The 144,179-nt window shown below is 43.3% G+C and overlaps 5 protein-coding genes and 1 pseudogene across 14 annotated transcripts; 3 read left to right on the top strand and 3 right to left on the bottom strand.

Annotated features, from left to right (window-relative positions):
* Window positions 1–4,255: 4,255 nt before the first annotated feature.
* LOC110525406 (AN1-type zinc finger protein 5) lies at window positions 4,256–13,689 on the top strand. The gene is made up of 6 exons (XM_021605478.2): window positions 4,256–4,523; window positions 9,089–9,253; window positions 9,490–9,592; window positions 9,690–9,766; window positions 11,392–11,505; window positions 11,919–13,689. Exons 1-6 carry the CDS (start codon window positions 4,514–4,516, stop codon window positions 12,065–12,067), a joined length of 618 nt encoding a protein of 205 aa, XP_021461153.2. The 5' UTR covers window positions 4,256–4,513; the 3' UTR covers window positions 12,068–13,689.
* A 3,638-nt stretch (window positions 13,690–17,327) lies between these two features.
* On the bottom strand, window positions 17,328–36,298 carry LOC110525408 (guanine deaminase). Of its 3 annotated transcripts, XM_036979548.1 has the most exons (15): window positions 36,160–36,298; window positions 34,780–34,927; window positions 31,027–31,115; window positions 30,732–30,903; window positions 28,512–28,599; window positions 26,116–26,221; window positions 24,634–24,661; window positions 24,333–24,440; window positions 24,067–24,174; window positions 21,546–21,643; window positions 21,054–21,121; window positions 18,909–19,055; window positions 18,405–18,526; window positions 18,169–18,196; window positions 17,328–17,970 (listed from the first exon to the last, which is right to left on the bottom strand). In XM_036979548.1, exons 4-15 carry the CDS (start codon window positions 30,891–30,893, stop codon window positions 17,900–17,902), a joined length of 1,134 nt encoding a protein of 377 aa, XP_036835443.1. In that variant the 5' UTR covers window positions 30,894–30,903; window positions 31,027–31,115; window positions 34,780–34,927; window positions 36,160–36,298; the 3' UTR covers window positions 17,328–17,899. The 3 variants fall into 3 exon arrangements, with proteins under 3 accessions (XP_036835443.1, XP_036835444.1, XP_036835442.1); XM_036979549.1 differs by lacking the exon at window positions 34,780–34,927 and having other exon boundaries at window positions 36,160–36,279; XM_036979547.1 differs by lacking the exons at window positions 34,780–34,927; window positions 36,160–36,298 and adding an exon at window positions 31,749–32,752.
* Window positions 36,299–36,311: 13 nt separating this feature from the next.
* LOC110525409 (uncharacterized protein C9orf85 homolog) lies at window positions 36,312–47,728 on the bottom strand. The gene is made up of 4 exons (XM_021605481.2): window positions 47,384–47,728; window positions 47,064–47,170; window positions 39,483–39,596; window positions 36,312–36,695 (listed from the first exon to the last, which is right to left on the bottom strand). Exons 1-4 carry the CDS (start codon window positions 47,483–47,485, stop codon window positions 36,485–36,487), a joined length of 534 nt encoding a protein of 177 aa, XP_021461156.1. The 5' UTR covers window positions 47,486–47,728; the 3' UTR covers window positions 36,312–36,484.
* A 137-nt stretch (window positions 47,729–47,865) lies between these two features.
* On the top strand, window positions 47,866–83,319 carry LOC110525411 (alpha/beta hydrolase domain-containing protein 17B). Of its 4 annotated transcripts, XR_005052032.1 has the most exons (6): window positions 47,866–48,273; window positions 50,538–50,596; window positions 53,150–53,625; window positions 62,400–62,579; window positions 63,989–64,429; window positions 83,302–83,319. XR_005052032.1 is itself a non-coding variant. In XM_036979550.1 (5 exons), exons 2-5 carry the CDS (start codon window positions 50,576–50,578, stop codon window positions 64,212–64,214), a joined length of 903 nt encoding a protein of 300 aa, XP_036835445.1. In that variant the 5' UTR covers window positions 47,866–48,273; window positions 50,538–50,575; the 3' UTR covers window positions 64,215–65,820. The 4 variants fall into 4 exon arrangements, 3 of the variants coding, with proteins under 3 accessions (XP_036835445.1, XP_021461158.1, XP_021461157.1); XM_036979550.1 differs by lacking the exon at window positions 83,302–83,319 and having other exon boundaries at window positions 63,989–65,820; XM_021605483.2 differs by lacking the exons at window positions 50,538–50,596; window positions 83,302–83,319 and having other exon boundaries at window positions 63,989–65,820.
* On the top strand, window positions 80,151–117,667 carry LOC110525412 (cell surface hyaluronidase). Of its 5 annotated transcripts, XM_021605487.2 has the most exons (25): window positions 80,151–80,372; window positions 84,506–84,546; window positions 86,117–86,453; window positions 86,696–86,836; window positions 87,030–87,597; window positions 97,445–97,614; window positions 98,374–98,562; window positions 99,713–99,882; window positions 101,342–101,551; window positions 101,930–102,162; window positions 103,636–103,705; window positions 104,660–104,788; window positions 106,700–106,788; window positions 107,357–107,488; window positions 107,876–107,911; window positions 108,037–108,192; window positions 111,837–112,014; window positions 113,432–113,647; window positions 113,770–113,981; window positions 114,222–114,404; window positions 114,623–114,845; window positions 114,971–115,072; window positions 115,352–115,497; window positions 115,812–115,918; window positions 116,139–117,667. In XM_021605487.2, exons 3-25 carry the CDS (start codon window positions 86,129–86,131, stop codon window positions 116,330–116,332), a joined length of 4,179 nt encoding a protein of 1,392 aa, XP_021461162.2. In that variant the 5' UTR covers window positions 80,151–80,372; window positions 84,506–84,546; window positions 86,117–86,128; the 3' UTR covers window positions 116,333–117,667. The 5 variants fall into 5 exon arrangements, with proteins under 5 accessions (XP_021461162.2, XP_021461160.2, XP_021461163.2 ...); XM_021605485.2 differs by lacking the exon at window positions 84,506–84,546; XM_021605488.2 differs by lacking the exon at window positions 84,506–84,546 and having other exon boundaries at window positions 101,957–102,162.
* A 10,389-nt stretch (window positions 117,668–128,056) lies between these two features.
* Window positions 128,057–129,424, bottom strand: LOC118964858 (annotated as a pseudogene).
* Window positions 129,425–144,179: the final 14,755 nt, after the last annotated feature.

A 144,179-nucleotide genomic window follows, 5' to 3' on the forward strand; every position in this document is an offset into this window, starting at 1 on the left:
ACTGATTCAAGGAGTTAAAAGTGTCAACAGATCTGTTACCGGGAATAGTTTACCCTTTAGGCATTTTCTCAAACAGACACTTAACTCTAACAGAGTAAACTCTTGGTTGGATTACAACCAGTCTAGTTTTTCTGAAAAGGCCATATCGATTCCTTGGAGGGGGGAAGAACAACTTTGAACTATCTTACTGACTTTCTCTTTCTTGAATAAACTTCAACAGAAAAAGGTGGTGTGTGGTGTACACAGATTAAAAGAAAACATTAGGGCACACAACTGAAAACTTAGGAAACATTTTGCCATGAAAAATAAATGAGCATTTTGTTTATGTTAAGATTGTCCTTCCCGGGCCTCCCGGGTGGCGCAGTGGTACTGCAGCGTCAGCTGTTCCATCAGAGTCCCTGGGTTCGCGCCCAGGCTCTGTCGTAACCGGCCGCGACCGGGAGGTCTGTGGGGCGACGCACAATTGGCCTAGTGTCGTCTGGGTTAGGGAGGGATTGGTCGGTAGGGATCTCCTTGTCTCATCGCACACCAGCGACTCCTGTGGCGGGCCGGGCGCAGTGCGTGCTAGCCAAGGTTGCCAGGTGTTTCCTCCGACACATCGGTGCGGCTGGCTTCCGGGTTGGATGCGCGCTGTGTTAAGAAGCAGTACGGCTGGTTGGGTTGTGTATCGGAGGACGCATGACATTCAACCTTCGTCTCTCCCGAGCCCGTACGGGAGTTGTAGCAATGAGACAAGATAGTAGCTACTACAACAATTGGATACCATGAAATTGGGGAGAAAAAGGGGTAAAAATAAAATTTTAAAAAAATTGTCCATTTTTTTCAGTTTTCTGCCTTTAAAGCAGCTGATGCGTGAGTCTGTGTGTGCCAGTGTTTCTTTGCAGGTTAGGGACCTCATAACCAGTGACCTTTCACTGTGGAATCCTGTGCTAAAGAGTTGTTGACACTAAGCATGAAGAAGCAGGGAGGGTTTCAGCCCAGCGGCAAACAAACTCTGCTATTTGTTTCTAGAAGAGAGAGAGAGAGAGAGAGAGAGAGAGAGAGAGAGAGAGATCAAGTGGTGCCGAGTCAGCAATTCACATTCCATTCAGATATAATTGTATCCCCCTCTCCTCTCTTTACTCATCTCTCTTTCACAAGCACTCACTGGCTATCTCTCTCTCTCTCTCTCTCTCTCACTCTTACAAGCGCTCTCTTATTTTATTTTGTCATAACAAGGAATGTCTAACCTTTTTGTTGTGCAAGAATAAAAAGACTTGAATGGAAAATGCACTAGTTAGTTATAAAAACCAAGCTCTCCCTCATAAGGCCAATGATCAAAATGAACAGACCTCCTCTGTAATCTGATTAAACATATTGAAACCTTTCTGCACCTCCTTTAGTGTGTCCCCACCACCTATAACCCCTCTCAGACTGAGGCTGCATAGATAGAGTGGGGTGTGGATGAACTGTTGTGGCAGCGGCATTTGTCCTGTACAGTAAAGAGCTTATTGTGCACAACACAACATGGTTAAGCTGCCATTTCACCAACCTCTTGATCAACAGTGTTATACACTGACGCTAGACAGGCAAGCTGTGTGTGTGTGTCTACCTCTATGTGTGTATCTCCCTCTGTGTGTGTGTGTCTACCACTATGTGTGTATCTCCCCCTGTGTGTGTGTGTGTGTGTATCTCCCTCTGTGTGTATCTTCCTCTATGTGTATCTCCCTCTGTGTATGTGTGTCTACCACTATGTGTATCTCCCCCTGTGTGTGTGTATCTCCCTCTGTGTGTGTGTGTATCTCCCTCTGTGTGTATCTTCCACTATGTGTGTATCTCCCTCTGTGTGTGTGTGTGTGTGTGTGTGTGTGTGTGTGTGTGTGTGTGTGTGTGTGTGTCTACCCCTATGTGTGTATCTCACTCTGTGTGTGTGTGTGTGTGAATAGAATATAACTTGAATGTGTATTTTGAACATCATGCACATTAAAAACAGTAGGCCTATCACACTGTATACATAAACACATAGAGGACATTGACACAATGTTTCATAAGACCTCTGCCCTGTCTCTTTTCCTTTTTCTCCCTGTGTGTGTGTGTGTGTGTGTGTGTGTGTGTGTGTGTGTGTGTCTTTCTTTTAATCTATCTATGTATGTATACCTATCTTAGCCCATGGGCTGTACAGGCAGGCAGTTCCAGATACTGTACAAGCATACACGCAGACGCACCTGTATGTTGTTGTTGTCACTGCTACGTTGTCAACTCACAGATTCTCACATGCCCCTGTCAAAATTGGGGAGTGGGGGTGGGATAGAATATTCTATACCTTACCCTTTAACCTCCACATACAAAACCCCTCATAAATCACTTTTAAGGCTAAAAATATGTTCCTGCTTTCACAATCTCAGGAATGAGCAAACGCAGATCTCACACCACAGTGACCCGGTGTTACGTTAATTGGGGAGGACAGGCTCTTAGTAAAGGCTGGAACATAATTAATGGAATGGTATCGAACACATGAAATAAGTGGTTTCCATGTGTTTGATACCATTCCCTTGACTCCATTCCAGCCAATATTATGAGCCATCCTCCCCTAAGCAGCCTCCTGTGTCTCACATGTACTGTATGTCCCAGGCACACACATAAACAGGGCATGAGCACAAACATATTTTGTTTTATTGTCAGGGAATGGGAGACTCAGTGTACGCACACAACACCACAATTGTATGATAAAGGCACATTATCAGTCTCCGTATTGGACCCAGTGGCCCTTGAAAGGCAAAAGCTAGACAAATTTCAATCGTTGGTCTTGTTTCACAAGCATTTTTTATTAAACTCTTGTTGTCCCACAATACTGTTCATCTGATGTTCCTCAGCGTCTTCGAATGACATGACGCAAATGATTTGTAAATACACCCAATTATTTACTGTTTTCAGGGAGATTCACATTTTTTTTTTAACTTTACAATATGGCCAGAATGGGGCTTGTGAGGGGTTTGAGTCTGTTCCCCTATTTATGTATTTGGGTGGGAGTCTATTTGTGCTGTTTAATCTATCATTGTTTGTTTTTGTGTTACAGCTTGTGTGATGATAAATCCTGGTTGAACACACTCCCCTCACCACCAATCTAGGGTTCCAGCAAAGAGCACCTAACACAAACACATGATATCCCACCCCAACGTTTTTCTTCAGCCCGGGACGTTCTGTATGCTGGGAGTAGGAGTGATGTTTTGGATGTCGGAAGGTGTGTAGCCACAGGGCAAACACACTGACACACTATGTTCAAATACACATCCACTGAAACCACAAACATGTTTTCACATAGGGAGCAGAGTGGAAGGACATGTAGTGTGTCAATGTCTGGATAGCCCAGTGTCTAATGCTGTTTTTGGTTTCATTGTGTGTGCAGACTATAGAATCTCAACCTCCTTGGCAAGATGATCTCACTCCAGAATTACGTTCACTGCACATACCAGACAAGTTTATCATGAAAGAGCATAGGAGTCAGTACCTCCAGACAAACATATAGTGTGTGTCAGATGGGTATGTTACCCATAGATTTGTTTTGCTGTTCTTCTTGATTCTTGACTGGGGTGGGGAGAGGAAACGAGCCCATATTGCAACACCCACACACCTAGTGACGTTACGTTTGATACCGGAGCACTGAGTAATGCTTGGAACTGGCTTTACAGTGTATAGACTACTGCGAAGCAGTGTGAGGATGCCTGAAGTATCGCTTTATCAGAAGCACGTGCTCAATGACGTCCGAAGCGTCGTTTTTGTCGAACAAACACCTGAATTGTTTGATATTGGTTTCAGTTGAAGACAAAAAGCGAGCTCCGGTGTGTGGGACATGATCTATAATAATTTATCTTCTCTAAATTATTTTGACCAGCATGTGCCACTAGCCTACACTATGTTTACCAAAGACTCGAGTAAATAACCTATTTTCGACACAATTGGCTGGATAGCATCAATGCTTCAAGAAGCTGTCTGTAGTGGACAAATTAATATGTGATATTCTCACATAATAAACACGCATATGTTATCACAAGCCTGTCAACATTATTTTAATTACTAATTTAGACACATTCATGAATAAAGTTCATGTTATGGCTCGATACCCACAGACTGTACGTGGGTGGATGACGAATGAATGCCCAACCCCTTGTACCGTACCGTGTGAGACACGCGGGCCAGGGGTTCTCGGGTAGCCAATCACAGTACGTTATTTTCCCTGTGACATCATCTGCCACTCCTCTTACTATAGAATGAAACTACCGAGAAAGCAACTGGAGGGTGCAGAGAGAGGGAGAAAGAAGGAGAAGGCACATCCTCGGTCAGAGAAAAGAACGATAAATACATTTTGGGGACACGATTTGTTTAAAAACGACTGCTTAATCAGACCATACATATTGTGTGATTCCGATCAAATTGTGCAGGTGATAATCGAGATTTGAAACGGTGGGTTGTCTTGGTTTATGGTTGAAGACAGAAAAAAGGGGACACCGAAAAATTGGATCAACATCAACGTAACATGGAATTTCGTAAGGATTTTTTATTTATATCAATTAACTTTATAAATGTGTGTATTGTAGAGGAGATAGCCTAGTTATCCTTCATGCCTGGTAAACAAGGTCTAGGGAGAGAAAGTTCCTCACTAGTCTAGCTGTGCCAGGGAAAAAACAAGACCGGGAGGAGGGTCGCCAACGTTACAGCAACCGAACGTTATGCTATCGGTTTTCTATATATTTTTTAAAAATTGTAAACTAGTGACATTTGTGGTTTGTCTAAAAATAATTTGAAAATAATACGTACGTTATCAGCTAGCTACCTAACTAGTTGCTATTACCTTACCGAATTGTTCGAGTTTTGATCGAATGAGTTGACTGATTCATTTTGAAAAGAGTAACATGTTAGATTTGAACGACAAAATTAATGTTCCATTAAACACGACATTGAGTAGACATTCTTTGTCTGGTTACCTTGCTAACATTGTATGCAAAGAGTCATTCTAGGTAACTAGTAACGTTATGGGAGCTATCAAACGACGTCCAAACAACAGGAAGAGATTAGTAGCAGACAAAGAAGGCACAAAAGAACAAGGGTCGAAACGTGGCTGATTGATGTCTAGCTAGCTACTTCACTAATCTAGTTACAATACATTGTGTGTGACAAGGTGGCTTGCTAGCACTATTATTGCTTTTGGTCACGGCGATGTTGCTTGTCTAGCTTGGTCTTGTTTGATAGCATTTTTATGGCTGTACTGTAGCGTGACTCGGTTATTTTGGGCCACATCCAATGTATTTCAGTGTTTTCTTTGTTAGCTGTTTGTTTCCTTAAGAGGTTGTTGATTAATGTCACTGACCATGATATGAGTCATTGGATAGCCTAGCCTGATTGAAAATCTAGATACTGCGTTTTGCCAGCTGGTGAACATCATGAAAGTGTTCCATGACGGTTGACCTAACTAAACAAGGCACTGCTCAGATTCGATTATCTGTAGTAGACCTTACTTGTTAGTTGTATTCGCGACATTTGAGGTAAAGCTAGGCACATCTGTGCAGCCTTGGTTAGGTCTATCCTCGTGAATAAAAAACGCATTGTGTCAAGCCATTTTCCCCAAGTGGTGTGATGAACTGTAGGATAGGCTACAGTCACGAAACAAATTAGCCTAGCTGGTGTTTGATTTAAATTATAAACTGGGTGGTTTGAGCCATGAATTCTGAGGAAACCCTTGTGTGGGGGGTTGGAGACTACAGCATACATGTGTGGTTAAGTGCAAAGGCTGACAGGCAAATTGTTTGTTGATCGCAGGGTCATAATAACACTGACATCTCAGAAGGATCTGAGTAGGTGGCTGTGGCCAGAGCATTTTTACATGTTTTGGTCATGACTACAGGGGATAAGCTCCCCTATGGACTGGAGGTGTCAAGTGCTACCTGTTTCATTTTAGCTTTATTTTTGTGAGCGCTATCATATATCTTTATTGTAAATTTCCCTGCAAAGCGTTGAAGCCTATTTCGTCTTGGGGAAGTTACCGGTTGTTCGTTACCTTGAGTGTCTTGCTGACATGCTCAGCTCCTGCCAAGGAGAACACGTCTCAATTTGTTCTTGTCACTGTTTGTTCTCCTGTTTTCTTGTGCACAATGAGGAATTTCATCAATTTGACATATAAACCAGATTGCATACCAGAGAGAATACTATAGACCACAAGAAAGCCAGTCAGTTGATTTATTGGCAATTTTTTCCCAGCACTTTTGATAAACAGGGCAAAAATAGAAATGGTCCTATAACAGTTAGGATCAGCTTGATCTCCCCTTTAAATAAAGGACACACCATGGCTGCCTTCCAAGCAATGGGAACCTCCCCAGAGAGGACACAGGCTTGGCGATGAAAGGGGCAGCAACCTTAAAGAAGGGTCTAAACCATCTGACCCAGATGCTTTTTTGGGATCAAGTTTAAGGCACTCCTTTAGCACCTCGGACTCTGTGACCGCCTTCAGGGAGAAAGTTTGTAGCGTGGCAGGGGGAAAAGAGGGAGGAGCATCGGGGCTAGTCACATTAGAAGGGTGGGAGATGAGGAAATGTTGAATGGGCAATGAGGCATGGCTGAGTCAAATAGGAATCCTGATTATTGAAGTGATGATTTAAAGAGCTCAGGCATGTGCTCATCGTCAGTAACAACCATATCATCAACATTAAGAGACATGGGCAGCGGTGAGGAGGGTTTATTCTCCAGGTCTTTAACTGTTTTCCAGAACTTATTGGGGTTAGACCCACATGGATAACTGCTCCTTAAAGTAACTGACTTTGACCTTCCGAATAGCCTGATTGCACTTATTTCTCATTGGCCCTAACGATAGCACGTCAGCCAGAGTATGTGTGTGCTGAGCCTTTTATCCAAATGGAATTCTTGAAATGGAGTAGCTCTGACAGATCACGGTCGAACCAGGGGCCTGACCCAGTTTTTAACTCTCATTTTCTAAATGGGGGCGTGTTTACAAAACCACTGAAAATATTAAAAAAGGTCCAGGGGTCAAGCTGATTTGATACCAATTTACAGAGGCCAAGTCATGAAGGCTTGCTCATTAAAGATTTTTAGCGAACGTCTATGACAAATCGGAACAGGTTGTTTCATTGAGCAGCCATTACGAACACAAACTGTAAAACAATGATCAGTACAGAAAACACCAGCCGGATACCTATCAGGATTGATTGTGAGGATAACATCAAGGAGCGTAGCCTTTTCTGGGTGTTTGGAGTCATACCTTGTGCGATTGGTAATAATCTGAAAAAGATTTAGGGAGTCTCATTGCTTTAGGACGGACGGTGGTTTAAGCATGTCCCAGTTTAGGTCACTTAGCAAGACAAATTCAGACTTAGTGTAAGAGGCCAGGAGAGCGCTTAGGGCAGGTACGGTACAGGCCTGTGCTGATGGAGGACAATCAGTCAGCAAAGAGCTATTTGAAAGTTTAATGCTTAAAACCAGCTAATCAAATTGTAACAGACTTGGTGGAGACAACCTAGCACTGAAGGTGATCCTTGGCAAATATTGCCACTCTACCGCCTTTGGAAGATCTGTCATGCCGAAAAAGGTTATAACCAGAAAGCTTAACATCAGTGTTCAAAACACATTTTCTTAACCTCGTCTCAGTAATGACCAACCCATCTGGATTAGAGCTGTAAACCCACATTTTTTAAGAAATGTGATAAATTGTAGGTAATAAGCTTCTAGTGTTAACATGCAGAAAACCCAGTCTTTTACGAGAGCAGAAATTGGTGAAGCAGATATCTAAGGCAGAATTGGGGCTAGCAACAGTAGATGGGCCAGGGTGTACATGTACATTTCCATATATCATCAGAAGTAATACAATCAGGGCACGACAGAGGACAGGGAGTGCAGTGCTCTGCAGTGTTGACATTTGAATGTGCATTAGATGGCAACAAGATCATATTGTACAGCAATTTCGTCAGGTAACATGAATACAAAGCTGGTGAGAGGTGGTTAGAATAGGATGGGAGGCCAAGAGTCTGTGTAACCAATAGAGAGTCAGAGTACCCAACTGTGGGACAGACTGTTTGTTCCCACACTCGGGGAAACAAGCAAGTTCTTGGTCAACAAAGCACGCAGGAGTCATGAGGCAAATCGCATAAAGTGCAAGAAAAAAACATAACGACTTGGGGCCATTGTAAGCTCGGGAGTGTGCCGGGGATACCTGTAGCAGATGGGGAGGTGGGCCAGGGCAGATGGTGAACAGGTTGCCAGGTGGAATCCAAGCAGCAGACAACGGGAGTAGGTGTCACACTCACTTGGGAGAAGTTTTTTGGGGGAAGAAGATTCCTTGTAGAAAATCCCAGCTAGCTAACGTAGCTAGCAAGTCTCTGTCCATTTTTAGATCGTTAGCTAGCTATATTTCTTCAGTTTTGACAAATGGTCCTTTACTTGTCCTGTGGCTGTTGTATTTTGGAGATTGCGAGGAGGATATCTTCTGATGTGATCGTAGCAACAATATTGTTTCTTATTGAGATCATTTCCAGTTGAAGTGTCCTGACTGCATATCAGTTCAAAATAGAGATGAATCCAGGGGTTACTGTATTGTAATAACCTCTGCACAGATGGTGGGGGCTTCAAAGGCCCCTGAAATTGATATGTACCTTGAAGATAATACAACTTATGCCTCATGAGCTGAGTTCAACTGTATGTTTGTAAACAAGCACTGCATAGCCGCAACATGATTAAAGCTAATTTTGATATCATTGGATGGTCAGACCTAGCATCCATAGCTTTGGATTTGAGTGATTACATTTCTCCAGCCCCACCCCTCCCCGCTTTTTACTGAAACGGTGGTGGGAACCTTTTGTTTTAACTGCTTATCGCCCCTTTGGTAGTAGAATCCTTGCTTCAGGTGATGTCTTTTTGACCCCCCCCCCCCCCCGGTTTCTTTATTAGTCTTAATGTTCCTTTCTGGTATGTTATTTCCAAATATATGTGCCCAACCACCACACTTACATTTAGTCGCCTACAGTACCAGTCAAAAGTTTGGACACGCGCTGTCACGCATGCACACATAGACACACTAACAAGATACCTTGCTCCCATTTGTCAACAGCGATGGCCCAAGAGACTAAGCCAAGCCTGACGCCTGTGCTTTGTACCACTGGCTGTGGTTTCTATGGCAACCCCAGGAACAACGGCATGTGCTCGGTCTGCTACAAGGAGCACCTGAACCGTCAGCAGAGTAGTACCCACAGCTTGAGCCAACTTAGTCCAATGGGTAAGTTCCCCATCCACCCTGTTTCTTACTGACCACACACACAAATCTACTCCAAACAGTTTGTTGTCGTCCCCAAAACCAGACTCTCACCAAAGCTGCATTACATCGCATAGGGAAGTTATTGCTGTCTGCTAAAATTAGCATACACATTATGGGCCAGCTGCACTGTTGTAAGAACTGTTGAACCTAAAAGTATCTTCTCCTGAGGTTGATGTTTTACTTTTGATTTCTCTCAGGAACAGTTGGTAGTCCTACCCCTGATGCCTCAGCCATCCAGCGACTAGAGGCCAGTCTAGCCAAAGTAGACCCTTCATCTGGCTCTGCTGCAGACATGGCTAGGTAAGGTGTGAATGTCTGCATGTGATACAATGGATGTCTCATTACTTTTTGCTCATGTCTTTAACTTATTATTTTCTATCAATTGCCCCCTCTGCAGAACTATTCAAGGCTCTCTTCCAGTGACTCAACAAATGACAGAGATGAGCATCTCAAGAGAGGATAAAGCAGAGCCTGGTAAAACACTTCTAGAGCCTGATATAAAACACACTTCTAGAGCCTGATATAAAACGCACTTCTAGAGCCTGATATAAAACGCACTTCTAGAGCCTGATATAAAACGCACTTCTAGAGCCTGATATAAAACGCACTTCTAGAGGGAAACATTGCTCTGTTTGACCAACTTTAGCATTAGCGTATACACTGAGTGTACAAACACCTTCCTAATATAGAGTACCCACCCCTTTGCCCTCAGAACAGCCTCAATTCGTCGGGGCATGGGCAATACAAAGTGTCGAAAGCAAGCCATTTTCACTCTAACGCTTCCCACAGTTGTCAAGTTGGCAACCACCTTTGGGGGGTGGATCATTCTTGACATACACTACCGTTAGAAATGTTCTTGTTTTTGTCCATTTAAAATAACATCAAATTGATCAGAAATACAGTGTAGACATTTGTTAATGTTGTAAATGACTATTGTAGCTGGAAATGGCAGATTTAAAAAAAAAATGGAATATCTACATAGGCGTACGTATTATCAGCAACCATCACTCCTGTGTTCCAATAGAATGTTGTGTTAGCTAATCCAAGTTTATTATTTTAAAAGGCTAATTGATCATTAGAAAACCCTTTTGCAATTATGTTAGCACAGCTGAAAACTGCTGTCCTGATTTTAAAGAAGCAATAAAACTGTCCTTTAGACTAGTATTGTATCTGGAGCATCAGCATTTGTGGGTTCGATTACAGGCTCAAAATGGCTAGAAACAAAAGCCTTTCTTCTGAAACTCGTCAGTTTCTTGTTCTGTGAAATTAAGGCTATTCCAAATTTCCAAGAAACCGAAGATCTCGTACAACGCTGTGTACTACTCCCTTCACAGAACAGTGCAAACTGAATAGAAAGGGTGGGAGGCCCCGGTGCACAATTGAACAAGAGGACAGAAATATATATATTTTTTTAACAAGAGGACAAGTACATTAGTGTCTAGTTTGAGAAACAGACACCACAAGTCCTCAACTGTTAGCTTCATTAAATAGTACCCGTAAAACACCAGTCTCAACATCAACAATGAAGAGGTGACTCTACCGTTTCCAGCTACAATAGTTATTTACAACATTAGCAATGTCTACACTGTATTTCTGATCAATTTGATGTTATTTTAATTGACAAAGAATGTGCTTTTCTTTCAAAAACAAGGACATTTATAACTGACCCCAAACTGTTGACCGGTAGTGTCCATGGGGAACTGTTTAGAGTTAAACCTAGCAGCGTTGCAGTTCTTGACACAAACCGGGTGCCTGGCACCTACTACCATACCCTGTTCAAAGGCACTTAAATAGTTTGTCTTGTCCATTCACCCTCTGAATGGCACACATGCACATTCTGTCTCGAGCCTTAAACATATATATTTTTTAACCTGTTTCCCGTTCATCTACGAAGATTTAACAAGTGACATCAATAAGGGGTCATAGCTTTCACCCGGTCAGTCTTTCATGGGCAGAGCAGGTGTTCTGAATGTTTTGTACACTCAGTGTATTTAGACCCTGACTTAGTCCTTGCACTAGAGTGCTAACACATAGGAACTCTTCATTTGAATCTCCAGACTGAAGTGTATATTTAAGTGCTTTTCTGTTTTCTCCTTCAGTTGTGACTGAGCCTACTGCTTCTAGCCCTGCCACTGGTGACGAGGCTAAGGGAGACACCCCCAATCCCAAGAAGAATAGGTGCTTCATGTGCCGCAAGAGGTTGGGCCTAACAGGTGAGCGTGCCATAGCAGGACGTGGTGCTTTTTCAAAGAAATGGGATGGCAGGATTGAGCAATGTGTACGACGTAATGCCGTTTTTGCTGAAAAGATTGGCCATGTTCCAGGCCGCATACACCGCGGTCGCACAAATGGACTATTGATGGAGTTCATGCAATGTAAAACACTACTTCTACATTTGTGATGGTCTCAGATCTTTGACTGTATAAGTTGTGTCTAATGTGGCTGGAACCCCATCAATGTCACATTGATCTAATAATCTGCACAAGGAAACTGCAATGTAGGCAGTTTAGAATAACTCTTATTCCTGTGTCTGGTCTTATTAAGAGGTGATTTTTTTTTTATTGGGTTGGTGTTTGGTTCCTACAGTGGTTTCCCTCTAATCTCTGACCTTTTAACTCTACCCCAGGGTTCGATTGTCGCTGTGGGAACCTGTTCTGTGGGGTCCATCGGTACTCCGACAAACACAACTGCCCTTACGACTACAAGGCGGAGGCAGCTGCCAAGATCCGCAAGGAGAACCCTGTAGTGGTCGCCGACAAGATTCAGAGAATATAGGGTTAAGAACCATCCACACAAAGACTGAAGTATGATTGGACCCTCGACATGAACATTGGCATGAGTGGCAAAAGGATATCGGACTCGTTTTTAAAATCACAACCTTGAGAAAAGTGGAAGAGACCTTGCCTGAGGGGGAGATGCATGAACGATCACTATTTGTCTTGTTTTTATTTTTATAATATATTGTTTGTTTTTCCTGTATCTTTGCCGATATTCAGTTTGTCTTTTAAAAAGAAGCCCAGGGTACCTGTTGATGAAACTTAGTGAATGTTGGCGATGGATAGAAATGCCATAAATCGAGCCAACATGATCCACCCCCCCCCTCAACATGTCAGGCATGTCTGTTCTGCAGAACCTATTTCTATCTGGATGTTCCATCACAACGTTGTGCCCCACTGAATACAGCCCCTGAGCTGTTTGGCCACTGTTGCCAAATGGACATTTTGTCAGAAGTTGTATTCACGTGCAGTATCCCCACACGTTCAGTTGTTGCCATTTCTCCTCTCCGTTCATATCAGTTGGTTGGGTCAGTTGTCTGAAAGGTATGACCTCTCGAACTGCAAAGCTGTTCCAAAATGCATGTGGTTATTGTTTCAGAAACTTCTGTGACTGCTTCCTTGCCACAGTGCTCTCTCACAGCTGCTACCCTAGCGTGCATGCAATTGCAAACATATTCATGGGAAAACAGCTGTTCACTAATGTGTTGAACACAAAAGGCTACATGGAGGGCTCTGTCTGTACACAGTGTTGTACCCTTGCATGACAAAGACACCTAAGCTTCTCAAACCTGCCTACCTCGCAGCAGGACATGTCTCCTTATCACATTGTGTGTGTGAAGCCTTCTCTTATCACTCTGTTATTGCCAGGTGAGGGGGTTACCTTGATAGGCCATTTTTAGGTAACCTGGTCATCGGGCACCGTTTCCTTTTGATCAAGTCATTATTTTGACTTTCATTGTAAGAGGTGTGAGAACGGGGACTAAAACGCTTAATTAACCAGCTGTCATGTGGAACTGAACTTTATCAGAATCTCCCAACTGGCTCTCATGCAGACGGTTGCGTACACTGACCCTGGTGCACTACCCGTCTATTTTATCTGATATATGGGGGTATGAATGGGATAGCGCAACCCATGCAATTATGTAAAATATCTGAATGAATTGCCATCACTCGACTAGTGCTAGGTCTTTATTTTTTATCCTCAGACATTTATATTTACTGACATTAGCACATGTATTCAGTGTAGTTGTGGAGTTAGGCTATGTGAGCCAGCCATGCTTGTGTGTGTTAAGAGCGAGTGAGCACATGGTTGTCAGTGTGTGCCCCCCCACCTTAGTCTGAAGCAATATGGGTTAAACAGCACAAGCTACAGGAGCATGCTAGAGGTACGGTTTGAAAAACAGATTCCAGAGTTAGACAACTTCCTTTCAGCTTTCTATCCACTATGGGTCTGTGTCGATCTTATTTTTGTTCTCCTGTAGGGATGTGAGGTCTACTTTGTTCTCCCCCCTTTTGATTGTTCGTTTTATATGCAAATTTGTACAAAACGTATTACATATCTTGCTACCCAGCATTACAGCAGCATTGTATCATGTAAATAAAGACTGTACAGAGACAATACAAGGCCTGGTATTGGTGGTTTGGATTATAGCTTCACTTGTTCAACGATGCCATTTGGATCAGGATCCCACATCAGTGTATCTGTTTCCTATTGCTCCCGTGAGCTCAACTTTGCTATAGCATTACAAGTAGAGGTTGGTTAAGGAAAAATGATTGCCTGGGTAGAGGTGAATGTGTGCCAGTCAGACTGTTTGGAGGCACACCTGTCACATGCTTGGGGCAGTGTGTTGGCAGATGGTGTCACGCTGGCAGCTGAGGCCGGGAGAGGGTGAGTAAGCCCCCCCAGTACCTCACCGTCACCCCTCTGTCTGAGCAGGGAGGAGGACAGCTGATATGGGACATGAGCAGGAGGATCAGAGAACCAACGTTCTGTTCAACCTCACTCAGGAACAGCTGGGAAGGTCCCGTAGCCTCCCTCTGAGGGTTGGGACAGCGACCCATCTATCCCCTGTCACATGTCTGGAAAGCTAGCTCAGTGTGACAGATGTGGATTTAACATGAATGCACCTTAGTGTTCTTAACTCCCCACAGTAGACTGAGGGGACAAGGGGAGAGCTAGGGGAACTACGGTAGGAAGGAGATTGTTCCAAATCAACCACTAGCCTCTACACCCAAGGCACTCCTGTAGATCTGAAGGGATTGGATAAGCAGTATGGTAATAGCTTCATCTTGCATTTTAGATTTAGAAGCAATATGACATTTCCACACGGCTATCTATACAATCCTCAATTCTACAGGAGGGTTTAGGGATTGGATTTTAATCCAGGGTGAGAGAGCAAGCTCACAAGGAGGGCAATAGGGGGAAGTGGGAGGCCTTTGAGAGTTCACCATGAACGTAGGGATGGGCATGTTTGAGATTGGTTGACCCGAGGTACCATCACTGAACTCTAAGCCTGGTCCTAACTATGACACTCCCTTACCATACAGAACACTAAACTATACAGAACTAAACAAACAGTAATACTTGCTCACTACCCTGTTCTACTTCATCATCTCCCTTAACAGGCATCCCTCACTTTTGCCCAGGATGGATAAAGAGAAAAGGATAGGGAGTCATGAGTTTTTAGGCATGCTATTGACCTAGGTGTGTCAGTAGCCATCTAGGAAGCTTCCTTTGTCACTGGGAGAATCTGTTGCATTCTCGCCTCCTAAAAACCCATTGGGTGAGAGCCAGATGTCCTTCCTCTGACCTCCAATGGGTTTTGAGAATGAGGTGAAGAGAAGACTATGCAATTAAGATTCTCCAACTGAAATTATAGGAGTGGTCACAGGATTTGTGTCATTGAGAGAGGGGAAGATTGACAAAAGGAGAGCATGTAGACAAATCAGTGGATGAATGATTGAAGAGCTGGTATGCAGGGATGGGGAAAAAATAACCAATTCTGAAAATCAAGTGTTGCATTAACATGATTAAAAGGTCAATTGTAGGTCCAAAGGTCACAGCTTTTCACTGACTGAGAAATAAAGGAACGTGCTATTCGTCTTGACATAGGGAAGATCTCAATTGCATACTCCTCGTCTCCTTCTCAAAACCCATTGAATGAGGTCCCACCCCTCTGACCTTATCCTCCAATAGGTTTTGAGAAGGAGATGACGCAAGAATATTGCATTTGAGATCTTCCCTAGTTTTACATTACTACCTTTGAAACTGGTAACCAGGGTTGGGGTGAATTCCCATTTTAATTCAGGAAGTACACTGAAATTCCAATTCTCTTCAATGTGGAAAAATTGGAATTCAGTTTACTTTTGAATTGACTTGGAGTCATGGCAGCAGCGAAAGTCAAGTAATAAACCACCAAGTCACCAACTTTAAAGGTGAAAATATATTTGAATGTATTGTAGACTCAGTGCAGTATTGTCATTTTAGAATTTAATTTCATGCAATATAAATGAGTCATTAAAAAGCTACGACAAAGAATCTTGTTTAAAACATGTATTTTTATAACGAACTATAGTGTTCAGTGGATATCTACAGTATTCTACAACAGTGGTTCCCAAGCTTTTTTGGTTATCGTTAACTGAATTTTGCTCTGCCCTGAAATATAGTCTCATGAGTCTTCTCAAATAACCCCTGTGGATAGGCCAAGTACCCCAGGTTGGGAACCACTGTTCTACAATATAACATAGTATGTGTGAATGAGGGTGCCTGTTCGATGTATCATCACTTGGACATGTGTTTACGTCGCCTCCTGGTGTCCATCCTCTGTAACTGTCTCATCTTGTCCGGGCTCCCTGCCCAGCAGCCGCTCAGTTCCAGGCTGCTCAGAAGCCCGACGCCGTCTCCATAGAGACCACTACGGGACCAGGTTGAGGTGGCAAACTGGTCAAATTGTGTGCACATTTAGAAATTAACAGATTTGGCAGCATACACAATCGCTTCCAGTTCCCGTGATACTCACGAAGCAAGTTAAAAGGGGCCCATGATGCATCTGAAGGAGTACTGATCCATGTAGTTGTCGGCATTGTATTTGACCCATACTTCCTTCATGTTCTCCGCCAGGTCATACCTATGATAATCTAGACACAGCTGGGCCAATGGGGGAGGGTGATCATCATCCTCAAATCTTCCTCACTCCCCGTTTCTCAGCCCTGAGCTCGATCATGGCACGGAAGAGACATCTAACTCAGCTGGTGTTTCGCTGATTCGAGAGATGTCATCAAGAACACAAGTGCCATTATTCTAGCAGGTATTGAAAATATATTACACTCTCCAACAGCATAACTTTCCAATAAATCTACAGTTTACACAAACACCTTTCAATAGCCTTACACATTACTTCATACAGACAAGTCCATAATATAACACGTATCAACTGTAGGCTACGTTGAATAAACTTTTGACTTTAGGGCTACCGTTGCCAACAAACAGCACATTCATAGACCAAACCTACAATTAAGTGATAATGCCCAAGAAGCCAGTGTTTGGAGGAGCTAGACAATAACACAGCTAACACACTTCAAACTGGGCCCAGAAAGACTACAAACTAACTACACTTAGTTTCGTTTGACTTTTATTTTTTTTCTTCAATCTACATGTCTTTGTACTGTACATATCCATTAAAAGTGCCAGTTGATTCATGATTTCAACTCTGAGAAACGTTGTCTGTCTCATCCTGACTCCGTTCATTACTATGGGACAGCTGGAGCTCGAATTTGAATATTGAAACAATGTTGCACATGTCAGAGACAGACTGCAAAGTTTATACAATATATCTGCTGTTGAAAACGAAATGTTAGTCTAAAGGAAATGTGGATAATGTGGAGATTAGTAGATTGCGCAGTCGGATAGAACAGAGTAAATAGGCATTTTAACGTCAGATTTAGCTGGTGGTAACTGGTGGAATAGACACCAGCTGGAATGCGGTTTTAACCAATCAGGATTAGACCCGTTGTAGGCAATAAACTGCTTATTTGTGGGTGCGAAATTCAAACCCACTATCCTTGCGTTGCAAGTGCCATGCTCTACCAACTGAGTTACAACTGAGCTACAGGGGACCAGCCTCTGCAGGTGGGTCTGGGGGCATTGTATATTTTAATAGAATCGATTGTTTTATTGTGGGGACTTATCAATAATGTGTTAAATGTAAAGAAACAAGAGACAAATTTAGACTTAAAATATTGCAAATACTCTAATAAAATATTTCTAAAATCTTTTCCCTTTTTAGTTTGTAGCTTTTGTTACAGAACTCAGCACTGTAGCACAGAACAGCAGTGACACAATAACATAGGGTAAAACCAAGTACATAAAATAAAGATTTAAATACAGTCAATGATCATAATCAACAAGGATACATTATACATTTATTAGACTCAATATATTAGAATGTCTCCTAAAGCTACATTGTGGGTTTTACGTTTAAGAAGAATTTAAGCTGGACACATACAAAGCTACAAATGCATTCAGAAACACACACACATTTCCCTTGACTTAGAAATGTAAAAAAAGACCCAGGTGCATGGGAAACAATGTAACAACTTAAAAGAAAACCATAACCTGCACAATGGTCTTGCAAGTATCACTTAACAGCAATACCATCTATTGGCTTGTACTGTATGTAAGTACATAAGATGACTGAACACGCATCGTAATAATCCCTCCAGTTGAACACATTTTCCAATCACCTCGTATCCTGTTACAAAAGCAGTCAGGTAGACTGGCAGAGGGTTCTGACTGGGACAGATGACAACAAGCCAACAACAAATCCCAAATCTATGGTCTCTCTACGAATGGGACCACTCGCTTCCCTGCCACGTACACCTCCACAATATTACGATCATCCCCTGAAGAAGGAATAGAAAGGGGGAAATAAAAAACACCTTACACTTAAAAACCTCATCAAGAGTTTTGGAAATCAAGGACCCAGTTTTTAGACCCGGATGGGGCAATACTTCCATGGCACGTCATAGCCCCAACTACCAAACTCTGAATACATGCAACCTATTGTGTGAGAGAGACAGTAACAGAGATGAAACACTTACCCAAATTCAAGAATTTCTCCAGGAGCACCTGAAATCACATGGAGTCAAGATGAATGTCATGTCCGGTGAGTGAATCAGTCACTTTCTGAGTTGTGGAGTAGAATCCTGTCATTTGGATTTAAGTCTGATACGAGTCACACATTTAATAAGACCTGGTTTGACTTGGTTTAGATACAATGACTCAATATGTCCACACCACTGGAAGCCAAAAGATTGCTCTATGTATTGGTCTCTACCTTAGGCCCCTCCCCGTGATTGATGAGGTCAATGGGTCCTCCTGCCGCATCCGTGTTCACCCGCAGAGCATCAAAGTCTTTCCCCACCTCAAAGTTTCCTGTATTCTCATCCAGGGACAGGGCTACAAACCAAACAATCAAGCCAGAGCTCAGAATATTAATCAATTATTAATAATTGATCAATAATGAAACAAATAAACCATTGGGTGCATTCAAATGTTTGACTGTAGCGCAAAGTGGATGTACCTGCACAGTCATATTTCAGAAATGTCTCCTATGTATTTTATTGCAGTTTAGATGATTGCAAACAATTGTTTGCTTGACGTCCCCCTGCAAGACAGTTTGTCGATGTAGCGATGCTCCAGCACAGGCGTTTTGTAAAGTAACTTTTGAGCGCATGCATCTGTATTAATTCATAAATCATGTATCCGATCATTCATGTATTGATTTAATGACGGTGATAACAGCCCTTCCACCTCACCCCCCTCCAGACAAGTCTCCCACCTTGGCTGCCTCCCAGTGTGGCCAGTCTGAAGACCTCCTCGAAGGTGAGCGTGTGGTACTGGGTGTCCTGGATGGTCAAGGCTTTAGAGGTGTCCAGTGTTCTCCGCACAGCATCCAACATAGAAGGAGAGTATCCTCCTGCCACATCTACAAGGCCGGACATAGATACACGCACGGGTGCATACACAGATAAAAGCATGTTTTCTTAAAACTATACTAACGGGAGATTACATGCACCTGTGTGCTAAAATAAACTATCAAATCAGTCAAACGTTAGTGTCAAGCCAGTTTGATAACAGAAATCGTCAACTTTCGTCTAGGTTCTCTAATGCCGAATGTAAAAAAACGAATTGTAAGAATATGAGCATAAGCCTATATTTCATAAAACGTTTAATCAAAATAATCTGTCACTTGAAAAATAAATCTTGAGGAGCACTTGGACACATCAGATCATATAAACGCAATCACGATTGCCTTGATTTAGTTGCACATTTCTAACATGGAAAGTTCAGGTACAGTTGAAGTCGGAAGTTTACATGCACCTTAGCCAAATACATTTATACTCAGTTTCACAATTCATAACATTTAATCAGAGTAAAAACTCCATCTTAGGTCAGTTAGGGTCACCTCTTTATTTTAAGAATGTGAAATGTCAGAATAATAGTATAGAGAATTATTTATTTCACATTTTATTTCTTTCATCACTTTCCCAGTTGGTCGGAAGTTTACATACACTCAATTAGTATTTGGTAGCATAGCCTTTAAATTGTTTAACTTGGGTCCAACGTATCAGGTAGCCTTCCACAAGCTTCCCACAATAAGTTGGGTGAATTTTGGCCCATTCCTCCTGACAGAGCTGGTGTAACTGAGTCAGGTTTGTAGGCCTCTTTGCTCGCACACGCTTTTTTGGTTCTGCCCACAAATTGTCTATAGGATTGAGGTCAGGGCTTTGTGATGGCTACTCCAATACCTTGACTTTGTTGTCCTTAAGCCATTTTGCTACAACTTTAGAAGTATGCTTGGGGTCATTGTCCATTTGGAAGACCCATTTGCAACCAGGCTTTAACTTCCTAACTGATGTCTTGAGATGTTGCTTCAATATAGCCACAATTTTCCTCCCTCATAAAGCCATCTATTTTGTGAAGTGCACCAGTCCCTCCTGCAGCAAAGCATCCCCACAACATGATGCTGCCACCCCCGTGCCACCCCCACAGTTGGGATGGTGTTCTTCGGCATATAAGCCTCCCCCTTTTTCCACCAAACACCATGTCTGTTTCATCAGACCAGAGGACATTTCTCCAAAAACTACGATCTTTGTCCCCATGTGCAGTTGCAAATCGTAGTCTGGCTTTTTTAAGGCAGTTCAGGAGCAGTGGCTTCTTCCTTGCTGAGGGGCCTTTCAGGTTATGTCTATATAGGACTTGTTTTACTGTGGGTATAGATACTTTTGTACCTGTTTCCTCCAGCATCTTCACAAGGTCCTTTGCTGTTGTTCTGGAATTAATTTGCACTTTTTGCACCAAAGTACTTTCATCTCTAGGAGACAGAACAGCATTCAGGCATTTGGAAATTGCTCCCAAGGATGAACCAGACTTGTAGAGGTCTCCAATTGTTTTCTGAGGCCTTGGCTGATTTTAGATTTTCCCATGATGTCAAGCAAATAAGCACTGAGTTTGAAGGTAGGCCTTGAAATACATCCACAGGTACAACTCTTAATTGATTCAAATGATGATAATTAGCTTATCAGAAGCTTCTAAAGCCATGACATCATTTTCTGGAATTTTACAAGCTGTTTAAAAGGCACAGTCAACTTTGTGTATGTAAACTTCTGACCCACTGGAATCATGACACAGTGAATTATAAGTGAAATATCTGTCTGTAAACAATTGTTGGAAAAATTACTTGTGTCATGTTCAAAGTAGATGTCCTAACTGACTTGCCAAAACCATAGTTAACAAGAAATGTGGAGCAGTTAAAAAACGAGTTTTAATGACTCCAACCTAAGTGTATGTAAACTTCCGACTTCAACTGTATATTTCAACATTGTAATAGTTTTTTTGGATACAGTACACAGATTTTTTTAAACTATATAGAACACTGTAGTCTCAGGTAAAAGGAAAATGATCTGTTTTGTCATGGACTCACCTGTGCCAAGCCCTAGCTTTACTTTGTGGTTCAGAACCCTGCGGACATCTAGCATACCACTGCACAACCTGGAGAGGAAAATTTAGGGAAATGAGAGAGAGAAAAAAAGAAACAGAATATGGACAGGTGAAAGACAATGGTTGAGGATTTATAAATCAATCAGATTCTTATTTTATATAATTTTACCCTATGCAGTTAAGAACTCAGCAGTGATACTCAATATCATATCAGCACTCAAGATAGCATCAGTTATCCTCAGTGAACAAGTTTCAGATAGATACCAAACATGGATAATATAGGATTATTCAATAGTCAGTCCTCTGGATACTGTAACTGAGATACATTTTGGCCCCTCAGGGCAAAGGGCTGACTAATCCTTTGCCCAGGAGTACAAGGAAGACCAGGGACAACTTCCCATGCAACTTCAGGTGTCAGAGAGCACCTAAATTAAGGCCGAGCCTAGACTTTAGGTGTGGAAGGAGAAACACTTACGAGATGTTGGAATTGGGACAGTGAGCGATGGACGCCCCGGTCTCCCTGAACAGCTTCAGCTCTCCATCGGTCAGGTGACAACCATGAGCCATCACCGTCTGGGAACCATCATCATCAATATCATCATTATCCTTACTACCGTTACCACATCATTAAAAGTGCATTGGAAAGCATTCAGACCCATTCACTTTTTTAAAATGTTGTTACGTTACAGCCTTATTCTAAAATGGATATATTCTTTTTCTCATCAATCTACACACAATACCCCATAATGACAAAGCGAAAAACAAGTGTATTTTTTCCGTTTTTACAGAAATACCTTATTTCCATAAGCATTCAGACCCTTTGCTATGAGACTCAATTTAGCTCAGGTGAATCCTATTTCCATTGATCATCCATGAGATGTTTCTACAACTTGATTGGAGTCCACCTGAATGGCACATGATTTGGAAAAGCACACACCTGTCTACATAAGGTCCCACAGTTGACAGTGCATGTCAGAGGGGAAAAAAACAAGCCATAGAGCTCCGAAACAGGATTGTGTCGAGGAACAGATCTAGGTAAGGGTACCAAAACATTTCTGCAGCATTTAAGGTCCCCAAGAACACAGTGGCCTCCATCAGTCATAAATGGAAGTTTGGAACCACCAAAACTCTGCCTAGAGCTGGCTGCCTTGCCAAACTGAGCAATCGGGGGAGAAGGACCTTGGTCAGGGAGGTGATCAAGAATCCGATGGTCACTCTGACAAGAGTTCCAGAGTTCCTTTGTGGCGATGGGAGAACCTTCCAGAAGGACAACCATCTCTCTGCAGCACTCCAACAATCAGGCCTTTATGGTAGAGTGGCCAGACGGAAGCCACTCCTCAGTAAAAGGCACCTAAAGGACTCTTAGACCATGAAAAACAAGATTCATTGGTTGGACGAAACCAAGATTGAACTTCTTCGCCTGAATGCCAAGGGCAATGTCTGGAGGAAACCAGGAAATGCTCATCACCTGGCCAATATCATCCCTGCGGTGAAGCAATGTGGCAGCATCATGCTGTTGGGATGTTTTTCAAATAAAATTGTTTTTGTCACATGCGCCAAATACAGATGTAGACCTCAGTGAAATGCTTACTTACAAGCTCTTAACCAACAATGCAGTTAAGAAAATACCACGAAAAAAGTAAGAATAACAAATAATTAAACGAGCAGCAGTAAATAACAAGTGTGGCTATATACAAGGGGTACTGGTACAGAGTCAATGTGCAGGGCCACCAGTGTCGAGGTAATTGAGTTAATATGTACATGTAGGTGGAGTTAAAGTGACAATGCATAGATAATTACAGAGTAGCAGCAGTGTAAAAGGGGGGGGGGGGGCAATGCAAATAGTCTGGGTAGATATTTGATTCGCTGTTCAGGAATCTTATGGCTTGGGGGTAGAAGCTGTTTAGAAGCCTCTTGGACCTAGACTTGGCGCTCCGGTACCGCTTGCCATGAGGTAGCAGACAGATCAGTCTATGGCTAGGGTGTCTAGAGTCTGACAATGGGCCTTCCTCTGACTCCGCCTGGTATAGAGGTCCTGGATGGAAGTAAGCTTGGCCCCGGTGCTGTACTGGACCGTACACACTAGCCTCTGTAGTGCCTTGCGGTCGGAGGCCCGAGCAGTTGCCATACCAGGCAGTGATGCAACCTGTAAGGTTGCTCTCGATGGTGCAGCTGTAAAACCTTTTGAGGAAATGAGGACCCATGCCAAATATTTTCAGTCTCCTGATGGGGAATAGGTTTTGCCGTGCCCTCTGTGGCAGGGACTGGGATACTAGTCAGGATTGAGGGAAAGATGAACAGAGCAAAGTACAGAGAGATCCTTGATGATGTCCTGCCCGCTCTGGAGTAGGTTATCAGACTGGGGCGAAGGTTCACCTTCCAACAGGACAACAACCCTAAGCACACAGCCAAGACAACGCAGGAGTGGCTTCGGGACAAGTCTCTGAATGTCCTTGAGTGGCCCAACCAGAGCCCGGACTCTGGAGAGACCTGAAAATAGCTGTGCAGCGACACTCCCCATCCAACCTGGCAGAGCTTGAGAGGATCTGCAGAGAAGAATGGGAGAAGCTCCCCAAATACAGGTGTGCCAAGCTTGTAGCATCGTACCCAAGAAGAGGCGAGGCTGTAATTGCTGCCAACGGTGATTCAACAAAGTACTGAGAAAAGGGTCTGAATACTTATGTACATTTGATCAGTTTAAAATGTTGAATACATTTGCAATAACTTCTAAAAAGCAGTTTGTGCTTTGTCATTATAAGGTATTGATTGTGTGCAGATTGATGAGATTATTTAAAAAAAAATGAAAGGCTGTAACATGGAAAAGGTGAAGGGGTCTGAATACTTTCCAAATGCACTATTCATCATTGTCATCATTTTCACCATCACCAATATCATAATGATCCTTAGAACTGTCGCCCCCATCATTAGCAATATTATGATTTTCATTATCAATAGAATGTCTTTGAGGTGAGGTGGTGTGTGCGCAATAGGCTAACCTTGTCTGTGAGAAGGTTGTGTCTGTGGTAGACATCTGTGTAGGAGTCGTAGTCTGGGAACAGCTCCTTCACCAGATTCACCTCCTCCTTCGTCTCACTGATGTGACTCTGAGGATCACAGAGAAGATCAATTAATTGTTTGAATGTTCAGGTGATTATCAATGTGTATGAAAGCAAGAGAAAGGTAGACAAATAAAGTATCTTCAAAGCAACACTCCATGGGATCCTCGACTCGGTTGCCGTGACAACATGTGAGCAAGGCTCACCTGGATGTGCAGGTCGTTGTTCTGGGCGATCTCTCCCAGGTGGCCCAGCAAAGTGGCGGAGCAGGACGGGGCGAAGCGCGGGGTCACCACTGGCCTCACAAGGGGGTACTGCCCCAAACAAGACAGAAATACACCCAGTGAGAAACACCATAAAAAGCTCATTTTACAGATTCGGATCACAAATGTGCTTGTGCTATTTTGGTTTTGTATTGAGGGAATGGGATACAATGCCTACATGGGTTTGCCACTGACTTGTACATGTTCTCTTAGATTATGTTCTAGCGAGGCAAAGGAGTCTTACCTTCTTCTTCAAGAGCTCACCAATGAACCTAGACCAACAAAACAATATATCAAAGTGTTTTTCCTTCGTCAAAAGAATGTTGTATTTCGAGACACCTTGGTGTTTACACACCAAGTAAACACTTGCCAGGAGTTGAGACTGCTGAGGTGTAGTAATTATGAGTTGAGACTGCTGAGGTGTACTAATTATAAGTCGCGCAAATGTTGCACCGTTGTAAAATAGAAAAATCTTCGACCATGGCAAAAAATGGTGCAACAGACACCAATTACTCCAAACGGTTGTTGTTTTTACAACAAAAAAATGTTTATATTGTACAAATTCAGGTAGGTCCCTCCCTCCCCGTTTCGTTCGGTTTGCTTCCTAGGGGGAAATCCGACCCGAGTTAAGCGTGCGTATATGGAACCTAATTCCGTTTTTATGAATTTAAGCATGAGAAAATTAACCATCTCTTTGTTTGAGGTGGAGATCAAATAAATTGTGTGGCGGAGGTGTGTCTACAGATACACCGTATTCTGACCGTAACTTAATTCCCTCATAAAGACCCTACCTTTACACACTATGAAACAATTAATAAGGTCTAGCTCGTCGCTTGACATGGCAGAACACTGACACACCGCCCCAGACCATGGCAGACCCTCCACCTCCAAATCAATCCCGCTCCAGAGTACAGGCCTCCTTGTAACGCTCATTCCTTCGATGATAAATGCAAATCCGACCATCACCACTGGTGAGACAAAACCGCGACTCGTCAGTGAAGAGCACTTTTTGCCAGTCCTGTCTGGTCCAGCAACGGTGGGTTTGTGCCCATAGGCGATGTTGTTACCGGTGACGTCTGTTGAAGACCTGCCTTACAACAGGCCTACAGGCCCCCAGTCTAGCCTCTCTCAGCCTATTGAGGACAGTCTGAGCACTGATGGAGGGATTGTTCGTTCCTGGTGTAACTCGGGCAGTTGTTGTTGCCATAATAAAATAAAAATCCTGTACCTGTCCCGCAGGTGTGATGTTCGGATATACCGATCCTGTTCAGGTGTTGTTATCCGTGGTCTGCCACCGCGAGAACAATCAGCTGTCCGTCCTGTCTCCCTGTAGCGCTGTCTTCAGCGTCTCACAGTATGGACATTACAATTTATTGCCCTGGCCACATCTGCAGTCCTCATGCCTCCTTGCAGCATGCCTAAGGCACGTTCACGCAGATGAGCAGGGACCCTGGGCATCTTTCTTTTTGTGTTTTTCAGGGGCAGTAGAAAGGCCTCTTTAGTGTCCTAAGTTTTCATAACTGTGACCTTAATTGCCTACCTTCTGTAAGCTATTAGTGTCTTAACGACCACAGGTGCATGTTCTTTAATTGTTTATGGTTCATTGAACAAGCATGGGAAACAGTGTTTAAACCCTTTACAATATAAAGATCTGTGAAGTTATTTTGATTTTTCCAAATTATCTTTGAAAGACAGGGTTTCTTTTTTTGCTGAGTTTATTACCTACCTGTTAGTTTCCCCTTCGGACTCGTCTAGCGTCTCTTTGTAATGTGGGAAAAAGTTGTTTGTGTCCATACACACCTTACCCACAAGGGCACGCTGTCCAAAATCGTCTGCAATGACAAGAAACATTGGCAAAGGTAACCAAAATCGGTATGACGAGTAGCACTTGTCATGACTGTACCAGACTGGACTCAGAAGTGACCTTTGTGATGTTGTTCATTAAGCATTGTGGAATAACTTACATAATAAACTAAAGCTAACATGCTGACCAGACCACGCGTGCGCATGTTGATTTTGTCCAACCCACACCTTGTGCTATCAGGAGACGTAGGTTAAAATATCAAAATGAACTCTGAACCAACAGGTTTGGGTAGGTTACTTTCTAAATGTAATCCGTTACAATTACTAGTTACCTGACAAACATTGAAATCAGTAAAGTAACATTGGAATTATACAAACTCAGTAACGTAATCTGATTACTTTGTTACTTCCCCTTAAGAGGCATTAGAAGAAGCCAAAAATGATTATTACCAATTGGACGACATCTATTGCAGGATAAATCAATGTTAGAGTTTACATAGCTTGCCATAGGCTTCTTCTAACCCATCTTTTTTTTACTAAAGAAAATAATAAGATTAGGCTATATCTTTACATTAAAAACCAAAGTCGGACAGATTTCCAGTAATAATTAATTTATTACCCCTTGATCTTCAAGAATAGGACTTGGAAATATAGATTAGCCAAATTGTTATTAGCCTACCCTATTGTTTATATGATCTTGTTTTCATGGAGGATTGATTGGTCTCTGTTTCGAGAAATATTGCTCATAGAATGACATGCTTTGAGCACTACTGAAAAGTGCTATTTGCATGTGAAAAATGTATGCCATAGGCTGCATTTGCTATAAGCCTATTGTTTAAATTGTTTCTTGGTGACACTTTGAATACTCTTTAATTTGAGTCTATCAAAAGGGACCGAGTTTGAGGATCTGTCCATTAGACCTATGGACATAGGTTTTTGAATCAGCACGAATTAGATATAGCAATAAAAGCCCCACAGTTTGGAGCACAATAGCACGGAGGAGTTGGGAGAACCTCTATCAAACTTTTATTCCTAAGGATGGGATCTGCATTATGCAGCTGTTGCAAGAGAGCATTTTTAACTGGCGGTCCACTGGTCGCAAAAACAATGCTTGATAGGCAGTCTGATTCACATCAATGCGCTATGTAGATATCAATAAGTGATATCTGTATATAGGCTACACCACTGCCGTTGTCCTTACCGCCAAGTGTTTTTTCAAGTTGGATAATCTTTGGATACTGACAGCAGTCGCGCCATTGGAACTCTTTTGGTGTGTCATCATAGTCGTCTCCGACTTGTGGTCAGACTTGCTCAGGCTGAACAAACTTCAACTTTTTTCAATGCTGATTTGGATTTTATTTAAATAAAAAACAAAGGTGTCAAAGGATGTTTGCAAACAAATCTGATTTTAAAAGTAATATATATATATATATATATATATATATATTTAAATATCTGTAATCTGATTACAATATTGTTTGCTGGTAACGTAATGGATTACAGTTACTCCAAGTCTGTGAACCAACTATATTCAATTTGTCCTGAGACAAACATTGGGTTGTTATTTTACCTGAAATGCACAAGGTCCTCTACCCCTGACAATTAATCCACAGATAGAAGGGTAATCTTTGGACGATTTTTAGGAGGAGCGATGCAACCACCAAAGGATAAACATACCAGGCATACAGTTAGTGGATGAGAAAGTGACAAATTCTACTTACTCTTCCACATACAAAACCCTATGATAATTTATTGTTCTGAGCTGGTGTTCGCAAAAGTACTTTTCTTTACAGCAGGTAACCATAATGACAGCATGCAGCAAATTAACAAAAAGTTCACACTAGATTCGCCTAACTGACAGCTCACACTGACATAAGTAATTGACAATGTTTCATTTCTTAACTACAAAACAAAGCAAGACAGCCGCCTCCAGATGACTTGTATCCTCCTGCAGCGAGTGTTAGAAACCCCACACTTCCATTTTTGATTCTGTCTATCCCCTGCTATTCTGTCTATCCCCTGCTACACTTCCATTATTGATTCTGTCTATCCCCTGAAAACATACGAAAGAGCAGTGGAGTTCAAGTTCCCTTTTAAACAAGAGACTGGGATTGATACTATTTGACATAACTTGCTCAGCGGAGGCGTGTGTGTATTCCAGGTACAGTTGTACACTTTGTGACTAAGGTTAATGTTTAGGTCCAGTTCAATAACCTCCTATACTCTAACGATATAACATGCCTGGGTCCTTGTGCAAGTGAGCACAAGTGAGCAGTAGAGAGTGTGTGTGTGTGCACATGTGTGTTTATGTGTTCTCACTTGCGATTTGGCCCAAAAGGAGAGAAGCATCGGTGTGTATGGTGGCAAAGTAGCAGGCCGTAGTCGTACCATTTCTCAGGGTTCTTTTCTGAAATAGACAGGTATTGCATTAGTATTCAGACCGTATTCACACCCCTTTCTCACTGCAATGTCACCTGCCCAAGCCTGTGTGTAACAATGTATCTGGATTTCAGGTGTTCTATGCCACTGTCCCACTCTGTGAGCTTTCCTTTTGGTAGCCAAGGAAGCAACCTTAAAAGGCATAGGGCCAATTCCAACCCGAGTTAAGCACGAGGAAATGGAAGGTAATTCCCTTTTATGCACTTCTCTCTATGCGTATTCTGACCCTAAACTTAAGCATTAGAATATCATGCTATTCACCTGCTATTCGTTTTGGGCGGAGATCGCATAAATTAAGTTGTGGCCACGACTTTACACATAAGGAAACCATGAAAAAGGTCTAGCGAAACTACCAGTTGGTTCCAAGTGTAAAAAGCATCAACTTAATTTTTTTTCAGATAGAAACACCATTCTCCATGCACTGTAATTCATAACTTGCTAACAGCTAGGTAAATTAGTAATCCGTTTGGATAATTGTAAATAAAAATGACACTTTTTTTTGTTGACATTTTTATCTTAAAGGCGCTGGAGACAAATGTGAAACCAGTCATATAGCAGCAAACTTTCCCACATTACATTTTATGTACTGTGCTATTATGCAAAATAAACATTTTACAGCCTTTTAACTTGCAGGGATGGGCACTCTCGAATGTCTTAATTATAGGCTACCCCGACTTTGTTTCCTACTTCTATCATGTTAAATATAAGCCACCATCAGTATCGACCGTCAGTAGGGCTAATAACCACACACATTCAACTGTGAATTTACTGTTAGTCCCCTTCAGTTGGTATAGGCTATATTTTCATTCCATTTCTTAATTTTCCTTCATTTGCATCTTCTAAACGCCATTACAGCTATGTGTTTTTTTTGTTGCTGAGGATCATTAGTAAAGGTTGATAATAAAAAATGAATGACAGGTAGGCTAATATAATCGTTATGGCGCAGAGGGTAAACTAACAGTTTGAACCCGACGGATGTTTGAACCCGACGATGGCGCAGTACTTTTCATTATACAATGGTTAGTGGAGGCAATATAAGAGGGTATAGCCTACTATAGTACACTATTCTCCCTATTTTAATTCTATGTACACTAATCTTCCAATATTGCCATGGGTTAAAAAAAATGGCAATTTTCAGAATGAATCAAACCACTTAGTGCATAAAGGCTCTCCAAACCAGTTTATGATTCTTAAAAATACTTTCCTAACCCTAAATAATCTACAAAACCAGAGCCTTTTTTTAAATCGGAGATGAATATGCATATATTTAGATGGTTTTCTTTCATTGATTCCTGATATTCTGAACCCGTTCTCTCCATATATTCTAGTGAGTCTGTCGACAAACTTCAAAATAAAAGGTATTTAAAAGGGATGGTTTAATTAAGAAAAATGTACTGAAAACCCAATTGAATGAAAACTCTGAGAAAATATGTTAGCCATCAAGTGGAAGGGTTTACATATATTCTACTCGTGCAAGGGAACTACATCTGAAAAGCCTGTTGCGCACCTTCATAAAGGTAAGTCTGAATACCAAATACTGAGAAGTGGTTAGGAAAGGCGGAATGTGTAAGAAAGGCGAAATTTCTACGTCGGAATCGAGCCCATAGTGCAGTGATAGTTTTTGCTTCAAAGCTGGTTTGTTAAATAAGCTAAAACTTCAAAAGTAAACTATCGCGTTATTAACCTTTAGCCATTTGTTATTGGTCTTCCTATGCCCCGACTTCCAACACACGTGTGTTCCTCTCCCTGCGCAGCAGTCAATTCCGAAAAGCGAGAGAAATGTTTACTGCTCCTGCATGTCCTTTGTCACTGCCATATTAACCTCTGCCATACAAGGCTTTAAAATTATAAAGTTAGTCTTACAAACATTTAGAATAGGAAATGGGGATAAGAATTGTCTAGGGTCTTCTATGCTAATCTGAAATCTACTAGTGGGTTGTGTTCATTTGGATGTGCAATGGCATACGTTGTAAAACATTTAGTGAGTTTCTTATTAGACAAGTTCAGGTAGTCCCTTCTCTGTTTGTTTTCTTGCATTCTGAATAGGGCACTGATGACTTCTATGGGCTGAGGTGTGTTCGTGTGGCCCAGACAGCTCACCACAATATGGGTGTAGACGTTGCGGGCGAACTCCAGGTCTTTGTAGCAGGCCTCCACTGGGAAGGTGTACATGTTGAGCCACTGTAGCAGGGGCATGTCAAGGGCTGTGCCTGCATAGCTGTACTGAGATGCGTGGATGTGGGTGTCCACCATCCCTGGCATGAAGAACTCACTACAGACATCGATGACAACAAAATGGGCTTTAGGGTAATAACTGGGATGTGTTCTGTCACAAACAGATGTAGTGAAGTATTTGGAATCAGTGTTACTCTCATAGGAAGGACTCTTCACTCACTGCTGTCCAAGCTGTGTAACAGCAAAGGCCTCAAAACCCCACTTCTGTGACAGACGGTCCACTTCCTTCCCACTCCCAATGAAAGCAATCTGTCAGCATAAGAACCAAACAGAGATTAGAGCAACAGAGCCAGCTAGACTCAACAAGGTGTTCAATTCATTTAAATATAATTTATCCATATACTGTTAAGTAAACTATTGTAACACAGAGGCAATTAAGAAATGCATTAGATTACACATCAAAACCCTTCATGGGGGGGTTACAAAGTCTGACTACATGTCACACAGGTCCTTTGGAGCCTATACATCTCCCGCTCATGGGTAACCCTAGTTATACTCGAGTTAAACATCGCACAATTATAATAGATAAAAAGAAGACAAACCAGTTTAATTGTAAGAAAATTTTATTTGTGTAGATCACACAATGCTAAATACAATTTTGGTTTGGGGGAATGTGTGTTTGACAAAGTTTGTCAGTCTTTTGAAAATATTTCCAGAGCCTATGCATGTTTGTAAAATGTACAGACTCGGACAACAAATACATAATGGATACAAGACTAGAAAAACATGTAAGTGTATTATGTAAATTAGGCTAATCAAGTTTAAAATTCAAGTTATTTTTGCCTACATACCTTTGCCTGCCCATTTCTAAATTAATTGAAAATGTATGCTGCACGTAAGAGATATTAAAATACAGTTTCACAATTTCCTTCTGTGACAGACCTTTCCCTCGGTGTCGACTCCCAGTAGCCCATCCTCCAGAATTTCCACGGCTGTGTGATAGGTGGCGTGCACAAATGTTCCCCTGTAGACGTGCGCAATTCCCGCAGCGGATTCGTTGGAGCTCATCTTTGTTAAATGGCAAAGAGCAGGTTCGGGCAGTTTGATAATAAAATTAATCGCGTCTAAGCTTTATACTCGCCGATGATAGTGGGCAGTCTTCTGCGCACCAAGGAGGGACTCCACCTGTAGGCACAGTGGGACTAGCCAATAAGCGTGCGCCCGCATGGACAGTCATAGCGTTTTTTTCTCTCCACATATTGAGGGACATGATTAAGTGCACCGGGCTATGGCCCGTGACAAACGGATAAAAGCGGTGAGGGAGGAGCCTCAAATCGAACAGTATAGGCTAATCTGCTCCACTCGGTAATATTGTCAACAAGGCAGCATGATGCAGCTTTCATAAACGTACATATATTTTCCATAAAATATAATAGCATTTTCAAACTAGTTTTCATTGGGAAGGCAGTTTAAGTGGTTATCCTAAGCAATCTATTTTGCGTGTGAACACAAAATCCTACACACAGAACTTTTGTTTTGAGCCGATTTCGCAGTCCAAAACGGGACACCTGGCTCACACCCGGGAGGCAAGGCGGTTCCAAAACGAATGCAATCAACGCTAACGCGAATCACCCGGGGCAGAATCCCCTCGTTCGTTTGTTGACAGATCGCCAAGATGTAGTCTGCTTACAATAAACAAATCCCTGTACAATGAGGCTATTAAGACATTACACTCCCAAATCAACATCTAACCTACAACTATTTAGCATACATCGCAAGAAGTTGTTCAAATTATGTTGATTGTAAAATAATGAAACTTATGTCATTCATTTTGTTATTATTAGCTTATTAGCAGGCTTATCAAAATAGGTTATTATGCATGAGCAATGATGCATTAATCATTTTCGTATCATAGTGTCGCTCTCCAGTCTCCGTAAGCAATTTTTTGGAATCTCCGTAAGCAATTTTTTGGAATTGCCTAGACGTGTTCTCCACGTGGTGCGTAGACATGGTAACAGGTGAGAGGAGAGTGAGGTATAGCCTATATACTATAGACTTACCTCGATCACTCCTAGGGACTCGATTTTTTTTAAACAAAATTGTAAAATGGGAGGGGAGGTAAAGAAATATCTTGAATAATATTCACCACCTTTGTTGCAGAAGCCTAAATTAGTTCATTAGTCAAGTTAGATTTTTAAAATAGGCTTATACCCCCATAATCAACCACAAAGACCAAGGAGCTTTTCCAATGACTTAGGAAGGGAACCGAATGATGTGTTAAAGACATCGAATACCCAGTTAAATGGTCAAACTAATAATTAAATGGCAACTACATAGTTTGAAAAACATCCCAATGGTAGCCACTTGGTTTCAAAAGGATATCACTTACGCCTTGTGAATTTAGTTCATATGACTAAACCCGTCATAACTATACATTTTAGGTTACTTAAACATGTTTGTAAAACAAATTATATTGCTTCAAAATATGGTTGAAACTATCAAGAGATTGGTATCCTACCAATGACTAATAGTACTTGATATGGCCCAATGGGTCATGTAAATTAGCCAATATCTTCAAATGAAATGACAAAAAAGACAGATATTAAGCAACTTATGTCATAATCCAGACCATTTCAAACAGTTGCTGGTTCAGCACTAAAAGCTCACTGCTTCAACACTGAATCTCCCTGGGCATTCCAATGTGAGAGTTTGGTCCAAAGTTTGTTTTGGATCTTCCAGAAATTAAATTCATAGAAAGGTTCATTGGGGAGGGGTGTTTGGCATACATTTAAAATCTGCATTCAAAACAATTATTGAGAAAACAACATAGAAGTAGTAGAGAGCACTCAACAAATGTGAGACACTTAGTCAGCCTGCTAGGGGGGGCCTTGCTGAAATAAATAATTTGCACAAACCTACAAATTACTATATGGGTTCACTAATACGGGACTATTAAAAGGCTCAGTGCACTACTTCCAGAGGCTGTGCTTGGAGTTTAAAATGTCTAATGAACAAAATCAAAAAAAGGGGCACTGTTAAGTTCCACAATAACAAAAAAAAATGTTACTCCAGTGAAAAAGGGATCTAACAAATGAGCCACTGACAACCAAAACAAAGCGGGTGTGGTTTTAAAACGGCTTGTGAAAGGCATCCATGGGGGTTCCTTACTCACTGGGTGCTGGCCAAGCAAACTCAAGTAGGGTCTTAAACCCTCGCCATGGACTCCCACTAGATCTGCATGATAGACTAAATAAAAAACAAAAACATTTAGGGAATAAAAACAAAACGTGGAGCGAGCCAAACAGGGGAAACAAAACAAAAAAGGCTTTAACTTAAATAGCTATGTAGCTCTTTAAACATCTCTTATGCCAACTGAAGCATGGGCTGTACAGCTCTTGAATATCACCTGTGCCAACCAAACTCTAAATCGAAAACCAAAGCCTGTAACGTTGCCTTTTAGAAAGATTGGTTATATTTTTTATCATTCATAAATGTAAATAAAATAGTATTCTTAAATTTAAACACTATTCATATTTCAAAGCACATGCACACTAAGGTTTCAATTGATAGCAAGACAGCCTTTCTAGCATTAACAGACTAGTCACTGTAGTGTTTTAAAGCAGACTGTGCTCAAGGAAGGACTGCATTTGCATATTAGACTATGCTTTCAAGGTAAGGAATTATTTGGGTCTGTCCCCTTAAGTTAGAGCATGTCACTGGACTTTTGATCATGCGTTTTCGATTACGTAAGTTTGAAAAAGCAGAACAAACCCATGTGAGCATTACTAAAGGCACTAAATAAAACCCACTCTGATCATCAATGAATTCTGGTAATAGCACGGTAACAAGTTAGTATGACTCAATGTCCCCATAGACTTATCCTGAAAGTGAGAGAACTGAGAGACGATGTCCCACCATGGCCAACAGAGGGAAGCAAAGAGCTTAAATAACAATATATAATAACCTCCCTTACCCTCAGAACTGCCTCAATTCGTCAGGACAAGGTGTTGAAAGCGTTCCATTGGGATGCTGGCCCATGTTGACTCCGATGCTTCCCAAAGTGGTGTAAAGTTAACTGGATGTCCTTGGGGTGGTGGATCATTCTTGATGCACACAGAAAACTGTTGAGCATGAAAAACACAGCAGTGTTGCAGTGCTTAACACAAACAGATGCGCCTGGCACCTACTGCCATACCCAGTCCAAAAGCACTTAAATCTTTTGTCTTGCTCATTCACCCCTTGATCGGCACACATACACAATCCGTCTCAAGGCTTAAAAAGGGCACAACAAAATATCTACAGCATTGAAGGTCCCCAAGAACACAGTGGCTTCCATCATTCTTAAATGGAAGAATTTTGGAACCACCAAAACTCTTCCTAGAACTGGATGCCTGGCCAAATTGAGCCATTGGGGGAGAAGGGCCTTGGTCAGGGAGGTGACCAAGAACCCGATGGTTACTCTGACAGAGCTTCAGAGTTAGTTTGTGGAGATGGGAGAACCTTCTCTGCAGCACTCCACCAATCAGGCCTTTATGGTAGTGTGGCCAGACGGAAGCCACTCCCCAGTAAAAAGTACATGCCAGCCCGCTTGGAGTTAGAGGACTCTCAGACCATGACAAACAAGATTCTTTGGTCTGATGAAGCCAAGATTGGCCTGAATGCCAAGCGCCACGTCATGTCCCTATGGTGAAGCATGGTGGTGGCAGCATCATGCTGTGGGAATTTTTTTCAGCAGCAGGGACTGGGAGACTAGTCAGGATCGAGGGAAAGATGAACAGAGAAAAGTACAGAGAGATCCTTGATGAAAACCTGCTCCAGAGTGCTCAGGACCTGACTGGGGCGAAGGTTCAGCTTCCAACAGGACAACAACCCTAAGCACACAGCCAAGACAATGTAGGAATGGCTTCAGGACAAGTCTCACTGTCCTTGAGTGGCCCTGCCAAAGCCCGGACTTCAACCCAATTAAACATCTCTGAAGGACCTGAAAATAGCTGTGCATCGACGCTCTCCATCCAACTTGGCAGAGCTTGAGATGATCTGCAGCGAAGAATGGGAGAAACTTCCCACATACAGGTCTGCCAAGCTTGTAACACCATACTCAAGAAGACTCGAGGCTGTAATCACTGCCAAAGGTGCATCGACAAAAGTATTGAGTAAAGGGTATGAATACTTCTGTAAACGTGAAATTTCCGTTTTAGTTTTTTATAAATTTGCAATCATTTCTAAAAACCTGTTTTAGCTTTGTCATTATGGGGTAGTGCGTGTAGATTTAAGGGGGAGGAAAACAATTGAATCCATTTTAGAATAAGGCCGTAACGTAACAAGTGGAAAGAGTCAAGGTCTGAATACTTACCGAACGCACTCGTTATCTTTTTTCAATGGGAAATGCTGCAGGGTCACCATAATGCTTGTCAATTGTACTTTAAAACACGACAGGATAACGCTTCCTTAAACCTATCAAAACATGACAATTGATATCACATAGGACGTATTACAAAACAGTTCATTGAAAGTGGGCTTTGTTCATTTAATGTTCCAACCCCAAATACAAGTAGGCTATTGTATGAGAGTGGTGAAATCTACAGTGAAGAGGCTTCTATGCAAAAGTATGTATAATCAGAGGAAATGTATATTAATACAGTAGAGGTACAGTTATGGTGGTCTTGGTTTGGCTGTCTTTAGTCTTTGAAACTAACATGTGCCACATCAGCGATAGGGGCCTTGCCTCCTGCATTCTCAAGACCTGAGTCACTGGCAAAGTCCTCATAGTCACTGCTCAAGTTGCCAAAATCCTCATTGTCAAACTCATCTAAGTCTTTCTTCCTCAGAGAGCATCCTGTCGTCTTTTGATTGGTGTCTTCCTCCTCTTCCTGCTTCGGTTTGTCAACCCTATTAGGTGAAAGCAGAATGAAAAAAAGTATGAAAAATTTAACCCTTTAGATTTTTACAGCCTGAAAGTAGTAGTCCAACAGCACACGTTGTTATTTAGACACAAAGGCCTATTGAACTAACAGTGGATCGGGATTAATTGTAACACATTTGTTTTACTTCTTGGCCAGTTGAGTTCAAAATGTGATACTAACAACGAGATTTGTCTGCTACAAATTGATGTACAGTTGAAGTCGGAAGTTTACATACACCTTAGCCAAATTAATTTAAACTCAGTATTTCACAATTCCTCACATCTAATCCTATTAAAAATGACCTGTCTTCGGTCAGTTAGGATCACAACTTCATTTTAAGAATGTGAAATATCAGAATAATAGTAGAGAGAATGATTTTCAGCTTTTATTTCTTTCATCACATTCCCAGTGGGTCAGACGTTTACATGCACTCAATTAGCATTTGGTAGCATTGCCTTTAAATTGTTTAACTTGGGTCAAATGTTTTGGGTAGACTTCCACAAGCTTCCCACAATAAGTTGGGTGAATTTTGGCCCATTCCTCCTGACAGAGCTGGTGTAACCGAGTCAGGTTTGTAGGCCTCCTTGCTCACACACGCATTTTCAGTTCTGTTCACAAATTTTCTATGGGATTGAGGTCAGGGCTTTGTGATGGCCACTCCAATACCTTGACTTTGTTGTCCTTGAGCCATTTTGCTTCAACTTTAGAAGTATGCTTGGGGTCATTGTCCATTTGGAAGACCCATTTGCGACCAAGCTTTGACTTCCTAACTGATGTCTTGAGATGTTGTTTTAATATATCCACATCATTTTCCTCCCTCATGAAGCCATGCATTTTGTGAAGTGCACCAGTCCCTCCTGCAGCAAAGCACTCCCACAACATGATGCTGCCACTCCCGTGCTTCATGGATGCGATGGTGCTCTTTGGCTTGCAATCCTCCCCCTTTTTCCTCCAAACATAAATGGTCATTATGGCCAAACAATTCAATTTTTGTTTCATCAGATCAGAGGACATTTCCCCCAAAAGTACAAGCTTTGTCCCCATGTGCAGTTGCAAACAGTAGTCTGGCTTTTTTATGGCGGTTTTGGAACAGTGGCTTCTTCCTTGCTGAGCGGCCTTTCAGGTTATGTCGATATAGGACTCGTTTTACTGTGGATATAGATACTTTTGTACCTGTTTCCTTCAGCATCTTCACAAGGTCCTTTGCTGTTGTTCTGAGATTGATTAACACTTTTCGCACCAAAGTACGTTCATCTCTAGGAGACAGAACGCGTCTCCTTCCTGAGCAGTATGACGGCTGCGTGGTCCCATGGTGTTTACACTTACGTACTATTGTTTACACAGATGAACATGGTACCGGAAATTGCTCCCAAGGACAAACCAGACTTGTCTACAATTGTTTTTCTGAGGTCTTGGCCGATTTCCTTTGATTTTCCCATGATGTCAAGCAAAGAGGCACTGAGTTTGAAGGTAGGCCTTGAAATACATCCACAGGTACACCTCCAATTGACTCAAATTATGTAAATTAGCCTATCAGAAGCTTCTAAAGCCATGACATCATTTTCTGGAATTTAACAAGCTCTTCAAAAGGCACAGTCAACTTAGTGTATGTAAACTTCTGACCCACTAGAATTGTGATAGTGAATTATAAGTGAAATAATCTGTCTGTAAACAATTGTTGGAAAAATGACGTGTCATGCACAAAGTAGATGTCCTAACCGACTTGCCAAAACTATAGTTGGTTAACAAGAAATTTGTGGAGTGGTTGAAAAACGAGTTAATGACTCCAACCTAAGTGTATGTAAACTTCGACTGTAATCATTTTAAAGCAAACAGAAGGCATAATTTTGTCTAAAACAAGGAGAGTTACAGTATGTTACAATTGACCCTCAGTTGTAACAGTATTTGTGGTAAAATGAAACATTAAAAAAATATCCTATAATTAACACGTGCATTTTTATTGAACATAAAACTATTTTGGGAAATAAAATTTGCTGAGCGTGGCAGTGACTTGCCTCTTCACATGACTTTGTAACTAAACTGAGCATGTGCACGGTGAATCACATGATTCTAGCTCGTTCCTGATTGGCGATATTGAAACTGACAGGCTATTTCCCCGGTCTTCCCTACGCACTCATATTATTAGGGATTACTACTAGGTTACATTTATAAAGAGACCATTTCAAACGCTAAGATGTGTTCATGTCAAGTGCAGTGAAAATAAGTTTAGTTGTATCAGAACATCCAGTAACCTGAACAGAACTTTTTGCCTTCACCCCCATTTAATTTATTTTCTATTTGTTAAGCACCTTGAAATGCATTTGTTGTAAGAAATGTGCTATAGACATGCAAATAAAATTTCATTTGATCCAGATTTAAAGCGCTAACATGAGTACTCAAACAAATTCATGAGTACTTGAACACGAAGGGTTTTCACCACTAAAGGCCATTTAAAAATTGCCAGAATACACAATCATTTCATAATAATCTGTGTTATCATGACTTATCTGACAAAGACTTCTGTATAGTCGAAATGCTGTAATTATGGTGTTGATAGCGGTCATTCAAAACAACAAATTACATGCTAAATGAGAACATAGTTATTATTTAGCTTACAATGAATAAGGTAAATGTGTACTATTTGTTTTCACCCAGTAGACGGCAGTAGAAACAGACATCCCTGTTCCCAAGCAACACCTCTGCCAGCTTAGCCCACTACTTGTGGGCTTTAGACTCACACATACACCATAGTGTAGGAAGTAGGAACACTCACGGAATTACGATGGTCTCTTTCTTCCCACACTTGGCACAAAGCTCCAGCTTCAGGGCACAGGGTTTACAAATGACGTGATAAGCATCCTTCACAGTCTTCTGAGAGCATTTCACACTGAAACACATAGAAACACTCCCTGAATACCCATGTCCTCCTCTCCACACCCCTTCACTAGCCAACATTCCACCCATACATATCCCCAAAAGCTTCCCTTGGTCTTCCTACTAAAACAATTAAATTGGACATGCATGTTTGGTTTTGATTTGGAGTGGTAGCATCTAACAAGTGCATTTAATTATTTCCTGGGCACTGCAAACAACGACTTTTCAATCAGAACCGTCTACAGATCTCCCAACACGGGACGCGTACTGCTAAAACAAGTAGTCATTTGCAGAGTACTTAACTCCAACACGTATGTCCTAAGATGGAATGTTACTGTTACAATAACTGTACTTACTGTTATTAAGTACCACTGGTATCCTTGCAGTTAAGAGTGTTAGGCCAGTAACCGTAAAGTAACCGAGTAACGGTAAGGTAACTGGTTCCAATCCCCGAGCCGACTAGGTGTAAAAGAACCCTAAACCTTGATATAGGCACTTACCCCAACCGTTTTACAGGAGCAATTAGGGTTAAGAGTGTCAGCTAAATCTAAAATGTAAAACAATCAACTGTACATCGAGCTTTGTAGGGCTAGATATGTATGGAACGCCGTTTGGGTCTTTGCGTGTCAAAAAAATACACACGCCAAATAACACTATTTGACGCGTCAAATAAGCTTGTTGACCAATCAGGACCTGAATATTTCTGCACGTCACAAAGCGTTTATCTTTTTTAAATGTCGTTATTACACTATCACTCGTATATCATATGTTGGTCATAACGATTCATCAATACGTATGCTATGATGCTGGTGAAGTTCTCTCGCGCACCAACAGTGCTGGTCATAAAAGGCTAGCTAGCGGATAGATGCAAACGGCGTTCTTCCCCAAAAACATAGCAAAACGACACACTGTTTCAGTAGCTATATAGTTAGCCAGCTAACCATATAGCTAGGTGTCATCTAAAATAACCCTAATTTATAAGACAGTTCTTATTTGATTAATGGTGGTTGGACCCATCTATGTGAAGCTAGCCACAATAAGGATTAGCCACAATAGTGGACTTCGCAGTTAGCCTTTAAAATAAAAGTATGTCATTGACAGTGATGCAAATGAATACAAACAGTAGAATTATGCCATAATTGAATAGATCATAATAAAGGTTGGAATGTTATATAAAAATCAACAAAATACTATTTGTTCATTTGACAAAAAAATCTGTTGAAATCACACTGGATGTATTAGACTTTGGAATTGTAATGGGGGCAGACTTATTTCACTGTACAGCCTTACCTACAGATTGTGGATCTGATAACATGGGTTATCAGTCTACTCAGTGACACCCAGAGAACATTAGCATTGTAGCTCTTATTGCTGGACTCTGAAACAACTTAATTGAGCCACATTTGTCAGCCTACTATGTGTATTGAACATTACTCGTTTTCAACTCTCCAGAGACAGACAGCAGGAGCGGGAAGAGATGCTATGAATGATCAGCTATGAAAAGCCATCTGACATTTACTCTTGAGGTGCAGACCTGTTGCACCCTCTAACACTGATTATTATTATTTGACCCTGCTGGTCATCTATGAACATCTTGGTCATGTTCTGTTATAATCTCCACCCGGCACAGTCAGGAAAGGACTGGCCACCCCTCAGCCTGGTTCCTCTCTAGGTTTATTCCTAGGTTCCAGCCTTTCTAGTAGGGAGCTTTTCCTAGCCACCGTGCTTCTACACCTGCATTGCTTGCTGTTTGGGGTTTTAGGCTGGGTTCCTGTACAGCACGGTGTGACATTGGCTGATGTCAGAATGGCTTTATAAATAAATTTGATTGGGTCCCGATGAAAAACAATACTGCATGTTTGAGTCTGATAACTGAGGACGTTGGGAAAAAATATATTGGGTATTGAGTAGAGTAGTATTGAGTAGACTGATACCCAATCCTTAGGTAAAGCTGTACAGTGCAATATGAATGTCAATAAACACAATAAACTGACTGGGGAGGTGATTTCACACAGTCACACGATAAGTGCTACAACAGTAATATTTGCGTAAACTCTTCACAGTTGTGTTCTGTGGGTGTCACCAAGTAGACTGATACCCCATTTCATTGTCTAGTCTAAATATGGCATGATTCCACCAATTGTAAAATTCTGCATCACTTTCAAAGAGGTGCTTTTATTCAGAAGGCAAACTGCAAATTCCACTATTGTGCCTACTCCTTATTGTGGCTAGCTTCACAACATATAACCCAGTCCGGTCAGCCTCACTAGCCAGATGAAGCTAGCTGGCTGCTTATAATGTTAACCATGTTGCCCAAAGCTAAGTAGTTGGCTAGTTATTTATTTTTATGATCTGAAGTTCAATTTCAATTGGCGAACAACAAATGGCTACCTATCTAATACTTACAAGGATTCCTAAATCATTGCTAAGAATATTGAAATGACTGCAGTTTCTACTGGTCATTGTTTTCAGGCTGGTTGTATTGGTGCTAGCTAGGTACCAAGCTAAAGCTAGCTAGCTACCCCAGAAGTAGCAGTGGAACAAATAATGCCTTATTACCAACACGGTATTGTAAACATTGTTCGTGGACCAAATCACATTATTCAAATTGCAATAGCTCTTTAACCATTACTCCTAAAACTTTCAAACTGGTTCTAGCTAATCCGATGGCATAGACAGACATTGCACACACTTTTTTTTGTCGATTTACATCTCGCACTATTTGAAATTATTTATTAAATTTTTTAAATTTCAATAGCTCCTTGGTCATGTGACCTGACTTCAAACAAGGTTCAGAATGTCCACTGACTACACTTCTGTATTACAAACTCTTTGTAGTTTGTCCATTTTCATCTCACACGTTTTTACATGAATTTCTCACACTTTTTAATTTCAACAGCTCCTTGGTCATGTGACTTACTGACCTCAAACTATTTTCAGAATGTCCACGGACTGGCGGGTTGAGGCGTCTAGTGAGGCAACGTGACCAATCCAGGAGAAGCTGACGGGAACTCCAGGTAGAGTTATTTTCTTTGTGAATGGCAGGGCGCCCTGGAATGGTTTTGCCCCGAGAGAGGGGCCCATGCCCTGGAAAGCGTTGTGGTGTCCTGTGAGCTCTCGGTCCTGGAATATGGGGCTTTTGGTCAAGCATGAAAATGTGAGGGCGGTTCCACCAGACAATGATTTGCTGTAGGGCTCTTGTAAACTAATCCTTACCTTGACAGGAAGCCAGAGAATGATGGTGCGAACGCATCCCTGGCTTTGGCTGGGAGGGGGGAGTTAAGTCCTGGGAGACAGATGATGAAAGTGTACTACTAACATCAGTCGGATCACAGAGTAGCTGTGGTGAAACATTTAAACACACGTCCCCTGTATACCTAGCTAACTCTAAACCGCAAAGGTTTGAATCCAACGTTGGTTTCGGCTGGTCCCGCTAACAGTGGAGCACTAAATGGAGATGGAATGTGCTTAGCAGTTATGGCCACTGCCAGGTCCGCCTGGGTGTGGGACTCTACACATTCTATGTGGGAGCTCTCCTCCCACACTCCTTGGAGCATGTAGTGGAGATGGCATGTGCCTTACCATTAGCTGACACTACCAGGCCTCAGGCTTGCCTGAGTGCGGGACACCACACATTGTAGGTGGGGAGGTCTCCTCTACGCTCACTAGACTCGAGGCGGAGACTAAACACATTGGCCCCGCAGTGATAGAGCATTGCATGGATCTGGCTCATGCCCTACGAAGTGGGGAGAGGTATCTCCAGCTTGTCTGGGGAGGGAGCCCTACGCCTGATGTGGGTAGTACCATCCACACCCAGCGATTTGTTGTGGACCCAAATGGATGGAAGAAGTCTAGGTTCCTACTGGGCATGGATCACTGAATGTCAGCTTCATTAAATTCAAAAGGAGCGTACCAACCTGTCGCGGTCGGACTCAAATCACCCATGGGGTGACTGTGACCCCCTCATGTCAAGTGAGGAATATTGATAAAGTGCTGGTAAAGGTGGTTCCTATGGCTGTGTCCCAGGCGGCTGACTGGAAAAGTAAATGATTGAAAGCGGATTATTTTCTGTTGCTTCTTCCGACACCCGGTTGATGGTGCCGCTCGATACTGCGACGGGTATTTGGTTTTCAATCCTATAAGTATTGCACTGGCACTTGATGTCGATTGGGAGTTTTAAAAAAATAAGTTAAAGTCCCCTGAAGGTTTGTAGCGGCAACTGATGTCCAAAAGCCTCTGATACCGCCGGACGTGATTCGACTGGAGGTCAATTTGATGCTATCTGACTGTTGCATGCTACCCTTCGCGTTCACACTCACACCACCTTTGGGGTGTAAACAGAAGGACATAATTAAGAGTCTTGAGGTAGCCAAATGCCTTGTCATCTAATTAGTGACGCGCATGAATGAATGAACGAGATTCCACTGTCCCTACCTATTATCTAGCGAAACCACAGCCGAGGTAACAGGCGTGACGGATTCAGCGTGGAAAGAAGACCCTGTTGAGCTTGACTCAAGTCTGGCACTGTGAAGAGACATGAGATGTAGAATAAGTGGGAGGCCTCGGCCAGCGGTGAAATACCACTACTCTTATCATTTTTTCACTTACCCGGTGAGGCAAGCCCTGAGCGAGCGCTCGCTTCTCCCCGCACCGGGGACAGTGACAGGTGAGGAGTTTGACTGGGGCGGTACAACTGTCAAACAGTAACAGGTGTCCTAAGGCGAGCTCAGGGAAGACAGAAACTTACCGTGGAGCAGAAGGGCAAAAGTTCGCATGATCTTGATTTTCAGTATGAATACAGACTGTGAAAGCGGGGCCTCACGATCCTTCTGACTTTTTGGGGTTTGAGCAGGAGGCGTCAGAAAAGTTCCCACAGAGACAACTGGCTTGTGGCGGCCAAGCGTTCATAGCGGCATCCCTTTTTGCGCCTCTGATGTCGGCTCTTCCTACTATTGTGAAGCAGAATTCACCAAGCGTTGGATTGTTCACCCACTAATAGGGAACGTGAGCTGGGTTTAGACCATCGTGGGACAGGTTAGTTTTACCATACTGATGTGTTGCTGCATTAGCAATCCTGCTCAGTATGAGAGGAACCGCAGTTTGACATTTGGTGTATGTGCTTGGCTGAGGAGCCAATGGTGCGAAGCTACTATCTGTGGGATTATAACTGAATGCCTCTAAGTCAGAATCCCCCCTAAACGTAACAATACCGTAGCGCCGCAGATCTTCGGTTGGCCGGGGACAGCCTGTCTCTTTTGGCAGGTGAGTAGAGCCATTCGTGATGGGGTTGGGGTGTGGCCGGATGAGTTGCCGCCCCTCTCCTGATGCGGACTGCATGTTTGTGGGGAACCTGGTGCTAAATCACTCGTAGACGACACGATTCTGGGTCAGGGTTTCGTACGTAGCAGAGCAGCTCACTCACTGCGATCTATTGAAAGTCAGCCCTCGATCCAAGCTTTTGTCGGAGACAGAAGGCCTCTTCCTCCACCTTTACTTACGGGTTACCAGGTGCATGCAGAGGGTCCAGGGGCCAGACAGAGTGTGAGAGCTCAGGTGGGTAGAAGGTGTAAGACATTGGGCTCTCGATAGGTAGGGGGCTGGGTGGTGGTTGCCCATCCGCCCAGGCCCGTCCTCTGGTGGGAATGTGACTCAGGTTGGGACTCGCTGTGGAAGTCAAAGTGTCACCAGGTGCACGAGGAGGCCTCCCAAGGCGGGAGGAAGGGGGCACTCAGAGTCCTGGTGACACTTTGACTCGGACTACCTCGGACCTCAGACTCGGGGGGCTGTGGAGGTTGGAGTGGGGACTTAAGTCTCTGAGCGGGAATAAGCGGGCGGGTCACCAAGAGCACGTGGTTCCTGACAGCGGGACTATAGATGTCTTAGTAATTCCAGGGAGAAAGCTATACTCAGGCTGACCACACCACTTGCGTCACGTGCGCGTTGCCAAGGGCTAAAATAAAAGTCCTGACTATTTCTGACACCGATCACACTGCAAGTCCTGCCTCTCCCATCACCTCATTGGTTTATAGAAGCAGGTACCCACATGCCATCTCCTCATTGGTTATACCCACGTGGGTGATTGAAAGACAACTGTGTTGCCGGTCGGTGTAATACTATGAAAGTTTAGATGCCAATCACCATATAAGTTCAAAGATGAAAAAGCCTGGAAGGAGGAGAGATGACTAGAAACGATTCGGTTGACCATTTTATGTGTGGATTAATTGTCAGAATAGAGGACCTTGTGCATTTCAGGTAAAATAACAACAATGTTTATATCCCAGGACAAATTAGCTAGCAACAGCAAGCTAGCTAAATAGGACATATTAGCTAGCAAGTGCAAGCTAACTAAATTGTCATAAATGTTTAATGCTTTTTGACCTGTCCCCAAATTAATGTAATTGGTTCCGAGTTCGTTTTGATATTTTAACCTGCGTGTCGTGATCGCGTTTGGTGTAGCGGGACAAAATAAATGTATGCACGATGGCGCACGGTTTGAGGTCCGTGTAAGGCCAAGGGAGAGGGGTGTTGACCGGGTAGGGAGAGCAGGTGTGGAGGTCTGGAGGTCTGTAGTTCCAGGGAGTAAGCAAAACACTCTCAGGCTCAGGGAAAGGGCAGGGAGTGTAGGCCTAGAGGCCAGGAGTCAGAGGTCACCAGGTCAATGGGGGCCTGCCTGGAAGTCAGGAAGGCCCCAGGGAGAAGGCCCAAGTGAATAGGGGTGTAAGTGACACTGTCCTTCAGGGGAACAGAGCAGGCAATTCATGTAAAATTGTGTGAGATGAAAATGGACAAACAAAAGGGTGTGCAATATAGAAGGGTAGTCAGTGGACATTCTGAACCTTGGTTGAGTCCAGTAGGTCACATGACCAAGGAGCTGTTGAAATTACAAAGTTTGAAAAATTAATGTAAAAACATGCAAGGTGACAATGGACAAACTAAAGGGTGTGCAATGTGTAGGCCCACTGAGTGTAGAAGTCAGTAGGTCACATGACCAAGGAGCTATTGAAATTCAAATGTGAAAGTTCTCACTTTGTTTACAGTCCCTAACCAATTCAACTGGGAATACAAAATGCTGCTCACATTTCCACATGTTTAATAGATTTGGAAAGCAAATCAATGTCCAAATCGTGAAAATGAGACCTGTGCGATGTTGTGCACAATTTTTCCAACTGTCATACTTATTTGGAATCTGGCTCAAGTGTGAATATCCAACCTGAAAACAACCAGTGTGTGCTTGTTTGTACAGCATTGGCAGTGCTACTGATAGTTGTGGCGGCGCTTGGCTTGCACATGCAAATTCAGCACACACAACATTCTATAATAGAATTGTGTCATGAGTTATCTTTTAGATACGTGGTGTAAATGCATGCACCTTGGTACATCCTACCTCGATTTGGCTCTATTGGATCAAAACGTTCTCAAACGATACTGAGTGCATATATGTTTTAGTGTGTGTGTGTGTGTGTGTGTGTAACGTACTAACCATGTTCGGGGTTGGGTGAGGGATTTGTATTTGTTGTACTTGACTTTCCACTCAATAACTTCCTTGCAGCGTTGGCACAACCCCTCGTGGACCTTTGAGTTTGCTATCTGCAACAATATCAGCACCAGATTTACACAGGGAAAAGTAAAACAGAACTAAAATCAGCCCAGCATTATCAATACGGATGGTAGACATAGTTGCCAGACAGAATTCATTCAAATGGTTTGCTAGCTAGCCAACTGTTTTGCTAACATACTGCCATCATGTCTTGTACTAATGACGGCGCTATTTAACGTTAGCCAGTCAGTCATAGACCGTACCTTTACTTGAACACTTGCTCCATATTTGTCGTTCTTGTAAGCAGTCGTGTTTTGGTGCTTCTGTCCTCGCGAGCGAGAAGCGTTGCCTTTTTGAGAACTCATTTTGCTAAAATCAGAATTCAGATCCCACAACACATGGCACGACAAAATAACCCGGAAGAATATGCCTCGTCATGAGTGACGTCGGATAAAGAGTTACAATTTAACTTTGCAAAATCTCAATATCAACGTTTGATAGCATAAAAATCCACATGTGAATATAGTATTGTTTTAATTGAAATATCGTATTGACACTTTCTCTTTTAGATAACGTATTTCCCTTATCCCAGTCCGCAAAAAATACAATAATTACGTCATTCTACACCGAGGTAACCGAGGTAACGCCTTGAGCAATCTGAGCAATATGATTGGCCTTTGTTAGAAAATACTCGTTTCTAATTGGCTTTCTTATAAGCCAATCCAATCATACTGGCGTCACTACTTTTTCGATGTTTTTTTTGTTCCGTTTTCCGTACAGAAGACAGTCAGCAAGCAACAGTGGTTTAGCTACAAGTATTGAACCTGTGACTGAAGTCAACATTATATAACATATTTGGTTTACATGTGTCTTGTGGAGACATTTAAGTTAATATCCGGACCACATGGACAAGACTGAGTGTCAAATAGTTGGAGCTTGGTTTGGTTAGACAGTAGTCGTGTGTAAACGTCAAGAAGATTCATAGCTACCCTGCTAACCAGAGTGGACGAAGGGAAGATAAGCTAAGGCATTTCGAGTCAACCTGCCTGGTTAACGTTAGCTACTTGTACGCGTTATTTGTCTACGGCAGTTAGCTAGCTAAGTTACTCGCCAGAATCATCGAAATACTAACTACAATCCGCAACATTACCAGGTATGTGTGTGATCCGCTTCGGGTAGCCTAGCTAGCTACTAGCAAAAAAATGATATTGACTATTAGCTCACTAATAACGTCAATTATTGGCTGTTAGGAAGTACTTCTCATTCGTTTAAGGGTGTGGCGTGAACATATTTGATATTATGCATCTCAATCACTTTGCGTGAAGAAGGGGGAAGGAGTTCCCACAAGTCGTTTGGCGATCCGTTACTTTACTCAGAGCAACGATTACATCCGTAACACAACGACGTGTTTGCTGTACCTTTACCGACCACTGTTTACATTTCAGTCATCCTAGGCTGGCAAAGATGGCCCTACGATTTATTTTCTTTAACGTTAATATATAATCGTTACGAATCATTTCTGGTAAGCACCCCCGACTAGAAAGATTAATCAGGCGGTATATACCAATTAATTGTGTATTACAGCCAGATTAATCAGACTACTTGACAGGCGTTGATAAATCTCCAGTACCACCGTAAACTAACGTTGTAGCTAAATGTATCAGGATGTCTATAACCAGGCCTTTTGGATAGTCTCTAAAACAAACCCTAGCTGATGTGTAACGTTATGGGGTCCCTTAGAATCGGAATTGCTTTTATAGATGTGTTGGCTGACTAGTCATGAGAAAGAGGTCAAGGCGTAAGGTAGTTCTGTGTGAGCAGGACCAGTGGTGGACTCAATAGGCTGAGTGAATGAGGAGTGGCTTTCGCCAACCTTCTTTTCAAAGTAGTTGACAAAGTTGTCTGCAAAGGGATTAGGGAGGGGATGGAGAATAGAGGTTACAGAGGAAGAGAAGGTTCCTCCATTTTCTCTCAGCTCCTTGCAGCCCTGTTCTGTAAGCTTGCAATGAGTCAATCAGCCACGGAGCAGGAGTGGCGGGGACAGTGCAAGTCATAGGATGAGGATAGTAGGGTCGAAAAGGTGGAATCAGGGAACAGGGGGGAGAAGGATTTAGCAGAAGAGAGAGATGGTAGGATAGAAGAGGAGAGTGGGAGCAAAGATTGTGGTGGCGCATGACAACCTGAGTGGCTAGGGTTGGGGAAGGAGATAGAAAAGGAAACAATTTAGTGATCTGAGACCTGAAGGGGGGTTGCCGTGACTTTAGTAGCCGAACAGAATCTAGTAGAGATGAGGTTAAGCGTATTGCCTGCTTTGAGTGGGAAGGGACTGGGAATGGGTGAGGTCAAAAGAGGCAAGGAGGAGAAATAAAAAGATGAAAATAAATGAGTCGAAGGCAGACATCAGGAGGTTGAAGTCACCCAGTACGAAGAGTGGTAAGCCATTGTCAGGAAATGAGCTCAAGCTCGTTAAGGAACTCTCTCTAAGGGCACATGGTGGGTGATAGATGACAACAATGTTGAGCTTGAGTGGAGAAAATAGAAAATCTCAGCTTAGGAGGAATGGGCAGTCCTGTGCCACCACCGCAATGACCAGATGCGCTCGGACTATGAGAGAGAACTAGCCAGATGAAGCGAGAGCAGCTGGAGTAGCAGTATTCTCTAGGGTGTTCCATGTCTCCATCAGGACCAAAAAGTCTTGGGACCGAAGGGCAGTATAGGCTAAGATGAACTCTGCGTTCTTGACCACAGATAGGCAGTTCCAAACGCTGCCGGAGACCAGGAATTCCACATGGGTTTTGCGCGCAGGGTACACTAAATTAGAAGGGTTGCAGCCAAGGGGTGGGGAGCATCTGTAAAGCCTACAGGGAGAGGAGCAAACTGGGATAGAAAACACACACATAGTTGCCAAAGCTACAATGGAGCAAAATGCTATCTGAAAGTAACTAGGTAAGATATTCAAGTGAGAGAGTGGTGTGGAGCCTTTCTCTCTTCCTCCTATAACTCAGCAGAACTGTCTTCGTTTCGGCGACGGTCTTAGTTTTGACGACGAGACAGCCTCTGTCACTGATTACCTAAACCCCAACAGTCACCAATTGCCCTGCCCCTTTAATTAGAGGTCAACCGATTATGATTTTTCAACGCCGATACCAAATATTGGAGGCCCAAAAAAAGCAGATACCGATTAATCGGCCTAATTTTTTTGTTTGATTTATTTGTAATAATGACAATTACAACAATATTGAATGAACACTTATTTTAAATTAATATAATACATCAATAAAAATCAATTTAGCCTCAAATAAATAATGAAACATGTTCAATTTGGTTTAAATAATGCAAAAACAAAGTGTTGGAGAAGAAAGTAAAAGTGCAATATGTGCCATGTAAAAAAAGCTAAAGTCTAAGTTCCTTGCTCAGAACATGAGAACATATGAAAGCTGGTGGTTCCTTTTAACATGAGACTTCAATATTCCAAGGTAAGAGGTTTTAGGTTGTAGTTAATATAGTATTTATAAGACTAGTTCTCTCTATACCATTTTGTATTTCATATACCTTTGACCATTGGATGTTCTTATAGGCACTTTAGTATTGCCAGTGTAACAGTATAGCTTCCGTCCTTCTCCTCGCCCCTACCTGGGCTCTAACCAGGAACACATCGACAACAGCCACCCTCTAAGCATCGTTACCCACCAAGGGGAACAACTACTCCAAGTCTCAGAGCGAGTGACGCTTGAAACGCTATTAGCGCGCACCCCGCTAACTAGCTAGCCATTTCACATCGGTTACACCAGCCTAATCTCGGGAGTTGATAGGCTTGAAGTCATAAACAGCTCAATGCTTGAAGCACAGCGAAGAGCTGCTGGCAAAACGCACGAAAGTGCTGTTTGAATGAATGCTTACGAGCCTGCTGCTGCCTACCACCGCTCAGTCAGACTGCTCTATCAAATATCAAATCATAGACTTAATTATAACATAATAAAATACAGAAATATCAGCCTTTGGTCATTAATATGGTTGAATCTGGAAACTATAATTTTGTCAACAAAACGTTTATTATTTCAGTGAAATACGGAACCATTCCGTATTTTATCTAACGGGTGGCATCTCTAAGTCTAAATATTGCTGTTACATTGTACAACCTTCAATGTTATGTCATAATTACGTAAAATTTTGGCAAATTAGTTTGCAACAAGCCAGGTGGCCCAAACTGTTGCATATACCCTGACTCTGCGTGAACGCAAGAGAAGTGACACAATTTCACCTGGTTAATATTGCCTGCTATCCTGGATTTCTTTTGGCTAAATATGCAGGTTTAAAAATATATACTTCTGTGTGTATTGATTTTAAGAAAGTCATTGGTGTTTATGGTTAGGTACAGTTGTTCAACGATTGTGCTTTTTTGAAAATGCGCTTTTGTTAAATCATCCCCCGTTTGGTGAAGTTGGCTGTCTTTGTTAGGAAGAAATAGTCTTCATACAGTTTGCAACGATCCAGGTGGCCCAAACTCCTGCATATATCCTGACTCTGTTGCAAGAGAACACCTAGTTAAAAGAAATTCATGTTAGCAGGCAATATTAACTAAATATGCAGGTTTAAAAATATATACCTGTGTATTGATTTTAAGAAAGGCATTGATGTTTATGGTTAGGTACACATTGGTGCAAGACAGTCCTTTTTCGCGAATACGCACCGCATCGATTATATGCAACGCAGGACACGCTAGGTAAACTAGTAATATCATCAACCATGTGAAGTTAACTAGTAATTTATGATAAGATAAGATACGTTTAATGCTAGTTAGCATCTTACCTTGGCTTCTTACTGCATTCACGTAACAGGCAGGCTCCTCTTGGAGTGCAATGAGAGGCAGGTGGTTAGAGCGTTGGACTAGTTAACTGTATGGTTGCAAGATTGAATCCCCGAGCTGACAAGGTAAAAATCTGTCGTTCTGCCCCTGAACAAGGCAGTTAACCCACTGTTCCTAGGCCATCATTGAAAATGAGAATGTGTTCTTAATTAACTGACTTGCCTAGTTAAATAAAGGTGTTAAAAAAAACACACAAAAAAATCGGTCGACCTATACCCTTAATCCTATTTGATGTGTCAACGATCAACAGAAAGTTCTGTGCATTAGTTCACACACCAAGTAGGCTACTGGGAAGACAGGCAGCACTTCAAGTAGATGGCCCTAGCTAGCAAAAAGAAGAAAAACAACAACAACAAATGAAGAAAAAAACAACAAATGAAGTCAAAAAATGATACTTATCACTCCTAGAGAAAGCAGAAGACCTCTAGCTATAGAATGAAGCATTATATAGCAATGGACCGAATTTAGGATTGACACTTTGAGGCAGACAGAATTAATGCTTATCAGTGCTATAGCTGTCGAATGATCTCGGGGCCAAGGGAGGCCATGCATACAGAAGGGAATCGATAGTGTATGTAAAAAAACAGCTCTGAGTTAAGGGCAGGCCTAAGAGGAGTTCATGTGCATTTCCCACTTGCCCATATGTCTAACAGGGTGGGCAGAGAACTTTGAGAATCGCTGCACACCAGCCTAGTAACCTAAACACAGTAATGCTATTTTCTAGCTTTTTCTCGCGCTCGAGTCCCGAAGCACTAACACATTTTTAGCCTCAACGTGTTTAGATAAGACTCTATATCTGATAAGGGGTTTCTGTTTAAGCTGAGGTGAAGTCTGGTTATAGGCTTTAACGTATGTGGCTCAGTCTGTTGGTCTGTTTGTGGGAGGCATGCATCAGTGGTCGAGACTGCCGTGAGTCGCAGCTGTGTGTCGGTGTGTGTCTGAGCATATTTTTCAAAATGGCTGTCAATAACTGCTGGGGCTGGAAATGAGACAATTAACCTAACTACACGTACAGACCGCACACACATACCTTAAACCCTTCATTTGTCCTCAGTCTTGGTGAGATCAAGCTAATGTAGGCTATTGAATGTGCCATGTCAATAATACCCTATTAGTAATAGTGAATGGTAATGTCTCCTCTTATTTCCCCTTCCCCCAGCAGTGTTTGAGGATGAACCACCTGTCCCTGAGTGAGCTGTGCTGCCTGTTCTGCTGCCCTCCATGCCCCAGCAAGATCACCTCCAAGCTGGCCTTCCTGCCACCGGAGCCCACCTACACCCTCATGTGTGATGAGAGCGGGAGCCGCTGGACCCTGCACCTGTCTGAGCGCGCAGACTGGCAATACTCAGCGCGTGAGAAGGACGCCATCGAGTGCTTCATGACACGCACTTCACGCGGCAACCGCATCGCGTGCATGTTTGTGCGCTGCTCACCCAACGCCCGCTTCACACTCCTCTTCTCACACGGCAACGCGGTGGACCTGGGCCAGATGAGCAGCTTCTACATCGGCCTGGGTTCACGCATCAACTGCAACGTCTTCTCCTACGACTACTCGGGCTACGGGGCCAGCTCGGGGAAACCCTCCGAGAAGAACCTGTACGCTGATGTGGACGCCGCCTGGCATGCACTCAGGACACGGTGAGTAAGGGGACGAGGGAGGAGGGCAGATGTGATAGTGGAGGAGTGAGATTGCAAGTAAGTGGCTGTTTGTGACGTTGATGTGTCCTACCAAGAGTTGCTGACCTTCGTTCCACCTAAAGCTCGCACCATGGCTTAAACATCCTTGGTTGGAAAGCGAAGTGGAGAAAGCATTTCTTTTTCGTTACATTAAATTATGTTTTAAAATGTGTAGGCTAGGGGCTTTCTCCTCAACCTTCTACCCAGCCGCCCCCAAGGCAATGGTTTTATGTTCATCAGATCCTCTCCCCATCCCTCTGGCCATCCCATCCATCTATCTATTAGTGAATCAATCCCCACATAACCTCTAGTCTCCAACACTCCTCTCTCTCCCTCCGATCTCGCTTCTCTCCTCCATTTGTCCTCTATGACTTCCCCCTCTCCCGTTTTATTTTCTCTTGCTAGCTTTTACTGGCAGCTCTGCTCTAGGTCCCAGGTGGGGTCCCACAGACAGACAGACAGACACAGAGCGACAGACAGACAGAGCGAGTGCGCTTCCCTCTATGGATTCTACCCATCCCCTCTGTCCTGTCCTTCATTCTCAGCTGAGTCTTTTATGTGTGTGTCCGAGCGTATGTGAGCTGTTTAGGCTACGTATTGTTTATGCACAGTTTTGGGGGGATAAAAGTGAATCCAGACGTATTTCCTGCATCATGACAACAAATCAAAGGGACAAACAAATGAGTCAGAGAAAGGAAGGAACATTCAAATACACAAACAGGAAGAGGATAACGAACAGAGGTCACTCGGACCCAAATTGCCCACTGTGATTACATTGACTAGAATAAGTGTTTCTCCATATAGTAGGCCCCCTTGCCCCCATGGGACAGGTTTGAGAGTAAAGTTAAACAGGAAACCATTACCATACAGGGACTAGCCGACATACATACATACAGACAGACATACTGTAGCTGGGGCTGAGAAACATGTATGCCTGCTACCATCTGTGTGGTTCTGCAAATCTCATATCCATTTGACTGTAGCCATTCTCTTCTGTTGCTGATCTCCCTCCTACACATATTACCTGTGTGTGTGTTGTGCCATTTTCCTCGTCTTAGCCTACTTGTTCCTTCTGCACACACACACACACAATAAACAACCACAGTCCTGTGGAAACACACACACACGCGCGTGCACACACACTGTCACCCGTGACTGTTTCAGAAAATCAGATTTAAATGTAATTTCGTCAAAGCACAACAGAATCAGGCTTGATTGAATTATCCCACGATAGAGGATGCATGTCGTGGGGTGGGGTTAGAGAGATGGGGGGTGGGGTTAGAGAGATGGGGGTGGGGTTAGAGGGATGGGGTGGGGTTAGAGAGGGATGGGGGTGAGGTTAGAGAGGGATGGAGGTGGGGTTAGAGAGGGATGGAGGTGGGGTTAGAGAGGGATGGAGGTGGGGTTAGAGAGGGATGGAGGTGGGGTTAGAGAGGGATGGAGGTGGGGTTAGAGAGGGATGGAGGTGGGGTTAGAGAGGGGTGGGGGCGGGGTTAGAGAGGGATGGGGTGGGGGCGGGGTTAGAGAGGGGTGGGGTTAGAGGGTTGGGGTTAGAGAGAGATGGGGTGAAGGTGGGGTTAGAGGGAGATGGAGTGGAGTGGAGGTGGGGTTAGAGAGGGGTGGGGTGGCGTTAGAGAGAGATGGAATAGTTGGAGAAAAAACATTAACATCTTCAGATGATTTCATTGGATTGTAAATTACACAATAATTTTATTGCTATGGTAGACAATAGTTTTTGTTTCTTGGACACACTGACCTGATTTCTCTCCTCCTCTCTTCATCCCTTTGTCCTCTATGACCCTCTTCCCTGCTTTGGAAATCTGATTCATATGCTGCACACTGATTTCTGTTTGAAGCAGCTACTGTCTCTGTTACCAATGAATGGATATCGGGCGACATTTCCATTGAATGATTTTCAACACAGGGTGAAAGAGGCCATCTCAAACTTCTCTGGACACCATTCTCATGATGTGTCATTGTCACAATGTATGAAATCAACATTTGAAGCATATTTCTTGGACAATTGTTTTTTTGGATGACAGTGTATGAGAACTCAGTGTGAAAAAAGTATATTGGCAGATATAACTATCGGTAAGTTTTGTCCCCCAAAAATTGGAATCTGCATCGGACCCAAAAAAGGCACATTGGTCGTGCTCTAGCTTTGTGTGTGTGTGTGTGTGTCCTCTATTTAAAAATGAATACAAAATATGGGGGTTTTCTCATGGCCCAACATATAGGCTAGATACCTGTTAAACAACTGAGGAAGGTGTCAACTTAATGTCACATGCACAAGTAAATGCCTTTCTTTCAAACCCAACAATGCAATAATCAACAACAATAAAATACTAGAAAAACAGGAGAAATATGAAGACCCCAACAACTTACTATTGGAATGGGAATATGATTGCATAGTGGTTCCATAATGTGATGTGGCTAATTCAGTCGGCCTAAATGACACATACAGGAACTAGCCCTAGATATTGAAATGATAATGAACTCTCAGTTCTTGCATCCATAGATGAATTTTATGTAGGCTACCCTTTTTGAGAATAGTTACATTTGTACAAGCACCATCCCTCAGCTTTTAACCCAGTGGCGGAACTGCTTTAGACTGAAAAACAAATGAAGGATTGTTATTAACTGTGGCTTTGGGTGGGTTGTCTGGGTTTGCATGGCTGCACTACCATTAGCTATTAGAGGTGTTTTGTGTGCAAATTTTCTGCTCACATTTAATTGTGCAGTGTAGCTACGTAGATGGGGATAAAATATTCAGGAGGCTAATATTGAACTCAACATCACAATGTGGCTTATGGCTTCAGACAGTAATGTAACAGTGATCAGCAGAGCTTTCTCTCTGGCAGAGTGTTAAACTGCCCGTCAGTGAGGAATAGAGTCCCTGCCTGTTTCCATGCATGAAGGCTGCAGCAGTTTGGATGTCTGTGGGACAGACTTTGCATTGCAAATTCCATAACAAATCTCTAAGTACGAAGAATGAAGCAACATGAACAGTTATAGTACTGCCGTCCATCTACCAGCGTCGGCTCACATTGGTTAGAACCAGAGGGGAAAACCATGAGACAGCACAACATGGGTGGTGGGGTTTGTAGTCCATGTTGATTGACAATAGACTAATTTACACTATCAGGTGAGATGAGGCTGTGCTACTTTTAATTTGGCCCAAGGCTTAGTATAGCCCAGCTCTGTGCCCGATTCGGGTGCTTCCAACCCTGCACGTTTTCAACTGGCCAGGGCTTGGTGTCTCCAACGTCACATACTATTCCACCCCAAATCTATGCCAGGTTCTGCCTCACTTTGTCCACTGGTAATCCAAAGATCCATGTCATTTCTGTCCCATAATTGCCAAACTGACTGACACCCTCAAGATAGAAGCTGACCCTAATGGCAGATCCAAGATCATCCCACCCTTCCCAGAAGTCTTATTTGTAACCATAAAGAGGGCAAAAAGACACCTCAGATCAGCGCAATGGCAAACTTCTACCTACACCTTGCTGCCTTTTAGCCATGCCACTGCCAGACCCAATTCTCAATGCAGCATGTGCTCCTATTCTCCATTCTACAGGGAGCCCTGGCCTCCTTTTATTTAACAGTCAAATGGTTCATCTTGGTGCTGTGTTTCACTGCCCGTGTTTGACTTCAGTTCCAGAGACATGTCTCTCCATGGGGCGGCGCACAATTGGCCCAGCTTTGTCCAAGTTAGGGGAGGGTTTGGCCGGCAGGGATGTCCTTGTCCCATCGCGCTGTAGCGACTGCTGCGGCGGGCCGGACACATGCACGCTGCACGGTCGCCAGGTGTACGGTGTTTCCTCTGACACATTGGTGCGGCTGGCTTCCGGGTTAAACGGGCATTGTGTCAAGAAGTAGTGCGGCTTGGCTGGGTTGTGTTTCGGAGGACGCACGGCTCTCGACCTTCGACTCTACGGGAGTTGCAGCGATGAGACAAGACTGGGACTATCGATTGGATATGACAAAATTGGGGAGAAAAGGGGGGAAAAGTTAAAAAAAAATATATATAAAAAGAGTGGGGAAACCCATACATCGTTTCTGACACAGGTATTATAGACTTGACTCACCACATGACTGTGTTTTACCTGTGGTTGACTACAGGTCATAGTCTATATGAGATGTGTTTGGCTTGTGCGGAAAAAAAGCTGTGGGCCTACTGACTTTGAACGTGAATTATTTATCATATCTAAAAGCTCTCTCTCAATGTCTCCCCTTTAGCATCCTGCCGCTGTCTGTTTTATGTGAGTGTGTTTCTCTTGGAAGTTAAATGAGGGCTGGAGATGAGGTTGTGGCGGTCATGAAATGTTGTCAGCCGGTTATTGTCATGCAAAAGTCTGCCTGTATCATGGTAATTTACACTTAATTATCATAAACATGTTTAGCATCTCCAGGCCTGCATGCATACAAGCCATTGATGCGCGCCTTTGGAACGTCTACATTTTAAAAAGTCTAATATACACAATCATAATAAACCCGTGATTTATTTAAGCCAGGTCTAAAGAAATCCGTATTTAATCAGCTCATACATAGGCCTATGCTAATGCGTAAGCTCTAATATGCATATGGTGTTTTGAATTAGTCATCACCTTAGAAAGCGCTGTCCATTTTAGTTGTTAGGCTTTGAAACAACATGTTTTTCACTCCGTTTCAACCTGTTGTTGAACTTGTTCCTCAAATTGACCAATCACTTTGAGGTGAGTTTGAAAAGCAAGATACTGTTTTAATGATGTGTTTGTGAGTTTAGGTTGCATTTGCGTTGATGTCGGAGAGGAAAATGTGTTGTGTTTGCACACGCTCGTGTTCCTATGTTCTGGTTCAGGGGGAGGTCCTGTCTTACCTGCGTGTTCAGGTGACTCAATCATGAGTCAGCAGGTGTGTCCCACACCGTCAGCAGACACTTTATTGGTACATTCAGTACTGTACAAAGGTTTTAGGAAGGTGTGAAAAAAAATGCCGTAAAGTAAGAATGCTTTCAAAAATAGACACGTTAATAGATTATATTTATCAATTAACGAAAAGCAAATTTGGTGTGACCACCCTTTGCCTTCAAAACAACATCAATTCTTGTAGGTACACTTGCACAAAGTCAGGGATTTTGTTGGCACATAATCAGGTGTATGATTAAACAATTATGCCAAACAGGTGCTAATGGTAATCAATTCAATATGTAGGTTGAAATGCAATCATTAACTGAAACAGAGAAACAGGGGGAATAAAACTGGGTGAGCAACAGCCAAACTCTGCTAACCAGGTGAGGTTGCTGAAGACCGTTTACTGTCAAAAGTCATACACCATGTCAAGACTGAGAACAGCAACAAGACACAGGGTAGTTCTACTGCATCAGTAAGGTCTCTCCCAGGCTGACATGTCAAGACTGAGCACAGCAACAAGACACACGGTAGTTATACTGCATCAGTAAGGTCTCTCCCAGGCTGACATGTCAAGACTGAGCCCAGCAACAAGACACAGGGTAGTTATACTGCATCAGTAAGGTCTCTCCCAGGCTGACATGTCAAGACTGAGCACAGCAACAAGACACACGGTAGTTATACTGCATCAGTAAGGTCTCTTCCAGGCTGACATGTCAAGACTGAGCCCAGCAACAAGACACACGGTAGTTATACTGCATCAGTAAGGTCTCTCCCAGGCTGACATGTCAAGACTGAGCCCAGCAACAAGACACAGGGTAGTTATACTGCATCAGTAAAGTCTCTCCCAGGCTGACATGTCAAGACTGAGCCCAGCTACAAGACACAGGGTAGTTATACTGCATCAGTAAGGTCTCTCCCAGGCTGACATGTCAAGACTGAGCACAGCAACAAGACACACGGTAGTAATAGTGCATCAGTAAGGTCTCTCCCAGGCAGACATGTCAAGACTGAGCACAGCAACAAGACACACGGTAGTTATACTGCATCAGTAAGGTCTCTCCCAGGCTGACATGTCAAGGCAGACATCTCCCAGGCTGACATGTCAAGGCAGACATCTCCCAGGCTGACATGTCAAGGCAGACCTCTCCCAGGCTGACATGTCAAGGCAGACCTCTCCCAGGCTGACATGTCAAGGCAGACCTCTCCCAGGCTGACATGTCAAGGCAGACCTCTCCCAGGCTGACATGTCAAGGCAGACCTCTCCCAGGCTGACATGTCAAGGCAGACCTCTCCCAGGCTGACATGTCAAGGCAGACCTCTCCCAGGCTGACATGTCAAGGCAGACCTCTCCCAGGCTGACATGTCAAGGCAGACCTCTCCCAGGCTGACATGTCAAGGCAGACATCTCCCAGGCTGACATGTCAAGGCAGACATCTCCCAGGCTGACATGTCAAGGCAGACATCTCCCAGGCTGACATGTCAAGGCAGACATCTCCCAGGCTGACATGTCAAGGCAGACAGGGGTTTCCAGATGTCTAAGCTCTTTTTGAAGAAGCACAAAGAAACGGGCACCGTTGAGGACCGTAGACACAGTGGTGGGCCAAGGAAACTTACTGCAGCAGATGAAAGACACATCATGCTTACTCCCTTCGCAATCAGAAGATGTCCAGCAGTGCCATCAGCTCAGATTTGGCAGAAAACAGTGGGACCCTTGTACACCCATCTACTTTCCGGAGAAGTCTGGTAAGAAGCGGCCTTTATGAAAGACTTGCGGCCAAAAGGCCATACCTTTGACATGGAAAGCGACTCAACTATGCACGAAAACACAGGAACTATGTACAATACCATCAAGGATGCATCTGATTGGCCCCATATTTATTCTGCAACATGACAACGACCCCAAACATCATTGAGTCTGTCTGGGACTATATGAAGAGAGAGTAGCACCTGAGGCTGCCTAAATCCACAGGAGAACTGTGGTTAGTTTTCCAAGATGTTTGGGCCACCCTACCTGCCGAGTTCCTTCAAACTGTGTGCAAGTGTACCTAGAATAATTTATGTTGTTTTGAAGGCAAGGGGTGATCACACCAAATATTGTTTTGATGTATATTTTTCTGTTCAATCACTTTGCATTTTGTTAATTGATAAATAAACTATTAACATGTATATTTTAGAAAGCATTCTTGCTTTACAGCATTTTTACACACACACACACACACACACACACACACACACACACACACACACACACACAGAGAGAGAGCACACTATTTGTGGAACTAAAAGGGTTGGGTTTTGTCAGTGGGAACCTGCTGTGAGGGATGTCCACTCAAATAGAATAGTGCTGTTCCATTTTCTTTTCACTTGGATATGTTCCAGCAGTCAATCCTTCTAAGTCTAATATTGACTTGTAGCCTAGTAACAGATGTCCAATGAGGTTTCAGACAGATACTCACTGCAGCCTCTGCCCCAGGAAGTGAAAACAACAAACTTCCTGATCAATCATATTATTGATTGGAGACAAAATTAAGGTCCCTTCAGCAAACACACACACACACACAGTAGTGCCCATGGCAACCAACACAGTAAGTAGTTTGTAATGTAATTTGGTATGGTATGGGTCGTATTGAGTGTAACTCGATTTTCAGTTCCGATTGACATGACTGAGGGCAGGAGAGAGAGCCGTGATTAACGTGCTATTAACGTATGTAGCAGCAGGTCCTCTTCAGTTGAAAATATGACCCAGTATAGAACACAAGACCCAATTATCTTATAGCCTAGCTGCTTCCCCCTTGTTGACCTCTACTGTCAGTGGTTCTGTTCTTCCCTTATTTTTTCCCAAAAATTTGCTCTTGCTCTCTCCCTCGCTCTCTCTGCGTTATAGATTGGATTGATGATTGGGTAGTGGAGAGCTTATATAACCATGGAGCGTGCTCAGTGAGGTAAAGTGAGTTCACGCTGAAATTGACCCTAAGTTGGCCTGGAAACACACACACACACACAGTCACTTACATTCACCTGATCCACTAGTGTTACAGTCCCTGGCTGTACTTTATATAATATGTTTTACATGAACTGTTATAAACATTACACACTGTGTTTTGACATATGTTAGGTTTTGGCCAGCCTGCTATAGCCTGGCTAGCCTGTTTGAGGTAATGCTGCTGCTCAGAACAGTTGCCGGCAAAGAAGAGGCTGAATTTAAAATTCCTCACCCACATTTGAGGATTCTAGTTCTTAATATAGTCTAGTTCCTATGGGCCCTGTGCGCCTACTTAGTCCACTCTGTCATCAGAAGGTTTTGACCTCTTGGGACCTCCTGTGAGCCTCCACGCATCATATGTCTGTGCTGTCACTCTCCAACCAGTTGGATGACCTACCCTTGTGTCAGTGTTGTACAGGCTGGGCTAGGTAGAACTGGTGATGTTTGTGTGATCAGTCCTGCAGCGGTTTATAGCCGGGAAAGTCAGCTGACTGGCTGTGATGGTCACATTCTCCATAATCGGCTGTGGAATGCCTTTCTCCCTCTCCTCTCTTTTTCTATCTGTATCTCCTGCTTGTCCCACCACACCCCTCGTTGACACGTCAATGCTCCCATACCGACTGATCATGGACTTAAGCTCCCTCCTGACTACTGGACTTCTGACCTGAGTGGGGTGACGGAATCTTGTTAATAGTGACTGACTGACAAACTGTCATCATCATTCTCTTGGTCTACATCATCATCATCATCATCATCATCATAATAATCAACATTCTACCTTGTCATCGTCCTTACTCATAGTATCAGGAAATTGATGCTGTATAGCTGATGATAATGTTCTGTGTCTCTGCCCCCAGGTATGGTATTAGGCCAGAGACTGTGATCGTGTATGGTCAGAGTATCGGTACGGTCCCTTCCGTGGACCTGGCGGCACGCTACGAGAGCGCCGCGGTCGTCCTGCACTCCCCCCTCACCTCTGGCATGAGAGTGGCCTTCCCAGACACCAAGAAAACCTACTGCTTTGACGCCTTCCCCAAGTGAGTGACACACACACACAGATCATAAAGCAGTCATGTTTGAGTCACTCTTAACTCAAATGCTCCATCTGGTGGTCCTTGGTTGCTGCCAGGTTATGGAGAATCGTAGGACTGTGACTGTCATGGCATTTTGGATGGCGCTTATTGGTCAGCCAAATGACCACAGTCACCATTATAACTGTTCAAATAACCTTTGGGAAAGTGCAAATTTAAAAATGAAAGACATTTTCTCATCTCCTCCACTCCTGACTGCATGTGCTGCCATAGAAATAGGATGAATAGAACAGGTGTCCCCGTTCTTGTCAATGATGGCATAATGGGTGGACTGGTGGCCATTGTGAGTGTACCCATAGAGCAAAGCAGGAAATAAAAGCAGGAAGTATACTCATCAATATGTCCTGTGATTTGTTGATTCAACTCCATTGGCATTGCACAAAATACATTCCATTGCATGACCAACATCAGATAAATCCTCTACGGGATCGGTGTCCCCCCCCATGGGACGGTTGAGCTAATGTGATTAGCATAAGGTTGTAAGTAACCAGAACATTTCCCAGGACATCTGCTATGGACAGAAAGCTTAAATTCTTGTGAATCTAACTGCACTGTCCAATTTTCAGTAGCTATTACAGTGAAAGAATACTGTGCTATTGTTTGAGGAGAGTGCACAGTTATGAATTTGAAATTGTATTAATAAACCAATTGGGCACATTAGGGCAGTTTTGATACAACATTTTGAACAGAAATGCAATGGTTTATTGAATCAGACTAAATGTTTGCACACACACTTATGCCATCTAGTGACCAAAATCAAAATTGTGCCTAACCTGGAATAGTACATTATGGCCATTCTCTTGCATTTCAAAGATGATGTATTATATTTTACCAGATCTAATGTCTCATTCTCCTACATTAATTTCACATTTCCCCAAACTTCAAAGTCTTTCCTTTCAATTGGTATCAAGAATATGCTTATCCTTGCCAGGGCCTGAGCTACAGGCAGTTAGATTTGGGTATGTCATTTTATGCAAAAATTGGGGGGGGGGGGAAAGGGGTCGGATTCTCAAGAGGTTTTAAAATAATTTGAATGAACATTCTACCTTACCATGGAAATTATTGCATCACAATACCAGGCAGCCATTAATTGTGTTTTTTTAGATGGTTGTTTTATTTTTATAACCGTTGGCTGTACGGTAATTGTGCCAGCCGTAGAGAATTGCACTGTTGACAAGTCTAAAAGGGTAAACTGCCTGCCGTTGAAATTGCCACATTGAGTTATTTTAAATCCTATTCCTGTCATCTGTTTATCATTGCTCGGAAATTATACTTGCCTAACAGTTCCCTTCCTCTTTCCTCTGTTCTTTCCCTCGTGTGTGGTGCGTCTGCCCATCTAAACTCGCCTCCCAAAGTATTGACAAGATCTCCAAGGTGACTTCTCCAGTGCTGGTAATTCACGGGACAGAGGATGAGGTGATCGACTTTTCCCACGGCCTGGCGCTGTACGAGCGCTGCCAGAGGCCCGTGGAGCCCCTGTGGGTGGAGGGCGCCGGCCACAACGATGTGGAGCTCTACGGACAGTACCTGGAGCGCTTGAAACAGTTTGTGGCCCATGAGCTCGTCAACTTGTCAACTTGACTTCACCCCTCAATCACACACCTGCTGCAACTGTGAACTTCTGAAATACTCACCCTTTTGTTTTTAATTTTGTTTTATCTTATAATTTGGAATTGCACTGTGTGTGTGTGTGTGTGTTGGGGGAGTCGGACGGACGATGGACAGATATGTACTCGAGAGGATTGTGTGTTTTGTGCATAGAAGTGGAGAGTGTGTGTGTGTGTGTGTGTGTGTGTATCACACATTTTCTGCCTTTCAGAAGAATGCGGTCCTGGTCCATTGTAAGGATTTTTGAGCATATCTGAGAGGTTTGTGTGGAACAGCCATGCTGGATGGAAGACTGGACCGCAACTCAACCCAGTCCATCTTGACTAAGGAGCCAAGTCTGATTCAATGTAGTCAACGTGGATATTTTGTTATTGTGTATTTGTTTCTATTTTAAGTATATAAAGTTTGCATGTATCACGTGACTGAGAACTATACGAGACAAGTCTGGCATTTACGATGGCAGTGCCAGTGTTGCCAAAAGTTCAGCATATTGAAGAAAATGGCATGTAACTATATTGTATGTACAACACCCTAGAAATATCTCCAAAGTTGTATAAGCTGTACAAAGTTTTTTGTTATTGTTATTACTATGTTGTTTTTCATGTATTCTTTCAGTAAGCTACTACGACTCCATCGTAGTATGAAGAACAATGTTTTTTCAGACCAGTGACATGCTGGATAGTTCCAGTTAAAGATGTATAATGTACATGTAACATTAATAATAAAGCTTATTTACCAATTCAGAGGAATAGTATTTCTAGATATTTCTTTTGTATACAAACTGCCTGTACACCTGGTAGCTCTTAATCAAGCTATGTCATAAAGAGTCGTGCCACTGATGCCATAAGAAAGCATTGAAAAACAGTATAAGTCATTAATGATTGATTGGGAAGTGTTTTGATGACAGTTTTACCGAGGACACAACTGAACGATTTCTTCTTTTTGCACACTTTTTGCTTTTGTCTTAACTCATATGATAGCCTGGTATTTTGGAGCCTTTGTTTTCTTTGAGAAACACTTCATGCTGAACAATGTGAAACATTTACCAGTCACATACTTTATTGTATTAGTAGGGCACTGACTAAGCCTATAGAAGCAGATGTTAAGTGCTACTGCATGCTATAATAGGCTATAGTTTTCTTACTTTTAGCTGGGTAAATGCTGTCTAGCTTAAGCCCATGGGTGCTACTGAAAACCTCCAGGTCTGATGAACTGAAATATTTTGATTGGGTGTTGTTACTAGAGTAATCAAAGATTGTTAGGATTGGTTGTTAGTACTAATACTTCCATCCATTTTGACTTTATAGATAATGTTTGTACTGGACATTGTATTTCTTTCTTTAGCCTCTGTAATATGTAAATGTAAGTTCTTAGTACTTTAAGTGTTCATATGAGAATTAGGCATCCATCTGTGGTGAGACCATTCTGAATTATTCCGATGACTGTTGAACTCAATCTGGTCACCTAGACCAATGTCATTTATTATTTTCTAAGAAGGTTCATTACTGAAGGAAATTATATAATATGTTCTTGATAATAGTTATAATAAAATGGATATAGACAAAAACAAAACAAAAAATATGCCTGCTCTTTTTTTGCTGGTGAACTGAATGGGTAGATGGCAAGTTTCAAGTTTATTGTCCCAGGGGACACTTTGTTTTTCAGCATAGGAGCATAAATAACAACATTGAACATATAGAATCCACATGGATCACAATGAGACACAGTTGTAGGTAACACAATGGGCTATTCCATCAAGTCATCTGCCTGACAGCCAATTATATACAGTAGACTTCTAGTGATCGACATTAGCAGCAGTACACAAGTTTAACAATCAAAAGTTGCCTAATAAGTGAAGTGCTCTGTGCGTTCTTAGATCTTCTCGTGAACAATGTGTCAATGTACTGACAGAAAGAAAAAACATCACCATCATCCTCCTCATCCCTCGCCTGCCTACCTCTCCTCTGTCTTCAAAAGGGCAATGGTCATAGGGGTAAAGGAGTGCTTGGGCCTGTTAGTCTTAACAGTGGGGAATCTAAACCAGGAGCCAGACCTGGAACTCATGGTGTAGGGGGGTAGGCATAGTCCGACAGGATGAATTCTGCCTTCCTCGCCACTTGTCTGTTGTACAGATCAGACAGACTACTCTGCTGGACTCCTTACTGCCCACTTTCACTATTTCTAGCTAGCTATGTTTTACTTTTACACCAAGGTTGCCGTACCAGCAAATAAAATAAAATGTTAAGACAGACTCTATGTACGACTTACAAAAGACTCAAGAAGGTCCTTTCTACCTGGAACTTTGCCAGTTGTCTGAGACAAAAAAAAGGCGTTGCTGGCCCTTACACAACATGTCAGTGTTAGACTCAAAGTTATTATCAATAATTTGTGCCAAAATACTTGTAGTTGTCTACAGTGTTTACCTTCTGGCCCTTGATGATAGTGTTCTGAGGGGTATGGGGTTGACACCTGAAATCAATACACATATATTTGTTTTTGTCACATTCAGTTGTAAGAATACACTGTCACACCAATGTACAAAATCATTAACAACAGGGCCATGTGCAGTTTCCTTATCATGAAGGAGACTGACTATTACAGAGTGGTCCGTAAACTTCAGGATGTATCTGTTCTCGTTCTGGCTACGACAATCATTAGTGTACAGGATATATTGTAGAGGAATGGCGAGAGGACACACCCCTGGGGTGAGCCTGTTTACGATGATAGCTCCCCTGACAAGCACCCATTCACCGTCCTTCACCCTCTGGGTTCTTCTGTTGGTTAGAAAGTCAAGGATCCAGCCCACTAAGTGAGTCTACACCAAAATGATTAGTGAGTTTGTTCACTAACAGATGGGGCTGAATGGTATTAAAAGCAGATGAGAAATCAACAAATAACAGCTTGGCATGAGTTTTGGTGCTCTAGATGTTTGCATAGAAGATCAAGTAAGGTATCAAGTCCTGTACACCCAGCTTAGCCCTATATACAAACTAAAACGGATCAAGATGGTGCTGTGTCTTGTCCAAAAGCCTTCTTAATCAGTTTCTCAAAGGACTTCATTACCAAGGAGGTCAAGGTGACTGGTTTGTAGTCATCAAGACTAGACAGACTCACAAGATGACGTGCACCATTGTGTAATAATGCTTTAATCACTTCTTGAGCTGATTGTGACAGCTGGTGGTGCATGGCACACTGACTGTGATAGTCGGTGCATGGCACACTGATTGTGATAGTCGGTGCATGGCACACTGATTGTGATAGTTGGTGCATGGCACACTGATTGTGATAGTCGGTGCATGGCACACTGATTGTGATAGTCGGTGCATGGCACACTGACTGTGATAGTCGGTGCATGGCACACTGACTGTGATAGTCGGTGCATGGCACACTGATTGTGGTAGTTGGTGGTGCATGCCACATTGATTGTGATAGCTGGTGGTGCATGGCACACGGACTGTGATGGCCGGTGCATGGCACACTGATTGTGATAGCCGGTGCATGGCACACTGACTATGATAGCCGGTGCATGGCACACTGACTGTGATAGACAGTGCATGGCACACTGACTGGGATAGCTGGTGGTGCATGGCACACTGACTGTGATAGACAGTGCATGGCACACTGACTGTGATAGCCGGTGCATGGCACACTGACTGTGATAGCCGGTGCATGGCACACTGACTGTGATAGACAGTGCATGGCTCATTGATTGTGATAGCTGGTAGTGCATGCCACACTGATTGTGATTGCTCAATGAAAGCCTATTGTAAAGTAGAGATTTTGTAAGATGGGTGCCACACCTCATAGGGATAGAGTACCACAGTATTAGTCATAATACCCATCAAACCTAGCAGTCAAACAAGGAAATGGTTCCAATTGTTTTTACACCATTCATTTTAGAAACATTTAAAATAAGTTCTGTGTTTGGTGTAGGCTTACCTTGACGTGACGTTTTGATAACTATGTATATCTAATTAGCTGCTTATGTGGCAATCATAAAGTACTGCAAATGACATGATGATTTGAATGAGACTGCCGAACCGAGGCAAAGGTAAGAATCTCTGGATTAACTATCTAATGTTAGCTAAATTTAGTAATTAATAAATTGGCTACCTTTCAGAAAAATTGACAATTCTGTGAAAAGTCTTATGCAAGTTTTAAATTGACATAATACCTTTTAGCAAAGGTGTCAGCTAGAGATGACGAGCAGGAGCTTGCAGGGATTTGTAGTCTTGCATGATGTTTATTTTGATGCTAATTAGCATTTTCGAATATGAGATGAAATAAAGTCAAATATATTGATAAACGTCTCCTTGTCTGAGAGAGATTTACATGGTTATCAAAATGTTACGTCAGGGTAAGCCTACACGAAACGCAGCCCTTATTTGAAGTGTTTCTATAATCCCCTATGGGAAAAATGAATGGTGGAAAAATGATTGGAACCATTTCCCTGTTTGACCGCTAGGTTTCATGGGTATTATGACACCACTGTGCGGCTTTATGTTGTCTACACTGGGGGGCGTGAAACTTAGCCTGATTGAGCTGATGGTGCATGGCACACTGGTTGGGATAGCTGATGGTGCATGGCACACTGGTTGGGATAGCTGATGGTGCATGGCACACTGGTTGGGATAGCTGATGGTGCATGGCACACTGGTTGGGATAGCTGATGGTGCATGGCACACTGGTTGGGATAGCTGATGGTGCATGGCACACTGGTTGGGATAGCTGATGGTGCATGGCACACTGATTGGGATAGCTGATGGTGCATGGCACACTGATTGGGATAGCTGATGGTGCATGGCACACTGATTGGGATAGCTGATGGTACATGGCACACTGATTGGGATAGCTGATGGTGCATTGCACACTGATTGGGATAGCTGATGGTGCATGGCACACTGATAGGGATAGCTGATGGTACATTGCACACTGACTGGGATAGCTGATGGTGCATGGCACACTGATTGGGATAGCTGATGGTGCATGGCACATTGTTTGGGATAGCTGATGGTGCATTGCACACTGATTGGGATAGCTGATGGTGCATGGCACATTGTTTGGGATAGCTGATGGTGCATGGCACACTGACTCTGATAAAACACTCCGGCCACCCATGTCATAGATTGTTCTCTCTGCTACTGCACAGCAAGCGGTACTGATGCAGTCTGGGACCAACAGGACCCTGAACAGCTCCTAACCCCAAGCTATAAGACTGATCGGAAGTTAAGTTACTTAGTTAGTTAAATAGTTAACCAAATAGCTACCCAGACTATCTGCATTGACCCTTTTTGCACTAACATTTTTGACTCTTCACATACACTGCTGCCTACTACTTTTTATTATCTATCATATTGCCTTGTCACTTCATTCATAGTTACATCTACATATCTACCTCAATTACCTCGTACCCCTGCACATCAACTTATTACTGGTACCTTTTGTATTAAGTTATCATTACTCATTGTGTATTTATTATTACTTTTATTATTACGTGTTATATTTGTTATTTTATTTTTCTATTTTCGCTGCATTGTTAGGAAGGGCACCTAAGTAAGCATTTCACTGTTGGTCTACACCTGTTGTTTATGAAGAACGTAACAAATATAATCTGATCTGATTTTGATTGTTCCTTGGTGCATGGGACACTGGTTGTGATCGCTCAATGAAAGCCTATTGTAGAGTAAGTGTGGTAACATGTTACATCTGCAATAGCTGCAGATGTAATGCATTAGAAGACATCATGCTTTCTAATAATGGGCCTGACTAAGTACCAGTCAATTTTTGTCAGTTGAAATGTTGATACATAGAGAGACGTATCATAAGCCTCACCATAAGACATTGAAGGCTCAGACATGCTTGTAACTATTGATAAAGCATTATATCTGCAGGCTTGAGGTAAAGCGTTTGCCGTAAGGGTCAATATAAGAGACTACACCACCCTCTAGTGTTGATGTGCACATACTGTATTCACTTGTAAATGAAAAAGGTGTGACTTCAGCAGAGGTGTAAAGTACATAAGTAAAAATACTTGAAAGTACTACTTAAGTAGCTTTTTGGGGTATCTGTACTTTACTTTTAATATTTTTGACAACTTTTACTTTTTTCACTACAATCCTAAAGAAAGTGATGTACTTTTTACTCTATACATTTTCCCTGACTCCAAGTACTCGTTACATTTAGAACGCTTAGCAGGACAGGAAAATGGTCTAACTCACACATTTATCAAGAGAACATCCCTGGTCATCCCTACTGCCTCTGATCTAGCGGACTCACTAGACACATGCTTCGTTTGTAAATGATGTCTGAGTTTTGGTGTGTTCCCCTGGATATTCATAAAAATTTTAAAAATGGTGCCGTCTGGTTTGCTTGATATAAGGAATGTGAAATGATATACACTTGTACTTTTACTTTTGATACTTAAGCATATTTCAGCAATTACATTTACTTTTGATACTTAAGAATATTTAAAAAACCAAATGCTTATAGACTTTTACTCGAGTAGGATTTTACTGGGTGACTTTCACTTTTACTTGAGTCCTTTTCTATTAAGGTATCTTTACGTTTACTCAAGTATGACACTTGGGTACTTTTTCCACCACTGTACTTCAGTAAATAGAAAACTCAACTATTTGTGTTAAAAACGTTTCTATCCCTTTCCAAGCACTCTACAAAATACCATCAGAACACCCTATTCCTTGTTTTGCGTCCTCATATCAGGAAATTTACCCAGGAGTCATTCCTGTCAGTTGTGTGCTGTTGGTAGAGCATGGTGCTTGCAATGACAGGGTTGTGGGTTTGATTCCCATGGTGGACCTGTATGAAAATGTATGCACTCACTGCTGTAAGTTGCTCTGGATGAGAGTGTCTGCTGATTGACTAAAATGTACTCTTGCATCAAAGTTAATGCCAAACTTATCATTCCTGGATGTGTTAAGGCCTACTACCAAATATCATCATCCCATTTCTTGTTTTGGGTGCACAAATCAGGCCCTCGTCAAGAGGTTCAGTTCTCTTGGCGTAAAGGCTGAGGTGTTGGGTTGACAGTTGCTGGACCCGCGTTTGAGTCCTGGTCAGGGCAACCCCCTGAATTCACTAAATTTGTGTTAGAAGTGGGATGGCACTCGTGAGGCAATTGCAGAGGCATGTATACTTGATGTGAGGGACTTGGTATAGAGAAATGTAGGGACAAGATAGCTCCTGAAGGAAGGGGGTCGTGTAGTGACCTTAACGCAACACCTAGCAACCTTGTCAATGGGGTTGGATCTCTTGGCATAATGGATAAGGTATTGTGTTGACAGTCGGACCTGAATTTGAATCCCGGTCGAGGGGCTACCCCCGAATTCGAATACATACAGTATATGATGATAGATGAATAGACTGCATTAGCCTAGGTTGTTATTCTCAAATCTGTCTTCACATTTGGATTAGGGTTGGAAATGAGGCTGCCCTAGGATTAGATTTGGAAATAAAGTTAGGCCTTGGTTTGAGTTCTGATAGCCTAGGGGTTGGAGATGATCAGGGCTAGTGTATGTTTAGTTATGGGTTGAACTGATAAGGCTATGGATAGGGTTTAATATATTGATATATTCCTCCACTAGACCATTTAATATTTACTGTTAATTATTTATGAGTTATCACTGACTCCCTGGCCAAGTGCCTGTGCCATGTGCTCTGTCCTCCAATCGAGCTACAGCAGGGAGAAGCCCCTGACTGCAGCGTGCAGTTTGGTGCCGGGCTCAATGTGTGTAGAGTCAAACTTCGGGACCAGGCTAAATGTAGGAGGAGTCAAACGCGTTGAACCCTGAACCCTTAAAGGTCACCCAAATTTTTATTTCACCTTTATTTAACCAGGTAGGCTAGTTGAGAACAAGTTCTAATTTACAACTGCGACCTGGCCAAGATAAAGTTGAGGTAAACGTTGAAAGTATCAACATCAACGAAAGCAAATCTTAATCGAGCCTAAGCTACATGGATAAAAATATAAACCATGGAAGTAAATGAGACTGTCATTATGCATAATGTACTTTGTAATATTCATGTTATACCAGGGCAGTGGTATGTTTTTATATGACCAACTACCAAACCGATGTTAGCATAGCGTTAATTTGCACCCTTTTTCACGTGAGCTAGCTAAGTAGCAATAGCACCCGTTTGCATGTGAGCTAGCTAATTGCTTACATTGAGGGAATCTTCAAATCAAATCAAATTTATTTATATAGCCCTTCGTACATCAGCTGATATCTCAAAGTGCTGTACAGAAACCCAGCCTAAAACCCCAAACAGCAAGCAATGCAGGTGTAGAAGCACGGTGGCTAGGAAAAACTCCCTAGAAAGGCCAAAACCTAGGAAGAAACCTAGAGAGGAACCAGGCTATGTGGGGTGGCCAGTCCTCTTCTGGCTGTGCCGGGTGGAGATTATAACAGAACATGGCCAATATGTTCAAATGTTCATAAATGACCAGCATGGTCCAATAATAATAAGGCAGAACAGTTGAAACTGGAGCAGCAGCACGGCCAGGTGGACTGGGGACAGCAAGGAGTCATCATGTCAGGTAGTCCTGAGGCATGGTCCTAGCGCTCAGGTCCTCAGAGAGAGAGAAAGAAAGAGAGAAGGAGAGAATTAGAGAGAGCTCACTTAAATTCACACAGGACACCGAATAGGACAGGAGAAGTACTCCAGATATAACAAACTGACCCTAGCCCCCCGACACATAAACTACTGCAGCATAAATACTGGAGGCTGAGACAGGAGGGGTCAGGAGACACTGTGGCCCCATCCGAGGACACCCCAGACAGGGCCAAACAGGAAGGATATAACCCCACCCACTTTGCCAAAGCACAGCCCCCACACCACTAGAGGGATATCTTCAACCACCAACTTACCATCCTGAGACAAGGCTGAGTATAGCCCACATAGATCTCCGCCATGGCACACTCAACCCACTCAGGTGACGCATCCCTCCCAGGGACGGTATGAGAGAGCCCCAGTAAGCCAGTGACTCAGCCCCTGTAATAGGGTTAGAGGCAGAGAATCCCAGTGGAAAGAGGGGAACCGGCCAGGCAGAGACAGCAAGGGTGGTTCGTTTCTCCAGAGCCTTTCCGTTCACCTTCCCACTCCTGGGCCAGACTACACTCAATCATATGACCCACTGAAGAGATGAGTCTTCAGTAAAGACTTAAAGGTTGAGACCGAGTTTGCGTCTCTGACATGGGTAGGCAGACCGTTCCATAAAAATGGAGCTCTATAGGAGAAAGCCCTGCCTCCAGCTGTTTGCTTAGAAATTCTAGGGATAATTAGGAGGCCTGTGTCTTGTGATCGTAGCGTACATGTAGGTATGTACGGCAGGACCAAATCAGAGAGATAGGTAGGAGCAAGCCCATGTAATGCTTTGTAGGTTAGCAGTAAAACCTTGAAATCAGCCCTTGCTTTGACAGGAAGCCAGTGTAGGGAGGCTAGCACTGGAGTAATATGATAAAAGTTTTTGGTTTTAGTCAGGATTCTAGCAGCCGTATTTAGCACTAACTGAAGTTTAATTTTTCTGCATAATTTTTGGACAGAAAGTTTCTGATTTTTGCAATGTTACGTAGATGGAAAAAAGCTGTCCTTGAAATGGTCTTGATATGTTCTTCAAAAGAGAGATCAATCTTATTTGGACAAATGTGCCTACTTGAGGAGTAAGCCTAGGTTTACATGTACAGTTATGTAATCGATTTGATCGTTGATTTTTTTTGTGTTTCTTCAATATATGCCATGTGTTTGGCTGGCTCTAAATGTGTATCGTTGATGCCGACCGCCATTCCTTAAGTCACACATAGTGAGTCTACACAGCCTAGACAAAGTATATACAATCATGAAATTAAATAGCTTATTTTATGCCTTTCTAATTATCATGCCATTTATGTCTATGCTTATTTTCTTTGATGAGACATGTTATTGTAGGGCGGAAATAAACTACATGCAGCAGCAGTCATCTTCATCACTGCCCCTTCTGCACATAAGGCTGAACAATATATGGTTCCACATCAAAGGTCAACAACCACATCAAAGGTCATGCTTCAGTGAGGCACAGAGGTACTATTTATTTCTTTGTTTATTAAATATATTTGACGTTCACGTTTTTTTGATTTGCCCTATTTTTTTCAGTTACATCAGTGTATTTAGTTTCATTGTTATAACTTGTTACTTTACTGTTATTCCTATTTTTCAGAGTTCACAATCATAAAGTGGCTTCAGTTGTAGAAATGTGACACACTGTGTTTGCTGCAAACAGCCATGTCACTGCTACTTGGTTTCCACCAGCATCATTGAACCCCATGGATCACTTGCCAGTAATTTCTTTAATGATTCATCCATTTCTTATTGTGTTGGCTATTATTTTTGTAATAACGAAGTACTCACGTTTATATTCAACTATTGTTTTCCTTTCCTTAGGAGAATGCAGCAGGTCAGCAGTGGATTCTTATTCCAGTATGGGAACCTGGACATTGGACAATATGTGTAAGTAAATTTAGTTTAGCCTTTGTTTGTTTATTGTAAAACGAAGTTGCTCATTGCCGATCTTATTCTTTGCTAGAATTATAATACGTCATAGCTATATTTTATTAACCACTACCTCTCTTTTAGTATAAATCCTACAACTTTAAAGTCAAGGTTTAAAAGTTGTATGTCAAAAGGTGTCTGTTCATATTTTAACACATTTAACAGATACTGAGGCCACAAGCTAGGGAGATTTTCTTTCTAGATCTTTCCATTTTAGGGCACCTTGTTTCATCCCATCTGGATAGTGGTAGTTCAGTTTAAGACCACTTATCCATTTATTTTTTTATTTGTATTATCTATGGCTCTGTTTCATTTAAAGTAAATGTAATATGTAGAATATGTATGTAGGAATCATAATTTCCCATTCGGTGCATGAAACAGATGGAAACAGAACCATAGATAACATTATCAGTTGGGGCAGTTCTCTTCGAACCCATTGTTCCAGCCTCTAGGCTAATTCAGTTCCAACTGTGTTCAAAACTGTTATGCATGCAAAGTTGTTGAATTGTACTTTTTCTTTACTTTCACCTATTTCCTACAGTTTTTACACTACATACACAATTCATACATCAAACTCCTGCAGAGTGTCACGTTCTGACCATAGTTCTGTTATTTTATTCTTTGTTTTAGTATGTAGTAAGTAGTATGTTTTAGTATGGTCAGGGCGTGAGTTGGGGTGGGCAGTCTATGTTTGTTTTTCTATGTTGTTTTTGTGTTCGGCCTAGTATGGTTCTCAATCAGAGGCAGGTGTCGTTAGTTGTCTCGGATTGAGAATCATACTTAGGTAGCCTGGGTTTCACTTTTGGGGTGTGAGTGTTTGTTTCCGTGTGAGTGTTTGGGCTGGTTCGTTTTCATTTTGTTCACATCGTTTATTGTTTTGTATTTCAGTGTTCAGGTCGTTTTGAATAAATCATAATGAACACTTACCACACTGCGCTTTGGTCCGATCCTTCTTTCACCTCTGAATGCCGTTACAGAAACACCCACCAAGAAAGGACCAAGCAGCGTGGTAACAGGCAGCAGCAGCAGGAGAGGCAGCGATACCTGGAGAGATGGACTTGGGAGGAGATGTTAGACGGCAAGGGACCCTGGGCACAGCCGGGTGAATATCGCCGCCCCAAGGCTGAGCTGGAGGCAGCGAAAGCCGAGAGGCGGCATTGTGAGGAGCTAGCTCGGCAACGCGGCTGGAAGCCCGAGAGGCAGCCCCAAAAATGTCTTGGGGGGGGACACGGGGAGTGTGGCGAGTTCAGGTAGGATACCTGCGCCAACTTCCATGCTTACCGAGTCGAGCCAGGTGCCATGAAGCCGGCTCTACGCATCTGGTCTCCAGTGCATCTCCTCGGGCCGGCGTACATGGCACCAGCCTTACACATGGTATCCCCGGTTCGCCAGCAAAGCCCAGTGCGGGCTATTCCACCTCGCCGCACTGACCTGGCTACAGGGAGCATTCAACCAGGTAAGGTTGGGCAGGCTCGGTGCTCAAGAGCTCCAGTGCTCCTGCACGGACCGGTCTATCCGGTGTCACCTCCACGCACCAGTCCTCCGGTGGCAGCCCCCGCACCAGGCTGTCTCTCTGTCTTCTCCCTACAGGTGCTCCCTCCTGTCCAGCGCTGCCAGAGCCTTCCTCCTGCCCAGTGCCGTCAGAGTCTCTCGTCTGTCCTGAGCCGCCGGAGTCTCCCGTCTGTCCTGAGCCGCCGGAGTCTCCCGTCTGTCCTGAGCCGCCGGATCCGCCAGCCAGCCAGGAGCCACTGGAGCCGTCCTTCACTCCGGCGCCGCTGGAGTCTCCCGCGCTGCCGGAGTCTCCCGTCCATTCGGGACCCGTGGCGAGGGTCGTCCCTCATAAGAGGGCAAGGGGGCGGTTGAGGAGGCGGACAAAAACTGTGGTGAAGTGGGGTCCACATCCCGCGCCAGAGCCGCCACCGCGGACAGACGCCCACCCAGACCATCCCCTATAGGTTCAGGTTTTGCGGCCGGAGTCCGCACCTTTTGGAGGGGTACTGTCACATTCTGACCATAGTTCTGTTATTTTATTCTTTGTTTTAGTATGGTTAGGGCGTGAGTTGGGGTGGGCAGTCTGTTTGTTTTTCTATTTTGGTTTTTGTGTTCGGCCTAGTATGGTTCTCAATCAGAGGCAGGTGTCGTTAGTTGTCTCTGATTAAGAATCATGCTTAGGTAGCCTGGGTTTCACTTTTGGGGTGTGGGTGTTTGTTTCCATGTGAGTGTATTTTTCAGAGTTCACAATCATAAAGTGGCTTCAGTTGTAGAAATGTGACACACTGTGTTTGCTGCAAACAGCCATGTCACTGCAACTTGGTTTCCACCAGCATCATTGTATGTATAAATTATGAATTTCTCATCACTAGTGGATATGTTTTTTGGGATAACCATTCGATTGTGTGATTTTCTTTTTCAAAGGAAAACATGCAGCAAATTAGGCGACGAGGGTGCCTAGTTCTCCTGCAGAACGTCGTAAGTCGTAAGTCTTGAACATTATAAAAACGTTTCATTTGCATCCTTAAAATCTCTTTCACTGCAGCCAGACTGACCTGAATATATTTTCACATTGAATGTATGTAATATATGTCATTCACTCACTAAGGTCTGAAGAAGAGAGGTTGAAAGATCGAAAACGACAGCGAAAACAAAACGCTCTACAGGTAGGAGGTGTCATGATGAGTGGTATAGTCTTCAACCAATGTTTAAAGACTTCAACCCCGGCCCTCTCCAATATATTTCAGGATGATGTAGAAGAAGTCACAGCATGTCACCTCAGCATCCAGCTCTGCAGGATCAGGTACTACGTAATAAGGCTATTAGCTAAATTAAGGTGCATTCTTGTACACACATCCCAAGAGGTTCCCTTACATTACTTAATGACCACAATCTGTTTTCTTTCTTTCTTTACAGAAAACGTTTGACCTCTGTCATTGCCAACAAAGGGTATATAACAAAGTATTGAGATAAACTTTTGTTATTGACCAAATACTTATTTTCCACCATAATTTGCAAATAAATTCATAAAAAATCCTACAATGTGATTTTCTGGAATTTTTTTTCTCATTTTGTCTGTCATAGTTGAAGTGTACCTATGATGAAAATTACAGGCCTCTCTCATCGTTTTAAGTGGGAGAACTTGCACAATTGGTGGCTGGCTAAATACTTTTTTGCCCCACTGTATATGCTCAATGAAATAATATAATTACAAACATTTATCAACACAATTTTAACAGCACATGACATACTGTTCACTGCAACAATATTTATTTTATTTAACCTTTATTTAACTAGGCAAGTCAGTTAAGAACATTCTTATTTACAATGACAGCCCACCAAAAGGCCTCCGATGGGGATGGGGGCCTGGGATTAAAATAAATAAATTAATTCAATATAAATATAGGACAAAACACACATCACAACAAGAGACAACACTACATAAAGAGAGACCTAAGACAACAACATAGCAAGGCAGCAACACATGACAACACAGCATGGTAGCAATACAACATGGTAGCAGCACAAAACATGGTACAAACATTATTGGGCACAGTCAACAGCACAAAGGTCAAGAAGGTAGAGACAACAATCCAGCACACAAAGCAGCCACAACTGTCAGTAAGTGTCCATGATTGAGTCTTGGAATGAAGAGATTGAGATAAAACTGTCCAATTTGAGTGTTTGTTGCAGCTCGTTCCAGTCGCTAGCTGCAGCAAACTGAAAAGAGGAGCGATCCAGGGATGTGTGTGCTTTGGGGACCTTTAACAGAATGTGACTGGCAGAACAGGTGTATGTGGAGGATTAGGGCTGCAGTATATATCTCAGATAGGGGTGAGTGAGGCCTAAGAGGGTTTTTATGAATAAGCATCAATCAGTGGGTCTTGCGTATACAGAGATGACCAGTTTACAGAGGAGTATAGAGTGCACTGATGTGTCCTATAAGGAGCATTGGTGGCAAATCTGATGGCCGAATGGTAATGAACATCTAGACGCTCGAGAGCACCCTCACCTGCCGATCTATAAATGATGTCTCCGTAATCTAGCATGGGTAGGATGGTCATCTGAATCAGGGTTAGTTTGGCAGCTGGGGTGAAAGAGGAGTTTAAATTGAACTTAAGCCTGCAGCTTTGATATGTGAGAGAAGGACAGTGCACCGTCTAGCCATACTCCCAGGTACTGGTATAAGGTGACTACCTCAAGTTCTAAACCATCAGAGGTTGTAATAACACCTGTGGAAAGAGGGGCATTCTTCTTACCAAACCACATGACCTTTGTTTTGGAGGTGTTCAGAACAAGGTTAAGGGCAGAGAAAGCTTGTTGGACACTGAGAAAGCTTTGTTGTAGAGCATTTAGCACAAAATCCGTGGAGGGGCCAGCTGAGTATAAGACTGTATCATCTACATATAAATGGATAAGAGAGCTTCCTACTGCCTGAGCTATGTTGTTGATGTAAATTGAGAAGAGCGTGGGGCCTAGGATTGAGCCTTAGGGTACTTTCCTGGTGACAGGCAGTGGTTGAGACTGCAGATTTTCTGACTTTATACACTGCACTCTTTGAGAGAGGTAGTTAGCAAACCAGGTCGAAGACCCCTCAGAGACACCAATACTCCTTAGCCGGCCCACAAGAATGGAATGGTCTACCGTATCAAAAGCTTTGGCCAAGTCAATTAAAATAGCAGCACAATATTGCTTAGAATCAAGGGCAATGGTGACATCATTGAGGACCTTTAAGGTTGCAGTGACACATCCATAACCTGAACGGATACCAGATTGCAAACCCGAGAGAATACTATAGACATCAAGAAAGCCAGTCAGTTGATTATTGACAAGTTTTTCCAACACTTTTGATAAACAGGGCAAAATAGAAATAGGCCTATCTATAACAGTTAGGATCAGTTTGATCTCTCCCTTTAAATAAAGGATGAATTGTGGCCTTCCAGGCAATGAGGACCTCCCCAGAGACAGGTTAAAAAGGTTGGAGATAGGCTTGGTGACGATAGAGGCAGCAACCTTAAAGAAGAAAGGGTTCTAAACCATCTGACCCAGATGTTTTTTTGGGGTCAAATATCAGTTGCTTGTCTCAAATATAACATGAAGCAAAAACACATGTGCTGGTACCACTTTATATAATATCTCTTATGGTCTTCAAAAATGAAATATGTTTGTATTCAACATGTGCCTTGCACAAACGTGTGTGTTTGTATTCAGTGTGTGACTGTCAAACCTCAGATGAACCCCCAAAACAGTGGGCGTGGTCAAACGTGAGCCCCCACATTGAGCCCCGCCCCGAACTGCACACTGCAGTCAGGGATACTTGACAGCAGGTGGCGGAGGCAGTGGGAGTCAACTCAAGCCCCTCCCATGAGCCCGTACTCTCCGCTCACTTCCTCTCCAAACCGCGCCTGGGACGGGGGCTGGCAGTCTACAGCCCCGAAAGAAAACACAATGTAAAAGTATAAAAAGAACACACAACGCAAACTGTAGATTTTTCTAAGTATTCGTTCCATGACTTCCGCCAGTCAACGCATCGTAACAACGCTTGCTGTTTGGAAGAGAGCGAATGGCCAGTGAAGGCACAGAGTAATCCCGTGAAAGGTAGGAGACCTCACATTGTTCGGATGGTACCACTATCAGCCCTGGCTATTGATAGAATATTTCCTATAAGTATTTAGCAAACGGTCTATAGTGTAGCCTAGCTGCTGTGTGATTTAACAAAATAATGTGATTATTGTATGGTAAAAAGAGGTGCTTGGTGCTGTCTTGCTGCTTTTTTGTTGTTGTACCCAAACCCATGTTGTTGAAAAGTTACATGTTGTTCTATATAAAGTCCCACAGTGTGCCAGTAAAGCAGTGTTTAATATAGAAATGTGACCAAAATCCATCCCTACATCTTTCATGCTACTCAACTATTTCACTGTATTTCACTATACTTGGTTGTAGAGGTGTATGATTATGTTATGGGAATAATGGTTACAAGTTTGACTTTTATAAAGATCTTGGGTTGAAACATTGTTGCAATAAAATATGTGGTACTGTGCTATGAGTGATAGTTTGTAGGACTTTCCATTTCAGATATTTGTTTACCTCAAAGTTGTACAGTGTTAATGCATTGTAATAGGCTAACTGGCTAGCTAATTAACTGATGTGGTTAAAGCTTTATTCAGGGATTTGGGACAAGCTGTTCAATGGTAATTTAAATTCTTAATTGAAACCTATTGATTCTTGAATAATTTATAAATGCCTCATGAGCTTAGCCTGTCTGTCATTAACATAACCTAAAATATGAGGTTTTATTACTCATTGTTTACAAACAACAAAATAGGTTTAAAACGATCTCTTACATGTCATGGACTGCCAGTCCTTGCATATAGAGGGATGTCTATTAATTGTAAGAGGGGTTACAGTTCCTTAACCCCATCCCTCAGCTATATACCAAAACACGTGCCCTGTTATATTTTTTATTTTTATCACAGACTCAAGCTTTAATTGTGAGATTTACCAGCTTCAATCTAAGGACTGAAAGGCTGAGTCATTATTCCAAAGAGAAGCGGGCTCCTCTAGTCTTGGTGCTGCTCAGAACACAAACTGTGCACCTCAGCTAAACCAGCATGGTTACAAGGGCAGAACAGTGACACGGAGCGATAGGCCCACCTGTGCTGACTTCAGACTATCACTCGACTCTCTCTGTACCTGAGTTGGGTGGGTCACATCTGTGGCCATACTTAGAGGGTGGTCTGTCGGAAGAATTTCTGATAAAAGGAAAGCATTGATTGTATGAAGCATATATATGGCGCATTCGGAAAGTATTCAGACCCCTTGACTTTTTCCACATTTTGTTTTACATTACAGCCTTATTCTAAAATTGATTCAATTGTTTCCCCCCCTCATCAATCTACACACAATACCCAATAATGACAAAGCAAAAACGGTTTATTTTTTATTTTTGCAAGTTTATTCAAAATAAAAAACTGAAATATCACATTTACATAAGTATTCAGACCCTTTACTCAGTACTTTGTTGAAGCACCTTTGGCAGCGATTACAGCCTCGAGTCTTCTTGGGTATGAGTTTCTCCCATTCTTCTCTGCAGATCCTCTTAAGCTCTGTCAGGTTGGATGGGGAGCTTTGCTGTACAGCTGTTTTCAGGTCTCTCCAGAGCTGTTCGATCAGGTTCAAGTCCAGGATCTGGCTGGGCCACTCAAGGACATTCAGAGACTTGTCCCGAAGCCTCTTTTGCATTGTCTTGGCTGTGTGCTTAAGGTTGTTGTCCTGTTGGAAGGTGAACCTTCGCCCAGTCTGAGGTCCTGAGCAGGTTTTCATCAAGGATCTCTGTACTTTGCTCTGTTCATCTTTCCCTTGATCCTGACTAGTATCCCAGTCCTTGCCGCTGAAAAACATCGCCACAGCATGATGCTGCCACCACCATGCTTCACCATAGGGATGGCCTCAGGTTTCCTCCAGATGTGACTCTTGGTATTCAGGCCAAAGAGTTAAATCTTTATTTCATCAGACCAGAGAATCTTGTTTCTCATGGTCTGAGAGTCCTTTAGGTGCCTTTTAGCAAACTCCAAGTGGGATAGTCATGTGCCTTTTACTGAGGAGTGGCTTCCGTCTGGCCACTCTACCATGAAGGCCTGATTGGTGGAGTGCTGCAAAGATGGTTATCCTACTGGAAGGTTCTCCCATCAACACAGAGGAACTTTGGAGCTCTGTCAGAGTGAACATCGGGTTCTTGGTCACCTCCCTGACCAAGGCCCTTTTCCCCCGATTGCTCAGTTTGGCCGGGGGGCTAGCTCTAGGAAGAGTCTTTGTGGTTCTGAACTTCTTCCATTTAAGAATGATGGAGGCCACTGTGTTCTTGGGGACCTTCAATGTTGCAGAACTGTTTTGGCACCCTTCCCCAGATTTCTGCCTCAACACAATCCTGTTTCTGAGCTCTATGGACAATTCCTTCACCCACATGGCTTGGTTTTTGCTCTGACATGCACTGTCAAATGTGGGACCTTATATAGACATGTGTGTGCCTTTCCAAATCATGTCCAATCAATTGAATTTACCACAGGTGGACTCCAATCAAGTTGTAGTAACATCTCAAGGATGATCAGTGGAAACAGGATGTACTTGAGCTCAGTTTTGAGTCTCATAGCAAAGGGTCTGAAGACTTATATAAATAAGATATTTCTGTTTTTTATTTTGAATACATTTGCTAAAATTTCTAAAACCAGTTTTCGCTTTGTCATTATGGGGTATTGTGTGGATTGATGAGGAACGTTTTTTATTTAATACAGTTTAGAATAAGGCTTAAATCCAACAAAATGTGGAAAAGTCAAGGGGTCTTAATACTTTCCGAATGAACTGAACATGTAGAGTTAATATGTTCCTCTCATTGAAAGAAGACAGTTGGATGCTCATGCATGGGACTGGTGCTGACATGGCTGTGTCAGGGGTGTCAAAAAGGGACTTTTGGAGAGGAGTGCCACAGACTCGTTTTTAGTAGTGTAATGTCCTCTATGTGTGTGCGTGCGTGTGTGTGTGTGTGTGTGCGTGTGTGTGTGTATGTTTGTGTGTGTGTGTATGTTTGTGCGCGTGTGTATGTGTGTATGTATGTTTGTGCGTGTGGGGGCATTTTCCTCTAGCACTCTAATTGGTGCCATCTGTCTGCTATTTTAACATGGCTTCAGAATGTAGAAATCCATTGAAAATCTCCTTCATTACTCTGGACAAAGGCAGACAAGGTCACTCCCTCTAAATAAACAATCCCAGGGGATTGTCCTGGATGGACAGATTCATTGTCAATTTCAGATAAACCCCCCACAGTTTACCTGGGGTAAACAGTAAATGCCTGCTGGCTCATTGCCTTGTTTCCCTGAGTTTAAGACCACATTATTTATCCTCTCTCTCTCCTCTCTCCTCTCTCCTCTCTCCTCTCTCTCTCTCTCTCTCTCTCTCTCTCTCTCTCACTCTCGCTCTCTCAATTCAATTCAAGGGGCTTTATTGGCATGGGAAACATATGTTAACATTGCCAAAGCAAGTGAAGTAGATAATATACGAAAGTGAAATAAACAATAAAAATGAACAGTAAACATTACACTCACAGAAGTTCCAAAATAATCAAGACATTACAAATGTCGTATTATGTATATATACAGTGTTGTAACGATGTGCAAAAGGGAAAATAAATCAATATAAATATGGGTTGTATTTACAATGGTGTTTGTTCTTAACTGGTTGCCCTTTTCTTGTGGCAACAGGTCACAAATCTTGCTGCTGTGATGGCACAATGTGGTATTTCACCCAGTAGATATGGGAGTTCATCAAAGAGTTTGTTTTCGAATTCTTTGTGGATCTGTGTAATCTGAGGGAAATATGTGTCTCTAATATGGTCATACATTTGGCAGGAGGTTAGGAAGTGCAGCTCAGTTTCCACCTCATTTTGCGGTCAGTGTGCACATAGCCTGTCTTCTCTTGAGAGCCAGGTCTGCCTATGGCTGCCTTTCTCAATAGCAAGGATATGCTCACTGAGTCTGTACATAGTCAAAGCTTTCCTTAAGTTTGGGTCAGTCATAGTGGTAAGGTATTCTGCCACTGTGTACTCTCTCTTTAGGGCCAAATAGCATTCTAGTTTCTCAGTTTTTTTGTTAATCCTTTCCAATGTGTCAAGTAATTATCTTTTTGTTTTCTCATGATTTGGTTGGGTCTTGTAACGGATCTCGTCCTCCTCTTCTGAGGAGGAGTAGCGAAAAGGATCGGAGGACCAATTTGCAGCGTGGTAAGTGTTCATGATTTAATGAATCAAACTGAACACTGAAATACAAAAACAATAAAGTGAACGAACGAAAACCGAAACAGTCCTGTCTGGCGACATACACAAAGACAGAAAATAAACACCCACGAAAAACAGGTGGAAAAAGGCTTCCTAAGTATGATTCTCAATCAGAGACAACTAACGACACCTGCCTCTGATTGAGAACCATACTAGGCCGAACACAGAAACCAACATAGACTGCCCACCCCAACTCACGCCCTGACCATACTAAAACAAAGACAAAACAAAGGAACTAAGGTCAGAACGTGACAGGTCTAATTGTGTTGCTGCCCTGGGGCTCTGTGGGGTCTGTTTGTGTTTGTTCTGTTCATCGAGCCACAGGACCAGCTTGCTTAGGGGGCTCTTCTCCAGGTTAATCTCTCTGTATGTGATGGCTTTGTTATGGAAGGTTTGGGAATCGCTTCCTTTTAGGTGGTTGTAGAATTTAACAGCTTTTTTTCTGGACTTTGATAATTAGCGGGTATCGGCCTAATTCTGTTCCTCATGCGTTATTTGGTGTTTTATGTTGGACACAGAGGATATATTTTTACAGAATTCTGCATGCAGAGTCTCAATTTGGTGTTTGTCCCATTTTGTGAATTCTTGGTTGGCGGTGCAGAGACTGCTGTACCGTATTGATGTCGGCTGGAGGGAACCAGCATGCGCTCTGCTGAGGAGAGCTGGCGGATTAGGGTTGGACCGGCAGCTATTCCTCATGAAGCTGGAGAGGCTGAGTACAGCAGGTTTCTCAGACTTTTACTCTGCAGTGCTGGGGGCCTGGCAGCTGTAGTGCTGAGGGTCTGGCAGCTCTCTCTCTTTGAGATCGGTTCAGTCAGCCACCCTGCAGAGGCAACAGATGGCAGCGGGTTTACTTAGGCTGGGTGACCTGCGACTGCTTGGAGAGGACGGGAGGAAATCCGGGCAGGGGTGTCCTTTCTGTGTTATGAGAGAAACTGTGATTCATGTGTTTTCTGTGTGTGCCAGGTTAATGCCAACAATGTCTCTGTTGGAATGTCTGTGTGAGAGGTTGGGAGTGGTTTTTACTGTTGGGATGTTTATAATGGGGTAGAGGTACTCAAATAAGGAGAAGGCTAAATGTGTTTTGTTGAATTTTCTGTTTGCTCAGGCAAAGTTGGCTATTTGGCTAACAAGGAGGAACAGGGTCAAAGGTGGGGGGATAACAGACCCTCTGCACGCCTTAGGGTAGAATTTGAGTTCTATAAAATGTTAAAAAGTGAGGAGATATGGTGTGTTGGGGGGGTTGCCTGTATAGCTGGGGAAGATGTTTTGGATATACGGTTGTAGAAGTGGTTTTTGGTTATTGTGATGTGTGGTGTTGTTTTGTATCGTGGGGTCGAGGGCAAGGTGAGTATGGTACATGTATGCAGTACAGGTTATATTTTGGTGTTTTATTTTAAGGGGGCGTGGGGGGGGGGGGTTTAATGATATGAGAATGTTTCATTAAAGAAAGCCAAAAAAATTCTCGTTCTCTCTCTCTCGCTCTCTCTCTCGCTCTCTCTCTCTCTGTCGGTAGCAGACGTATACCATGCAGATGAGTGATGGCCCCAGTCGCGTCCCTGTCTTTGTGGCCCCACCCAACGGTAACCTCCGGTCGCCAGGATGCGTCTCCGGCAGGGTCATACCTGTCCGCTCCCCACCTCCGGCCAAGGCCCCACCCCCTCCCCCTCTGAAGCTCATTGGCCCGCCTCCTGAGTGCCGGGCAACCTTTAACCTATCAGAGGAGGGCCAGCACCGGGAGCGTGCTCAGGTTCTGAGGAAGAACACCTTCATCTGCTTTAGTGTCTCCCTGGGGGCCTTTTTCCTCTTGCTCATCCTCATCCTCAGCCTCACCAGTGGAGACGTGTTGGACGGTGAGTGTGTGTTTGTGTGAGTATAAGGATGTTATGAGCTGTTAATACAGACTTGGCTAAGTTACTTAGGCCCATTGCTCCACCATACTCATAAGTTATTGACTATAGTTTTCTATTGTTTTTTTACTATAGTTTTCTATCAGTTTTCTATTACCTGTTTTACTCTGACTCAGAGCTTCGCTATCTATGTGCTGTGTCAGTGATGTGATGTTGTCTTTGATTGGTCCTGTCTGTGTGCACAGAGAACTGTCCAGACCACAGCCCCTCCCTGAGCAGCTGGAACCCAGGTCACAACCCAGAGAAGGCCATGGTCGTCCGAGGGGGAGATCTGTTTCGATTGGACTCTTCTGCTACCTTCTACTCCCTAACCATCCAATCAGGAGGTAGGTTAGGTCCTATCTCTGATCTGAACACATTTCCACCCCAGAAGTAAATAGAGACAGAGCATGCAGTATTTGGCACTGGGTTCCGAGATTAAGTTGAGAATAATATGGCTTTCTCTAGAAAGTATCACAAAGAAATGGCCTCTGATGAAGTGATTGTTTTATGTTTTAGCCTATATCTGTCTTCCCACAGGCCGAGTGGTCTTTGCAGACAATACTGAGGGCTCCAAAAACATCACTCTCAGAACGCGTAATGTGCTGATTGAAGACGGGGGTTCGCTGCACATCGGTGCCCCCAAATGCCGCTATCGCTCCCGGGCCACCATCACCCTCCTGGGCCGTTCAGACGAGAAGGCCGTAGCAGAAGTACCGGAACTGGGCCGGAAGTTCATTGGGGTGCGTGGAGGCGCAACCCTGGAGCTTCACGGGACAGAGAGGCTGTCGTGGACCCTCCTGACCCGCAGCATCCCGTCCTCAGGCCTAGCCACGGGGGGCTATGCCTTTCAGCGCAACTTTAGCCGTGGCATCAACCTGCGTGTGGTGGACCAGGACACAGCCGCTGTTCTGTTCACCGAGCGCTACGACACATATGACTCACGGAACGACAGCCGGCGGCTTATGCATCTTCTCCAGTCGCTGCCTGCGGGGCGCATCGTCACGCTGGCCGTGGGAGACTCTGCCACCAAGAACCTGCTGGACGAGACCAAGAGAACCATCCAGAGCTTGCTGGGTAGTACCTACGTCCATGACCTCAAATACAGGTAAAAATACAGTTAAATATAATATGAATATTACCAAATTAATAGACAGATAATGACTAGAGATGGAGTCACACACATGGACACAGCGTTCTAAGGCACTGTATCTCAGTGCAAGAGGCGTCAGTACACTCCCTGGTTCGAATCCAGGCTGTATCACATCCGGCCGTGATTGTGAGTCCCATTGGAAAAGTAGCGCACTTGGTAGTGTTAACCGGTGCTCGACCTGTCGGCGAAAGCCAACATCACCCACGACAGAAAACGGTTAATTATCAAGGGCAATGAATTCCATTATCTTGGCTTTAATGGATTTCACCTTTGAGTTGTCTCGCTGAAATTTTGACTTGTTGACTGGCAGACATTGTGGGCTGGTTTAGGAATGCTGTGTTGAACGTATAGCGCAACATTTTGTGTGGCGTCATTGCGTCATGTACCTTCGTTATATAGGCATGCACGTGAGCTTTGACATTGGTTTTGCACCACGGCGTTAAACTAGACATCGATATATCGTGAACATATCGGAATCGGCCGATATTAGCTAAAAATGCCAACATCGGTATATCGTGTATCCCTAATCTGAAGCTGTGTCACTGGAGCGGTGTGTAACGGTTTATACTACCCATCTCATGGGAGTGATTGAGAGGGTTTGTCTTACTACGTCCTTCAAGATCAAGCCTAATCTTTCATGTCATGCCAGCAGAATCTCATCTCCTCCCTGCAAATACTGTCAACACGATTCCAGTGAAACATTCAGAGGCGTTTCTTCCTGTTTTTCCGAAGACCATATTCCAGCAGAAAGTGCATGGCTTGAGGGATAAGCAGGCTTGCTTCCAGGATTTGTGCAAAATGAGCTGACTCTGTACTTTTCGCCTTTGCACAGAGTTCCCGAACAGGTCGAAAACACACTGTCCCCTGAACACAGAGGGACGAATATCATGTCCATTTGAATACAGATCTTTAGCAATGCCAGTAACTTGTATACTATCACGTTTCAGGTAAGACCCAGATGCAGACAACATCGAAGTAACAACAGTCTATTAATCGAACAGGCAGGTCAAGGGCAGGCAGAGGTCAGTAATCCAGATAGGTGGGGCAAAGGTACAGGACGGCAGGCAGGGTCAGGGTCAGGGCAGGCAGAAACACCAGGAAAACTATGAAACAGGAACAATCGAGAGACAGGAGCAGAGGGAAAAACGCTGGTAGGCTTGACAAAACAAAATTAACTGGCAACAGACAAACAGAGAACACAGGTATAAATACACAGGGGATAATGGGGGAGATGGGCGACACCTGGAGGGGGGTGGAGACAATCACAAATACAGGTGAAACAGATCAGGGTGTGACAGTATACAGTACAATTGATAATACACCATATGTTATTTTTTGGTGCTCTGCTGTAAAACCATTCCAATACTCTATTTTGAGCATCTCACAATTTTAGACATAGAGCTCATGAAGCCTTATTTACACACACACACACACACACACACACACAAACTTAGCCCAATGGAATGGAAAGTTTAGATTTTTTGTTATTTGTTGGGCACTCCTAGCCTTGGCAGCTTTCTGGTCTCAAACCCAAACCACACCAATCCACAGTGTCACATTTCATATGTGGAGTGGTCGCCAAGGCAACGATGCGGTCCCCAGCCCCAAATCCAATCAAACCCATAGCGTGACACTTTCTTAAATGGATCACAATTCAGTCCAGCTACCTAGGCACGATAAACAAGGACGGTTATGCTTTCTGATTACACACTGATTTTGTTTGTGCGTAGTATGTGTGTGTTTCTGTGTTTGTCTGTGTCTAGTATGTGTGTGTCTGTCTGTGTGAGCTAGCTAGCAGGGTCCAGGGTATTTAAGACTTGTGTCAGTTACAGTCATACTGTCTTAATGTGACTGAGGGAGACATGATTGAAAGTACTGGGCACGAGGTCGTCTGGGTCGTGTTCATTACGGCACCCAATGGAAAAATAATAATAATTTGCTACGGAAGACAAAATGTGTTTCTTAAAGGACAAGTCCAGGTAGTACCTATTTGTTTCAGTTTTGCGCCTTTTGCTGCTTATTGAACACAACACTGGATGTAATCTGTCTGGGCAGGAGTGGACAGACAGCAGGAGAACACCAGGAACTGCACAAAGGAAATGTTTTTTTACACACAGGAAATGTGTTCGATGTAGGCACTCCCATAAACACACACACACACACACACACACACACACACACACACACACACACACACACACACACACACACACACACACACACACACACACACACGTACTGTGCCTATGGGCATTCCTATCTCCACCATTCCCCCAGAGTCCTGCAGGTGAACCCCTGAAACAAATGGCAACAATCATTAATTTCAAGCCCACACACACACACACACACACACCATGATCAAACACACCCATTCCATACAGTGAGGGTAATGACTAATGTTCCCTCTAAGCTGTGCGCCTGCGCGGCTGCGCAGCTCACCTGGGACTTCTGTGCAGAAGAAATATTAGCTTGCGCAGAGAAGCACAAGATTGAACTTCACTCAACTCTCTAGTTTTTCCCTTTAGTTAACATTATCAACGTTTCCCTCTACTATGGGAATTGCCAATATTAACCACTTTCAGCGCAACAAACCAAAACAAAATCAACTATGCAAAACTTATTATGCAAAATGAACTATGCATGATATTTTGTTGTAGGCAGAACACACTGGAATAGGATTATTTTGCAATGACAGGCACCTCAGCCCTTATTCTACAGACCGGTGTGGCATAACCAATAACCAGCTGCAGTATCCCTATATGCAAATAGTCCATTGTCATATATGGATCTGTGCCAAACTGGACTATGTTTACAGCATGAGAGGTCGTGTCTAGATGCGCTTGTTTTAAGATCAAAGCGAGAGCTGCTTATAGCCACACGTGCACATTTGTTCATATTTTTTGCTAGTTAGTGAGTTATTAGCCCAGTTATAGCTAATTTCTAGTCAGCAATGGGGGAATGGTTGCTTCCTACAAGAGCACAAAACGTGTGCATTTCTAGACATTTTTGAAAAGCGAGTCAGGTAAATATATTTTTTTTCTGTCTTAAAGGGGCAGTGTTGTACACTGCTCAAAAAAATAAAGGGAACACTAAAATAACACATCCTAGATCTGAATTAATTAAATATTCTTATTAAATACTTTTTTCTTTACATAGTTGAATGTGCTGACAACAAAAATTATCAATGGAAATCAAAAAAACCCATGGAGGTCTGGATTTGGAGTCACACTCAAAATCAAAGTGGAAAACCACACTACAGGCTGATCCAACTTTGATGTAATGTCCTTAAAACAAGTCAAAATGAGGCTCAGAAGTGTGTGTGGCCTCCACGTGCCTGTATGACCTCCCTACAATGCCTGGGCATGCTCCTGATGAGGTGGCGGATGGTCTCCTGAGGGATCTCCTCCCAGACCTGGACTAAAGCATCCGTCACATGTGCTCAGTGTGAACCTGCTTTCATCTGTGAAGAGCACAGTGGCGAATTTGCCAATCTTGGTGTTCTCTGGCAAATGCCAAACGTCCTGCACGGTGTTGGGCTGTAAGCACAACCCCCACCTGTGGACATCGGATCCGCATTGACCCTCATACCACCCTCATGGAGTCTGTTAATTTTTTGTTGTTGTTGTTGTTTTTTTTTTTTGTCTTTTTACTATCTTGTCTCATTACTACAACTCCCGTACGGGCTCGGGAGAGACGAAGGCTGAATGTCATGCGTCCTCCGATACACAACCCAACCAGCCGTACTGCTTCTTAACACAGCGCGCATCCAACCCGGAAGCCAGCCGCACCAATGTGTCGGAGGCTACACCGTGCACCTGGCAATCTTGGCTAGCGCGCACTGCGCCCGGCCCGCCACAGGAGTTGCTGGTGCGCGATGAGACAAGGAGATCCCTACCGACCAAACCCTCCCTAACCCGGACGACGCTAGGCCAATTGTGCGTCGCCCCACGGACCTCCCGGTCACGGCCGGTTACGACAGAGCCTGGGCGCGAACCAAGGGACTCTGATGGCACAGCTGGCGCTGCAGTACAGCGCCCTTAACCACTGCGCCACCCGGGAGGCCCCATGGAGTCTGTTTCTGACCGTTTGAGCAGACACATGCACATTTGTGGCCTGCTGGAGGTCATTTTGCGGGTCTCTGGCAGTGCTCCTCCTTGCACAAAGGCGGAGGTAGAGGTCCTGCTGCTGGGTTGTTGCCCTCCTACGGCCTCCTCCATGTCTCCTGATGTACTGGCCTGCCTCCTGGTAGCGCCTCCATGCTCTGGACACTACGCTGACAGACACAGCAAACCTTCTTGCCACATCTCGCATTGATGTGCCATCCTGGATGAGCTGCACTACCTGAGCCACTTGTGTGGGTTGTAGACTCCGTCTCATGCTACCACTAGAGTGAAAGCACCGCCAGCATTCAAAAGTGACCAAAACGTCAGCCAGGAAGCATAGGAACTGAGAAGTGGTCTGTGGTTATCACTTGCAGAACCACTCCTTTATTGGGGGTGTCTTGCTAATTGCCTATAATTTCCACCTGTTGTCTATTCCATTTGCACAACAGCATGTGAAATGTATTGTCAATCAGTGTTGCTTCCTAAGTGGACAGTTTGATTTCACAGAAGTGTGATTGACTTGGAGTTACAGTGCCTTGCGAAAGTATTCGGCCCCCTTGAACTTTGCGACCTTTTGCCACATTTCAGGCTTCAAACATAAAGATATATAACTGTATTTTTTTGTGAAGAATAAACAACAAGTGGGACACAATCATGAAGTGGAACGACATTTATTGGATATTTCAAACTTTTTTAACAAATCAAAAACTGAAAAATTGTTATATAAAACTGAAAAATTATTCAGCCCCTTTACTTTCAATGCAGCAAACTCTCTCCAGAAGTTCAGTGAGGATCTCTGAATGATCCAATGTTGACCTAAATGACTAATGATGATACATACAATCCACCTGTGTGTAATCAAGTCTCTGTATAAATGCACCTGCACTGTGATAGTCTCAGAGGTCCGTCAAAAGCGCAGAGAGCATCATGAAGAACAAGGAACACACCAGGCAGATCCGAGATACTGTTGTGAAGAAGTTTAAAGCCGGATTTGGATACAAAAAGATTTCCCAAGCTTTAAACATCCCAAGGAGCACTGTGCAAGCGATAATATTGAAATGGAAGGAGTATCAGACCACTGCAAATCTACCAAGACCTGGCCGTCCCTCTAAACTTTCAGCTCATACAAGGAGAAGACTGATCAGAGATGCAGCCAAGAGGCCCATGATCACTCTGGATGAAATGCAGAGATCTACAGCTGAGGTGGGAGACTCTGTCCATAGGACAACAATCAGTCGTATATTGCACAAATCTGGCCTTTATGGAAGAGTGGCAAGAAGAAAGCCATTTCTTAAAGATATCCATAAAAAGTGTTGTTTAAAGTTTGCCACAAGCCACCTGGGAGACACACCAAACATGTGGAAGAAGGTGCTCTGGTCAGATGAAACCAAAATTGAACTTTTTGGCAACAATGCAAAACGTTATGTTTTGCGTAAAAGCAACACAGCTCATCACCCTGAACACACCATCCCCACTGTCAAACATGGTGGTGGCAGCATCATAGTTTGGGCCTGCTTTTCTTCAGCAGGGACAGGGAAGATGGTTAAAATTGATGGGAAGATGGATGGAGCCAAATACAGGACCATTCTGGAAGAAAACCTGATGGAGTCTGCAAAAGACCTGAGACTGGGACGGAGATTTGTCTTCCAACAAGACAATGATCCAAAACATAAAGCAAAATCTACAATGGAATGGTTCAAAAATAAACATATCTAGGTGTAAGAATGGCCAAGTCAAAGTCCAGACCTGAATCCAATTGAGAATCTGTGGAAAGAACTGAAAACTGCTGTTCACAAATGCTCTCCATCCAACCTCACTGAGCTCGAGCTGTTTTGCAAGAAGGAATGGGAAAAAAATTCAGTCTCTCGATGTGCAAAACTGATAGAGACATACCCCAAGCGACTTACAGCTGTAATCACAGCAAAAGGTGGCGCTACAAAGTATTAACTTAATGGGGGCTGAATAATTTTGCACGCCCAATTTTTCAGTTTTTGATTTGTTAAAAAAGTTTGAAATATCCAATAAATGTTGTTCCACTTCATGATTGTGTCCCACTTGTTGTTGATTCTTCACAAAAAAATACAGTTTTATATCTTTATGTTTGAAGCCTGAAATGTGGCAAAAGGTCGCAAAGTTCAAGGGGGCCGAATACTTTCGCAAGGCACTGTACATTGTGTTGTTTAAGTGTTCCCTTTATTTTTTTGAGCAGTGTATTTTGAGACAGGCTTGAATAATCTAAGTAGCCAATAGGCAGAGGGTAGCAAAATTTGTCTGATTCTCTGTAATAATGGTATGGGAATATGAATTAACTTTATTTTGTAAAGTGGTTTCTTGCATCAATCAACACATGTTCAATCACCTCCTTGTCTGAAGGACAAGTGGATTAACAGGACAGTGTCAAGCCCTGCATATTTTTTTCCAAAAGTCAAATGGAATGTGGGCCTACTTTGAACACAACACATTGGCTGCTACTGTAGGCTGAATGATAGCTATTTCCATGCTAAAATGTTATGGGATGCATTTTCTCCATTGTTATTGATGGTAGGCCACTCTGTTAGGCCTACATTATGATCACATAGCCACAGTAGCCTACTTGGCCACTGTTATAACTGTAACTTAAAGCAGATACAGCCTCAGTGTTCACAGTAAACGCGCACACACACACACATTGAGTGTAATAGCTGCTGGGAGGACAGGGTGATTTCACAGATGGTTCCTGTTTGTATTTCAGTGGGTAAATGGTAGAGAGGCTCTTTGATCTGCTGAATGGCATATTGGCCCATGATTGTGTCGTTAGGACCAACCTCAACAGAGAGCTGACAGTCGGGCCTACTTCCAGACGTCATCGTATGGAGTGCCCTGTCAGATGTGAAGCCTAAAGAAGTACAGGGGAAAGCTTTTAAAAAGGTAACACAAGTGGAAAGGTTTTAAAAATGTTACCACGCCTGAAAAGGGTACATGATGGTTGAAGATAATGACTGTGTGATTGTGATGAGAGAATTCCTGATGACGGGGCATAAAGCTTATTTGATGTTTAAAAGTCTAAGCCATTGTTTTTTTTTTACTAAGCTGACATATGGAATTGTTTTAAGATGGTCATACCATGGATCATTTAACTATTTGATTTGGAATTATAGGATCCCTTCATGAATAAAAAAAAAAACTAAAACAATTATTTGATAAATTATAGCATTTGGCCTTTACTACTATAGCCCATAGAAACACATTGAATAACACGTTCATAAATGGCAAAAAAGACAGTCAAAGAGAAATCAGAAAGAACAAGGCTTTGAAGTGTCTGTCCTATACAGTATCTAGGAGATGTAAGAAGTCTGTCCTATACAGTATCTAGGAGATGTAAGAAGTCTGTCCTATACAGTATCTAGGAGATGTAAGAAGTCTGTCCTATACAGTATCTAGGAGATTTAAGAAGTCTGTCCTATACAGTATCTAGGAGATTTAAGAAGTCTGTCCTATACGGTATCTAGGAGATATAAGAAGTCTGTCCTATACAGTATCCAGGAGATGTAAGAAGTCTGTCCTATACAGTATCTAGGATATTTAAGATGTCTGTCTATCTCAATACTTCCATTAATTTGTACGGGTTACCTTCAGACGAGTCCCGTGACACTTGTGGGAAGATAAGCAAAACAGAGAACACCATTGTGTTCATGAGAGTCTCATCTTTCCATAGAGGGGTCATATCCGGGCGTTACAGATGGTTTCGTGAGAAGTCCGGTTTTCGGGATGTCTCATTGTCTGACTAACACCGCTGTAGATCGGCCATCTTTCCCCGCAGATGCGTAAGGCCGACATAGGCGGATGCAGCCCATACAAAAAAAACATATCTCTAACTTAAACTGACAGCATTTTATGGGAGTTTTTCAATGTTGCTTAGATTGATGCATGTCAATAGACTCTTTTTAAGGAGTAACCAAACAAAATGCTTTATGTAAGGTGATGACATTGTTTTGTAGTTATTTTGACTTTGTTTTGACGTTGTGTTGATGCTGACATTTCACTCTACACCCTTCACTGGTCCAGAGTTGCATGACCCCTGCTCCACACCCAAGCCTTGAACCAGGGGATTACTAGACTTATCTCCACTTCAGAGGCAGATTGTGTTTTACCTAGTGGGTATTGTGGTGTGCTGGACTGAGATATCCACCGCTATCTCGCTCGAATACTTCCTTCATTTTTCTGATGCCAATTCTCAGTCTATATGATTGAGGTGAATGTGATGACCACACACACACACACACACACACACACACTGACACTATTCATGTCAGTTTGGTCACACAGCTGCTAAATCATACATGAGAATGTTGTCCTGTTGATACTCCCAATACTTTCTTTACAGTGGTCACTACAGGACTACATGACTACAATAATGTGCAGTTAAATATGTTATGCATACACTCTTAGAAAAGAGGGTTCCAAAAGGGTTCTTCGGCTCTCCCCATAGTCCCAGTCGGTATTAGATAGAAAGTTGCGGCCCTGCCTGCCTGTGGGGTAAATAACCTGTGGTTACCTAGGTTACTCCATTGACTCACAGCAAAAACGTGACCTTTTTCAAACTAAATGTTCTTGTCATATCTGTTTGTTTTAGTCAATTTCAAAACGAAATTTAAGAAAAGATGTGTAAATATTACTTTTCAACATTGCCTGCTCCATAGTGTTCTCACTACATAGAAAAACCTAATATTGTAGGGCTTCTCTCATCCCCCTTTTTATGATGGTGCTAGCAGCCACGTGAGGGAGTACTAGCGAGCTAGCCAAGACCAACAACACAAAAAAGGACTATACATCTACAAGTAGTGAGTGGAGTTACAAAGGGACTATACTAAACAAGTTAAATGTCTTACCTGTGATTAAATGTTTTCCACACACTGGGTCCCCACATCTCCCAGATCTCCCAGTCTCCCACATCTCCCAGTCTCCCAGTCTCCCACGTCTCCCAGTCTCCCAGTCTCCCACATCTCCCAGTCTTACAGTCTCCCATGCCCAATAGCCTGAAGCCACAGTGCTCTTCTCACAGGCTCTATTTCCCTACGTGGGACGTTGCAATCTGTAGGTTGGGATTTTTTACCTGGTTGCATTTATTTTCAACAACACAGCAGCTTTTTGGCATGGTTTGTTATTTCTTTATAACAACAAATTGACTATGAAGTTGCCTCTTTTACAATAGGAAATAATGTTTGTTTTCCTCAATTTGTGGGCATGGTCAAGGGGAAATATTATTATGTGAATACCGACTGGGACTTTGGGAGAACCCTTTTTGGTTCCAGGTAAAACCCTTTGTGTAAAGGGTTCAACCTGGAACCAAAAAGAGTTCTTCAAAGGGTACGGGGACAGCTGAAGAACCCTTTTGGGGACAGCTGAAGAACCCTTTTGGGGACAGCTGAAGAACCCTTTTGGGGACAGCTGAAGAACCCTTTTGGGGACAGCTGAAGAACCCTTTTGGGGACAGCTGAAGAACCCTTTTGGGGACAGCTGAAGAACCCTTTTAGGTTCTAGATAGCACATTTTTTTGTAAGAATGTAGAGACAAATAACATAGCAACAAGCCTTCTTATAAAACCATAAAAAGGCTCATACCGGCTTATAACAAGTGATAGAGCATATCTGCCTGGATGCTTTATGTGTTACCTCAATTTCTTAACTTCTAAAGCTCAAACTCTGTGTCTCTGTCCACAGGCAGGCCTGGGCACTGGTATCTGTAATTGGTGGAGGGAACGGCTCGTGTTCCGAGGACGTGCGGGAACATGAGAACCATGACACGGGAGGAAAGGCGCTGGCCCGGAAGAACTTCACCACTGTGGACGGGGTCGGCTTCTCTGTCACCGCGTACAGCGAATGGAGGAACGGTGGGTGATTATAACCAGTTTGGCTTTACTTAAACCCTGCAGCTAGAATGGTTTATAACTTGTTACATTACTTATCTTTTAAAATGTCCATAAACGCATTAGTCCATTATACCTACAGGCTTTAAGAAAAGTGTTACCACATTGGTAACCCAATATCACAAATATTGCTTAAGGAGAGCATTATTGTAGGTGCTTGTTTACTTGTGTATGTCATTGATTGTCTGCTTATTGAACAGGTCATATCAGGCTCTTCACATAGTCAGGAATGCCACTTAAAAGCAAAGCTTACACTCAGATTCTCTGATCTTGCAGCTTTTCCTTGATGGTGTATGTGTGGGGGGTTCAAGTGGTTAGTGTTTACAGTCTAGATCAATCAGCTGGACTGAACATTCCTGAGCGTGTGCGGGCAGGGTCCTCCTGTCACCAGGGCAAACAGCAGCTCCCCAGGAGGGAGTTTGGGTTTGGCACTGATATGTCCAGTAAGCTGGGATGTTTGTTCTCATACAGTCTTACTCTCACACTTCAATGGTCCACAGAGTCAGTTCAAGATACACTATGGAGGTTTGTTATTGTTTTCGTCCAACTTGTAGCTTGAATGTTGGGTGTATGGTATGGTTCAAGTTTGTTATCTCATTAAACCACACGCATCCTTAGTTTTAGCTACATTTTTTGTGACTCTAGATCCTGTATTTGCCATTAGTTATTTGGTATGCAGGTAGAAAACTGCTAATCCAACAGATCTTATCTGTGCTCTTCTAGGTTTTCCCATATCTGGGTTCCAGGTGGATGCTGTGGACCAGGTAGTCCTCAACCTTCAGGATGATGTACACACCTGGCAACCCGGGAACCATGTTGTGGTTGCGAGTACTGACTATTCCATGCATCAGGCAGAGGAGTTCACACTCCTTCCCTGCCCCCACTGCACCAGCAGACAGGTCAGAGTTCAAGGTGAGTGAAAACGAAGGTAGTGTTTGTACATTTATGGGGGCATACTTTAATTCTGATATTGAGTATCACTGCCATGGTCTTTCATTTTTAGTTCTATAAATGGCCCTTGGGAAGAGACAGGTAGTCAGGCTTTTCTCCTACATGGGATGTTGTTGGTCAATTATCTCTCTGTCTCTCTCTCTTTTCTCTCTCTTTTCTCTCTCTTTTCTCTCTCTCTCTCTCTCTCTCTCTCTTTTCTGTCTCTCTCTCTCTCTCTCTCTCTCTCTCTCTCTCTCTCTCATACTTTATTGGTATGGGAAGTGTTTCCACATGCATTGCCAAAGCAAAGATATAGGCACAACAAATCAATGATGACGCAGATAGATAATAATAGGAAAAATAATAATGCTCAATGAGTAGTAACAATTAACAGGACACTACAGTAAGAAATGAATGAGGACAATAATTAAAGAGTGAGAAAGACATAGCAATGCTATTGTTCCAGTTGGTCGTTCCACTGGCTGCCCCTACGGGTGTGGCAGGAAGATACATATTTTGCAGCTAATATGGCACAAAGGGGAGGTTTCTCCCAATAGATATTGGATTTTCTCCTTTTCTGTTTTGGTTTCAAAATGTTTGTATTTGTTTTCAATTTTGGGAATGAAAAATTGGTGTTCCACCCTGTGTAGTCCCCTGTCTGCCAACACCTCTGTTTTGGCCCACTGCTCTGATGTCGACACAAGCCACCTCCCTTCCTGGAGCAAGAGCAGTGTGTGGTGTATGTCTCTGTCTCTCTCAATGTTTGTGAGGTGAAGCACACATCCTATGGTTGGCACTGGCAGCAGTTGGCTTGCCATATTGGGAGACAATAATGACAAACCGACAGTCTCATCTCATTCTCTCTAAATTGTTTTCATGGCTAGAAAGAGAAGTGCTGATGTTGCTCGGTATGGGATTAAGGTCACTCACCTGGCCCCATCAAATTATATCCAGACCTACTGTATCGAGACAACCATATATTTGGCCGACTGTTGTTAATGTGAACACTTTTAAATATCATATTAATATGTATGTCTAAATGTTTACATACAACAATTGATTTGTTGATTTCACTGATTTATGACAATAGTACATGCTATGAAGTTTGTGTACCATGTGTCCCCTCTCCCAGGGAGGCCCCAGTTTGGTCACATGGGGGAGATTGTGGACGGGGTGGACATGCGAGCGGAGGTGGCACTGCTCAGCAGGAACATACTCATCTATGGGGAGATGGAAAACACCTGCTATGGAAACAACTGGTGCCAGTTCTTTGGCCACGACACGTATGGCGGACACATCAAGGTGTGTGTCTGAGTGCTTATGTAACCATGTGTAGCTGTGAGTATCGGGTCTGTGTTGAACCTTGAGCCTGCCTGCCCTGTGCATTTCAGCCTGAGTTATATGCTTATCTAATGCCATTCAATCTAGTGTAATCATGTTGAACATTACCATATTGCTGTGGCGGAGGGTCATTAGAGCATTCAGCAGACGCTGAATGACTGAGGACATTCATCATTCACACATGATCTAACAACATGTAATGTTCATTAGGTACTTAATGGAAGAAAACAGACTGAAACAGGGAGGGGCTACCTGGCCTTCTCCAATAAGAAATTGGTTGCAAATGGTTTCTGTTGCATGCCCTAATGAACACAACCTAGGCGCCACTCAGAGAAAGAGGGAGCATGGATGAGCAACACTCATTACTCTTAATGTTTTGTGTTTCAGTATTGTAATCCTTCTTTGTACTTTTTTACTCTGTATATTTCACAACCCCACTGAGCACACAGAAAACTCAAACATCAGACCAACGTCGATGCACACACCCCTCCCTCACACACACACATTCTCTGTATCCAGGATGCAAGTACAATATTTTCCCTGTATAATGTGTTACATACTCATGCTCTCTTCTGATAAATACATAATAACATTCCTCTTGCCTTATGTAAAAGCAGCCCCTTTGCAGTAAATGGAAAAAACCCTTGTTATTGACTGTAGATAGTACTGTCCAAGTGTAGTGTGTGTGTGAGAGAGTGAGTTACAGTTAGCTTGAGGGATTGGCCAATATCTCCTTAACACAAAACAGATAATGTGGAAAAGGCCATATACCTAAGAAAGACCTCCCTGAGTTTACTGCATGTTTTTGTGTCTATTTGCTCATTAGGTCATATTTGTGTGTGTGTGTCTCTCTCTCTCTCTCTCTCTCTCTCTCTTTCTCTAGCATTGTTTGTGCTCAGATCATCTCAGTTGTTGCATGATGTTCCGTTCATCAATAGATGTAACTGTAAAATAGAGCATCCAATAGATCAGCAGAACCAGAGTAATATGATGCAGCACAGCATAAGACAGCACAGCACAAGACAGCACAGCACAAGACAGCACAGCACAAGACAGCACAGCACAAGACAGCACAGCACAAGACAGCACAGCACAAGACAGCACAGCACAAGACAGCACAACACAAGACAGCACAACACAAGACAGCACAACACAAGACAGCACAACATAAGACAGCACAACACAAGACAGCACAACACACACAACACAGCACAGCACAGCACAGCACAACACAGCATAACACAGCACAACACACCACACAGCACAGCACAGCACAATACACCACACCACACAACACAGCACAGCACAGCACAGCACAATACACCACACCACACCACACCACACCACACCACACTACACAGCACAGCACAGCACAACACAGCTTATTCTCTCTCTCTCTCTCTACCCCATTTCTCCTCAGATATTTGGGAACTTCACTTCGGTGCACCTGTCCCATGTGGAGCTGAGGAACATGGGGCAGCAGGAGCAGGGCCGCTACCCGGTCCACTTCCACCGCTGTGGGGATGTTGACTGGCGAGGGGGCTACCGGGAACCAGCCTACGTGGACGGCCTCTCCATCCACCACTCCTTCTCCCGCTGCATCACCATCCACGCCACCAATGGCCTGCTGGTGTGTGTGAACGTGTGTGTCAGGGCTGGGGTCAATTATAATTGAAGGCAGTCAATTCAGGAAGTGGTTTTAATTTTTTTTTAAAGAAAGAAAATACTTTTGAAAAACTTCTCAGTTTATTGATTTATCATTGAAAATAGATGTAATTTAAGTTTCCTTCATGAATTGACTGTCTTTATTTCGAATTGACTCCTGGCCCTGGTGTGGGTGTATGTGCCGTATGTGTGATAAAACTTGGGGAAATGAGGACCATATGACGCCAGTCATGAAATAAATGAATGTCAAATGCGTTGAGAAAGTGAATCGACCATCATTCAGATAACATGATGCACTAACTCCAAGCTGCTTTCCTGCTCTGCTCCTGTCATTGGTGTGTAGCGTTTCCCAAATGTTTCTCCTCTCCAGGTGAAGGACACTGTAGGCTATGACACCCTGGGTCACTGTTTCTTCCTGGAGGACGGGATGGAGCAGAGGAACACGTTCTTCCACAACCTGGGTTTGGTGACCCGACCAGGAACACTCCTGCCCACCGACCGCAACGAGACCATGTGCACCAGCATCAGAGACAAAGTGTATAAGAACTATACACCTTCGCCGAGCATGGAGTGCAAGTAAGACACAGAAAATACTTGTCTGGCCGAGAAAGAGTCAACTTTGACAGAGGGGAAATTAGAGGAACAGAATGAAAGTGAAAAGAGGCAGAAATGAGAAAAAAATATAGCTCAAGAAGAAAGAGTAAAGGAAGTAAGGGGTGTGGTATGTCAGGTTTTACTGGGTTGGACAGGCCTACTGTGGGGTGTGGTGTGTCAGGTTTTACTGGGTTGGACAGGCCTACTGTGGGGTGTGGTGTTTCAGGTTTTACTGGGTTGGACAGGCCTACTGTGGGGTGTGGTGTGTCAGGTTTTACTGGGTTGGACAGGCCTACTGTGGGGTGTGGTATGTCAGGTTTTACTGGGTTGGACAGGCCTACTGTGGGGTGTGGTATGTCAGGTTTTACTGGGTTGGACAGGCCTACTGTGGGGTGTGGTATGTCAGGTTTTACTGGGTTGGACAGGCCTACTGTGGGGTGTGGTATGTCAGGTTTTACTGGGTTGGACAGGCCTACTGTGGGGTGTGGTATGTCAGGTTTTACTGGGTTGGACAGGCCTACTGTGGGGTGTGGTATGTCAGGTTTTACTGGGTTGGACAGGCCTACTGTGGGGTGTGGTATGTCAGGTTTTACTGGGTTGGACAGGCCTACTGTGGGGTGTGGTATGTCAGGTTTTACTGGGTTGGACAGGCCTACTGTGGGGTGTGGTGTGTCAGGTTTTACTGGGTTGGACAGGCCTACTGTGGGGTGTGGTATGTCAGGTTTTACTGGGTTGGACAGGCCTACTGTGGGGTGTGGTATGTCAGGTTTTACTGGGTTGGACAGGCCTACTGTGGGGTGTGGTGTGTCAGGTTTTACTGGGTTGGACAGGCCTACTGTGGGGTGTGGTATGTCAGGTTTTACTGGGTTGGACAGGCCTACTGTGGGGTGTGGTGTGTCAGGTTTTACTGGGTTGGACAGGCCTACTGTGGGGTGTGGTATGTCAGGTTTTACTGGGTTGGACAGGCCTACTGTGGGGTGTGGTGTGTCAGGTTTTACTGGGTTGGACAGGCCTACTGTGGGGTGTGGTGTGTCAGGTTTTACTGGGTTGGACAGGCCTACTGTGGGGTGTGGTGTGTCAGGTTTTACTGGGTTGGACAGGCCAACCTTGAGAGAAGACAAAGGGTTCATGTCCTCTGTGTGAGAGTGGTAGGGCCGTCTTATCCCTGCAAAATCAACCACACCGCTGCATGAGATGTGTTTCTGGGGGAGGTTGAGAAGGAGGTCTGTTTGGGGAGCAGCAGGCGCTGTTTGTGTACGTGTGTGTGTGTGTGTGTGTGTGTGTGTTGGCAGAACCGTCCCTGGAGAGGTGAATTATTCCATGGATAACAGGAGTCACTGTTCTTATTAAATGAATAGATCCTGATATTAACAATCAGCCTGGAGACATCTCCTCTAATTCTCTTTCATCCTTCCTGTGTGTCTGTCTGTCTGCTCGGTGTGTGTGTTGTTTTAGGGCAGTGTCTACGTTCTGGATCGCCAACCCCAATAATAACCTCATAAGCAACGCTGCTGCTGGCTCCCAGGTATGACTGTAATAAGCATCTCTGTCTACCAACAAAACAACACTGTTTAATAATGAATGAATAACGATCAGCAGGGGACTGAGACTGTACATCTGGTGAGCCTCCCCCCCCCCCCCCCCCCCCCCCCAGCTTTAAGGTTTAGCCACTCATAAGGATCTAAGGCTGTGGCTTACCGGTTCATCTCATGTGATGAGGTGATAAATCTGGGGAGATATTGGGTTCTTACTTTTACATCAACAGCAATAAATGATGGCTTCAACCAGGAGATAAAGTTCAACATCAAGACCTTACTGTTCTAGTTCAAGCCCAATTGTATCAATGTGCCTGTGCATTATACTCAATGACAGTGCTCTCTCTATGCAATACTCAATGACAGTACTCTCACTGTGCAATACTCAATGACAGTACTCTCTCTGTGCAGTTCTCTCTCTCTCTCCCTTTTCATAGCCGAGCATTCAGAGTTCGAGACAGCAGGTATGAGAGAGAGAGAGAGCTCTCATACCTGCTGTCTCGAACTCTGAATGCTCGGCTATGAAAAGCAAACTGACATTTACTCCTGAGGTGCTGACTTGTTGCACCCTATACAACCACTTTGATTATTGTTTGACACCGCTGGTCATCTATGAACATTTGAACATTTTGTAGAACGATATGGCCTTAATGGCCATGTACTCTTATAATCTCCACCTGGCACAGCCAGAAGAGGACTGGCCACCCCTCAGAGCCTGGTTTCTCTAGGTTTCTTCCTAGGTTCCTGTCTTTCTAGGGAGTTTTTCCTAGCCGCGTGCTTTTACATCTGTATTGCTTGCTCTTAGGGGTTTTAGGCTGGGTTTCTGTATAAACGCTTTGTGACATCTAATGATGTAAAAATAACTTCTAAATACATTTGCTTGATTATTACTCCAGGATCATTATTATTTTTCACTCCATTCACCCCCCCATGTCATCCTAAAGGATGCTGGGATATGGTATGTGTTCCACAGCTCATCCACAGGGGACTCTCATGGGCTGTTTCCAGAGACCCGGGCAGAACTGACCCCTCTGGGGATCTTCTACAACAACCGTGTGCACTCCAACTTTAAGGTACCACTCACTGGCAGCACTGTGTAAAAGACAAAAACACTGTGGTTCTGTGTGGCTCAGCTGGTAAAAGCATGGCGCTAACACCAAGGTCTTGGCTTTAAATTCCCGCAGGGATCACATACACAACGTAGTAAGGGCTCTTCCAATTGTCTGATTTCTCCCACATACAGTATGCCAGCTCTCACTCAAAACCTTACACATGCATGCATCCTTTTTATCCATGCCAAACTTGGTGCAAAACCACGCCCACGAGAAACCTAGCAACATTAAAAGCTGCACTGATTGGTCAGAGTTCGGTTGTTTCCTGTGACGAAGCAAAGGTGCGCGAGAGAAGGAGGAACGTTAGAGATGGAATCCCCACCAAAATAAAACATTGCCATCCATACTTGCATTTTCCCGAATTGCCATTGATTCACTATTACTGACAATCATGTAATGTTAGTTTTCTACAGAGTCACATGTTTCTTTCCTTTCGTTTAGCTCATTTCAAATGATGCTGTGAAACTGCTCGTCTCCCGCAGTCGGTGGCATGGCAGGCACAAGGGAACGTCCGAACTCTGGCCAATCAGCGTGGCTTTGAATGTTGGTTTTGCACCAAGCTTGGCGTGGATAATACGGGATCGGTGTCCCCACCGCGGGGGGACACTACACTGTTCAATTTACAGTAGCTATTACAGTGAAAGAATACCATGCTATTATTTGAGGAGAGTGCACAATTATGAACTTGTATTATGAACTTGTATTAAATGTATTAATAAACCAATTAGGCACATTTGGGCAGTTTTGATACAACATTTTGAACAGCTATGCAATTTTGGAGCGGCAGCGTAGCCTAGTGGTTAGAGCCTTAGACTAGTAACAGAAAGGTTGCAAGTTAAAATCCCCGAGCTGTTGTTCTGCTCCTGAACAAGGCAGTTAACCCACTGTTCCTAGGCCATCATTGAAAATAAGAATTTGTTCTTTAAACTGACTTGCCTAGTTAAATAAAGGTAAAATAAAAAATGGTTATTTGGATCAGTCTAAAACTTTGCACATATACTGCTGCCATCTAGTGACCAAAATCTAAATTGCACCTGGGCTAGAATAATACATTATGGCCTTTCTCTTACATTTCAAAGATGATGGTACAAACAAAATACAAAAAAATGCATGCTTTTTTATTTGTATTTTCTCTTACCAGATCTATTGTGTTATATTCTCCTAGATTATTTTCACATTTCCACAAACGTCAAAGTGTTTCCTTTCAAATGATATCAAGAATATGCATATCCTTGCTTCAGGTCCTGAGCTACAGGCAGTACTGTCATTTTAGGCGGGGGGGGGGGGGGGGGGGGGGGGTTCGGATCCTTAAGAGGATAAAAAGAACTCCACATGCACACCCGCCTCACTCGCCACACACAGACACGCACATGCCCACTCTGACCACAAGTGCCTCTCTCATAAGGAGTGAGCTTACAGTCTCAAGACTCTGCTTCAGTTATACACTACTGGTCAAAAGTTTTAGAACAGCTACTCCTTCAAGGGTTTTTCTCTATTTTTACTATTTTCCACATTGTAGAATAATAGTGAAGACATCAAAACTATGAAATAACACATATGGAATCATGTAGTAACCAAAAAAGTGTTAAACAAATCCAATTTGAGATTCTTCAAATAGCCACCCTTTGAATGAATAGGTGTTCTAAAACTTTTGAAAGGTAGTGTATACCTATGGTATATACACAGTCTCATTACATTGCATTCACACTTGAACTGCACATTACACACTACACTCTTACATCCCGTAGATTTGACAATATATCTATTTTACAGAGTTGCTACTGTGTGCTATTACGACACTCACATGCAAAATATGTAAAACTGTCTGACTCCTTTATGACCATAGTTCCCATACCTGTTTGTGTTACCCAGGCTGGGCTCTTCATTGATAAAGGTGTGAAGACCACCAATGCCAGTGCTGCAGACCCCCGGGAGTACCTGTGTCTGGACAACAACGCCAGGTAAGAATACAGGTCAAACTACATTGCATTTACAATTAAATTTCGACATGCAGGGATCAATCATTTGGATCAATCATTGTCTATATATTTACTTGGTCTAGTAGGCTGTGGTTTAGTTAGTATCTATCTCTACAGCACTTACTGTAGATGGTATGTAGTTTATATGGTATGGTCTGTACTGGTCTGTACTGTACTTTGATAGCCTGTACTGGTCGGTACTCTCCTTGTACAGTAGTCTGGAGGGTCTGGCAGGTTTGTGTTTACAGACAAAACAAGGCTCCAATCTGCACCAGTCTGTCCAAAAATAGCTTAGGCCATCTAAGACCACTGCTTACGCTGTGTGTGTTTGTGTGTGAAGGTGAGGACTGAGTGTGTGTTTGTTTTTCTGTATGCGTAGTGTTTGTCTGTGTGCATAGTGTTTGTCTGTGTGTGTTTGTCTGTGTGCGTAGTGTTTGTCTGTGTGCATAGTGTTTGTCTGTGTGTATTTTCTAAGAGTGTGTGTATCTGTGTGTCAGAGAGAAGGATCAAGAGTGTGTGTGTTTCTATACTCATATTACACATGGGTCAGGTTCCGTCCACATGAGAATGCAGACCCAAACCGTCCCAGGGTGGCTGCTCTCATCGACACACTCATCGCCTTTAAGAACAATGACCTCGGAGCCTGGATACGAGGCGGTGACATTACCATTCAGAACTCTGGGTGAGTGCTGTGATGTCATCTCATAGAGCCCATGAATGTGGTTACTGTATCCTTGTTCATCAATGTGCTGTGCAGTAGTCACATGTCATCGCTTCTGTCTTCGATGTCCCTGTATGATTCGCACAGAGAAAAGTGTCTCAGAAGTGACTCAGGTTTTACTGTAGCAACTTGCATTAGAATTAGTAGCTAGCATGCTAAGCTAACATGTTATCAAGTGGCCATCTCGGATGTGGCAAAGGGCCAGGAGTTCCTCTTTCTCAGTCCTCAATTCTATGGATGACATTGAACTGGTGACTCCTACACTTCTGGGTTAGCCCTACTCAGTGGAGCTCTCACACAGTGCACGTCTACAATGCAGAATGAATCATTCATTCTCTCTGGTTATAGATTTGCAGACAATGGGGTGGGACTCTCCTTTGCGAGGTATGTACCAAGGCTCCTGTGTCTGTTTCTACACCTGTGTTTCTGTCTGTACATTCTTAACACCCCCACTACACATACACTTATGCTCAAAAACACATCCTGTCCCTTTCCTCTCCCTCCGTCAGTGACGGTAGTTATCCCAAGGACGAGGGTTCCAGTCAGGAAGTGACTCAGTCTCTGTTTGTGGGAGAGAGCCGGAACCGTGGCTTCAACGGAGGCCAGAACAAGTACTGGGGCCAGGGAGGAGCAGACGGCAAGATGAGGACACTACCCAGGAACAGGTGTGTGTGTGTGTGTGCGCGTGTGAAAAATACTGTAATAAAAAACTGCAGATAGTGTTGGAGAAGGGCATTGCTCTTGTAGGGGAAGTACTGCTTTGACTAACTTCCTGTAATAGGATAAATGTTTTTTTTTATGTTTCTATCACTTCTGTGTTTCCTGAGAACCAATTTCCTCCATCCGCGTAGTAAGCCTCCTTTGATAAACAGTGACTGAAAGGAAAAAATGAATCAAAGTGTTGCTTACAGTGACCAATGAGAAATTAGAGTCTGAGAAACAGTCACGGCGAGCACTTGCGGAAGAGCACTCGGATCAGGGACAGGGAGCAGGCTGTAACCCACCCACAGTCAGAGAGACAGTCCTCAGGTTCGGGTTCATTAAGGTATGCAATGGAAAACATTTTTCAGTAGAAAAAAAGAGAGCATTGAACATTTATTGGGATGTGTCTTGTCCTTGAGGAAGAACTGAGCGATTTCCTCTAGCTGCAAAGTCAAAATTGGCTATATGTAAAAGAATTCATGAGAACAAAAATGTGCTTTTTGGTCTTAATTTAAGATTAGGGTTAGGCATTATTGTTCAATTTTCATCTAAAATGACATACCCAAATCTAACTGAAAGTAAAGGGGCTGAATAATTTTGCACGCCCAATTTTTCAGTTTTTGATTTGTTAAAAAAGTTTGAAATATCCAATAAATGTCGTTCCACTTCATGATTGTGTCCCACTTGTTGTTGATTCTTCACAAAAAAATACAGTTTTATATCTTTATGTTTGAAGCCTGAAATGTGGCAAAAGGTCGCAAAGTTCAAGGGGGCCAAATACTTTCGCAAGGCACTGTATGTACCGATATTTGTTGTTTCTCTAAAATCTGCGATCGTGACACACGGCGCTGCATGATTTACAACAAAAAAGTAAGAAACATTTGTTAAATAAACTAAAGGAAAAATAGTAACACAATACAATAACGAGGCTATATACAAGGTGTACTGGTACCGAGTCAATGTGCAGGGGTACGGGTTAGTTGAGGTAATTGATGTAATATGTACATGTAGTTCGGGGTAAAGTGACTATACGTAGATAATAAACAGAATAGCAGCAGCATATGTGAAGAAATGTGTGTGTGTGTGTGTGTGAAATATGTGTGAGTGTGTGGTTAGAGTCCAGTGAGTGTACATCGAGCCTGTGCAAGAGACTCGGTGCAAAAAATATATAAAAAATACAATTAAAAAAGGGGGTCAATGCAAATAGTCTGTGTAGCCATTTGATTAACTGTCTTATGGCTTGGGTGTAGAAGCTCTTAAGGATCCTTTTATAGAGGTTCTGGGTGGCAGGAAGCTCGTCCCCAGTGATGTACTCCAAGATCCAGTTGCAGTGGAAGGTGTTCAGTCCCAGGGTCCTTCGCTTTGTGAACTTGGAGGGCACTATGTTGTTGAATGCTGATCTGTAGTCAATGAACAGCATTCTCAGGTAGGTGTTCCTTGTATCCAGCTGTTAAAGGGCCGTGTGGAGTGCAATAGAGATTGCGTTATCTGTGGATCTGTTAGGGTGGTATGCTAATTGGAGGGAGCCATGACCGGCCTTTCAAAGCATTTCATGGCTGCAGATGTGAGTGCTACGAGGCGGTAGTCGTCTAGGTAGGTTACCTCAGTGTTCTTGGCCACGGGGACTATGGTTGTCTGCTTGAAACATGTAGGTATTACAGACTGGGTCAGGGAGAGGTTGAAAATGTCAGTGCCAGCTGGTCAGCGCATGCTCTGAGTACGCGTTCTGGTAATCACTCTGGCCCTGCGGCCTTGTGAATGTTAACCTGTCGTGGAAATGTCCTCTATTTACCAAATCATGGGAGCAAACCACAACACAAGTCAGAGTTAGTTATCAAAGTCCATCTTTTAATTATATCAGCTCTATCACAATCCTGTGACTCTCAGATAAATTCAGTGTCTCTCAATGAATTCTCTGAGAGCCCCCTCCATATTGCAATAGCATTTTGACTTTCAACAGTTCAGTATCTCTAATGAAAAGTTGAGAGTCCCAACATAATGGCAAAATGGGATCCTTTATAGCAAAGATCACACATAGTCAGACAACATAGACATAATAAATCGTTTAGCTTTGTCTCCTTACTCAAACCCCAGAACCTTAAACCAACCCTCCATATCAACAGGCATATATCAAATTGTCATTTAGATACAACCAACTCTAAATACAACCAATCCTGTCTTGACAAGATCACAGAGACACACTGACTGGCACACAGACATTGTGGAGCCAAGAGATATGTTTACACATGATGATACTTTGACCTCTCCCCTCTCTGCGGCCCATGCAACTTAGTCTTGACATAGAACAGATACTGCAAACCCTGCCACAGTATTATACAAAAATAACATTCTTGATGAGAAGTAATTTACACACATTTGATGAATATAAAACATCTTACATATGTTACCAACAAATTTTGATTCTTCCACGACAAACCTCTATGGGATCGTTGTCCCCCCGCTGGACGGTTGAGATAACATAGGCTAATGTGATTAGCACCTTCCTAATATTGAGTTGCCCCCCCCCCCCTTTTGCCATCAGAACAGCCTTAATTCATTGGGGCATGGTCTCTACAAGGTGTTGAAAGCGTTCCACAGGGATGCTGGCACATATTGACTCCAATGCTTCCCACAGTTGTGTGAAGTTGGCTGGATGTTCTTCGGGTTGTGAACCACTGTTCAGTAGTGTGGTCAGGTGCCACAAAGAGGGACTTAGGAAGATTGCAGTTGACTGCAGTAGTTGACTCCAGCATGGCTGGCCCTTAAAAGTACACGGAGAGCTAACATTAATGACATGCATGTCAATCTTTCATGGCTCAAAGTGGAAGAGAGATGGACTTCATGACTACTTGTTTTTTGAAAGAGGTGTTGACAAGCTGAATGTACGGACACCCATGCATACCCCACAAGACATGCCAAAAGAGGTCTCTTCAAAGTCCAGAACAGACTATGGGAGACACACAGTACCACATAGAGCCATGACTACATGGAACTATTCCACATCAGGTAACTGATGCAAGCAGTAGAATCAGATTTTAAAAAACAAAGAAAAAATACATCTTATGGAACAACAGGGACTGTGAAGAGACACAGACACATGGACACACATGTACTGTGATATTGTTGTATAGTGGTATCAATTTTTTTTTAAATTGTAGATATGTAGTAGTGTAATAATGTTATATGATGTACTGTTTTATCTTTTGATTTGATTTAATGTAATGTAAGTGCTTTATGTTTGGATCCCAGGAAGAGTAGCTGCTGCCTTGTCTTGCCCATTCACACTCTGAATGGCACACATACACAATCCATGTCTTAATTGTCTCAAGGATTAAAAATCCTTCTTTAACCTGTCTCCTCCCCTTCATCTACACTGATTGAAGTGGATTTAACAAGTGACATCAATAAGGGATAATAGCTTTCATCTGGATTCACCTGGTCAGTCTGTCATGGAAAGAGCAGGTATTCTAAATGTTTTGTACAGTCAGTGTAGATGCTCTGGATCAGCTGATGCTGTCTTGAATGTAACGTGACTTGTTTTGTTAGTGTTAGCTCGGTGTGACTCTAGTCATGTTTGTTGTGTGACTCTCATACGGATTTTTTAAAGGACGTTCCCGATCCGCGGCTTCCAGATCTATGACGGTCCTGTGCGGATCACTCAGAGCACATTCCGAAATTACATCCCGACGAAGGAGCGTTTCACCAGCGCGGTGGGTTTCAACCTAAAGAACACCTGGCAGCTCACACCACGCAACAACCTGTCCAAGCTCAGCTTCCAGCCCACTGTGAGTAGCCATCACATCACTCCACCTTTCATCCTAGAAGTGCACACTCATTCTCTGACCCTCATGCATTTAAAAGCATTGGATTGGTGTAAGCATGGTTTAGGGAGTTTCTGCCATATTCCTTAGACCAATCCTTTCCTTTTAAATCCACGAGGGGGAGTTTACGATTGCACACTTCAGGAGAAGGGCCATTGCCTCGTCTCTGTTGTTCTCAAATACTGACGTAATAATGATGTTACAAACAAAAAGTCTGATAAGAATGTGATAATTATATCCGGACTTCCTCCAATTCTATCCATTTTGCCATGGGGTTTTGTACTATGTATTTAAATAATATGTTCTAATATTTATACTACTGTACATTGCATTTTAGTTACACTGTTTCTACACACTGCTTATGTATTTTTATATACTGGATTTTTTACATAGCCCACCCTATATCATTCTTAGTAGATTAATCTGGCGTATATACATATAGATTGCATTACTGTTATGTGCTATTTGGATTCATTGGATTCGTTCTGACATTTCAAGATAAAAAAAAATGGTATTATTTATTTGTTTGACATTTTACTGCATTGTTTGGAGCTAGTAGCATAAGCATTTATCTTCATCTGCTATAACATCTTCTACACCGTGTACGTGACCAATAAACTTATATTTGATATGATTTGATAAAGGTCACTGACTGAAACATTAGTGTCTATGGAGTTTTCCTTTGCCAAATCAGGCAAAATAACCATCTGAATCCTCCGTCTGCTTGTTTGCACATGATTCCATTCTGATGGGCCTAGTTAAGTTTTTTTGCCACTTGTGTTTACATTGAAAGCTTTGATTTGGAAGTGCAGGGATCAGACACTGTTTTCCTGCATGCACTCTTTCCCTCTGCCTGTTTCCTTTTTGGCCGTTGGTTCGGTCTTATCTGTTGGAAAAATCTCTATTGTCCTGGAACACAGCAGAGAGCTGAGTTACTGAGTTGGAATTTTACTGGAACCAGTGGTTGGGTGGAGAACCCATGCTGAGAGATCTGGAGAGCGAAGGGGAGGTTCTGGATGAAAGTCATTCTGAATTGGAGAGCCCTCTAGTGTCGGATGTGGTGACAAGCTCGACTCAACTTTTCAAGCTTGACTAAACTCAAAATGTCCCTTTTCAAAATGGCTTTCAAGGACTTTTGTTGAACGCTCATCACTGACACCTGGGTTGAATTCATTAGGAACGTTTTGCTACAGTCTATATTAATGAATACGACCATAATATACATTCAGCTCAACTCTAAAATACTATAGACCTATAAGATCAAAGTTAGGAAACCTGCACACCAAATTGCGCGTCATCACTTTTTAGGCCATACATATCTTTGTAAGTCACTGGTTGTGTTTTGTCATGTCTGTCTTTTAAAACCTATTGTTTGTGACAGGTGGGTCTGAGGGCATTCTTCGGGCGTCCGGGCCAGTGGTTCGACGAGAATGATCTGGACGGGGATAAGAACTCCATCTTCCATGACGTGGACGGCTCTGTGACGGGCTACAGGGACACGTATGTAGGCAGAGCAGACAACTACCTGATCCGTCACCCCGGCTGTATCAACATCACCCAGTGGAACGGAGTGGTCTGCAGTGGCACCTACTCTCAGGTATGGATGGGACAGTGGCCCTAATGCCTATCACCAGTGACTTTTTTCACGGCTTAGGATATACACTGCATAGAATTGACCAAACTCTATTGCTCTATCATTTTCTAATGCGTGTCCTCCAGGTGTATATCCAGACCCAGGGAGCTTCCAGCCTCAGTCTGTCCATCAGTAGAGATGACTACCCTGAGGCTCCTCTGGTGCTGAGGGGTATTAACAGCCAAGGGGCGCTGTCCCAGCAGTACCAGCCTATCCTCATGATGAGCAAGAGCTACACCCTGCATTGGAACGGCCCGGCTCCCAGAGAGATTGTCCTTTCCCTCATTAACTTCAACCAGTGAGTGGAACACTGGGACTGATGAGTGTGTGTGTCTTTTAAAGTGGTTGGTCTGGGTGTTTGTCCACATTGAAACTGGTCTTGGTCTCATTCCGGTCTCGATACACAGGATTTGGGTCAGGAGGTCTCTGGTTTTTCTGCTGTGTTTGAATGTGTGTGCTATAAGAATATGTGTTTGTCAGTTTGTAAGACAGATCTCTAACCTTCATTGTCACCTGTTGACTCCTCCTTTCTCTCCAGAGGTGACTGGGTGCTGGTGGGTCTCTGCTACCCGTCCGACACCACCTTCCAGGTCATGGCTGACATCAACGACCGCCAGAGTAACATTTTCGATGACATCAGCGACTATGGGCCTGTGTTCTCCCTCGCTGAACTGGAGAAGAGGCTGCTGGAGAGGAAGTATTTCTTTGACCGCAGTGTGGGGTGAGAGTCACTGTACCCTAATGTCTCTATCCATATGGCTATATCTACTGTACCTCTCTCTCCCTCTAGAATTTTTACTTAGTCTCCTATTTACTTCAATAGTGTGACTAAGTAACATTTTTAAGTGAACATTTTGCTTAAGTTAGGATTCGCCCCTCTGTCTGTCTCGCTCTCCTTCATCACTCTCTCAATTAACACCGGCCTCTCTCCTCTCCCAGCTTGCTGTGGCTGTATTTGCGGGCGAGGCAGGGGCGCGATGGCCACAGTTACTGCTCGGTTAAGGGTTGCGAGAGAGTGAAGGTGATGGCCACCACGTCGTCCTCCAAACTGACCTGTAACTGCACGGCCAAGGCCTACCCCAAATACACCAAGACTCCCTCGGCAGTGGTCCCCATGCCCACCCTCAGCAACCAACCATGCAAGGACTGTGGGGCCTCCCAGGTTAGCCTGGTAGTCCACCACACTGTCTTTGTTCCATTAGTATGCAATTCTATTGGAAAAGGAATGAGCTCATGTTGTGCTGTCTGACATAAAAGCCCTTCCTTAATCTGTGTGTTTTCTGGTAGCTGGTGTTTTCCAGTGACCCGTGGAACTCCTACCTCCAAACTCAGATCAAATCGCTCAGCAGCAAGGAGCAGCAGACTGGAGACACACAATCCTTTATCACTGTGAGTGCCACAGGTTTAAATATAACACAGTATTACATTAGAGAATAGTGTCCCGGTGCCACAGAATCACAGTGTGCATAATGAGTGTTTGCATGTTGTTGGTGGGCTGTTGTTTAACTTTCATCAAACGGCCATTATAAATGTTTATGAATTAAATACTAATTTATTAATACACTATTGATCAATACAAAATCACCACCCATATTTTGAATCGGTTTGTGGTTGTAGCATGCCAGCTGTATCTCTTACTCACTTTTCTACAACGTCTTCTTCTCTCAGGTGAACAGTGAGACATTCTCCTTCACAGAGCCAGGCATCTTCCTGGTCTCTGTTGATGCCTGCTCTGGAAAAGTCACAAATAAGAGATTTTTCTCCAAAATGGACTCCAAAATGGAGGAGTATCTTAAAACTGGATTACCAAAGAGGTGAGGGGGAAGAATTAGGCCCTTGCTGGTTGGAGTTAGAACTCGATTGGTGGTCTGTTGCAGACCTGGGTTCAAATACTATTTGAAATCTTTCAAATACTTTGAGCATTGCTTTAGTCAACCTGGAGTGCCAGTTCGGTGGGGTTTGCGCTTTTGGCACTTTTCTATTGGTTTCATTGCAACAAGGTGCATTTAAGAGAATTGTAAGAGGTAGCATTTCTTCGTCTGGTAGAAGTTCTATCATTTTGATCAGAGGTGTTTGACTTGATGGGGAAATCGATGAATCATAATTGCTTATATTTTCTCATGACTAGGTCAATAGTGCTTCTGGGAACGCGAGGGCAGCCCGATGGCTTGGTCAGTGTTGCACGATATCTGGTCCCCCTGGGAATGACTAAGGCAGCAGATCTGCAGAGTAAAGGTAGGTTTCACTCTCAAATGGTTCCCTGTTGCGGGTGCTATTACTGTAGGCCAGGTCTGGTTTTTCTATCCAATTCTCTGTTCCTCGTTATTGTTGTTTTCCTCTTTTCTTCCTGCTGTCTCTCCAACTATGTATTTTCTCTGCGATTTATACTTTTTCTTCTTTCTCTGCTCACCTCATTACAGTATTTTCTACATGACACTTTGTGTTTCTCTCACAGAGAGCCTGGTGTTTTGGGGGTTCCAGGGTGGCTCTGCCTCCCCTCCGTGGGCCTCCATCCTGGTTGGGCAGGGTGAGGAGGGGCTGGGGCTGCAGGAGCGCTACCTCCCCCTGGGCCTGGAGGCCTATGGCTGCACACAGACCGGCACACGCAGAGACCTGGAGCTACTGAGGACCGCCACAGGACCACAATGACAAATGTAAACACAATTTAACCAAAACACAACCAACCAGCAAATGAATGTGAACTGCTGAACTTTTATTTATTTTATTGGCAAAGATGTTTAATAATTTGGGGGGTAATTTACTGTGTGTATGTGTGTGTGTGTGTGTGTGTGTGTGTTATATTTGACTGGGAACTGGGAATCAATGGGGATGGACCCAGAATGGAATTATAAGAGCAAATTAACAAAGTAAGTAACCACATCAAACTTGTGTGGTCTGACACTTGTATCAGTTACCTGATGGGTTGTTGGTTCAGGCCAGCGTTTGACCTGTCTGCTGCTCACCACGTCCATAGACGAAACACATCATTTAGAAGAAGACTGAATTAGCAAATCAAAGGAAAAACTGTGTTTCCTCACTCCTTTTTCCTGCAGTTTTTTTGCATGTCCCTGGAGGCATTTTGTTCAGCGACTAGATCTGTTAAGGGCAGCTGTATCTTAATGAAAACATTTTGTATTAGATTCCGTTGAGATTGTTGTATTTCCAACAAACCTTTTTTCCCCAGGATGTGTCCTTTTTTGTTCCATATTTATTTGATCTCTACACAGTGACACTTTCCCCTGGGGCTGGCTACGCATGCAGCAGAGATGGTTTGTTTCTCTTTTTCTTCTCATTATCTTACCATTGAAACTGCATTTCCAACTAATTTACCTTTTAGTATGGTCATGTATGTTGTTAATTACGTATAAATGCCAAACGTATGTGTTACAGGGGGGACATTTTACAAGGTAAATCTGGTCTTGAAACGAACACAGACTAGTAGTCCATACCAAAACCATGGCTTACTGTACCTCTGTGGCCTCAGCAGGTGATTTGAAAAGGGGCTCCCCCACTGTGCCGGCGATTAGTGACTTTCTGTATGTGATTGGGTGCATTCATTTTAGCTCGCCCGGTGAAGATTTCACTTTAAGATCTAAGAAATGGTCAAGAAACTCTGCCTACTCAGTGCCCTGGACGAGTTAAAATGAATGCAACCATTGTGAGAGAGCCTCTGAAGAGAAGGACCTGCTTTTTAACCACTGTTCTGTTGTAAATAAGATGTTTTTGTTATGCAAATGCTTTTAAGATGCACACTCCAAATTGAGCACTTTGAATAGGATTGAGTATTGAGGGATGTTGAGAAGCTGTCTGTATACTGTGAGAGTGCCTTTCAATTTGCTGTGAGTTGTATTTGAAATGTTGAATCACTATACTCATGAGAGTTTATTTCTTTAATCAAACCTTTATATTTGAATTCTCACATCCTCAGTGCTCTTCTGAAATTGCAGAGATGATAACTTTGTGATAAAGTGTCCTGTCATCATTGTCTTGTCATTATTTTAGCTGATGTATTCAACCAAATCAAGGATGCCTCTAGGATGACTTAATGTTATGCACAAAGGAATCAGATTACTGAAATCTCTTATCAAGCCTATGAGACTAATGGGGCAGCTGTATGGTCGACTTGGGTTATAGTGGGCAAGAAAGTTTAGGTAGGGAGACGATCAAGAACAGTGCATTTCTAATGATGTACTTGCTACTTGACAATCTTACCACTTGAGGGCAGGCTTGTTCTAATAGTTAGGAAGTCCTATCTAACCAAAACCATGCTACAGATGTAATATGAAATATGTAATATGAAACTCCTATGAGAACTGACCTAAATACTTAATGTGGGATCATTCATTGTTCAAAACAGTATTCTGAACCTTATTGAAGGTTTAATATTTTAATGATAGTAGGAAAGGAGAGAGGAATAAACGGGGTTCAAACCCACATCGTCAGCGCTACCACTACACAGTTGAAATCAATACGTTCACAAGTCAGTCATTTGACTTGCATAAGCTTTACACGTCATGACCTGGCGGGCCTGGTCATGGCTGCAACTCCATATACTTAATTTGTGATTGATGTTCAAGCATTTATCAGAAGCGCTTAACCAGAGTGACTTACAGTAAGTAGTGAATACATACATTTTTGTACTGGTTCCCTGTGGGAATCGAATCCACAACCCCAGCGGTGTAAGCACCAGGCTCTATCAACTGAGCCACACAGGAGCTGTGCTAATACTGTTTTTGTTGTTGTTGAATAGAGACAAACAGAGTACAATCTAGCGCCAAATGGCCTTTTTGTCACGTAACACGTAAATCATTCGTAACTTCTTTCCGCCCACGCGCACAGCTACATAATTTAGCGCGAACCTCCGATTGCGGATAAATCTGAGCACTGAATTGTTGGGAGACCAACAACGTCTGTAAAGGTGAACATATGTAGCTAGACAGCTGTGTACTTACTGTTTATTTTCTCTGTATTATGGCTTTTGAGGTATGGCAGTTCTCACTAACTGTCAAAATGGCCACCAATCACAGAAGCAACACCTAGCTGCTGATTATTAGGTCTTCCATTACAGTGGAGCGCAGGTGTAGGCCAAATAATTTCATAGGCAGGCTAGTAGGTTAAACTGATCTCATTCATTTGTAACCCTCATTCATTCATTCATTCATAACCCTCCTAATTGTGAATATTCTGTTGCTAATGCTCCAATTAGAATTCTAAATTGTGAATGTAATTAGAAGTCAGTTGAAGTCAGAGGTTTACATACACCTTAGCCAAATACATTTAAACTTAAGTTTTTCACAATCTATATTGTATTGACCTGACATTTAATCATAGTGTCAGTTAGGATCACCACTTTATTTTAAGAATGTGAAATGTCAGAATAATAGCAGAGAGAATGATTTATTTCAGCTTTTATTTCTTTCACCACATTCCCAGTGGGTCAGACGTTTACATACACTCAATTAGTATTTGGTAGCATTGCTTTTAAATTGTTTAACTTGGGTCAAATGTTTCAGGTAGCCTTCCACAATAAGTTGGGTGAATTTTGGCCCATTCCTCCTGACAGAGCTGGTGTAACTGAGTCAGGTTTGTAGGCCTCCTTGCTCGCACACACCTTTTCAGTTTTGCCCACAAATGTTCTATAGGATTGAGGTCAGGGCTTTGTGATGGCCACTCCAATACCTTGACTTTGTTGTTCTTAAGCCATTTTGCCACAACTTTGGAAGTATGCTTGGGGTCATTGTCCATTTGGAAGACCCATTTGCGACCAAGCTTTAACTTTCTGACTGATATGTTCCGTATTGCGTCAGACAACAACATTGACGAATACGCTGATTCGGTGTGCGAGTTCATTAGAACGTGCGTTGAAGATGTCGTTCCCATAGCAACGATTAAAACATTCCCAAACCAGAAACCGTGGATTGATGGCAGCATTCGCGTGAAACTGAAAGCGCGAACCACTGCTTTTAATCAGGGCAAGGTGACTGGAAACATGACCAAATACAAACAGTGTAACTATTCCCTCCGCAAGGCAATCAAACAAGCTAAGCGTCAGTATAGAGACAAAGTAGAATCTCAATTCAACGGCTCAGACACAAGAGGTATGTGGCAGGGTCTACAGTTAATCACGGATTACAAAAAGAGAACCAGCACCGTCACGGACCAGGATGTCTTGCTCCCAGGCAGACTAAATAACTTTTTTGCCCGCTTTGAGGACAATATAGTGCCACTGACACTGCCCGCAACTAAAACATGCGGACTCTCCTTCACTGCAGCCGATGTGAGGAAAACATTTAAACGTGTCAACCCTCGCAAGGCTGCTGGCCCAGACGGTATCCCCAGCCGCGCCCTCAGAGCATGCGCAGACCAGCTGGCTGGTGTGTTTACGGACATATTCAATCAATCCCTATCCCAGTCTGTTGTTCCCACATGCTTCAAGAGGGCCACCATTGTTCCTGTTCCCAAGAAAGCTAAGGTAACTGAGCTAAACGACTACCGCCCCGTAGCACTCACTTCCGTCATCATGAAGTGCTTTGAGAGACTAGTCAAGGACCATATCACCTCCACCCTACCTGACACCCTAGACCCACTCCAATTTGCTTACCGCCCAAATAGGTCCACAGACGATGCAATCTCAACCACACTGCACACTGCCCTAACCCATCTGGACAAGAGGAATACCTATGTGAGAATGCTGTTCATCGACTACAGCTCGGGATTTAACACCATAGTGCCCTCCAAGCTCGTCATCAAGCTCGAGACCCTGGGTCTTGACCCCGCCCTGTGCAACTGGGTACTGGACTTCCTGACGGGCCGCCCCCAGGTGGTGAGGGTAGGCAACAACATCTCCACCCCGCTGATCCTCAACACTGGGGCCCCACAAGGGTGCGTTCTGAGCCCTCTCCTGTACTCCCTGTTCACCCACAACTGCATGGCCACGCACGCCTCCAACTCAATCATCAAGTTTGCGGACGACACAACAGTGGTAGGCTTGATTACCAACAACGACGAGACGGCCTACAGGGAGGAGGTGAGGGCCCTCGGAGTGTGGTGTCAGGAAAATAACCTCACACTCAACGTCAACAAACTAAGGAGATGATTGTGGAGGGAACACCCCCCTATCCACATCGATGGAACAGTAGTGGAGAGGGTAGTAAGTTTTAAGTTCCTCGGCGTACACATCACAGACAAACTGAATTGGTCCACCCACACAGACAGCATCGTGAAGAAGACGCAGCAGCGCCTCTTCAACCTCAGGAGGCTGAAGAAATTCGGCTTATCACCAAAAGCACTCACAAACTTCTACAGATGCACAATCGAGAGCATCCTGTCGGGCTGTATCACCGCCTGGTACGGCAACTGCTTCGCCCACAACCGTAAGGCTCTCCAGAGGGTAGTGAGGTCTGCACAACGCATCACCGGGGGCAAACTACCTGCCCTCCAGGACACCTACACCACCTGATGTCACAGGAAGGCCATAAAGATCATCAAGGACAGCAACCACCCGAGCCACTGCCTGTTCACCCCGCTATCATCCAGAAGGCGAGGTCAGTACAGGTGCATCAAAGCTGGGACCGAGAGACTGAAAAACAGCTTATATCTCAAGGCCATCAGACTGTTAAACAGCCACCACTAACATTGAGTGGCTGCTGCCAACACACTGACTCAATTCCAGCCACTTTAATAATGGGAATTGATGGGAAATGATGTAAAATATATCACTAGCCACTTTAAACAATGCTACCTAATATAATGTTCCCTACATTACTCATCTCATATGTATATGTATATACTGTACTCTATATCATCTACTGCATCCTTATGTAATACATGTATCACTAGCCACTTTAACTATGCCACTTTGTTTACATACTCATCTCATATGTATATACTGCACTCAATACCATCTACTGTATCTTGCCTATGCCGCTCTGTACCATCACTCATTCATATATCTTTATGTACATATTCTTTATCCCTTTACACTTGTGTCTATAAGGTAGTAGTTTTGGAATTGTTAGCTAGATTACTTGTTGGTTATTACTGCATTGTCGGAACTAGAAGCACAAGCATTTCGCTACACTCGCACTAACATCTGCTAACCATGTGTATGTGACAAATACAATTTGATTTGATTTGATTTGATGTCTTGAGATGTTGCTTCAATATATCGACATACTTTTCCTCCTTCATGATGCCATCTATTTTGTGAAGAGCACCAGTCCCTCCTGCAGCAAAGCACCCACGCAACATGATGCTACCACTCTCGTGCTTCACGGTTGGGATGGTGTTCTTCGGCTTGCAAGCCTCCCCCTTTTTCCTACAAACATAACGATGGTTATTATGGCTAAACAGTTCTATTTTGTTTCATCAGACCAGAGGACATTTCTCCAAAAAAGTACAATCTTTGTTCCCATGTGCAGTTGCAAACCGTAGTCTGGTTTTTTTATGGCGGTTTTGGAGCAGTGGCTTCTTCTTTGCTGAGCGGCCTTTCAGGTTATGTCGATATAGGACTCGTTTTACTGTGGATATAGATACTTTTGTACCTATTTCCTCCAGCATCTTCACAAGGTCCTTTGCTGTTGTTCTGGGATTGATTTGCACTTTTCGCACCAAAGTACATTCATCTCTAGGAGACAGAACGTGTCTCCTTCCGTAGCGGTATGACGGCTGCGTGGTCCCATGGTGTTTATACTTGCATACTATTGTTTGTACAGATGAATGTGGTACCTTCAGGTGTTTGGAAATTGCTCCCAAGGATGAACCAGTCTACAATGTTTTTTCCTGAGGTTTTGGCTGATTTCTTTAGATTTTCCCATGATGTCAAGCAAAGAGGCACTGAGTTTGAAGGTAGGCCTTGAAATACATCCACAGGTACACCTCCAATTGACTCAAATGATGTCAATTAGCCTATCAGAAGCTTCTAAAGCCATGCCATCATTTTCTGGAATTTTCCAAGCTGTTTAAAGGCACAGTCAACTTAGTGTATGTAAACTTCTGACCCACTGGAATTGTGATAAAGTGAATTATAAGTAAAATAATCTGTCTGTAAACAATTGTTGGATAAATGACTTGTGACATGCACAAAGTAGATGTCCTAACCGACTTGCCAAAACTATAGTTTGTTAACAAGACATTTGTGAAGTGGTTGAAAAACAAGTTTTAATGACTCCAACCTAAGTGTATGTGAACTTCCGACTTCAACTGTATGTCACATGCAAGCTTAAGTGTGTGCAGCAGCCCCTGCCCCACAACAACACATTTGCATGGAAGATTATGCCATGTAGTATACTGTAACACATATGCACGCACACACAGGCTAGGCCTGTACACTCTTAGAAAAAAGGGTTCCAAAACTGTTATTCAGTTTTCCCCATAGGATAATCCATTTTTGGTTCCAGCTAGATCCCTTTTTGGTTTCAGGTAGAACTCTTTTGGGTTCCATGTAGAACCCTATGTGGAAAGGGTTCTAAATGGAACTCAAAGGGGTTGTACCAGGAACCAAATAGGGGTTTTCAAAGGTTTCAAGTATGGGGAGAGCCGAAGAACCCTTTTCGGTTCTAGATAGAAAAAAGTGCTAAGAGTGTACATTATGAACAACATGGGGTTATCGTTTGTCTTTGCCATTAAGAAAGGCAACCACATGTTTTATGTTAGACTAAACACTGATTAAGACATTATTGTATTCATAAAAACTACACTATATATACAAAAGTATGTGGACATCCCTTAAAATGTGTGGATTCGGCTATTTCAGCCACACCCGTTGCTGACAGGTATATAAAATTGAGCACCCGCCATGCAATCTCCATAGGCAGTAGGATGGCCTTACTGAAGAGCTCGGTGACTTTCAACATGGCACCGTCATAGGATGCACCTTTCCAACAAGTCAATTTGTACATTTCTGCCCTGCTAGACTTCCCCGGTCAACTGTAAGTGCTGTTATTGTGAAGTGGAAATGTCTAGGAGCAACAACGGGTGCACAGAGCGCCACACAAGCACACAGAACGGGAATGTCTATCCTTGGTTTCAACACTCACTACAGAGTTCCAAACTGCTTCTGGAAGCAACGTCAGCACAATAACTGTTCGTCAGGAGTTCATGAAATGGGTTTCCATGGCTGAGCAGCCATACGCAGTACCAAGCGTCGGCTGGAGTGGTGTAAAGCTTGCCGTCATTGGAAACGCGTTCTCTGGAGTGATGTATCACGCTTCAACATCTGGCAGTCCGACGGACGAATCTGGGTTTGGCGGATGCGGATACCAGGAGTATGCTACCTGCCCGAATGCATAGTTCCAACTGTAAAGTTTGTTGGAGGAGGAATAATGGCTGTTTTTCATGGTTTGGGCTAGGCCCCTTAGTTCCAATGAAGGGAAATCTTAATGCTACACAATCTAGACTGTGGCAACAGTTTGGGGAAGTCCCTTTCCTGTTTCAGCATGACAATGCCCCCACACACAAAGCAAAAAAGGTGCAGAAAAGGTTTGTCCAGATAGGTGTGGAAGTACTTGACTGCCCTGTTTAGAGCCCTGACCTCAACCCCATCAAACACCTTTGGGATGAATTGGAACGTCGACTGCGAGCCAGGCCTAATCGCCCAACATAAGTGCCCAACCTCACTAATGCTCTTGTGGCTGAATGGAAGCAAGTCCCAGCTGCAATGTTCCAACATCTAGTGGAAAGCCTTCCCAGAAGAGTGGAGGCTGTTATAGCAGCAAATGGGAGACCAACTCCATATTAATGCCCATGATTTTGGAATGAAATGTTTGACGAGCAGGTGTCCACATACTTTTGCTCATGTAGTGTATATTATTCTAATTACCGGTAAACTTCTAGATACCTAATTTACATGAATTTACATCCATTTATTGGACATATCATTCAACTTTAAACTATCATGGATACACCGATATATCGCCTCTCATATGTGACGATATTCATTGTCATGCCCTGATCTGTTTCACCTGTCCTTGTGCTTGTCTCCACCCCCCTCCAGGTGTCGCTCATCTTCCCCATTATCCCTTGTGTTTTTATACCTGTGTTTTCTGTCTGTCTGTGCCAGTTCGTCTTGTTTGTTCAAGCTTACCAGCGTTTGTCCTGTCAGCTCCTGCCTTTTCCCAGCCTCTCTTTATCTCGTCCTCCTGGTTTTTGACCTTTGGCTGTCCTGACCCTGTACCCGCCCACCTGACCTCTCTGCCTGTCCCTGAGCCTGCCTGCCATCCTGTACCTTGCTCTACCTCTGGATTACTGAACTCTGCCTGACCCTGAGCCTGCTTGCCGTCTCGTACCTTGCTCCTACTCTGAATTATCGACCCCTGCCTGCCTTGACCTGTCGTTTTCCTATCCCGGTGTTACAATAAACAATATTACTTCACACCGTTTGCACTTGGGTCTTACCTTGATACCTGATATTCATAGCTAAGCTATTTCTATACTGTAGGCCAGTGTTTCCCAACCCTGGTCCTCGGGTACCCCCAACAGCACGATTGTTTTTGTAGCCCCAGACAAAAATACCTGATTCAACTTGTCAAGGGCTTGATGATTAGTTGACAAGTAGAATCAGGTGTGCTTGTCCAGGGCCACAACTAAAATACAGTGCCTTGCGAAAGTATTCGGCCCCCTTGAACTTTGCGACCTTTTGCCACATTTCAGGCTTCAAACATAAAGATATAAAACTGTATTTTTTTGTGAAGAATCAACAACAAGTGGGACACAATCATGAAGTGGAACGACATTTATTGGATATTTCAAACTTTTTTAACAAATCAAAAAAAAAACTGGCGTGCAAAATTATTCAGCCCCCTTAAGTTAATACTTTGTAGCGCCACCTTTTGCTGCGATTACAGCTGTAAGTCGCTTGGGGTATGTCTCTATCAGTTTTGCACATCGAGAGACTGACATTTTTTCCCATTCCTCCTTGCAAAACAGCTCGAGCTCAGTGAGGTTGGATGGAGAGCATTTGTGAACAGCAGTTTTCAGTTCTTTCCACAGATTCTCGATTGGATTCAGGTCTGGACTTTGACTTGGCCATTCTAACACCTGGATATGTTTATTTTTGAACCATTCCATTGTAGATTTTGCTTTATGTTTTGGATCATTGTCTTGTTGGAAGACAAATCTCCGTCCCAGTCTCAGGTCTTTTGCAGACGCCATCAGGTTTTCTTCCAGAATGGTCCTGTATTTGGCTCCATCCATCTTCCCATCAATTTTAACCATCTTCCCTGTCCCTGCTGAAAAAAAGCAGGCCCAAACCATGATGCTGCCACCACCATGTTTGACAGTGGGGATGGTGTGTTCAGGGTGATGTGCTGTGTTGCTTTTACGCCAAACATAACGTTTTGCATTGTTGCCAAAAAGTTCCATTCTGGTTTCATCTGACCAGAGCACCTTCTTCCACATGTTTGGTGTGTCTTCCAGGTGGCTTGTGGCAAACTAACTGACACTTTTTATGGATATCTTTAAGAAATGGCTTTCTTCTTGCCACTCTTCCATAAAGGCCAGATTTGTGCAATATACGACTGATTGTTGTCCTATGGACAGTCTCCCACCTCAGCTGTAGATCTCTGCAGTTCATCCAGAGTGATTATGGGCCTCTTGGCTGCATCTCTGATCAGTCTTCTCCTTGTATGAGCTGAAAGTTTAGAGGGACGGCCAGGTCTTGGTAGATTTGCAGTGGTCTGATACTCCTTCCATTTCAATATTATCGCTTGCACAGTGCTCCTTGGGATGTTTAAAGCTTGGGAAATCTTTTTGTATCCAAATCCGGCTTTAAACTTCTTCACAACAGTATCTCGGACCTGTCTGGTGTGTTCCTTGTTCTTCATGATGCTCTCTGCGCTTTTAACGGACCTCTGAGACTATCACAGTGCAGGTGCATTTATACGGAGACTTGATTACACACAGGTGGATTGTATTTATCATCATTAGTCATTTAGGTCAACAGTGGATTATTCAGAGATCCTCACTGAACTTCTGGAGAGAGTTTGCTGCACTGAAAGTAAAGGGGCTGAATAATTTTGCACGGCCAATTTTTCAGTTTTTGATTTGTTAAAAAAGTTTGAAATATCCAATAAATGTTGTTCCACTTCATGATTGTGTCCCACTTGTTGTTGATTCTTCACAAAAAAAATACAGTTTTATATCTTTATGTTTGAAGCCTGAAATGTGGCAAAAGGTCGCAAAGTTCAAGGGGGCCGAATACTTTCGCAAGGCACTGTATATGCTGTTGGGGAAACACTGCTGTAGGCTGCTAGTACTGTCTGTATTTGTTGCTAGGTTGTTATGTATGCATACTTGTGAGTGCAACAGGCAGTGTGTTACGAGTTTCCTAGCTGATGTGTGAGGTCCTGAATAATTAAATGGTTCTGACAGCAACACGGGTGTGTTTCCATGGCACCTCCTCACCCGTGGACATGCCACACTGAGGGGTAATGTAAATCTCTTCCCTGCTTAATGTCAGTGGAGGGTTGTTCTCTGGAACAGGGCACAGAATGACATTATGGCAGTCAGAGAACCTGTTGAAGCCAACCCACACACAGCTTTATAAGTGTACAATGTTGTAAGACCTGTCATATGGTCAAAGCAGAAATCCTCTTATACCCATTACAGATTAGGCTAAATAAACAACTATAAAACAGTGATGTCATGAATCTCAAGATTGATTCTTCAGGAAGTATATCTGCACCGGGAGCAAAATGGAACATCAAATTCACACAGCCATTAACCTTTTACTGCAGTGGGTTAAATCAGGGTCACACAGAGTGTTTATTGTAGTCTTAAACAAATCTACTTTGAAACAAAAGTATACACCTCACACGCACGGTTATGGGCTTAAGAAAAATATAGACTTGACATTTACAAAATGTTTTGTTTGCATCCCAATATCACACTTTATATACTACATCACAGAAGACTGAAGTATAACAAAACTGTTTGACATAGATTCACCACATTTTCTGCACAAAAAAAGGAAAATGTTTATTAATGATGAAATTATGAAAAACGTTAATAGCATTCCACCCATGAGGCCACTAGAAGGCGCTTTGGTCATTTGACTACAGGAAAGGATTTTATCTAACTGTCTTAGCTCAAATCAAAGACACATCAACAGAATACTAAATAATATTAGTTTATCGAGTTCTTTGTAATCACAATGTGAAGAATGTTTCAAACTTTCAAAGGAGTCTTACATTTACATTTTAGTCATTTAGCAGATGCTCTTATCCAGAATGACTTACAGTTAGTGCATTCATCTTAAGATAGCTGGGTGGGACAACCACATATCACAGTCATAGTATGCACATTTTCTCTTAAATAAAATAGATATCAGCAAAGTCCAAGCTAGTAAGGGGTAAAAAGTCAAGTGCGAGTGTTAGTTCACAAAATGCTTTTTAATATTTTTGGGGGGTTAGAAGGAGGGGGGGTACTGTGTGAGGGGAGGTGCTGTGTGAGGAGCTTTTTAAGATACTGTTTGAAGAGGTAGGTTTTCAGATGTTTTAGGAAGAAGGGCAGGGACTCTGCTGTCCTAGCTTCAGTGGGAAGTTGGTTCCAGGATTGGGGAGCCTGTACAGAGAAAAGCTTGGACTGGGCTGAGCAAGAGTTAGGGAGTGGGAGGGCCAAGAGACCAGAGGTGGCAGAATGGAGTACTCGGGTTGGGATGTAGGGTTTGAGCATAGCCTGAAGGTAAGGATGGGCAGTTCCTCTTTCTGCTTCCACTGGAAACCAGTTGCATGTGGGAGAACTTGGGAAGGTTGAACACCAAGCGGGCTGTAGCGTTCTGGAGAAGTTGCAGGGGTTTGATGGCACAACCGGGGAGTCCAGCCAACAGTGAGTTGCAATAGCCCAGTCAGGAGATGACAAGTGCCTGGATTAGGACCTGCGCCACTTCCTGTGTGAGGTAGGATCATTCTCTACGGATGTTGTAGCGCATGAACCTGAAAGGGCGAGTCACTGCTTTGATGATTGCAGAGAACGACAGCGTATTGTCCAGGGTCATGCCAAGGTTCTTTGCATTCTGGAAGGGGGGCACCGTTGAGTTGTCAACCGTGATGGAGAGGTCTTGGATCGGGCAAGCCTTTCCCAGGAGGAAGAACAGCTCCGTTTTGTTGAGGTTGAGCTTGAAGTGGTGGGCCGACACCCAAGTTGAGATCTCTGCCAGGCACGTAGAGATATGTGTCACAACTTGGTTGTCAGAAGGGGGGAAGGAGAATAGTTGAGTGTCATCTGCATAGCAATGATAGAAGATACAATATGAGGATATGACTGAGCCTAGTGACTTGGTATATAGAGAGAAGAGGGCCTAGAACCGAGCCCTGGGGGACACCAGTAGTGAGAGTACATGGTGCAGACACAGATCCTGTCCACGTCACCTGGTAGGAACAGCCTGCCAGGTAGGATGCAATCCTAGAGTTTGGACAACCTGAGAAACCCAGCCCTGAGAGGGTAGAGAGGAGGATCTGATGGTTCACGGGGTCGAAGGCAGCTAGGAGGATGAGAACAGAGGAGAGAGACTCAACTTTCGCAGTGTCCAGCCTCCGTGACACAGAGAAGAGCAGTCTCGGTTGAGTGACTCGTCTTGAAGCCTGACATGTTAGGGTCAAGAAGGTTGTTCTGAGAGAGAATGCGCACTCAAGTGTTTTGGAAAGTAAAGGAAGAAGGGATACCGGCCCTGACGTTTTTGACGTCAGAGGGGATGAGTGTTGACTTATTACCAGCGTCTCGGTGCGGGTGGAGGCGAACATTCATATTGTCTTTGTATTTTATTGTAGTTGTTTTAAATACATTTAATTCAATAAAAAAAAATACAAATCTTGTTTGATTTACACACACATTTGCACTTGAGAGCACACACACACACACACACACACACACACGCACACACAAACACACAAACACACCGTGTGAGAGAGAGAGAGACAGGGCTACTCAATTACCCTTTAACATCAAATGCCTCATCAATTCCCCTACCCCATTAGCCAGTGCATTAACCTTATCTACCTGCTAATGGAGATGTATTAGACACTCATAGCACAGCCAGTGTATCTTAAAGGGACTCAGGCTGTTAAATACTTTACCCTGTCCTTTAACAAGATGAGACCAGTTTATTAGGCCAGCAGTAACTTAATACAAATGTAATTTTTTTGTCATTGCTCTTTGTCGACAATGATAAAAAAAAGTTTTTGGGTGATTATCTCCATAAGGACATCTACAGTATGTCACTATTTTGTGTGAATTATGTCTTCTACCAACTCAGACATCATATCTGTAAATCCAATCTGAAATTTGAAACAGGAAACCAATCCATGTCCCAATATACCTGTCATCAGCTACACTATGTTTATCCCACACATACACTGACTGAAAATATAAAAGCAACATGTAAAAGCAACATGTAAAGTGTTGGTCCCATGTTTACATCCCTGTTAGTGAGCATTTCTCCTTTGCCAACACACTGACTCAACTCCAGCCACTTTAATAATGGGAATTGATGGGAATTGATGTAAAATATATCACTAGCCACTTTAAACAATGCTACTTAATATAATGTTTACATACCCTACATTATTCATCTCATATGTATACGTATATACTGTACTCTATATCATCTACTGCATCTTTATGTAATACATGTATCACTAGCCACTTTAAACTATGCCACTTTGTTTACATACTCATCTCATGTATATACTGTACTCGATACCATCTACTGCATCTTGCCTATGCCGCTCTGTACCATCACTCATTCATATATCTTTATGTACATATTCTTTATCCCCTTACACTTGTGTGTATAAGGTAGTAGTTTTGGAATTGTTAGTTAGATTACTCGTTGGTTATTACTGCATTGTCGGAACTAGAAGCACAAGCATTTCGCTACACTCGCATTAACATCTGCTAACCATGTGTATGTGACAAATAAATTTGATTTGACCTGACAGGTGTGGCATATCAGGAAGCTGATTAAACAGAATGATCATTACACAGGTGCTGGGGACAATAAAAGGCCACTTTAAAATGTTCCGTTTTGTCACACAACACAATGCCACAGATGTCTCAAATGTTGAGGGAGCGTGCAACTGGCATTCTGACTGCAGGAATTTCCACCAGAGCCGTTGCCAGAGAATTGTATGATAATTTCTCTACCATAAGCTGCCTCCAACGCTGTTTTAGAGAATTTGTCAGTACGTCCAAACAGCCTCACAACCGCAGACCACGTGTAACCAAGCCAGCTCAGGACCTCCACATCTGGCTTCTTCACCTGGCTGCCAAGTAGGTGGGCCTATATCCTCCAATGCTCTCCCATGGCTGCACCCCTGCCCAGTCATTTGAAATCCATAGAATAGGCCCTAATGAATTTGTTTCAATTAACTGATTTCTTTTTTTTCTTTTTTTTTAACCTTCCTTATATGAACTGTAACTCAGTAAAGTCTTTGAAATTGTTGCATGTTGCGTATACATTTTTGATCAGTATAGTTGAAAAGGATATATTTTCTGTGGCACTAGGTGAAAGACCGAGAAAGAGAAAAGAGCCTACACATGGTGTCGATTATAGGTTCCAGAGCTGGTCAGAGCAGTGACCAGGCTTTCCTGAAGTGTTGGGGTCTCCATCCGGCCCTCCTTCCCGCGGCCCCAATCAGCTCCTAGAGCAAAGGCAATTCAGCCATTGCATCATTTAATTATTCCTAATATTATCTCATCATTACGTTATGTCTAACGGCCATTTGACTGTTCTCACACACAGAGCAACGATTGGCCAGGTTCTCTGGAATAGGCCATTTATTCAACCCTGGGAAAAATATTTTTTTTATAACTATGACTGAAGGAAGAGAGTGCAGAATCAGGAGCTCATGTAGCTATCCATGAATTGATCCAAAGTTGTAAGGAGTACCGTCTATCTTATACTTATGTTTTTAATGGATGGGACATCTCGGTATATAGGCTAGATCTAGGCATGTCTATCTAAATAATTTTGTCTTTCTATTTCCAGTGATTTAACCAACTGAAGCTGTAGGTTCCCTCATTCTCAGATACAGTGGCAAGAACAAGTATGTGAACTCTTTGGAAATACCTGAATTTCTGCATAAATTGGTCATAAAATTTGATCTGATGTTCATCTAGGTCTCAACGATAGACAAACACAGTCTGCTTAAACGAATAACACACAAACAATTATACGTTTTCATGTCTTTATTGAACACACCGTGTAAACATTCACAGTGCAGGGTGGTAGAATGGTGCTGGAGAGGATGGCTGATGTTTTACGTTCTCCTAACCAACTGTTATTTTGTTTGTTTTTTTGCGTTTTTTGTAACTTATTTTTTAACTTATTCTGTACATAATGTTGCTGCTACCGTCTCTTAAGACCAAAAATAACTTCTGGACATCAGAACAGCGATTACTCACCACGAACTGGGAGAAGCTTCCTTTAACGAGTCCGACGAGTCCAATGTGAAGGATCTACTGCTTTCCCAGGACTAGGCCCAAATCCCTGTCATTTTTGTGAAGAGAAGACAGAGAAAAAGTGGGTGGAGGTCTTCTGAGAATTCATAGGCGAGTGAGTAAACCCCCGCTGCCATCCGTTCTATTGGCAAACATGCAATCATTGTAAAATAAAATCCAAACCTACGAGCAAGATTAAACTACCAACGGGACATTAAAAACTGTAATATCTTACGTTTCACCGAGTCGTGGCTGAACGACGACATGAACAACATACTGCTGGCTGGTTTTACACTGTATCGGTAGGATAGAACAGCAGCCTCTGGTAAGACAAGGAGTGGCGGTCTATGTATATTTGTAAACAACAGCTGGTGCACAATATCTAAGGAAGTCTCGAGGTTTTGCTCGCTCGAGGTAGAGATTCTCATGATAAGCTATAGACCACACTATCTACCTAGAGAGTTTTCATCTGTATTTTTCGGAGCTGTCTACATACCCCCACAGACCGATGCTGGCACTAATACCGCACTCAATGAGCTGTATGCCCCCATAAACAAACAGGAAAACGCTCATCCAGAAGCGGCACTCCTAGTGACCGGAGACTTTAATGCAGGGAAACTTAAATCCATTTTTACAAATTTCCACCAGCATGTTAAATGTGCAACTAGAGGGGGAAGAAACTCTAGACCATCTTTACTCCACACACAGAGGCATGTACAAAGCTCTCCCTCGCCCTCCATTTGGCAAATCTGACCATAATTATATCTTCCTGATTCCTGCTTACAAGCAAAAATTAAAGCAAGAAGCACCAGTGACTCGGTCAATAAAAAAGTGGTCAGATGAAGCAGATGCTAAGCTATAGGACTCAGGACATCCGTACTGAGATAAAGGGTAGAGCTGCCGCTTTCAAGGACCGGGACTCTAACCCGGAAGCTTATAAGAAATCCCGCTATGCCCTCCGATGAACCATCAAACAGACAAAGCTTCAATACAGGACTAAGATCGAATGGAACTACACCAGCTTCGACACTCGTCGGATGTGGCAGGGCTTGCAAACTGTTACAGACTACAAAGGGAAGCACAGCCGAGAGCTGCCCAGTGACACGAGCCTACCAGGCGAGCTAAATACCTTCTATGCTCACTTCGAGGTGAGTAACACTGAAACATGCATTAGAGCATTAGCTGTTCCAGACAACTGTGTGATCACGCTCTCCGCACCCGATGTGAGTAAGACCTTTAAACAGGTCAACATTCACAGAAAGATTACCAGGACTTGTACTCCAAGCATGCGCTGACCAACTGGCAAGTGTCTTCACTGACATTTTCAACCTCTCCCTTTCTGAGTCTGTAATACCAACATGTTTCAAGCAGACCTCCATAGTCCCTGTGCCCAAGAACACTAAGGTAACCTTCCTAAATGACTACTGACCTGTAGCATTCACGTCTGTAACCATGAAGTGCTTTAAAAGGCTGGTCATGGCTCACATCAACACCATTATCCTAGAAACCCTATAATTTGCATACTGCCCTAACAGATCCACAAATGATGCAATCTCTATTGCACTCCACACTGCCTGTTCCCACCTGGACAAACACCTATGTGAGAATGCTATTCATTGACTACAGCTCAGCATTCAACACCATAGTGCCCTCAAAGCTCATCACTAAGCTAAGGACCCTGGGACTAAACACCTCCCTCTGCAACTGGATCCTGGACCTCCTGACGGTCCACCCCCAGGTGGTAAGGGTAGGTAACAACACATCCACCATGCTGATCCTCAACACAGGGGCTCCTCGGGGATGCGTGCTCAGTCACCTCCTTTACTCCCTGATCACTCATGACTGCACAGCCAGGCACGACTCCAACAAATTTGCCGATGACACAACAATGGTAGGCCTGATCACCGACAACGACGAGACAGCACATAGGGAGATCAGAGACCTGGCCGTGTTGTGCCAGGAACACAACCTCTCCCTCAACGTGATCAAGACAAAGGAGATGATTGTGGACTACAGGAAAGGGAAGACCGAGCACGCCTCCATTCTCATAAACGGGGCTGTCATGGAGCAGGTTGAGAGCTCCATGTTCCTTGGTGTCCACATCCCCAACAAACTAACATTGTCCAAGCACACCAAGACAGTCGTGAAGAGGGCACAACAAAACCTATTCCCCCTCAGGAGACGGAAAAGATTTGGCATGGGTCCTCAGATCCTCAAAAGTTTCTACAGCTGCACCCTCGAGAGCATGGTTGCATCACTGCCTGGTATGGTAACTGCCCGGCTTCCGACCACAGGGCATTACAGAGGGTTATGGGTACGGCCCAGTACATCAGTGGGGCCAAGCTTACGTCCGTCCAGGACCTCTATACCAGGCGGTGTCAGAGGAAGGCCCTAAAAATTGTCAAAGACTTCAGCCAGCCTAATCATAGACTGTTCTCTCTGCTACCACATGGCAAGCGGTACCGGAGCACCAGGTCCAGGTCCAAGAGACTTCTAAACAGCTTCTACCCCAAGCCATAAGACTCCTGAACATCTAATCAAATGGCTACCCGGATTATTTGCAATGCCCCACCCCCCCTCTTTTACACTGCTGCTACTCTCTGTTATTATCTATGCATAGTCACTTTAGTAACTCTACCTACATGTACATATTGCCTAAATTACATCGACTACCCGGTGCTCCCGAACATTGACTCTGTACTTGTACCCCCTGTATATAGCCTTCTAATTTTAATGCTGCTCTTTAATTATTTGTTACTTTTATTTCTTATTCTTATTTTTTGGGGGTATTTTTTTTAAAACAGCATTGTTGGTTAGGGCTTGTAAGTAAGCATTTCACTTTAAGGTCTGTTGTACCTGGTGTATTCTGTGCATATGACATATACAATTTGATTAGATTTGGAAAATGTATGTGAACCCTTGGATTTAATAACTGGTTGACCCTCATTTGGCAGCAATAACCTCAACCAAATGTTTTCTGTAGTTGTGGATCAGACCTGCACAATGGTCAGGAGGAATTTTGGACCATTCCTCTTCACAAAACTGTTTCAGTTCAGTAATATTCTTGGGATGTCTGGTGTGAACTGCTCTCTTGACGTCATGCCTCAGCTTCTCAATCGGGTTGAGGTCAGGACTCTGAATGGGCCCCTCCAGAAGGCGTATTTTATTCTGCTGAAGCCATTCTGTTGATGATTTACTTCTATATTTTGAGTTGTTGCATCCCCCAACTTCTGTTGAGCTTCAATTGGACGGACAGATAGTTTAACATTCTCCTGCAAAATGTCTTGATTAACTTAGGAATTCATTTTTCTGTCCATGATAGAAAGCTGTCCAGGCCCTGAGGCAGCAAAGCAGCCCCAAACCATGATGCTCCCTCCTCCATACTTTACAGTTGGGATGAGGTTTTGATGTTGGTGTGCTATGCCTTTTTTCTCCACACATAGTGTTGTGTGTTCCTTCCAAACAACTCAACTGTAGTTTCACCTGTCCACAGAATATTTTGCCAGTTGCGCTGTGGAACATCCAGGTACACCTTTGCAAACTTCAGACGTGCAGCAATGTTTTTTTTGGACAGCAGTGGCTTCTTCCATGGTGTCCTCCCATGAACACCATTCTTATTCGTATCGTAGACTCGTCAACAGAGATGTTAGCATGTTCCCGAGATTTCTGTAAGTCTTTAGCTGACACTCTAGGATTCTTCTTAACCTCATTGAGCATTTTGCTCTGTGTTCTTGCAGTCATATTTGCAGGACGGGCACTCCTAGGGAGAGAAGCAACAGTGCTGAACTTTCTCCATTTATAGACACTGTCTTACAGTGGACTGATGAACATCAAGGCTTTTAGAGATACCTTTGTAACCCTTATGCAAGTCAACAATTCTTAATCTTAGGTCTTCTGAGATTTATTTTGTTCAAGGCATGGTTCACATCAGGCAATGCTTCTTGTGAGTAGCAAACTCAAATTCTGTGAGTGTTTTTTATTGGGCAATGCAGCTCTAACCAACATCTCCAATCTCGTATCTTTGATTGGACTCCAGGTTAGCTGACTTCTTACTCCAATTAGCTTTTGGAGGTCATTAGCCTATGGGTTCACATAATTTTTTCAACCTACACTGTGAATGTTTAAATTATGTAAATTATGTATTAGGTTCTTGGCAGTTACACTTCCAAGCAAGGGCTTTGGGATGGAGATGCAATATGGCAGTCGTGCCAACATATCTCATCAGCCACCTGGTGGAAGGGACTTTGTGGATCTGAGGCTCTTTCCCCTGTTGCCTCCATCATCGTCCAAATCTCACCAACATCAGCCACCTCAGAGAGCAACTGGTCCTTGTTTGGGAACACACACAACAAAGCATGCAACAGGCTGACCAATACAAGGGTTGAAAATTGGTGGCTATCTGGGCAAATTTGAGGCTCTTTGAGCCTGACAATGAGCCATCCTCAACAAGGTTGGAAAGTGACAGTGAAGATGAGGCATCAGAGTCTGATGTTCAAGAGGTGGACATTGAGGAGGTCCAGGGAGAAGACATGGAAGCCTGAGAGGAAGACAACCAAAGCTTTGGTTTCATAATTTTGCAGACGTATGTTGAAAATGTTTTTGGGAGATGCGATGGATCATTGGGGATCTTTCAATATTCCCTTTCTTTGTTTGTTAGGTGAAATCATCCCATGTGAAGAGTCAACTAATTAAGTTCAATTCGTAACTAAATAGTTTTGAAACATTTCTATTGGAAAGATTTATTTATTTGCAATTATGTATACTTATGATAAGGTAAAATGTTTATGTTTCTGTCTCCATATGATATGGTAAATATATCCAATGCAAAAAACATCTACATTTAAATGATATTAATATTAATTTGCATATATTTCAATTCATTCCCATGTATTCCCGTTAGTTCCCATATATTCTTGTTCATTCCCACCTCTGAATATTCCCCAAACTATTATCCCTAACTATTATACACTGCCGACTACAGTATAGGACATCCCACTGGTCACACACTGGTTGAATCAAAATCATTTCCATGCAATTTCAACAAAATTACATTGAACCAATGTGGAATAGATGTTGAATTGATGCCTGTGCCCAGTGGGATGTCTAAGACAAACTCTTTAACAAACCTGTCCACAGTCATAGAAAGTCGCTGAATTTAGGAGGTTGTTGGTCTTTTTCTCACCATGCCTTTTAAACGTTGGCTTTAGTCCTCACCAGTTAAATTCTCACTCCCCTTCCCTGCTCGTCTGCACATTGAACATGCCGGGGGGAAGCTACAATTCGACTACCACGAGGACGCCCAGCATTGGTTCAGTCACTTCTTGGTTCTATGACCTACTCTTTTGCCAGGTAGCATGCATAGCCTAGCCTCTAAGTCGAAGGTATGTATGACCTTTACGACAGGGCATGTTTTTTCTTCCATGTTGCCATTCCTTTTCTACTCGGCAGAAACACTGACGTTATTGAACTCTGATAAAAATGACTAATACTGTCTTATGTGGTTGTCATTTAAGCTACACATTTGGGGGGTACTTTTCATTTGGCTAGATGGCTAACGTAGTAATGCATGGCTACAATTCCAGGCTTTTGCAGAGCTTTCCTCCATTGTTTTTTTCTTTCTTTTCGTATAGATACTTACTGAAGGACTTTTCACCACTTTATTCACCCTATTTATCATTCGTACATGTACAGACACTCTGACCCTTTTCTTTTTTGGAACAGGGTAACATACTGTGGGACACTTATCTGGCCATCCTTAAGACGTGTTGTACGTGTTGCACTGATTGAAGACTCCCTGAGTCAGGACAATTCCATTTCACTGTTATGGGGTGTTTGTTTTGGTTATCTGTTGACCTATTAAAATGAGACAGTTGTGAGAAGGGAAACTGTATTCTGTAGTAATATGTGTGGTGTGCTACAAAGCTGTTTGGGGATTATTTACCCCCACACGCTCAAAACTCAGGACCCAATCAGCCAGCACTTTAAAGTGGTAAAATGGTGGGTTGTGTAAGGATCCTCATCATCTCTCCTCAGTGTTGTGTGCAGGAAGCTGTAATCATGACGTCGGAGAGAGCCACCTCCTCACTGTCGGTTGGGTCATAATTGAATGGTATAGGGCTAATTGTTACACTTCAATGTAGTGTTGTCTGTTCTTTAAGATTTATCCATGGTTTTGCGGTTCTTTGGTGAATATTTAACCTTGTCAGCATGTTTAGACACTAATTAAGGGAGAGATTTTCAGGTCTGTTCTCGAACCTCTATTTCACGCACGCACTCACGCACACACGCACGCACGCACACACACACACACACACACACACACACACACACACACACACACACACACACACACACACACACACACACACACACACACACACACACACACACACACACACACACACACACACACACACACACACTTACTTTGCTTGATTGCATCTAAATCTACTTGTGAAAAGGCAAGAGGAGACTGATTGTCAGTTCCTTGAATAAGGTATCACAGATAAGAGTAAAGTTGTGGGGTTTTAGTGTGTGGTCCATTTGACTTGAGGATGAGTAATGGCTCTAAAGAAGTAGCGTGGCAGTGAATGGGCCTAAGTCTGGGTTCCGGTTGTGACAGGCGCGGCAAATCAGTCTGCTGTGGACCTGTCAGAGAACGGACAGGCCGTGACAATGGAGGGGTGGACGAGAGACAGAAGGAGTGGGCCGAGAATGAAGCTGGAAAGGAAAGAGGGAGACCGAATAAGAACGACATAGGATGATTGAAATGTTGGGGGCAATGAGAAGCAACTGAAAACTTCAGCATCAGTAGAAGACAGAGTACAGGACAGGAATTCGGAGAGGTGGTGGATATTCACAAGGGGTTGAGGGAAGAGATGGAGATATATTGACTAGAGGAGAAGAGAGAAGGGGGCCATCATTCCTCAGTATCCAGACAACAGAGCTCTACCCCCCTGGCCTTAAAGTGATTGCATGGGCCCTTCAGTCGCCCCAGCAGACTCCCTACCCCGATGTTTCCCTGGCGTCAGTGGGATCTCGTCATTAATTCATAACGGAACGCAGGCTAAATTAATGCTCGTTAACCTCCTGCTGTTTACTTTATTTTATTTGCCATCATTACCCCCCCATTCAGGGGGAGCTTTATAACTCCCTCACCTAGCAACCTGCACCGGGGAGATGCTCAAAGGATCCGGACTCTTCTGGTCCTCACATCACATCACCCCCCCCACCCTCACCCTGCTCAGCATTCCCCAGAACAGAGTGGTGCCACCGCTGGTGACTCAGGTGCCTCCCCCAATGACGTTCTGCGTGTCACACGCCAGTGAGGTCCAACCGCCAGATAGACAGACAGGAGAAGTGTTCTTTTTCTTTATTTTATTCTCGTCCTCTGAGTTCTTTGGCCTTTGAACCGTTTGTCTGAAGATAAAAATTACAATTTGACCAATGTGGGAGAACAGAGGAGATTTATGGTATCATTTAAGGAAGAGTGACAGGATCATCATCATCATCATCACCACCACCATCCTCCTGGGTATTGTCTTCATCATCAGTGTTGAGGAGAAGTGATCAGCTGTTTTCTGTGCAGAGGTGTGCATGGGGTGTGTCATGGTGTTTGGGTTCTAGTCTCCTGGGCCCCAGTGCGGTGTCGTGACCCCACGAAAGAGCGGGTAAAGTCCAGGGTGATAGTGTTGCTATCTTACACACATCTGCGTCATGCCTCATTCACCAGCACGTTCCCAGTAGAAGAGAGGAAATCGAGGAACTACTTACCTGTGGCTCCTGGACAAAGACATCTTCTCACTGAGCCACTCTCTCCATTGAAATTGTAGAGTGGCATTCTTTTTGGGTGGGCCCGATTCCTTCAGCAAAGAAAGTATTCTTTCATAATTATATTCAGAGGTCACTCAAGAAAAGCAGGAAGAAAAGTCAGCGGTCACTCACAGACCACTGAAACGGTAAGAGATGTGCCATTTTGGATGGACAAATTAAGAGGAAAATACAAGTGGTCAAACATTAGGCTACTGCTCATTTGCTATTCTGTTAGAGAAAAATATTTATCTGGGAATAACCACATTGATACATTTTCAGTAGGCTTATTCATTTTAGTTTATTAGGCTTTCTCATACATAATTCAAGATCGTGTTCATCTGTTGTGATGTGACTTGGCTTTCTGGGCAGTTTAAGAGATCATGGTGGAATTTGGCAAGATAATATTTTGGATTGATACAGTAGTTCAAGGATAGTGGCTAGCCATACTGTGTAGAGTATAGGTTACACTAACTTGCCGTGGCTGTTGGCTTTGTTTATAACTGCTTAAAAGGTCAGAGATGGTGTGTGGACATGAATAGATGCGCCTAGCCGTAAGCTGATACGGTAGCGAACTGTCCTTTATATGACGGTCTGTTAAATGATCATTGTATTTATCTGTACTGTACTTTGTTGTTGTGATGGACTGTTAAAAAATAGACAGTTGACAGTTGAATAAAATGGACTAAATTAATAACTGTACACTCTTAGAAAAAAAGGTGCTAACTAGAACCTTAAAGGGTTCTTCGGCTGTCCACATAGGATAACCTTTTGTAGAACCCTTTTAGGTTCCAGGTAGAACTCTTTCTACAGAGGGTTCTACATGGAACCCAACACGGTTCTACCTGGAACCAAGAAGAGTTCTCCTATGGGGACAGCCAAAGAACCCATTTGGAACCCTTTTTTCTGTGTAGTTATAGGCCTAGCCTGTGTGTGTACTAAATAATGATCATGATACCAAGCAGGTCATGGTAAGACTTGGTGAGACTGCTGGTGTGGTGAATAAATTATAGCTTTATCTAATTTTCCATCTGTTGGTTGTTGGATGGTGAGGCAGCCAACACCATATGCTCTGTCTATATAAATCATTGACAATCCTCTCCTCTCTCAATCTCTTTTTTCTTTCTCTCTCTCGCTCTCTCTCTCTCTCTCGCTCTCTCACTATATCTATTTCACAATCATTTTCTATAACAAGCCCTTAAGTTCAAGGAAAATCCACCCAAAACCATTCATTCTTATAACTTACTATGTTAAATAACACTAATACTGTATGTGAGAAAAATGTGTTTAATTTTCTTGTCAACAAAAACACCCACAATGCAATGCTCTTTCTATGGGCTGGCTAACAAACGTAACTACATACAAAAATACCAAAGTCAATATCAGTATGTGAAGTAGCTAGTTAACTGTAAAATCAACAAAATCTTGCGGGAGATTTTAACCAAGCCAATTTAAAACAAATTATTCCAAAGTATCTCCAACATGTATCCCTCCCCCATGAGAGAAAACAACATGCTGGACCATGTGTACACAAACATCTAGGATGTGTACAAAGCCATCCCCTGCCCCCACTTCAGCCAATCAGATCACATCTTTCTCTTCTTACTCCCAGCCCACAAGCAGCAACTCAAGACGGAGTCAACACACAGAATAGTGAGGCACTGGACAGAGGAGGCATACTCAATGCTGCAAAACGTATTTGAGAATACTGCTGAAATATGTCAGAAGATTCACCCACCCACGACTCATCCATCAACATTGAGGAATATACTGTACATCGCCAGTCACAGGCTTCATTATTAAATGTATTGATGATGTTGTACCCACAATAACAAACTATATATACTAAATACACCAACCAAAAATACTGCTAAATACGTATCATGCTGAGAGCCAGTACTGCAGAATTCAATGTCAGCAGAATGAACCCCGACAACTCAGTGGTGTGCAATGCGTACAATGCAAGCAGGTACGAGCTCCGCAAATCCATTAGGGACACAAAAGACGACACAAACTCAAACTTTAATCGATGTTAGACATCTCAGACTCGCAACGCATGTGACAAGGACTACAGGCTATCACGGACTACAAAGGCAAATCTAGCTGTGTGGTGCCCACCGAAGACTCTCCCCCCAGATGACCTTAATACATTCTAGGCCCGCTTTGAGGCAGACAATACCGAGCCATCCAGTAGGACTCTCGCTGCTCCAGACGACCAGGTGCTTTCACGCTCCAAGGCTGACGTGAGGAAAACTCTCAAATTAATGATTATTCATAAAGCTGCTGGCCCAGATGGCATCCCTGGCTGCGTCCTCAGTGTGCACTGACCAGCTGGTGGGACATCTTTAACCTGTCCCTGTCCCAGGCTGTAGTCTCCACTTGCTTTAAGGAGACCACCATCGTCCCAGTGCCCAAGAATACCAAGGTGGGTGAGTGTGACTGTCGCCCTGTCACACACACCCCTGTCATCATGAAGTGCTTCGAGAGGCTGGTCATGGCCCACATCAAGGCTAGCATGCCAGGCACACTAGACCCACTTCAATTTTCCTAAGGCTCCAATAGATCCATGGAAGATGCCATTTCCATTGCTATTCACACAGTCGAACAATCTAACACAAGAAGAACACTTATGCGAGAATGCTGTTCATTGACTACAGTTCAGCGTTCAACACTATTGTTCCCTCCAAACTCATCACTAAGCTCAGAGCCCTGGGTCTGGACACTACCCTTTGCAAATAGATTCTGTACTTCCTGACGGGCAGATCCTGTACTTCCTGACAGGCAGACCACAGGGTGTTAGAATTGGCAACAACACCTCCTCCACACTGACTCTTAACACAGGGGCCCACCAGGGGTGTGTCCTCAGCTCTCTGCTGTACTACCTGGTCACCCATGACTACGTGGTTTTGCATGACACCAACTCCATCAAGTTTCCTGACAACACCATGGTTGCAGGCCTGATAACCAACACCGATGAATCAGCCAATAGGGAAGAGGCATGTGAACGGGCATTGTGTTGCCAGGACAACAACCTCTCCCCCAATGTCAGCAAAACAAAGGAGTTGATTGTTCACGTCAGGAAGCAGAGAAGGGAACACGCCCAATCCACATCAAGGGGACTGCAGTAGAGTCCACATCACTGATGACTTGACATGGACCAACAACACCACCACTCTTGTCAAGAGGGTGCAACAGCGCCTCTACTTCCTAAGGCGACTGAAGAAATTCGGCATGCCACCCCGGGTCCTCTCCAAATACTACTGCCTCACCATCGAGAGCATCCTGACCAGTTGCATCAATGCCTGGTACAGGAATTGCTATGTCCTAGACCAGCGGAATTGAAGACGGAACAGTACGGAAAAGTACTGCTGAACACTTGAACAGGCCTGAGCACCTGCACTGACTCTCTGCACCTTAGTACATACAGTGCCTTGCGAAAGTATTCGGCCCCCTTGAACTTTGCGACCTTTTGCCACATTTCAGGCTTCAAACATAAAGATATAAAACTGTATTTTTTTGTGAAGAATCAACAACAAGTGGGACACAATCATGAAGTGGAACGACATTTATTGGATATTTCAAACTTTTTTAACAAATCAAAAACTGAAAAATTGGGCGTGCAAAATTATTCAGCCCCCTTAAGTTAATACTTTGTAGCGCCACCTTTTGCTGCGATTACAGCTGTAAGTCGCTTGGGGTATGTCTCTATCAGTTTTGCACATCGAGAGACTGAAAATTTTTCCCATTCCTCCTTGCAAAACAGCTCGAGCTCAGTGAGGTTGGATGGAGAGCATTTGTGAACATCAGTTTTCAGTTTTTTCCACAGATTCTCGATTGGATTCAGGTCTGGACTTTGACTTGGCCATTCTAACACTTGGATATGTTTATTTTTGAACCATTCCATTGTAGATTTTGCTTTATGTTTTGGATCATTGTCTTGTTGGAAGACAAATCTCCGTCCCAGTCTCAGGTCTTTTGCAGACTCCATCAGGTTTTCTTCCAGAATGGTCCTGTATTTGGCTCCATCCATCTTCCCATCAATTTTAACCATCTTCCCTGTCCCAGCTGAAGAAAAGCAGGCCCAAACCATGATGCTGCCACCACCATGTTTGACAGTGGTGATGGTGTGTTCAGCTGTGTTGCTTTTACGCCAAACATAACGTTTTGCATTGTTGTCAAAAAGTTCAATTTTGGTTTCATCTGACCAGAGCACCTTCTTCCACATGTTTGGTGTGTCTCCCAGGTGGCTTGT

This window comes from Oncorhynchus mykiss, chromosome 6 (assembly GCF_013265735.2).
Source record: "Oncorhynchus mykiss isolate Arlee chromosome 6, USDA_OmykA_1.1, whole genome shotgun sequence".
NCBI classification, from domain to species: domain Eukaryota; kingdom Metazoa; phylum Chordata; class Actinopteri; order Salmoniformes; family Salmonidae; genus Oncorhynchus; species Oncorhynchus mykiss.

What these genes read in the sequence shown, in the direction of transcription:
- LOC110525411 (XM_036979550.1), top strand. Translation starts at nt 50,576, where the DNA reads ATGAGACTTCAATATTCCAAG. An exon ending in TGGCATGCACTCAGGACACG is followed by an intron (nt 53,626 to 62,399) that starts GTGAGTAAGGGG and finishes CTCTGCCCCCAG; the next exon opens with GTATGGTATTAGGCCAGAGA. An exon ending in TGCTTTGACGCCTTCCCCAA is followed by an intron (nt 62,580 to 63,988) that starts GTGAGTGACACA and finishes CGCCTCCCAAAG; the next exon opens with TATTGACAAGATCTCCAAGG.
- LOC110525409 (XM_021605481.2), bottom strand. Translation starts at nt 47,485, where the DNA reads ATGAGTTCTCAAAAAGGCAACGCTTCTCGCTCGCGAGGACAGAAGCAC. An exon ending in GAGCAAGTGTTCAAGTAAAG is followed by an intron (nt 47,171 to 47,383) that starts GTACGGTCTATG and finishes ATATTGTTGCAG; the next exon opens with ATAGCAAACTCAAAGGTCCA. An exon ending in CTCACCCAACCCCGAACATG is followed by an intron (nt 39,597 to 47,063) that starts GTTAGTACGTTA and finishes TATGTGTTTCAG; the next exon opens with TGTGAAATGCTCTCAGAAGA.
- LOC110525408 (XM_036979547.1), bottom strand. Translation starts at nt 31,874, where the DNA reads ATGAGCTCCAACGAATCCGCTGCGGGAATTGCGCACGTCTACAGGGGA. An exon ending in GAGTCGACACCGAGGGAAAG is followed by an intron (nt 31,116 to 31,748) that starts GTCTGTCACAGA and finishes TTATGCTGACAG; the next exon opens with ATTGCTTTCATTGGGAGTGG. An exon ending in TCCGAAGGGGAAACTAACAG is followed by an intron (nt 24,662 to 26,115) that starts GTAGGTAATAAA and finishes TTGTTGGTCTAG; the next exon opens with GTTCATTGGTGAGCTCTTGA.
- LOC110525406 (XM_021605478.2), top strand. An exon ending in AGAGGATAAAGCAGAGCCTG is followed by an intron (nt 9,767 to 11,391) that starts GTAAAACACTTC and finishes TTTCTCCTTCAG; the next exon opens with TTGTGACTGAGCCTACTGCT. An exon ending in CAAGAGGTTGGGCCTAACAG is followed by an intron (nt 11,506 to 11,918) that starts GTGAGCGTGCCA and finishes ACTCTACCCCAG; the next exon opens with GGTTCGATTGTCGCTGTGGG.
- LOC110525412 (XM_021605487.2), top strand. Translation starts at nt 86,129, where the DNA reads ATGCAGATGAGTGATGGCCCCAGTCGCGTCCCTGTCTTTGTGGCCCCA. An exon ending in TCGCCGAGCATGGAGTGCAA is followed by an intron (nt 102,163 to 103,635) that starts GTAAGACACAGA and finishes GTGTTGTTTTAG; the next exon opens with GGCAGTGTCTACGTTCTGGA. An exon ending in GTGGGACTCTCCTTTGCGAG is followed by an intron (nt 107,912 to 108,036) that starts GTATGTACCAAG and finishes TCCCTCCGTCAG; the next exon opens with TGACGGTAGTTATCCCAAGG.